At 39.1% G+C, this 127157-nt stretch overlaps 3 protein-coding genes across 3 annotated transcripts; all 3 read left to right on the top strand.

Moving 5' to 3' along the window:
- Positions 1-1327: 1327 nt before the first annotated feature.
- RAB21 (RAB21, member RAS oncogene family) lies at positions 1328-14242 on the top strand. The gene is made up of 7 exons (XM_033057607.2): positions 1328-1696; positions 8253-8312; positions 8492-8599; positions 10227-10290; positions 11028-11082; positions 11486-11574; positions 12427-14242. Exons 1-7 carry the CDS (start codon positions 1550-1552, stop codon positions 12564-12566), a joined length of 663 nt encoding a protein of 220 aa, XP_032913498.1. The 5' UTR covers positions 1328-1549; the 3' UTR covers positions 12567-14242.
- An 11417-nt stretch (positions 14243-25659) lies between these two features.
- Positions 25660-59335, top strand: TBC1D15 (TBC1 domain family member 15). Its single transcript, XM_033058134.2, has 17 exons — positions 25660-25751; positions 35172-35270; positions 35502-35576; positions 36296-36434; positions 38218-38428; positions 42176-42275; positions 43352-43549; positions 45019-45147; positions 46494-46597; positions 46877-46971; positions 48231-48347; positions 51138-51238; positions 51911-52010; positions 52314-52411; positions 56440-56556; positions 57220-57306; positions 57967-59335. Exons 1-17 carry the CDS (start codon positions 25728-25730, stop codon positions 58165-58167), a joined length of 1995 nt encoding a protein of 664 aa, XP_032914025.1. The 5' UTR covers positions 25660-25727; the 3' UTR covers positions 58168-59335.
- Positions 59336-69467: 10132 nt separating this feature from the next.
- TPH2 (tryptophan hydroxylase 2) lies at positions 69468-119580 on the top strand. The gene is made up of 11 exons (XM_033058636.1): positions 69468-69594; positions 72324-72476; positions 74713-74896; positions 75007-75107; positions 77886-77953; positions 83905-84101; positions 85701-85836; positions 90768-90894; positions 110837-110932; positions 118913-119046; positions 119138-119580. The coding sequence occupies exons 1-11, from the start codon at positions 69490-69492 to the stop codon at positions 119310-119312; spliced, it is 1476 nt and encodes a 491-aa protein (XP_032914527.1). The 5' UTR covers positions 69468-69489; the 3' UTR covers positions 119313-119580.
- The last annotated feature ends 7577 nt before the right edge of the window (positions 119581-127157 follow it).

Below are 127157 nucleotides of genomic sequence, written 5' to 3'. Positions count from 1 at the left end.
AATCAGATGTTTCAGTATTATGGATCATTTCTGTGCAAAGAAGAACTGAAAATACAAATCAGGCACATTCTTCAGTACAATCCTGTGTATTTATAAAGAATGCACATGGAACCTGTTTTTGTTGAAAAGCAGTAAAAAGCTGTAAGAACAGGAAGGTTTTCAAAGACAATCCTCCACACAGCCATGTGTCTCAGCAGATGTGTTTGCCAGCATTACCCAGGAAAGCCTCAACCTCCTGGGCCCTGCAGGTTGTGTTCATGAGCACTAATATCCATTGCCTCTGGCAATCCAAACTCCATTCTGCCTCCTTCTTCTATTCAGCCTGAAAGAATAACTAACAGGCCAGTTAGTTTTATTGCCTGTCTACAGAAAGCATGACTGACAGAAGCCAGCATCACTTTCCAGCACGACGGTATTTTTATAGCAACCTGCCGACAGCACTTACATGCTAATAAAACTAGAAATTTATTTAAAGAAAAGATATGCCTGAAGATTGTGTCTGCATTGATTTTTTTTCCCCTTGTCCCATTTCCTTTATTTACTAAGAAGGTTTACTTTACTTACCACTGGAGGAAATAAAAACAATCCATTCTGTATGTGAATGTAATGCTGTTCAGTGACAAGGCTTCTTACTTTGGGAAATCCCATCCTTGTTCTCCTGAATGCATTCTCCATTCTTTCCTCTTTTCTTTCTCATACAACAGAGCCTTAATACTATCTGTCAGATAAAAACGAAATTGCACTGCGAAGCCTTTTCATGGGCAGTGTTTTTCTTAGCACCAAAGGATCACCAGAGAGGCTGCGCTGCTGTCGTTTGATGGGTTTGTGAGGATTGCTTTTACTTAAGGAATGACACCCAGCTTTACAAGGCAGTTACCCAGTTCTTGTGTATGCAACTCTACTGGACCCCTGCAATCAAAGAGCTCGACTGGAGAACATGTTTCATGTGCCTTTCTCCTCACCTGCTCCCACATCCCTGTTTTAAAGTACTTCATTACGGACTTTTATTTTGCAAACATTTAGAGACTAGTGTAGCTTAGTTCACAGGAACGGAAATCATACAAAATCCGCGTCGGTGTTTATTAGGGGCTTTGGTTTCCCCGGGGAAACGCGGGGCAGGTGCGTGCGCTGCAGGAGGACACCTGAACCGGGATTTAGGGACAACCCTTCGGGACAGCAGGGCCCGCGCGGGATCCCCGGCCAGGCCCCGCCCCCTGCGCGCGCGCGCCCGCCCCAGGCCCCGCCCAGCAGCCGCGGTGGGCGGGGCCTCCCGCCGCTGCCGCGTCCCCCCCTCCCATTGGCGGCGGGGGCTGCGCGTGACCGGGCGGTGCGTGACGTAGGAGGAAGAAGCCGCCATTAGGGGCAGTGGGGCCGCGGCCGCGGGGCAGGGTCTGTTGCCGTGTCCCTCCCCAGCTTCTGCCTCCGCGGCCTCGCCGGTGCCTCCCATCCCCGCCAGCCCCGCTCCCCAGCGGGTCCCCGTCCCGGTGGGCGGCGGCGGCGCCGCGCTGCGGCCCGTTGATGTGAGGCGCGGCTCGGCGGCGGGGCGCGGATGGCGGCGGGGGCCGGCGCGGCGGCCGGGGGCCGCAGCTTCTCCTTCAAGGTGGTGCTGCTCGGGGAGGGCTGCGTGGGGAAAACCTCGCTGGTGCTGCGCTACTGCGAGAACAAGTTCAACGATAAGCACATCACCACCCTGCAGGTGCGGGCCGGGGCAGGGGGTGGTGGCGTGGGGGGCCCCGCTGTTCTCCCTCACCTTGCGCACCTCCTCGCTCTGCTGGCAGCGCCTGGTTTGCGGCTCATGGCACCCGGAGCTGCCGTCGCCGCTCGCTAATGGTGGCTGTCCCCTGCCGAGTTTGCTGGAAGCCAATTTTCTCGTTCTTTTCACGCCTCAGATCTACGCTTTCACTATATTTAGGCCTCGTTTCTGTTCTGCATACTAACTGCTCAGTGTTTTTTCCAGTTACGTGTATGAATGTCTTCATTTGAATCTTGGAAAGTATGATGCAAAAGTAATGTTGTTATTGTAATCATTGTTAGTGGACTGATGACTAAGTGTTTCATACGTGCTGCGTTTCTGTTAATCATAGTCTTCCTCGTGCTCTCAAATCCTACCACTAGGTACTATCTAAACGTTTCTGTTTAAGGAGAACAGCTTTCACAAAATGGTTTATAAGATTAAGGCTTATGATTTAATAACGGGAAAGATTCTTAAAGCTTATCTGCTTGTCACGACAGCTCCCTGAATTTTGGCTGCGTTCTCAGTAGTACTGTCTGCTGTTGTAAGGAACTACAGAGTGATGCTCTGCTAATGAAACGTGACAGGGTGCCTGCTTGAAAGCAGTGGGTTTTTTCATGGCCTGCTAGTTAGTGATGGATGGCATGTATGCCATGGTACAGAATAAACTGCTTGTACTGTACATGGTCTCGGAAAACATGTTTTGAAGTCTGTGTTGTGAGTGGTGTGTTAAGTCTTTCAGGATGTCAGCTCACATAGGTAGAAGTGTGGATTCAATCTATACCACTCTTAATTTTTTTTCTTTTAAATAGAGAAACAAACCCTGTCACTTGGTGGGCCAGTAGTGGGTTTTGAACTAATTCTGTGTTTCTTGAAGTAAAGAAGAAACAGTAGGTGATGTAAAGAAGAAAATAGTTTTAAGGTAGTTATGTGCTATTCCCATGCATTTAGGGAAAATTCTTGAATTGTGTATCTCAGAAGTAATTGATAGTGGAACTTTCACTTAAAACCAAAGCAGCAATGTAGATGCTCTAGAAGCAATACAGGGAATGTTTCATAAACAGATAACGTAAGTTCATTTTTGCTGTGAAGAGGTAAAAAATATGTTTTAGACTTTGTTATCCTGTATTCATACTTAGGATTTTGCGTTAATCTGTTGGTAGGTTTACTAGTCAGGGTATTCATCGGAAGCTCGTTGTAGCTGTCATGCCTCAGAGTTAATTGATACTTGGTATGCCACAGAAATGCCTGGTACCTTGTAGGTGTCAGAGGGGCAGCCGAAGTGTAGCATTGGGCAAGCAGTCAGTTAAAGTGCATCAAAATGATCACAAATAGCTGAATTATCTTATCCCGTGTTTTAAGAGTAGGTCTGAGTAGATTGTTATGCGATGAGGCTTCTTGGGGTTTTTTGTACTTTAAATCTGTAGTGGAAAACATAATATTATAAGCAAAAAGTGGGTTGGAATACAGACTTGGGTCACAAATATCATAAAACACACTTTTAAATTGCTCCAATGTGCTGATAGGAAAATGTCTGTAGATAGTGTGGCTCCAGAGTGTTTGGTTTTGTCTGGAGAGGGGCGTGTTGAGGAGTGGAAGCTCGTGCTCGAGGTTCCTACTGAGAGTTTGTTTCTCCACTGTAACCAGGTTGCCAGCTCTGTCTTTTAACTCACTGCATGTTGTTTATCAAGTTGTTTGCTTTTCTATTCTGAGCCTCTTTGGCCACATATGCATCTTACTGATTGTAAAATACAATGTCAATTGCTGTTGAGTCTTACTGTGCATCATGTGCACTTGTAAAGTGTTATCTTTATTATTATTTCCCTATATCTTACAGTTCTAGAAAAAATTGAACTCTTCCACTATTAAAAGATAATTTAAAAATAAGATGAAGGGAAACTAGGGTATCTGATTAAGCAATGAAGTAACATGTTTGCAAAGCATCCTTTGTTTTTTTTTAAGATAAAAGGCTTAATCTGATAAGGTTACTTTGTTTCATGGCAACAGTTCAGAGTATTGCACCAAATTCCTTTTGTTCCAATAAAGCCAAAATTAGATAAATACTTTGCTCCTGGTCCAGCAAAGTGACAATGATGAATCATATGAAAAGATCACTAGATATTGAGACAGGACACTCCATCCACAATATTCTCTAACTTAAGAAAGTATTGTGTAGTGCCTCATTCCAGTATGTTTGCAACAAAAAGGGTGGTGAGACTGTCGCCTTCTGGGAACTTCACCTAGTGATGTTGTTCTACTGTGAAGTCATTCTTTGCATACCCAGATAGGTGAGTTTGTTTGGTGCTAGTAACAGAAGAATTCGATTAAAAGGGAGCAGCTTCTCCTGCCTCCCCACTCCCCTTCTCTCAGTGCTAACTGGGGTGCACTGGAACCTCCTCTGGTTTAGGAGGCTGCTGGGATGTGTTGCTGTAGTTGTGTTAGTATCACGTCATGTACTTAAGATATTCTTGACCTGCATGTTGAAGTTAAGGTAGCTACTGATTCACAGAGGAAAGCATATAGTTAGAACATTGTGGAAAAACTGTGGAAAGGTAGGGGGTTTTGCACACAATTAATAAAATTAATAACCTGTTGGCAGACCTGGTGGGACAGTTAGAATTGGTTCCCAATGTTTGAAATATTGAAGTGCCCTCATATTGATACTTGATATAAATTTATATCTTATAATTATTGTGAACTGTGCTGGAATTACTCCAGTAATAAACCTACTGTCAAACTATTGGATTTTTAAATTGAGTAAATACTTTTTTATTATTTAATTACTCAGGATAAATACAACTTCTGAATACTGCTCTTGCAATTGTATGGAGTTTTGCTAAATGTTCAACCTGAGATTGCTGCTGATATGGTTGCAATTGTTGAGCTCCTGATTGCTTTGATGGACTTGGCATAACCTGGGAAAGATGCCTTGATTATCAAGATAGCTGGGGGTGAGTGGAAGACAACGTAAGGAAGCTCACTGCTATATGCAGTGTTTGTATGCCTGACTTGCTTCTGTTGAACATGAAGCACTCAAGGGCAGGTGCCACACACCTGCTTTTGTTCAGTGACTTTCAAGAGACTCTGTTCCAGCTGTGTCTTCTTGTGTTCCACTCAAGCCCCTTTATCAGCTCCTAGCATGGCCTGGTGGGCATACAAAACTTAACTCACAGAAGAAAGAATTTAAAGGAAGAATATATTTCCTACAGCCACATCAAAAGATTGGAATTTTAGCTCTTATAATTGCATTATTCTTCTCTAAGTGCCTAAGTATTCTTCAAACCAGTCATAAGACAGTGTCAAAATACGAAAAATAGAAGCTTCAAAGAGTTGCTTGAAATTACGTATCTTTGAATTAACCATGGCCCTGTGAGTTTTTGAAAGTCGAAGCAAACTGTTGTAGTAATTAAAATAATATGGAAAAGACCTACTGATTGTAAATGGAGTCACAACTCTGACTTGTAGTACTCAATACAGTAATTTTTAGAGACTTACAGATTAGAGAAAATGTTGAAGCTTTTTCTGTGTGTAATTTCCTAACGCCCTGTAGGTAGTCAAAGGCTTTGACTTTGAAACTTGACAAACTTTAAAGTCTTGGCAACTGACTTTTTCTCTAAACTGTCTCAAACAGAAGGTAAGATGCTTATGTGTTCGGTTTTCCCAAATTTTTAAAAACTGCATAGTCCTGCTGTTCCCTTGTTTTTCTCCCTCACTAACCTCAGAACAGTTGTGGAGGGGTATGTGTGTGTTGAAAGGTTAAAAAATTAGTTGATTTGTCTTTGGCATATTTGCCATTGTGGATGTAAAATATGCTTTGTTGATGGCAAATGCAGCAAACTTACCCATACTAATTCATGAGCAGAGCCTACTAACTGTATTCTTCAAGTACATGAGCAAAATAAAGAAGAATGAAGCATTAAATCTGTAGTATAGTATTGATGCTTTCCTCCAGCATGTTCAGAGCTTTTTGCTTGTTACTAACCATGACTGCTTCAAATACCAGGTTCCAATCTTGTTACTAGACAAACCTGCTTGTAATCTGGGTATTTGATAGAGGATACTGTCTCTCCTTTTTTGATTATGGGCCTGCGACTTTAGATAGACTAAAACTTCATCATTACAAATTCATCAAGTTTTAATGCAGAGAGCAAGTATGATAGCCCAGTGCTAAACACCCTTGCCACAGTTTTCTGTGATTATTTTGTGATGCTAAAAAGCCTTACTTGCATGTAGGAGTCTTTTAGTGCTGGAGTATATAAAAAATGGAGATCTATATCTCAGTGATAAAGGACACTATGCCTATCAAAAACTCTAGTACCTGAAGGACAGGTTATACTGAAGCAAAACTTACCTATGTAGATAAACCTACTTTAGTTTTTGTTCTGTCAGATAGGAGATACACTTGTGCTGTTAACTGGGTCATTGGCTAAGCTGCAGTGGTACAACTTTATGGATACTAAGTTCTCTGTGGTTTTTAATATAAATCCCCTTTGTGTGAAAGATTTTTCTGTTCAGAAATTGATTTTCAAACACTTGTGTGGAATTTGCATCAACTAAGCAAGTTTGGATTGTTGATGTTATGACAAAAGCAAACATTGCTCAGAAGAGCTTTTCCTTTGAGATTCATGGTAGAATATTGAGTACTATAGTACAGCAGATCAATAAAATATTGTCAAGTAATCTTGATTCATTGTACCTAACAATAGCTTCTCTCCCTGTGGCCCAAGTGTTGGTGAATTAAAAGTTCTGAAGTTGCCTCCAAACTTGTGGCTTTTAAACTGTGTAATACAACAAATGATGACTACTGATGAGTTAATCCTCAGGGACAGCTGTTTGAAACCATCAACTGCTTTCTCTAGAGTTTTTAATTAAAGAATTAAAAGTTTTCTGATGTTGAAGATTTACTATTCTGCTGTTAAGCTGTTGCAGGTTGGCTAGAGGGTCTAATCCATTTAACATGCTGTCTGGAAGTTTTTCCAGACTTTTGACACTGCAGTGAGTCCCCTCACTGTAGACTGAGGGGGTACTGTAGTGTTAATGCTTTAGTTATGTTGAACACAAGGGTTGTAGTGATTAGTTCTTTGCTATCTGCTCTTGGACAGTGTCTGTTTTTCTTTTGGTCTGCTATCTCTCTCTTCTTTTTATCAGACTTTGTGGAAAGTTTTGGGGAAGGTGCAACTTTAAAGATGAAAAGGTTTCATCTTGGGTCACTCAGATGCTAGAGAAGTAGTTGAAGAGCAGGAGCTGCTGTAGCAGCTGAATGTTGAAAGATTTTAACTGTAATACAGGCAGCATTCCAGAAAGGCACTTTCACAGCCGTTTAGGCTGGTGTACATTGAACTGTTGTGATCTTCTGTGTACATTCTGGTTCCTTGTGTAGTTAAGCAGCAAACTGGTTCAAGCAGCTTCTCTGGCCCATGACTCTTTCCACATGTGACTTGGTTCTGTGGCTGGTCAGTGCTTGTACAGAGCACTCTTCTTGAGCTGCTGCAACTCAGCCTAAAATAATCTGTGATGGATGCTTAATAAAATATCACAGAGTACTTGTTTGAACCGAAATGTAAACTGAGGTAAAACTGAAAGGAAAGCTGACTATAAGGCAGAAGACACAAATTAGCCCTTGGTAACTGAAATGTTTGATGTAACATTTTACTGCTGGTCTTTAGAATGGGGAGAGCAGTTCCTAATGCATCAACACCTTGAGACCCTGATCTGGTCCATTAAAATTGTATTAAATTCTATTCCCTTTTTAGCCATCAAATGACAGACTTAGTAACAGAGGTGGTGTCTGAAAATGTGAATCATGCAAGTTTGGAGGAAACCAGACCTACTCAAGTTACTAAAATTAGATTAACCTTGCAATGTGCTCTGATTCTGTAAAACATTTCCAGAAGTTAAAGTAGTGGAATTCTAAAGCAGCTTGTATGCTTATTCTGAGGCTTCTCAGCTTAAACAAACAAAAACACAGAACCAAAAAACAGATGAGGGTGAGTTGTGGGCTCAGTTCAGCAAAAAAAGGGAAAAGTTACCGACAAGAAAACTTGTGAAATACTAATGTTCCAAGATATTTAGTGATAAGTTAAAACAATTGTTTATGGTTGTAGTAACTTACTAATAGTGAACTACTTTGCCTGATTCCTGCAGATTAAAAATCCTGTTAGGCTGGTTCCTACCCAAACTTCACGTACTCTTGTGAAATACTTTTGAGTTCAGTTTAGACTTATCAGTGTTGTGAATTCAGAGTCTTTCCATATAACTCATCCTCCCCAAATCATTCAAAACAACAGCAAAAGGATGTAGTAAATGATTGTCTTAACCCAAATTTATTTGGACTAGACTGCTGGTAGACTGTAGTGAAATGACTAACTGGTGTAATATTGGCTTAACCTTCCTGCTTACAGAGTCTTTTGATCTGGAAGTTTGTGTTTCATTGGTTCTGATACTTCATTAATAAGTTAATTTGAAGTCAAATTGTATATCTGGTTTGTAAAATTTAACTACAATCTGTTTTGCTTTCCAGGCATCTTTTCTTACAAAGAAACTAAATATTGGTGGAAAAAGAGTAAATCTTGCAATATGGGTATGTTTACATTACTATTTTTTTCCTCCTTAGCTAATTAGAATGTTTTTCTGAAAAAAGTTACTTAGGCTTACCATATCTCAAGTGTTAGACACTTCTTAATAAAGTAAAATTTCCTAAGTATGTGAAGTATTGTTTACTTTGTCTTAAATGCTAACAAGTGTTTTTTTTTAATGCAGGATACAGCTGGTCAAGAAAGATTTCATGCATTGGGGCCTATCTACTACAGGGACTCTAATGGTGCGATTCTAGTATATGATATAACAGATGAAGACTCTTTTCAAAAGGTACTGGGCAGCTTTTACATCTAAACTGTAAACTGGTTGAAAGATAATCTGTGATGTGTGTAAACAAAAGTCTTCTGTTTTCAGCAATATGTATTATATTTTCAAGTGTAGATCATGTAATGAAACTATACAGTTTATTAGTATGCTTTTGAAGAACTGACTTCCCTGCTATAAGGTTATTCAAAGAACACCAGAGAATTAAATTGTTCAGTTTCTTAGAGCACAGTTCTGAAACGGCCAGAGTTGTGGGTTTGATCCTTGTACGACCATTCATTTAAGAATTGCACTTCGTGATCATTGTGGGTCCTTTCCAACTCGGAGTAATGTGATGTAGCTGTGCGAATCACCTGTGACAGGCTCTAAGCATAAACCTGGACTGTTGTCATGGTATGCTATACTGATCTTTACTGTATAAACCAAATTATGAAAAGATACTAGGTGACACGACCTTTTACAGATCTGAGAACTCTATAATTGCAATACCTGATAATGGAGACATTACCTTTTCTGATAAGTTATTTGTTCTTCAAATCCTCATCAAAATGTGAAACTTGATGGTTAGTTATTTTATAGCTGTATTAGTTGATTAGATTGATCAGGTGAGTTTTTTCTATGCTATATCAATCTATCCTTCCACTCTATAGGATGTTTCAGCTGAAAACTGGTGGCACACTTTTCTAAGCAAGTTTGTGTCTGATTAGCTTTTGGCAAAACCAGTTGGACTTCTGTGTAGAGAGAAGTAAGAAATTGTGGTTGTATGGGCAGGGTTTCGGTTAGCAGCGATAGAAATAGAGTAAGGATGCAGATCCACAACACCTTCATTAATTTAAATAGTCTGGTGTAGGGCAAGTAAAACTCTTGTGCTAGCAGCTAAATACTTGCTGTCACCTGCAGAATGGTGATGACTTGTGGATACTACTTCAATGTGTGCCTTTTCATGTTGAATCCTACTTGGTAAAACCCTGCGATACCAAAATGTTTAAACGTGCTGAAAAAAAAAGAGGGAAGGCTGATTTACAGAAGTGACTGCAGAAGTACTGCTGTATCATGTAGCCTAACTTATTTTTAGATTCTTCAAGTGATTGCCTCTCTTCACAATTATTCCCTTAAAATAGCAGTTCCTAAGTCAGTGCAGTGATCATACAACTTTCAAAGCATGACAACAGATTTGATAAGGTACCTTACTATCAGCTGAATTTACATGTTTGTCCCATCTGTTCTCTGGTGAAATAAACCTCTCATAATCTAACCTGAAAAACTCGGTACAGGTGCCTTTACCTTTAAAGTGCCATTTGTGTTCTGTCAGTAAGTTCCTGTTGATAAGATGCCATGTCTGACTTGAAGTAGTCCATGCAGTCAGCTTGCTATATGGAGTGCAGTGAGTTATATTTCTGGAGTAATTGAACCATTTTGTCTAAGTCATTTGCTCTTAATTTCACCTGTGAAATAAAATCTGCTGAAAAAGGGCTATGAGTAGCTATCTAAAGAATATTTTTCCATCTGTTACTCTGAACACTTTTGCTTTAAGTTTAGAGTAGATGGATAGTGAAGGAAATTGGATGGTTCCACATTGCCTAAGTTAATAGTATATCAGGTGAAAACAAACTCACCTCTGTTCTTTTTGCAGGTAAAAAACTGGGTTAAGGAATTAAGAAAAATGTTGGGAAATGAAATCTGTTTATGTATAGTAGGTAAGTATTTTTCAACATGACTGAATTGGAAACATCTGTTTTCATTAATAGCATCTTCCAAATGCTGCCTCAACAGCTTGTACATATGAAGGGGTAAAGCTTATGTTAGATATTTAAAATTAAACTGGAGGTAGATGTTTCAGTAGATCACATGGAGGAAAATAAGAGTTTGATGGAAAAAATTAGCTGTTTAATTGTACACTATCAGAAGTGCACAGTACAGACACCTGCAGACTGTAGTCTAACAGAAAAATGTCTATGTCCTCAAACTCCTGGCTTTTCTTGGTGGCATAGACTAGGTGCTTGTCTGTTTTGATAATTAAGTGCTTGCAGGTTGGAGTGAGTCTTGGATATTTCAGTGCAAATGGAATGCAACAGAAATTATCTAATTATTAAAACCATTTAATGAGGTTAGATATGTGGACATTCTACAAAAATTACATTACCTCTGCAGCACATAGAAGGTGCTAATAAATCACAAAGAAAAAGGCAAAATGCTGAATTGTATGGAGGCATTTAGCTGTCCTGATCTCTGTACAGATGTAGCACTTCATTGCCTGTAAATACTTGTGTGAAAGGAGATTCTTAAATCATGTTATCCTTGAGAGTGAGACCTGTCCGAGAGCCGGTCTTTACTGGGATGGCTTGAGAAAATGGAGTACTATGCTTACATGTCTGCTTTCTTTTTGGATAATTTTAGAGTACAAAGACTTAAAAGATTTACTTGTTTTCAACAGGTAACAAAATAGACTTGGAGAAAGAGAGACATGTGTCAGTGCAAGAAGCAGAAATGTAAGTCACACCTCTTACTAATAGAAACAGTCATTGCAGAATTATGCTGGAGTAATAAACTCGTGATGTTAACATAGCAGCCAGCTAGGCACTGCTGGCCCATGCCTGCCAGTTGTTGAGTGTTCTGTTAGTATCTAAATCACAGGGTGTCCTGGCTGAGAGTAGTTTGTGATTAAAATCAACATTTGCAGTTTAAAGCCATTTCAAGGCATGAAATTTTGTCTAGTGTTGGATCAGTCCTGGCAGTTTTAAACACAACTCCATTTTTTAAATTAAATAAGCGTGTGTGGATTAACTCAAGTTAGAATAAAACCTCTTGTGATCATGTTATTCCTTCATGTAAAGTGGCTTAGAAAGATTGAGTCCTTTACTACAGTGAGGCTCCATATCTGCATTTCTACAGGTATGCTGAATCTGTTGGAGCAAAACACTATCATACGTCAGCTAAACAGAACAAAGGAATTGAAGAACTATTTCTTGACCTTTGCAAAAGTAAGTATTATGTAGTTTGTTGGTAAGGAGCTCATTCATAAAGTGCTTCAGGTTTCAGAAATGCTTTTCAGGCCATATGGAAAAGTTTGTGTAAAGTACTACTTAGAACTGACTTCAGTCTGCTTCAAACCAGTTGTGTTCTGTAACAGCTCTGGAAGCTTTATGTATGGATGCTTATAATACTGCAAATTCATGCTGTACTCCAAAAATGTCTTGGTCATTTGTTGGAGTACTGACTGCTGTTCCACTTACCACACATAAGCAGTAACCCAAGTCATACTTCATGTTTCAAATCATAAACTCCAAGCTTTAATGATGCAAATTTTACACAAAAATCTTAACAAATGGTAAAGATCATGGTATGTGGGATTAAAATCTAGCACAAGCAAATCATCCTATTAGTTGTATTTCTGTGATAAAAGAATTTCAGGAAAAGGTCTCCTGCATTTCTGAAGAGGTAGTTGGTTGGGCTTTTTGGGGAGGGAGTTTTTGGGAGGGTGGAGTTTCTAGTTTGTTTGGTTGGGATTTTTTACCAGTGTTAATGATATGGGTAGGTAAATCTAGCTTTTGAAGTTGCTAACTCCAGGACACCTGAGAATCTCTATGTTGTCCTTTAGTTATCAGGAGCTGCTGTATGTTGGGTGCTTAAAATAAAGGATTTAATATGTTCTTGCAACTATGCCATGTGATACCTGAGTACTTTGTTCTCCATAACAAATAGGAGAACCACTCTTGCTGAACTTTTGCCTCTGTGCATATAGTTCAGATAGATTAAGATAGCAGAGTCTTAATGTAAAAATGTGGTGGAATTAATGCAGTGGAATGTCATTTAATACAATTCTTTCTTTGCAGGAATGATAGAAACTGCTCAAGTGGATGAAAGAGCAAGAGGCAATGGCTCCAGTCAGTCAGGAATAGCAAGGCGAGGTGTACAGATCATTGATGATGAGCCACAAGTACAGAGCAGTGGAGGGTGCTGTTCTTCTGGATAATTATAAAACTGTGCATCACTGCCCTCTCAATATGAAGACTGCCATATTCCAAGTCACACATTCTTTACCAATGGAGTAATAGAATTAACAGTATTTAAAAATAATCACATGTAACACTGCAGAGACCTTAAGTGCTAAACTAGTGGCGTCTGTGACCAGAGAATTGGCGTTTTCTACAGTGGTTAACAAAGCAATTACCAATGGCCTTTTTACATATTTTTCTTTAATGAGGAATAATATGCATGTAGAAAAGACCTACTTAAAGGCTTCATTTATATTCTTTTAAATCAGATCATTATTTAATAACTTATATACATTGTTGTTGGAATGGTATACGTTTTTGCAGCTCTTTGTATTTTGTGGTAGATGGAATTGTATCACTTCTAAAATGCAGATTGATTTTTTTTAAAATTAGCAGATATCTGAATTAATATTTTTGCAGGGCCTCCACAAGCCTATAACTCAACTACTTTGATATATTCTGTTCATCTGTATGCCAAGCTGATAAAATACATTGTAAATTACATATTAAATATTTTATCTGCTTTTACAGTTGCAGGTGCAGAAATATGTACATCAGTCTTGTCAGTGATTGTGAAGTGAATAAGTCAGTGACAGATGCAAGCTTTTCATGTGCACTGTTAAATTGCTCATTCTGTCCCCTACCTGGAAACAGCTTTGTTTTGGGTACATCCACAGCTACAGCAATTTTTTAATCCATTTCTGGCAAGCAGCAGTATTTAGAGCATCCCCTTACTGGAAGAGAATGCTTCTGTAAACTGCTGTTTAATGTTGAGGTGTTTGACTTGCAGCTACAAGTTGGTGCATGCACATACCTTGCCTCTGCAGTTACTTTGCCCTTTCAGAAGATCCCCAGAAAGTCAAAGCAACTTTAGCCTTCATCTGTCTGGTAGCCAGTAAACCAGATGCATGGGAAACTCTTTAGCTGCTTTAATACATTTGTTTCCAAAGACATCATTATAAACTATTCATGAGCATATTTATTTTCCCCTGCCGGGCTTGAGTGAGCAATTAATTGGCATTAACTAGAACTTCTAATTTGAAGTGATTAAATTGAAGATGTGAAACTTGCCAGATGTAGCTGTAACTTTGGCGATTCTAGGCAGAATTGAACTTATCCCAGCTTGCTCTTTTTCCTTTAAAATGTTTTGAAAAAGCCCATTTAAGTTTCAGGAGGAGGGTTTTCAGAAAAAATGTGTAAACTAACTATCACAAAAGAACACAAATGGTGGTAGCTGAAACTTCAAAATGTTTTGTGCTCTGACTTTTTTTACTTAAGTTGTCATGCTTGGAAAAAACAGTAAAGGTGATGTCTATGACAAAGTAGAATATCCTTGGCCTTCCTTTTTCTGAAAGGTAGATATAGTATTGCATATGAATGCACTGAATGGTGTGGGTATGTTCTGATACACAAAAAAAGTAGTTAGTCTGTGTAAGAAGTGTGCTGTCTTTAATCTGATTTTTATTTTCTTTGAAATAATAGATGGCTTTGATACAGACTGATCCTGGTGCATTTTCTCCTTTTTTGCCTTAACTTTGGTGTAGATACTTTTCCTTAGACTAGCGTTGCTGTGCTCTTCTGATGTGTTTGCATGCATGATGGAGAAAGGTGGTCTGTTCATGTCAGTGAAGATAAAGTTTCTTGACTGTGCAGAGCTTTGGTGTGAATCTAAAATCTGTGATTATATTTGTCAACATGTAGCAACACCATTAACTTTCACATATCTAACAACAGTGAGCTCTGACAAAGTTGAAAACCAGATTGGTTTAACACTGGTATCTGACAATCAGCCTTGTAAGTGATATAATACATGAAGATACAAAGAGTGAAATTGTCAAGTCTTGATGTCCAAGAATGGAATTGCCTCAGAATAGGAGTTTTGGGTTTTTTGATTCAAATTTAATTTTTCCATCTCTGCTAATAAAACCCTAAATAGCCCAACTTCAACTAGACTTAGTTGAAGCAGTGTGTAGAATGCATCTTTCTGCTTGCAGCTAAAGTGTTTTTAGTGTATTGTGTGGTAAGGGTGTCCCATGTGACTTCTGCCAATTACAAACCTAACAAAGGCATGTTGATACTAGCTCTTAAGTCTCTTACAGAATTAAAACTATTACTACTGAAAACTTAGGTGGGGATAAAAAAGTCTACAATTTGGTAATACTAAAATGCCTCTGGGTGCTATTAGTGTATTTTTTAAAAATAAATTGTCAAGTTACTTTTTCTTAGGCTACAACATAAATACTCACTGGAAACCTTCCTGTCTAAGCTGTGGTTTGGTTAACTTTATGAAATGTGAAACCTGTGTTTGCAAGGTATCATTATGTAACTGGACAAAAATATAGTTTTGAGAAGTCAGGGAAGCTGGTTGAAGACTAGACAGAGGTAAAAACATGAATCTTTTTAGACTGATTAACTTAAGACTTCAGCTACTCATTGTTAGCAGACAAAATACAGCAGTTCCAGGAAAGAGTATCTTTGTCAAAGATACTGAGAATATTCTTTGTGCTTGATGTACAGAAAAGCACAAATAACTTGGTTTTCTATATTTAAGCAGGATCTTATTCGAGTAACCTGGTGTTACTAGTATGTGGTTTGCTTTTCAAGGGTCTTCAATCTTGCATTTGATCTAGATTGCCTGGTTTCTATGTCTGAAGGAGAACTGTTTTCTTGTTGCTGACTTCTGTGGTTGTAAACAGTAAGCAATGTTTCATTCTTCTGAGAAGTGAAAGAGAACAAGGCTGTCTTTAGAAAGTACCTCTATTGTGGGGTAGATAACCAGATGCCCACTATAGCATGTGTAAATCAACATTGAGCACACTTCCTCAGGGTATTTCTTGACAGAGATTACTCACATACATACTAAAATAAAATGGTCTGACTTTGTACAATGCTGTTCTAAAACCACTTTTAAGTGCTTGCTCAGAGTCTTGATGCTGCTACTATGAATACATGAGCTACCTATGAAACTTTATAACTTGCTGAAATAAAAGCCAACAAGCCAAAGTCCAACTGCTTTAATGCAGCAGTATGTCTCTCTGCTAGGAGTTATTTATGGACACTGTATACTGTACTTAAACTTCAGAAGCTATAAAAGATAGGATAGACTGATTCAGGCAAGGACATGCAAATGCAGATGTGTAGTTTTTGGAGATGACTAGTTGCAAAGACTGGGAGAGATGGCTTTATCTGGTTAGCTATGGTCTTGCACATGATTCCAAAATGGGGGTATCAATGTCCACATGAACTGTATGGGATGGTCTCTTGAAACAGTCAAAGTAATTGAGTGTTTCCTTGATTATATTGCATGCTTTTCTTCAGTGTTCATACATTGTGGGCAGGTATCTTAGCATCCTTCCACATTGAATACTGCCTGCAGATCTTAAAGAACTTAGTAATTAAATTTCTACTTTAGTTTCCAAACCATATGAAAAAAACTTTGCAGAAACTTATGAAGTTGTGGGAAATGGTTAGATCTCAAATGGAGTTCTCCAAAAATGTTGGATGCTGTCAGAGAATCTCCATAAGCTGAAAGTAGTTAAGTGATATGAATAGTAGAGCATGGGAATAAGAGTTGGAGCCAACCACATTTTACTGCTTTTAGTGGAATGAAAAGGAGAAGTAGGAAAAAAAGCAATGTTGGAAAAACTGAGGGTGCTGGTGTTGGGCTGCTGAGTAAGGTGCTGAGTTAACCTTTGTGTTGCTAGAGAGCCTCAGCAATGGCAGTACCTTATTCTAATATCACTTCTTGGGTTGCTCTACTGTGAAATACTATTTTTGCTTCATTAAAGAGAAGTAACTTGGGGCAGGCTTTGAGGCACAAAAGTAACCTGCTTAAAACTTTTCATTAGGATGTAATAATTTATTAACTGTTTACATGTCATGGACTTTGTTAATCTTAGTCTGCATCAGGATATTTTCTTGAAGTCAGGAAGTATATCATGATATGAGGATAACTTTTACTACAGTTTTGTTAAGGAGTTGCAGATGATGACCAAGATCCTTAGCACTACTTGCTGTGCAAGTTCAACAAGGTCCCCAAACTAGCTCCCTAGCTCTTAACAGTGCTGGGCACTTGCTCCTGCTAATCTCTGGAAGATTCTGCTGAACACCAGGATTTTCCTTCTGTATAGGCTTGCCTGTATGTCTCAATAATGTAGCTGTTTAATAAATTTAGGGTTTTTCTCTCAACTCTTTGCTCCTGCAATTTTTGGAGCTGTCATTGGCCTCTGTATTGAGCAGAACGAGATACAGATGATTTTGAGAGTTGTGGAGACTATGGATTGTTTCTTGTCTTTAGATGACTTGAAAAGTGAGAGTCTGTGAAAAAGTCAACATTATGACAAAGTATTATTCTACCCAAGATAACAGAAAATAGTTTGGCTTGGAGGAATTTTTACTGTAATATGATTAAAATTATAAATTGCTCTACTTCTAAAATGAAAACTTATTTCAGGTTGATCTCTCTAGTCTTTAATTTTTTTTAAGACTTGGGTTTGCTTAACTTGCCAAAGCCTTAAATTGGTTGCTGTGTTATACAACCATAAACTAAACTTTGATTGTTGGGAGGAACAGCATACTTGTTCATCTTCCACTGGCTAGTTTAGATCTTAGATTGGGTTTATTCCAGACCAGGATCGAAAGATAGATTAAAATCAACTATTTTTTTTCAGGCTATTTCCACTGCTTTGTGCACTCCGGCAAGTAACATGGATGTGATGCAGCTGCAGGGTCACTATGAAAAGAGGGCTTCTCTTTCTTTTTCTGTTTCTTGGCTGTATTGATCGTTGTTGCTAAATTACTGCTACAGGAAACTGAGTGCTGTGCAAGAAAGGAAGTGCACGTTCTCTCCTTGCTTCTCTAGCTCTTCTAGACAGTGGTAGGCACTGTAGCAGTAATACCTAGTTCCTCTCAGTTTGATAACATTTTTTCCTCAAGAAGAGCTTTTCTTACATCTTGACAATTTTTTCTCAGTGTATCTAGTCTCACTGATCCCTTCAAGGGATTTTAATTCTTTATTATAGGTTACCCAAAAGAAAGTATGACAAAGAAGGATAATGAGTAGCAGTTTTACAGCAGTCTTCCTTAACAGTTGGTCATATCCCATCTCAAAAACAGTGAAGAGAGAATATTGAAAGTTTAATGGTGAGTCCTTGCTAGCTCTGCAGCTGACTCCTGATTCTTGGATATTGGAAGTGGCTTACAAGAAATCTCAGTTGAGAGAGTTTGAGAGAGTAAGGACCACTTCCTCATCAGATAAAAATAGTTTGGTATTCTGTGACCGATCCAAACTCATGTTTTTGAACAGTTGAAACTGTTAAATTGCACTGCCTTCTTCAAGTTAACTATCACTCCATTCTGAAAAGTCAACCAATTTGGCACTTGCAGTGGAAGAGAACAAGTAGTTTCTTTTTCAGAACAGAAAACTTAAAACTGCCTGATCAGACTTGTTTTAGTAAAAAGAGAGAAAGCATGTGATACCTAAATCTTTCAGTGCTATCAGTGCTATTTGATCATACAGGCATTATAATTGTCTTACTGGATTTTTCTTACCAGATGAGTTCATTAAGCTTATCAGTCTCATTCAAACAGAGAAAAAAAACATTAGAGCAAATACAATGCTGAAAAGGATGTAGCATTTTTAATGTCAGGTAACTTAACACTATCAAATAGTGTAGGAATATTCTATTTGGCATTTGTGGATAAAAGAAATTTTGTAAAAATATATTAAAAATATCTGGCAGAGGCTTAATGAATGTTAACTTTCCTAGTACATTTCTACAGCTCAAATACATCTTGATATATTTTATATACCGGTGCAATTGCAGGAAGATAGTCCAGTAATAAATTAATGCCAAATGATCAATCAACTATAAAGACAAGGGTTCTTTTGTCATGACTGCTGGTTTATCAATGCCTAATATTAAAAGTGAAAATGCAGGAAAGGATCAATAGGGGAAAAAAAGTGCACTGAAAATCAATACAAAAAGAAAACATTGTCACTTCTTATGTTCACAGAATATTACAGAATTTGGAACTTGATGACAGTCTATAATTAAGTGGCCCTGAAAATTACTGGAAATTGGGGGCAGTGACCAAGACCACAGTTTTTTTATGTTACACATATAATATTTCTGAACCCACCTGAGCATGATGTGCCAAAAGTTGGCTTTAAGATGTCAAACCAGGCTCACTGGTTACTGTAAATTATGCTAGCATATACTGCAGATACTGTAGTATGAGTATATCCCCAGTAAAATACAGCTTTGATCCTCAACACTGGTCTGTGCCGTCTTAGAACAGCGGAAGGAACAGTTGCTGTTGAACACATTCATATTTAGCAGTAACCTTAGGGATGTTGCCTATAATGCAGCAAAACAAAGTCAGCCTTGGCTCCATGTATAAGGCAGGAATTATCCACTAACTCTGTGTCTGTAACCTACTGCTGTCCTGTCTCCACCATGAGTGCTTGTTCATGCTTCCCTAGTGAAAACTGCTGCTCAGCTAATGCTGTGGATTTGAACAGGGTGGACGTTGTGAGTGAAAACTTAGCACTTTCACTTGCAGTTCTAAAAAGTCAGCAACTCCATTCTACTGTCTTCTTGTCAGAATTACTGAATGTGTCAGGTTGGAAGGGACCACAGTGGGTTATCTGGTCCAGTCTCACTGCTCAAGCAGGGTCATCCTAGAGCACATTACATGGAATTGTCCAGGCAGTTCTTTAATATATCCAGCAAGGGAGACTCCACAACCTCTCTTTAAAAACCTGTATTTTTTAGTTAGTGAGATTTTTGTTGTTGTTCAAGAAACTAAAATCCAGAGCTTTTTAGAGTAAGTGTAGTTCCTTCACAGATTTAGTCTTTCCAAAAAATGTTATCATTCCACTAAAGGGGCTATATTAAGTGGTGAAGGGCAAATGTACTACTTCTAGTTAACACTCTGCAATGGGAGTCCTAGGGTGAATATTTCCAATAGCAAATTGCAGCACAGTATCTGATACACCTCTGAAGCCCATCTACTTTCCCACTGTTTTGTGACATAGAGTAATTGCAGAACAATCTTCAACTGTAAACTGTGCCCGTCCAGTTGGATTGAGGAACCTGGATTGAGGCATAAAATCAATCCATTGCCTCCAAGGAATGCTTTCAGTATGTGAATACTGCAGTGCTCAGCACCATGTGCACCTTTTCTTTTTGAGAGACTTAGAGATTTCAGTCTGTATGGGAAATAGAGTGAGCTCTGAAGATTATTATGGTGGTAAATTAAGATCAAGAAGTAAACATTGCCCTTAGGCTAAAACACTTGTTGTGTTACTTTTCTGCTCTTTCCAGGAAATGCTGTTTGTTGCTGTTATGATGTAGAAGTGATAGGGTTACAACTCTTTGTCTTTCCTGCTGCACTTCTAGCTCTAGCAATACTGGTGTGCCAATTGGCAAACAACAGATCAGTTTCTGTTTAGTCATCACACTCGGATAGCTTCCAGCTACCCTCTGTGGAGGCTGATGCAATCATGAATTTCTCCTTGCATGACAAATGTAGAGCATTCATGTTAGTATCTGCTCTGCTTCTTTTGTATTTAAAAACCCCACCATTTTATGCCCCACCGAGAGAAAAAAGATACTATGAAGTGATGGTCAGGTGCAACCACCATAATGTTGTCTAATGTGACAACTCCTGTATGTTTTGAGTTGATTCGTATTCTGGAATTGTGTTGATACATAGATTAAAATCAAGTTCACAAACATCAACTCAGTGCTGTGCTGAAGGATATACAAAATGTCAGTGCAAATGCTTCAAGAAATCTCATCATCCAGCATGCATGCCTTCATCTCTTGTTACATCTCCACACCTTCACACTGTAAATGCAAACAAATGCTGCTGGGATATGGCATTTCCTTCCTTTTAATTTTGGTTTATGTATTCTTAGTTTATCCCCATTCTTGTCTAACCTTGTGGCAGAAGGCAGCTAAGCATGGAAGAGTGTTCTTATCTTCATGCTCTACTTGTGCAAATGAGGGATTTTTTAATGTTTTCTTTGAGAAACAGGTTAGGAAGGCTGTCATCATCTCTCAGTTTCTGCTTCGAGGTAGAAACCATTGGTAAGTAGAGAAGATCCTAACTGGTCCCAGAGGCAATGTTTTTACTAGCAAATAAATTAGGTCAGAGTGCATGAGGAGCTCTGGCCTTGAGAGCAGATGGCACAGTGCAGTTTTAATCCAGGTGCTTTAGTCTTCTTCTGCCCTTTAAATCACTTTTACATGCTGACTGCTTGCAGTGGCTGTACTGTTCCCAACCCTGTCTCTATGTGTTAGTCTGAGAAACCTTAAATAGTATGGTCCATAATTACATAAAAGAGCAAACTAATGATAAAATGCAAATGCTGACTGTACCAGGGACTTTCTTGGTTGACCTGTATGGATGCAGCCAGGGCCTGATCTCCCTCCTGCTCTCCTAATTGTGGAATAGGATGGAAGGACACTTCAAAAATCTTTTCCTCTTGCATGGGGAGAATAAGAGCATTTCACAGCTAAATCCTCAGATATTTCCTTTATTGTCTATAATACAATAAGTGCTGAGGACTGGTACCTCTTAAAATATGAGGAACTTGAAAAGCCTTGTCTGCAGTTATCTCCTGGGTGTCTTGTTGCACTTGGAGTCCAGGACAGCACCCCATTTACTATCTCATTGTGACAAACTGGAGTAGCCTAGGAAAATTGTGGGTTGCATCTGTCCATGCAAGGCTTGGAATACATCCATTTCCTATGAGGAGAAATAAAGATCAAAGAGAAAGATATTTTTGGCACTGTTTTTCTTTGTTCCTCAGCTGTGGGGTTGTTTGTACAAATTAAATCTGTGATGGAAGGACTTGACAGAATCTGCACTTGTCTTGTGTGGGCCAGGTTTTCATGTGGTTGAGCATGTGGGCAGCTGACACTTTTGAATACAGGAAAGTATCTTGGAACTCTTCTGAAATAGCTGTGTGAACAACAACAATAGCAGCTGCTGCAGCTTTTGGCACAGCAGTAATAGCTATGCTTGCAGCTGTGACAGCAACAGAAACCACGGGAAAGCCAGGAACACTCTGGCTTCACACTCGGTGCTGGCTGGTGTGCTGTGACTACTTTTTACAAGGCAGAAGATTCCTTATTAGAGCAGATGGTTAATTAAAATCCAACAAAGAGTAAGCCCCCAGGCTAAAGATACCCTTCTCCCTAGACTCCCATCTGTGTAGTGTGTGAAAGGTTGGACTTCAACATAGAGCTACAGACTGTCCCATTGTTTTCTTAAGGGGCTTATGGAGAAGGGAGAGGGACCTGCTAGTGCTGTCAGCTTATGGAACTTGCTGTAGTGTATCATTCAGGTTTGTAAAGCACAGTAATGTAATGCACCAAGAATAAAGGCTGGGAAGCAGCTTTGCACAAAAGTATCTTGAGTGTCAAAAACAGTGCACAACAAGTCAGTTATGAGCCAGAAAATAAAGCCATCCTGGGATCCATCAGGATGAGCACTGCCAGCAGGCTGAGGGGTGATGATACTTCCTCAGCCCTGATGACAGTCCTGGAATGCTAGGTCTAGTGCTGGATTCCCTGGTAAAAATGGAGACACTGACATCCTCGAGTGAGACCTGTGAAGGGCAATCAAAGGCAATTAGGAGACTGGACCATCTGTCATACAAAGAGATGCTGACAGATGTGAGACTGTCTCTAGAAGGCTCAGAGGATCTTTTCAATGTCTAAAAATAGATTATGAGAGGGAGTAAAGAAGGCAGAGCCAGTCTCTTTAGTGATATTCAATGAAAGAACATGACCAAATGGACCCAAACTGAAATACAAGAAATTCCATTTAAGCATAAGAAGCAGCTTTGGCATTCCAAAAGCAACCAGACACTGATGAAACAGTTTGACTGAGGAGGCTGTGGTGTGTATATTCTTGAAGATTCTCAAACTTTATAAAGCCCTGAGCAATCATTTGTGATCTGCTCTGGGCAGGAGAGTTGGATTAGATGATCTCTAAAGATTCCTGCCAACTTCAACCTTTCAGCAGTCCTTTAACGGCACAATCTGATAACAAAGAGTAATTTTGCTCCTCATCTCGAGTAACAATATACACATTGTTATGCAATGATAATTTGCTAAACAACAAGGGAGAAAGCCCAGAATGGTTGTCTAGAAGATTGGTAAGTAGCTAGAAGATGGTCGTATATATCTCATGGAGTACATTGGGCTGGGACTCGGAGTTCTCTGAAACATACTGGCCTTCTTGACACCAAGGTAAGTGGTGACTGGCACGTGAGAGCAGCACAAATGGGATTTACGTTTTAATTCTTTATTTAGTTGACAGCTCCATGAAGGTCATCTTGAGGAAAAAGCCTTTCACACAACTTGTGCACAGATTTTACACATAATAGGCAAAGTCTAGCACTGAGCTGACTTGATGGAAGCAGGACCTTTGGCAGCGAGTGAGAGTGGGTGGTAATTGTCCTCAAAATGAGTAACGGCATTTTATCTTGGGCCCTGTAGAAGGGTGAGAGTGGGTAGATGAAGGAGGAATTAGATGAGATGTTAAAATAATATGGGCTGGACAAATGACAAAAACATTCTGCAGAGGTCTGAACACATCAAAATGGTATCAGTCACTGTCAGCAAACAGAATGTTACAAGAAAAAATATTGAGCTGTGCGGATAGATGGGGAAAGCTATAATTTAGTGCTGTTGTACTAGAAAATGTCAGCAAGGGAATTGGGTAAAACATGAAAGTCAGAGTCCAGAGAGTTCTCTAAGACTAAGGCATCAACCAAGCTGTAGGCCCTGGAGACATATGGCGATTGATACTGAAGAGATGAGTGCCAAGATAATCTGGAGGAAAGTAAAAGCATTTTGTCTGTTAGCTGACTGCAATGATAAAAAGAGATTTTAATTTGGATCAGAATTAATGGCTGTAGTAGAAATATGGCAATGAGTCATGAGATAAATATGTATTTATTGACACAATTTCCTACAAAGAAACAGAGGCTTTGATTCAATGTGCTAATGATAAAGTCCAAGAGACAGGAGAACTAGAAATTGGCAATCATGCTAGTAAAGAGAGCAGACATCAAGGAGTCCATTGCAGATTGTGGCTTGGCTAACAAAGTGGAGATGTGAATCTCAATTTTGAGTTTCTCCTAGGAAAGAAACCTTGACAAAGCAGTTTCATTGAAGGGCCAGAATGAGGGGATGCAATGGAACTAATCAAAGGAAGTTCCCAGTGTTCATTGCAAATTTCAGGGAGGTTAGAGATGAAAAGGAAGTGCCGAGAAAACAGGATTACAGATGGGTGTGAAACTAATGTATGGTTATATTGCAAGGAGTAAGAAACAAAGGAAAAGGGTAGGAAAAGGAAAGGATGAACACATGGAAGACCAAATGAGATGAAACCTATATGGATGTGGAAGATGGTCAAAATACTTGCATCCCTCAAAGCAATTAATTTATGGTGATGCATTTTTAATGTGTAGCCTTCTCCCTTGTATCCACCATGACACGAAGCTGTGTTCTTATTAAATTTAAATAAAGAACCACCAAAGTTAAAGTGTCCATTTTTGCTACACTGATAGCTTTCCAGACCTAGATATTACTACATGAACTTGTGATCTGTGTTTTTATTTAATTTTCTCATCTTTATGCATGTTTATATACAGAAAGACACAACAGGATTTTCCCACTTTGAGGCAGACCAGCATTTGTCTTGAAAATTGCAAATCTGGTTTTCCATACAGTATGGTTATCCATACAGTATGGATATCAATCCAACTAAATGTGGTTTTAATTCAAAAAGTCAGAAGGGAATTATAATTTATGACACTTTATGACCGAAATAAAAACCCCCAACCAACCCATCCCAAAACCCAATAAATTACCTTTCCTCCTTCAGAGAAGCAAATCACTTCCCTGCAAGCATCTCATTCGTCTGTTTCAAATAAACAGTATTTGGAGATATACTGTTTGCTCAAAATATTTTATGGTATTGTTGGAATATAACCAATGTCTTAAAAATAATCTTTTTTATGCTTCAGACATTAGGTGAAAGCCATTTTTTAAAATGTAATACCCCACTCAATATACTTTTCCAGATAAAGAAGACCAATCAAAATCCATTTACTTTTGCTGAATTCTTACAGACTTTAGAAATCTGTACACATATGAAAGCTGAATATTTGCTAACATGGATAAGACTGTAATTAAGATTTACCTTTGTCCCTTGATGTGTCAAATGCATTAAGTGTTGAAAACTACCATCTTGAAAGTGGTGTGTTTTTCACTAACATTAAAGATCTGGTACATGAGAATTGGGGCAGTTTAGTAGTGCTGTGTTTACTGTGAGATCTTATAGCACCTTCCAGTATCTACAGGGGGTCTGCAAGATAGCTGGAGACTTTTCACAAGGGCATGGAATGATAAAAGAAGGGGACTGGCTTCAGACAGGCAAAGGATAGGTTTGGAACCTATGTTGGAGAGAAATTCTTTCCTGTGAGGGTGGTGAAGCACAGGGATGGCTTGCAAAGGTGAGTTCTGGATGTCCATCCCTGGCAGCGTTCAAGGCAGGTTGGCTTTTGAGCAATCTGGTCCAGTGGAAGGTGAGCCTGGCAGGGTGGTTGGATCTAGATCATCTTTAAGGCCTCTTCCAACCCAAATTATTCTATGACCGTACAAAGAAAATAATTCGAGAGAGTATAATGTGTGGTTTATATCAACTATACAGCATTGCTCAAACAGTAATTGCAATCTCGGGGAGCTCTGAAAAAGCAGTATCTCCTTTCCTCCTCGCCGCCGCGCTCGCACGCTGCCGTGGAGCGGTCACCACTGCTCCGGCCGCCGCGGGGCCCGCGGCTGGACACTCGCCAACCTCCCGGAGGGCTGCGTGCGTGCCAGGGCTTCTGCATGAGCGACGGCACCACGGCGGCCCCTCGAGCACAACACCAGGAGCAGCCGGGCTCCCGCTCCCCGTCCGGGGCGCGGCCCCTCAGTCCCGGCTCAGCCAGGCCCCGGCCCCTCCGCCCCGCGCAGCGCGCACGCGCGGCCCGCGGCTGTGACGCCATTGTTGTGGCGCGGCGGGGAAGCACGTGAGGAGTGCTACGTCACCATAAACACTCGTGGGCAAACATGGCGGCGCCGCCGAGCGGCAAGGTAACGGGGGCGGGCGGTGGCGGGGCCGGCCTCTCCTGTCTGTCTCCCGCGGGACGCGCCGTGTCCGCCGCTGGGTTGTCCCGGCTGGCGGGAGTCGCGGGGAGGAGGTGTCGGGCCGCTGAGCGGTCGGGCGGGTGCCTTTCCCCCCGCCGTGCGGGTGTCGCCTCTCCGGGCACGATCCGTCCCGACCTCGGGCGGGCCGGGCGCTGGCAGCGGCCGCAGTCCTTCTGCGCCGGAGGCGGTCGCGGCCGACGGGCGGGACTCGGGCCCTGCCCGCACCTGCCGCCCGGGCAGCGCCCCGCGCCGCCGCGGCAGCTCGGCTGCGGCCCCGGGCAGCAGGAGGCCGCTCTCCGCCGGGGGCGGGCAGCCCCGCGGCCGCGCTGGCTCTCAGCCTCTGGCGGAGCACCGCGGCTTGTCCCGTCTACGTGGCCGAGTGTCCCAGAGGTGCTCATGGACCGTAGTGGCCTGTCCCCCGGCCTGCGCGCTGGTAGTGTGCGGGGACCTGCCCCCGGCGCGGGTACAAAGCCTTGTCAGTCCTATAGTTTGGTAATTTAAAATTTTTTGTATGCCGCGGATTCTTGTCGAGCGTTCCGGAACGAAACATTATTGCTTGGCGGGGACTGAGCTCGCAGGAGGGGGAGGTACAGGCAACACCCACTGCTTCCCTCCTCCCCCGCCAGCTGATACGATTTGTGTCCGTATTGGTTTATTAAAGAAATCATTTTATTTCATGACTCTGTCTTCTGAAAGCGTTGCTTTGCAGTGTGATGTTTTCTGGCCCGTGGATCCTTTATATAGGATTTAAAATCTCAGTGTCATGTCCGTTTGTATGTAGTAGCCACGGTGAGTGTGTGATTGTCTCTGGTTTCACTTTTCCAGCATAGGGCAGAAGATGATTGTTTCAGCTCATGCTGTTCTCGGCGTAAGAGAACACACGTAATTGGCCACGTCTGCGCTTCTCCGATGGTGCCGAGGAGTGCACTTAGCTACAGCACGAAAATAACGTAGAGATCTTGCTTTGTACCACCTTACCATAACCGTTGGAGCAGGCAATTTGTGCAGTTCAGGTTTTTGCAATTTTATTTTTGTGTGCTTTACTGCTGTTAGGTGTGTGAACATAAAGAGAGACATACTGTCCTCCCAGCTAGGTACTCCCATATGTCCTCCCACAGCTGTTTCTGGCTATGCACATCAGTTTTTATGTATACAGAGAAGTTCCTCTTCTGGTTTTATCCATTTTAATATCAATCCAGAAGTTTATTGGATGAAGGGAAATACTTTCATTTTTAGATAAATATTTTAATAGTAAATAGTTTAATTTTTCAGGTTGTTTTTTGTTTTCCATGTAGGCTTTTATCAAGCGCTTCTTCAGGATGTTTCTCATGAAAGCAGTTGTAATATGATGATGTTAAAATGACTGTGGATTAGTTGTTAGTAAATTTGCTGTGTATTCATTGTTCCTTTCAAAGAAGCCTGTTTTCCTGAGATGAAATCTCTAAGATGTTGCAAAACCGTTTCGGTTGTGCCACATCCACAGTACCAATGCAACTTATTAATGCAGCTTCTAATGCAGTAACATGTCTCTTTTAATGCGGAGAAAAAATGACAGTTGTGTTTTGTCAAACTTCATGAAGCAGCTGGGCTGGTGTGACATTTCACTGCTCTCAGGAGCAGTTCCATCCTTCTCTGTATTTCCCCACCTGTGTGTTGCACTATTGCTTTCTTGGATACTGTACTCATTTGATCTGTCAGTGATTAGATCTAGCAAGCTGAAGCAATACATACTGTGCTTACTTTTGTCTGAGTTAGTTTGGGAGCACACTGGACCACAAATTATTCCTTTGGGTGACAGCAGGATTTTGGAAGGACTCACAAACTAATTAAATTTCACTTCAGGTGGAATAAATGCAGTGTAGGTTGGTACAGACCCAGCATTCTCACTTCAGGCCTTTTGCACTTCAGTGTCTTTACATGCTGTGGATGTCCTAAGTTAACTGCAGTGTTGTAATGAGGTGTTTCAGGTGGTAGCTTTCTGAAACAACAGTAGGCATTAGTTTATGGGGTGCTTTAGGCTCATGTGGCAGATCTTATCACATGAAAGTAATGTATTTTAATGTACGTGCTCTTTTCTGAAAAATATTGTACCAGGTGGTTCCCATGGAAAACGTGTGCAGTATATTAAGCAGCTGGAATAATCTACATTGTTTCAGCTTTCACAAAATCTTGTTTTAGCAAACCATGTAAGATTGTGGTTTCTATTACATTTTTACCCCATTTGGCTTTCTCTTCTCTGTTGCAGGTTTTTGGGAGTTTGGGGGGATTTTGTTGATTTGTTTTTGTTCTGTTGGTTTGTTTTTATTTTTAATTTTATTTCCCAAACATTTTAAATGTCAGTAGATTCAGAAACCAGCTATTTCATGTAGTCTCTGGTTTCTCCTCCATACATTAATAGCACATGAACTATAAATTTAGTTATCTCATGTACTACTTTACTTGGACTTTTGTCCTGTTATTTTTTTTTTCTTGCTGGAACCTCTCACAAGGTTCTTATCAGTGTTTTTTCCTCTATATGGATGGTTAACTCAGTTCAGGAAAAGTTAATGCAGTTGAATTCTGGAGTTGTGACTCATTCTTTATTAATGACCATCTGCCCTAGAACAGCGTGAGCTACAGTTTTTTGCCCTTTCTTAGAGCTGCCAGTTCTTTCTGGAAGTTACTTAGTAGTAAGGTCTTTTGTTTTCAGAGCTTTTGACTTTATGCTAACAGGTATATTTATATAATACACATATATTATACTTTAAGAAAACAGGTACATTTTCTCTCTTTTTGCTGCTTAACAAATGTCGGTTTGTTTACTGTATTCAGAGAACCTACAATGGATTCACCCTCATGATAGAAAACCATGTTAGAAAATGAGCTAAAGTTGTTTATAGGGAGAAGTACAAACTTCACTTTCAGCCTGTCAGTGTATAGGTGGTCATTGCAGCTGATCTAAACACAGTACTGATACTTTTTTAATGTTCTTGGAGTTCAGAGTATCTTCAGCACATGGGCTGATAGATCTTTCTCAAGTTACCAATTGGCACATGGGCTGTCACATAAGTTATTTTTCACTTGCTTGTGCTCTTGCTCTTGGAGTTAAAGTTTCAGGGTGTTAACTGGCCAAACATCTGAGCTGTATCTCTAAGCTCAGATGTCTGGCCAGTTGAGCAACTAGAAGTGTTCAAGGAGCACTGTAGCTATTACTAAATGGTAGTGGTGTTAGTGCTGTATTGTTTGGGAAGGGGATTTGTGTTGGCAGTGGATTTTTTTTTTTTTAAAGCTAGTAACCAGCCAAGAGATTTTAAATATAGTATGTTAAAATCAGCATTGCTTCCTTCAGGTAGTTTGTTGGCATGGATACAGTGAATTATTTTTGGTGTATATCTATACTATGGGATAGGCAGTGTCTTGCTCTACCTTCTACTGCTTGAACTTGAGTGCACAGAGGCTCCCATACTATGCATTTTGTTGTGCCATTCTATTGAGCATTTGATTTAAAATATTTTTTTATAACTTTTTCAGCCTGTTCTGTGGTAGCCCCAGATCTTAGCTCTCCTTTTATTTGTTGTCTATACTTCATTGTCTTAGGGTGCAATGTTGTCATCTCTCACTAGTTGGTAGCACAGGGTTGTAAATTGCTCTCAAATGGCAAACATTAAATCACAAGGCTTTGCTTGTATTCTGGCATATATTGTTGTTGGTGGTGTGGCATCCCACAGGCCTTCTGCTCATACATGTCTGGCAATAAAAATGCTGCAAACATTGCCTGTTTGCTGCTTATTGTAAGCAGTACAATAGAAGTATGGTGATATGTATTGTCCATGCTGTCTCCTTATGGTATTAAGAATGATGCAATTTATTTCTCAGAAAATGTTACTGGGGCAATGGTAGGACCTCAGAAACCTATTTTTTACTGGACACAGACTATAAATACTTGAAGAGTTTTCCAGAACCTTAACTAGCATATGCTGTGACATGTAAACTGAGCCTACATCCTGCTGCTTCTGTCTGTTTTTTTTTTATAGTAGGTGTGTAGATAGCTATTGCTTTGTGCAGCTTTCCTGAATTTTCTGCTGTGGTTCCCTGTTTTTGCAGACCCTCAGTCAGGCTACAAGGTGGAATAGCTGTTGTCTCTGTGTGATACAGTGCTTTCAAGGACTGATCAGAATGAATTGTGAATTTGCCTTTGACCTCTGTAGCACCCATGGAATAAGAGAAACAGGTCAAAGTGGCTCACTAGCATTTGGAAACTTGCATCAATTTTTAGTTTTTGGTGGGATTCTGAAACAGACAGGCAATGAGTCTAATTTTTATTCAATAGAACTGGACAAATAAATAATGCTGTGAATTGTGCTTGCAGGCTGTCAGCATGGACTTCCTGACAAGCAGGAAAGACTTTTGAGCTTAAGCCTCTTGGGTATATCTTATTTCAAACTTGAATCTTTAGGATTATTAAAAAGTAATACTTAGACAATGCAAACTTTTTTCCTACTGTCTCCATAATTTCTTAGAGAACAAAGATGCCAACTGAATGCTTGTAAGTTGCCTTAAAGTAAGGCTTATGATTTGAAGTAATTTAGGAACGTAAGGATACCACGGATGGATAAATCTGTTCTGCATAGAACTAGCTAGTAAAACGTCTGAAAATCTTTCATTAATTCCAGTGTACAGCCACAAGATAGAATTTAAATTTATTTGCAATCAAGTAATTTTTTAACATGTTCAGCTTCTGTCACATTACATCTTCATTTGCTTTGGTTGCGTTGGTGTGTGCTTTTGATAAACACTCTTCTTTTTTCATTTGTGTTTTGTTGTGGAACCAGCAGAGTCTGGCTTTCATGTAGGTAATAACAGCTAAATGTGTGAAATGTGCGTCTCTGTGGGCAATTAGTAGATGTTTGCAAACAGGTACAGAAGAGAACAGAACAATCGCTGTTTAAATCTGTAGTGAGGCCTGTCATTGCTGGACAGCTGTTTTGGCCTCGAGCATCTGAGCAACACAAACAGCTTTTCTTCCCTGAGATTCTGTTTCAGGGACCCGTGGGTAGACTGTGCAGAACACAGAGCTCTTATTAGCTGGATGGGTGGAAGGGCTGTAATAGTGGGGTGAGGGATACTAGGATTTTTGTGATTTTATTAAAATCCGAGGGACATGTCAACTTATCTAGTGACCTGTGGAGTGCACTTATTAACATTAACTTGTGTTTTTTTCATGATGAGCTTATTGATTTTGTGTAGATTTAGGGTAAGAGTGATGGCTCTAATCACATGAAAATGAAAGATTGAGCTTGGCTCTACCTACTTCTCACCTTTGTAAAGGAACCTATAATGAATATGTAAAATAATGCATAGTACAAGACCAAGGTGAGCTAGTAGTGTGTTTTCTTGTCTTGTAATACAAAAACCATAATCGACTAACTATACAGATGATATTCTTTAAAAGTCTTGAATTAATTCTTTCACACAGTGGGTAATGAGGCCTTCCTAGTTCACTAAAGGCTAAAGTTTATCAAGATTTGAAGGAGATTAGTAATTTGCCTATGCCAAGGGTGTTGACAGGTAATAGAGAAGCAGATTTGGGTTGGGTTTGGAGGGATTATGGTTTCTTCAACAGCTAATGGGGAGGCACCAGTCACATTATCTTGCTCTGCTTATATCTAGTTCCTTCTATACTGTGTCCATGTGTAGCAGGATCTCACTGCATGGGTGTTGCAGACTTTACACAAGTCCTTGGTGTTTTACTGAAGCTTCAGGCCATCCTCCAACATCTGCTACCTTTTTACATGTTCTGCAGTAACCTACTGCTTAGGCAAGAGACAGTATGTGATGCTATTACTTAGTTTTGAAATCTGTTTTCTTGGATGTGTAAGAGGTCCTAGTGTGCTGACTGTACAGGCATTTCCCTAAGTGCTAGGCTGCAGAGGCCACGTGGTGTGTGAGGTTGAGCTACTACAGTAATTTCACGACTACAAGGCATACCCTTTTGACTAAATTTTTGCCCCGAACCCGGAATTGCACCTTATAGTCCGGTGCGCCTTATATAATGGACAAAGTTGTGAAATTTGCCAAACCAGAAGTGTGAGCTGCGGGGGGGGGGGTGGTGCCATGGGAGCGCTGAGTCGCGAGGGGGGGGCGGGAGTGGGCGACCACGGTCGGCAGGAGCCACGCGGAGAGGGAGGGAGCTGCCACCGGCCCCGGCGCGGGCAGAATAAGAAGCCGGGCAGTGCCACTCTGGGGCCGGGGGGAATGAGAAACCAGGTGGTGCTGGCCCCGGCCTGGGTGCGGGGGAAACGAGAAGCTGGGTGGCCAGGGCGCGGGGTAAATGAGAGGTGTGAGCTGGCAATAGCCCCAAGCAGAGCCTGCTCGGCGCCGGCATTGGAGCAGCGGCGGTGTGGCCCGGGCTGCTGGGGGAAAGCGGCGGCTGCGGCACAGCCCCGGGGAAGTGGGGAGAAGCGGCGCGGCCGCCGCCGCAGAAAAGCGGCGAGAAGTGGCTGCGCCGCTGCCGGCCACAGGGAAATGGGGAGAAGCGGCGCGGCCGCCGTGGGAAGGCGGGGAGAAGCGCTGCTGCCACCGGCCGGGTGGAAGCCGGGACGCCGCACGGCCACGCAGTGGGAACCGTGAGCCATGCCAGCCGGCGCCGGGGGCGGATGGGAGTGCTGGGGCCCGCTGCACGGGGAGGGCGCCTGGGGCTGCATTTAAAGGCTACACCGATCTTTGAAAAATGTTTGCAAATTGAGCACCTGCCAGTAATTCGTTACTTTGTTGCGCACTGCGCGGCTCCTCGCTGCAAAAAAAAGTGCACCTTATAGTCTGGTGCACCTTATCTGATCTACTAAGTTGCGAAATTTGCTGACTCCCTGGGGGTGCGCCTTATAGTCCGGTGCGCCTTATGGTCATGAAATTACTGTAAGTGTGGTAGCAGTTGTCTACTGATGGATGGGATTTTATTCAAATCCAACTATTGATATACTGTCTCTCAATTTGATACTTTCCTTAGTATTAATTACTTATACATGTAATTTAACATTACTTTTCATCTTTTAATTGACTTTGAATAGCTTGCCAGTGTTGCAGTACTAGCAAACAAAAATCTGTAGCAAGCTATAAGGTACTGTTAGAGTACCCAATAGCATTTTTGAATTTTCAGCTTGCTAGAAACATTATGTGAAATATAGCCATCCAGTGTAGCTAATTTTCAGATGCTACCAGTATATAATTACATTTCCAAACTCAGTTTGTTCAAATGCATTTATGGATTTATCTTACGAAGTACTTCTGAATAGAGTGGCTCAATATTTTGAAGAATTCAAGATGGTAACTTCCAAAATGTTTTGCAGAGAGATTAACTGTGGAAAAACATCTAGGTATTCTTTTGTATGATCAATGTTATCTCTTTCTTCAAATTAGTTACAGTTCCAGTTAACAGTTGGAAAAAGTACATGAATGGATCATGCTTGTGACTGGAAAAGAAAAATCTCAGCAGCTTGGCCTTCTGGCCTTTCAAATTTGGGGAAGATTTTCTCCTAAATAACAGTATGAGGGCAGTAATTTGCTTTGTGACAAGTCCTCTGTTTTATAAACACCCTCTGAAGTTCTAAACATGTGCTATGGTTTTATCACCTGTTTTGGTGGAGCATGGCACAGGGAGCTCAGGCTGTTACAAGGAGCAGTGTAGGATTTTCGAGTTGCTTGACAACTGTGGCACTGGAAGCACATTTTCTCCTCATGGAAGGAAACATTTGTCCTGAGAGATTAATGAACAGAAAATAATAAAAACAGTAGATGGCATGTCTTCTAGCCTGAGGAGGTATACTTTATGATACTTCCTAACATTTTTGGCAGAAGTGCACTTCTAGCAGTATAATTCTGATACAAATAGATTTTTTTTTTTTTTCTGGAGCATTTGTCCCAGTGGTTGATAACTGGTTCATATTTCTGACTAGTTTTCTTGATAGATCAGGTCCAAATAGCTAAAAGGTAAAATTTAAATAAATTGTAAGGTTACCTTGTTGTTTGAGTTTGAGAAGACTGAATTTGAAAACAGGTAATTGGTAGAAATAGAGGGAGTATCTTTTTGGATAGAAAAGAGAAAAAATCTGTAATAGAGAATAGGAGAAAAGATTTCCAATATTTGAAAGGCAATGATGTTAATAATCCTTCAAGAGAGAGATATGCTAAGTGACCTTTAGAGATCTCTTCCAAGTGGTATTTCTGTTTAAATAGGATACTCCTGAAATTTCTTGCTTGTGTGAAAGGTAGAGAAATTCAAGTAAAACTAAAACAGAAAGGATGAGTTAAGTGAATTTTATTGCTCTTTTTAAGCCATGTTTTCTCATCTGGCTAGTTAAGCTTACACACCTAACCTTTTAATTTACTGGCCTGACTGGAGGTGTAATGATTTTAAAAAGCTGACAAATGAGAAAAATGGATCCTGATATTTTAGAATTAAAGAAGTGCAATATCTGTCTCTAATTAGTTAAAAATTTCTAGGCTTCACCTTTAAAAATATGTTTCTTAAGGCAGTGTTCACAGCTTGGTGTGAAAATGAAAATGGTTCTGAAACAATTACTGTTACTATTTGCTTTATTTAACTTCCACAAAACCTAAGGGACTTTCCACTTATAGAGCTGTGTAAAATAGGACCCATTTACAGTATTTATAGAGCTTTTAAGAGCATGTGTATGTAGCTTTGAAAAGTCTGCTAAATTTTGACAGCCAAGGGTTCTCTAATTTTCTTTTTTTTTTTTTCTTTAAGAGCATAATCAGGATACTGTGAGGAGTTTTGCAAATGCCTAAATGCAAAAGTTACGTGGGGTGCGTGTACTCCTACAAGCCTTTCTTATCCAACTGTTACATATTCTACGTTTCAGATGGAATCTTTGCGACTGGCCTGAATGTAGGATTAGGCATTTAATTTCAGGGTGTAGTCTTTTATTTCTCTGGAGTTTCTCTACTTACTATTTGGCCCATTTTTAATTTAAATTAATTTTATAATTTGAACATGCACGTGGCAGAAAGGTAGACTATATAAGAGCCTTTTAATGTTTTAAAAACTGTGTAGGACTTCCTCTGAACCTGTGCCTGCTGATTTAAAAAGAACTAGGTACTGAATGCATTTTCTTGTGCTGTTCTGACAAAGTAGTAGTATGTTGCTTAGAAAGTAAGTTTGACAAGTTCCATTTTTTATTGTTTCTTGATTTAGGGAAGTGAAAGACTCAAATCTTGGTTTCTTTGTAACAGAATCCCTAACAAGACAGAGGTGTTTATTTCAACTCCCGTGGGGGAGTCAAAATGATAATGAGTACCATAGGGGGATAAACAGTTTTAATTATTTTTGAAACCTTGGTTTTTAAAATTTCATTACTTATTTTGTTACAGGTTGTTTATGAGCAAGAAGGAGTTTTCATTCACTCCTCCTGTGGAAAAAATGATGACCAGGACAGCTTAATAGCAGGAATACTGCGTGTCATAGAAAAGGTATTTGCATAATACAGCTACAGAAATTTGTGTATTTGTTGGCAAAGCACATAACAAGTTTGGCAAATCTTAAATGCCTTTTTAAAGTGTAGGATTTTATAAATGAGCAAACATCATATTGTGTTTGACATTATTATCTATATCTAAGTTTTAACATAATTACACCACAAATATATATGACAATAGGTACTTTGCTATGTAGTGTTGAATTATTTGTGATTTTTATTGTAGGAAAATGAAGTGGTAGTAGACTGGAGACCACTGGATGAGACTTTGGATACTTCTAATATCCTCTGTGCTGGAAAGGTTTGTTTGTTAGTTATCACTGCTCTTCATTATGCTTCTCTGGAGATTGTATTTTATGTTAACTAATGCATAGGTGATCTCGTAACTATAAGCAAAACTTATTTATTATTGGTGTTGATAGCTATATAAGGGAATTTCAGCCCATTTCAGGTTGTTAGAATACATTTGTAGGTTGACTGTATTTAGTTTTTACTTGGTTCACAAATAAAATAGTAGGGGACTAACTATGAATAGTAAGGACCAAATGAGTAAATATATCACAGTCACCAGTTCCTCTGCATCTACTGTGTTGTAGTTTCGTGATTCACTCTTCATAGTTAGACACAAAAGTGAGAGATGCTGTTCTACTGCAAAACAAAAATAGAAGTCTGTGGGGGTTCCAAGATGCAGTGATATGTGGTATTTAAGCAGTATTAAGAGGATGTGACTAAATAAAAAAGATTCAAATTTTACACTTAAATGAATAGTTTGTTATGTTCATGGAGTCTGGAAGAGAGGCAAGGATATTTTAGGTTGTTGGAATTTACTAAGTAAAACCACACAGTCTTAGTCGTAAGTCCAAATTTCCTGTGTTGAACTGTATCACGTTTCTGAGGATTTCAGTAAGTTTTCTTTTAATCTACGAAGTAAAGGTGCTGATTCTTCATGTTGAATCTGAGAAACCTGGTCAGTTTTCACGCCTTGTGTTTCTTGATAGTTGCTTTTGTTGTTTTTCTCAGGATTCCAGTTCTGTTGTGGAATGGACTCAAACTCCAAAAGAGAAATGTTCCCGAGGAGCAGATCGTCCAAGTAGTTACGAAGCAGAATGGGACATGGTCACCACAGTCTCTTTTAAGAAGAAACCTCATTCAAATGGAGGTACTTAAAAAATGTGGAAAACTTTTTTTCTCTGTATGGTGTTTTGGTTTTCTTCTATGGTGGTAACTTGTAACTGAAGAATTGCCTTTTAGATACAGTAAAATGGAATTTATTAGGACTTGAAAGGCTGCAATTCATTTGTGGTAAGAGGTGAATCTGTGGGTGTGGAAAAAAATTCACAAGTGGTATAGCTGTCATCTGCCTCTATTTTTTTCTTTAAATTGGTAGGGAATTGTATTGAAAATGAGTATTAAATCTAACGTCTTGCTTCATCATTAGTTAGTAGTAGCAGTTTTATCTGCACTGGGCTTTAAAACAAATGGAATTCAAACTAGGTGTCATGTTAGAAATGAAAATGGAAAAAGAAATGGTTTACTATTCAAATGCCTTTCCATACTGCAGCAGCAGAGGGAGATGGAATGTACAGTTATGACATACATCAGTCTTTTATATGGTCTTTTTTACTTGGGCAAAATAATTCTGAAGTTACACCGTTTTTGTTATAGTGGCTCAGTAGAGATGTTGAAAAATGAGTTGTGGCAAAAAACGGTGGTTCTCAAGTGATCTTTTTCTCTATGATTCTCACATAGTGTCTTTTATTTAATAATACTTGTTTTCCATGTATTATTTCGCAGCTTGTAACTGGGGACTATTGTGCTTGTTTTACCGTCTTTATAATGATTTTAAGTGTCATTTCTGTCATGTATGTATACAGGGTTTGGATGTCAGATTATGAATGTTTTTGAGTAAAGCACAGTCCTTGGCTTTTACATATATATATACACACACACAGAGCATCTCTGTTGGGTGAATATGGTGTATCACATCACTAGTTTGTATTGAATTTTCATCTCCAGTCAGCAGAGCATGTCTTCATCCAAAGTGGGTATCACTGGTCACTACAGACTGGAATTACGCTTTTTGCCACTTCTTACTTATTTCCAATTGTTGTAATTTGATGGGAACAGGCCAGGGAAGGTGCCCCAAATTCTTTCTAGACCTGCTGGCAATTTTGTGTCCTCTCATAAAGTACACTTCAATCCCTTCTCCTTGAATATATAGTCTTGCACATCATGTATACAAGCTTGCAGACCTCAGGAGGAAGGAGTGAGGAGGAGATTTCCAATTCCTTTGCCTTTGCTTTGGTAGTAGCCTTACGCAACACATGGCTAATCACTGTGGGCAATATATAGGTTACAGGATTGTTGTGCATATCATGTTTAGTTTGAGTAAGTAGCACTACCTGGTGGAGGTGCAGACTGGATTTAGTTTGCTGCTGGACTTTGATCCAGCAGATATATGTTTAACTGCTAGTTCACTTCTGTTGTAGGATTACAGAGTATATTGAGTTGCAGGTGACCCACAGGGATCATCAAAGTCCAACTCTTGGCTCTGCACAGGACAACCCCAAGAATCACACCATGTACCTGAGAGTGTTGTCCAAATGCTTCTTGAACTTTTGTTAAGCTTAATGACCACTTCCCTGGGAGCCTGTTCCAGTGCTCAACCATCTTCTTGGTGAAAAACCTTTTCCTATAAACTGTAGATACAGTTTTAGGGAAGTAGCCTGATGGACTTGTTGATTGTTTTGCAAGTCTGTAGAAGACAATGATGTTCAAAGAAAAATACAGAAACAGCAGTTACAATGCACATTTCATTGTTAGAACTGATGCTGGTGGTTATGTTTTGAGGGTTTTTTTTAGGAAGAGTGACACATATAATGTATTTATAATTGCTTACACTGAAAGTAAAACTGAGATTGTGTGTTAATTTTGTTTTTAAGATGCTACAACTCATGCAAATGGAGAAAACGAGTGGTCATTCCTGTTCAGTTTGACAGATTTGAAATCAATCAAACAAAACAAAGAAGGCATGGGATGGTCTTATTTGGTGTTCTGTCTGAAGGATGATGTGAAGCTTCCAGCTCTTCACTTTCATCGTGGAGATAGCAAACCATTGATTAAATGTCTTGAAAAGCACGTTGCACTGAATGAGTAAGTATCAGACAACTCTTAGTTCTGTAAAATGCAGATTATTGGTTTACTTAAATCATGTCATGAATTTCAGATTAATACTTCCTGATTGTTATTCCCTTTCTTGTTTTATTAGTAGAAATAGTTTTCAAGGTGACTAAAACTGTGGTTTTACATATGTATTTGGAATGTAAGCTGAAGTTTAAAAATTGTTGGATTGATTTACGAAGTATTTTAGAACCTGAAGTGTTTCTAGCACTGAATGCCTCAGTTGCTCCCTCTAGTGGGTGCGGAAACTTCATATGAACATGTAGTGTGAAAGTTAAATTCTTCATGAGCTACTTCTATAAAATGGGATAATTCGGGTTACAATTTGAGATTGTGCAAAATATGCATGAGTATTTACATGAGTGTGCGAGGTAACTTATAGTACTGTCGACTAAATCAATTGGTATATAAATGTTTCCCCCCACAATTCTGTTTTGCTGTAATTTCTTGCCTGGTCAATGTTTCACTCTTGACATTTACTGCACTAATCAACTTTGAGTGTAAATATTGTTAAGACCCTATCATTCTGTTAAATACTTTGGGGTTGTTGTGTAGTTATATTGTGTTACCTCCAAGTTTTTTACTAGGATAAAGCTGTTTTGATAAGCATGGCATAAGTTCAGAATAAAATAAAATTTTCTGCTCTCACCATGTAGGCAGAAGTATAATTAAGAAGCCAACAGGTAAATAAGGTTAGATAGAATATGAAGAAATAAATGCAACGTGACTTGTATATCTGTAACAACTGTAATATCAGTGTAACATGTAATCTGTTTTCAAAAGTGTTTTACTATTGTCACGTGCAACATAATAGTCTGATGACAGATTTGAAGGTGGATAGTGAAACGACTGTGGGAATCTTTACAGAATGGAGGGCTCTTTTCACATTGGTAGATCACTGAGGTTAGAGGTACCTTCAACAAATAGGGAAGGCTAATGCTGAGTAATACTGAAGAAAATGTTGCTGGAGAGCGAGTCAGTAGGACACGAGTGGTGAATATTTATTGAACTGATTTGTGAAAAAGGCTTTGCCAGTTTCAAGACATGGTGTTAGGGTTTGTGATAGTCAGATGTTTTCAGCTGCTTGGTGAAGGCAGCAAGGTCAGTGTGTCCAGTTGGTAGAATGGTACTGGCTGTAGCATTGTATGTGAGCTTTGTAAGAGGAAAAGTCAGGAAGACCAAAGGAGAGGCTAGCAGGGGGACAAGATGAACTTCTAAATAGGAATATTCTCTGTACAACTGTAGATTAAAAAATCCTGAACGACAACTTCATCTTAAACCCTGAGGGTTTTTTCACTAGGTTCTCTTCTTTAAACATATTTTCATTTAGTTTTGTAATTTCCCAGCCTCTGCAAACAGAAGGATGTCCTGCCATCCTCCTCCCTCCCTCTCTTCCTCCCTTTCTCTGCAAGGAAGCTGTTCTTTTTTGAGCATACTGCTGTGTTAACTTATTTGTGGATACTTTCTGACTTGCTGCTGGTAGGCTGGGGCAGGTTTTGGGAGCAGCTGATGTGGCAAATATATGAAAAAGATTTGTGTTATACAGTGGGTCACAGAAGCTTTTTTATCAGATCTGTGTAATCTGTTGGCCTGTAGACTACAGCGACATATTTGAAATTTTCTAACTAATTTCTAGGATAAGACAGCAAAACTTGAAGTGATGTTCAAGCTTGCAGGATGTGCTTGGTATTCCCACCTTAAACAGTTGTAAGCATTAATGAATGCAAGGGCAGATACTTCAGGAACTTTAAAGCAAAAAGGAATGACAGCTGCAGAAATTCAATTTGGATGACCTTAAGCATTAACCTGAGCAGGAACTTACAGTTTTAGTTTTAGTTTTCTTATTCAGTTAAGGTCTCTTCTATCACCAAATTCTCTTCTGTTGTCTAGTCATGAATTATGACAGTTATTTTTTTCTAAGGATAGAGAAAAGAACAAATAGGCTATCCAAGTTATGGAAATGACAGAGTCAATGTGTATGTTTCTGTTGTTTCCTAATGGTTATTCATTTTTTACTACATAATGTATCTCAGCTCACAACCTCATTTAGGAAAAGATGTTTGCTCAGCTCTCTGGATACCACAAGCTAGTATTTGGCAGTGTAATTGCTTGTTATCCCAATTTGTATTTTATAAAACATGGGTTATTGACATTAAGGCAGAAAATTTAGCTTATCTATGTATTACCTTTATGTTCTAGGTATTTTCTTATGTTCCTATTACCTTGAAAGATTTTGTCCTTCTCTAACCATTCTTTATAAGATACCACGTCATTGCTGAAATCAGCATGAAGTAGCTAAACTCATACAAAATAGCTGTAATTTGTTGCCTTAAGGATTATGTGCCTTCTAGTTTGATTACACCAGAAAGTACCATGTGCACAGATGACACTTTATAAGTTGCAGGGCTATGAGGAAGTTTAAGAAAGTGTATAGCTCACGAATTTTTGAAAATTACCTAAGTAGGTGTTGATGCCTACCTGACTGTCCAGAAAGTGTGTGTAATTAAAAGGGAGATATGGTACAAAGTTTTAATTATTTTAGTTAAAGAAAACGTAATACATGACTCAGCTTTTGCCCCTGTGCTGCTCTTTAGAAAAAGCCAGTTGAGCTTCATTAACTGTTGCTGCCTCAGAACTATGACTGTGATGTCTGGCTGTCTCAAAAGAAAATCTCTTGTTGCATTTCATATCCGTCAATGTTTACAGTGTCCTGTCCTGTTGGAATGGGAAAGAGATAAGGCTTATTAAAGTTCTTATCTTTGACTTTAATAACATGGTAGATGATGCAGGTGCTAATAAAAAGAAAAGTAATTTTTCTTTTGAAGACTAGAAATAGCGGGTTTAAACTTTGTGACAGAGCAATATAGAGGTATTATATAAATGTAAGTCTGTGCAATGGATTAGGGTCAGATGGCAAAGTGCTTGGTCTTTCCTGCTTGGATACAAACTCTGAGGCTTGAATGTCAGCCCACTTTCTGAGCTGTTCTCTCTTCTGTCACCTACTGAGCAGTAAATTGGTGATTCAGTAGCTGCTTAAGGAAGTAATGGGGTGCCTGTGCTGAAGAAGGGGACAAAATGGGATGTTGCAGGGGGAGTAGGTGTGTGTCCAAAAGAAAAGATTAATTACTCGGAGCAGCATGGTTTCACTGCCTTTGTTGTCACTATTTTCATCTGCCTGTGGAACCCTGTTGAGTAGCAAACTCAACTGTATTGAGCAGGAGTGTACAAATAAAGTGAGTTAGGTCAAATAGGGTTTGTGTTCATTAAGCTATTGGAGTCTACACAGAAATAGATTTACAGGGCTGTACTGAGATGGTTCTATTTTACACTGAAAAGCAGTTTGTGTTCCTTAATGTAATGTTTTACAGGGTGCCATAATGTAAGATCTACTAATTGATAGAAAGAATTCCTTAACTGCATGGGTGGCATAGCTTCTTTTCACTTCCTCTATTATGTTAAGGGAATTTCAGCATATATTTTGTTGAGGTTGACCGTCTCACTACATTTTTTTTTGTCCATTGTCAAAAACTAGAAAACTGTACTTGAAGATAATTTTGTCACCTACATGTAAATGGAGTTATCTTCCAGAGTAATGATCTTGCGTCTATCTTTTTTTTTTGCACAAAGTCTGAAATGTGACTTCAAAAAAACTGTAAATGTTCTGAAAACTTTACAGAAAAAAACAGTTGCACCCAGACACCTTTTTAAACTTTATTGTAGATCTCCACATGATGAACGGGTTCTTCTTGTGAAGACTCAGAAGTCACTGTCTCAGTCTTTTGAAAATCTCTTTGATGAACCATCATATGGCTTATTGCAAGTATGTATTATCTTCAAATTTTTTATTCTGAAGACATGTATTTGAAAAATACATCCTGTCATGTCACAGGAATAGTTGCTGAGTAATGATTTAATGCCATTGTGGAAGTAATAATGCCATCTATGACATTGTTAATTATTGCCAGGAATAATGATACTGTAGAAGCATTGCCTGTATCCTAAACCAAATGCTTACTGTAGAAAATACACTTAATTGTAAGTTGTTTTCTATGATGTAATAACTTCTTAACTTTCCTGTGGTATTATTTCAAACCTATTCAAGTTCATGTTCTCTGTGATTCGTACATTTGGGTGCAGAAGATCTTAGGGGGGAAAAGAAAAATTTTAGGAGTTACCAAAACATACTAATTATAATTTTCTAAGTTTTACTTGACTAAGTATTCTTTTAATTGATATTTTCAGAGACTTTTGAAGGGATAACGGACATGCAACAGCTAAGAGGACAGTATTGGGCTGAAAATATGGGGTTTTTTAATATTACAACTGCTTATCCTTTGGTGGGGCTTACAGACTTGTGAAAATCAGCAGCAAAACTTGTGTGACTTAAATGAGGCCAGAGGGTAGACCCACTGATGTGTTTAATTAAAGGAAATCTTCAGGAATTAAAATGCATTAGTTTCTCAACTTAGTTGTCAAATCAAGATCTGTGTGAAATTCCTAGTAGAGTACCTGATGGTGCAGACTGTTTTCTCCCTGAAGGTAGGGAAACTGGGTATAAAGTATCTGTTTTATGCCTTGAATCACTGATAGCAAACAGTGCATCTGTACAATTCTATGCATAGGTCAGGCTTACTGAGAACACTGCTGTCCAGTCTTTCAAATCAATTAGCAGTTTTATCTTCGTACTTAAGATACACTTTTTAATCATGGGATGATTGTTCTGTATTACTACCAATACATGAAACTTAAATAATTTTGACATCTACAGTACTTTTCCTCATGCTTTACTTTGAGTACAGGAATTGCAGATATATATGTATGTATATATGTATGTATATAGCAAATATATTATAATCACAAATGTTTATGTTTTGCTTGTTTTCCATGTTATAACAGAAATTGAAGAAAGATCCATACACTGTAACAATGGGAAAATTTTCCAAAGTCACAAACTATATTGTTGGTAGTTTACGTTCAAGTGATACATCAAATCAGAGGCGACCACCATCAGAAATGGCAGACTTTCTCAATGATACCATTCCAGGGCTGAAGATAAATCAGCAGGAAGAACCAGGATTTGAAGTCATTACAAGAGTGAGTCTATAAATTCTTGATATGGATGTACTGATTGTTTTTATGCACTCCTTTGAAAGAATGGTAGGACTTGAAGCATGATGAGTTCTACTGTTTTTGCAATTGTGGTGTATTACAATTTACTCTCAAGATTTGAGATCATCATCAGCTGCTCTTGAATATGTCATTTTTATGCATGCAAATGTGAGTTTTCTTTGAAGGGAAGTTTGTAATTAATGAAATGGTGACTGTAGTTATGTTAGAGGCACTACCTTAAAAGGTGACTGATTTTATATTGTGTTTCCTCTGAGGTCAGTTAGAGCTGTGTTGAGTAAAATTGGAGAATGCAGGCTAATAACCAACTTTCTTGGCTAATCACTCCTAACATTTCAGTTTCTTTTAAGATTAAAACAAAATACATAATTGGATGATTAATGTCTAGGTTGTATAAATTACAGATTTATGTATGATTTGAACCAGAGCTAGAACGAACTTATAATTGGATCATGAATCAATGTGGACACCTGTTAGTCTTTTACAGATATGTGAGAAAGGTTTATTCCTAAGTGCTTACTATTTAAGCAGCTTACATATTTTTAAAACATTAAACTTTTTTGTATGGTGGATTTTTTTGAGTTCAAGCTAGTGTTAATATCTTCACAGTGGCTGCATGAACTACATAATTCTAAGAAGTTGCTGCCTAGCACTTAGTTAATTTATCAATGAAAAAATATATCAAAGAAAAAGTGTCACAAATGCTATATATGGAAAATAACTTTGATCTATATGTCTTAATCTGACAAATGCCTTGGACTTCTGCAGAGTTGAAACAAAAATTGATTTGGGAGTTGCTATTATAAAAATAATTTTAGAAAGTAAGAGTTTACTTTCTGCTGAATTCTCCTGTTCTTAGACATGCAATTTGGGGACTGAGAGACTAAGCACAAACTGAAATTTGATGTGTGTTATAAATTCTGAAAGTACATACATACTTGGGTTTTTTAAGAGACTGTGTACCAAAACTGATCTTTCCAGTCACATTGTGCAGTCTGTGTAGGATAACATCTCCAAACCCAAGCTGCCTTGTAAGATGCACTCATGTATCAGGAATGTGTTTTTGAAGTGAAGCTCCTGATTGTCCTTGTTTGCTGTGTTGCATTTGTTTATGGGAAACTAGCTCAGCGGTATTTGTGGAGTTAGAAGGTTATTTAAAACACATGTTAATCCTCCAAAATCTGAAATATGAACATGTATAACCAGGTCCTCAACACCAAGTGTCTTGCTCTAAAGATCTGCTTGTGCTGGCCCACACTACTTACTCATGTGGGTGCAACCTTAGATCCTTCGAGTTTCTAACTGAGGTATGTGCATGTGGAAGTGTAATTGCACTGAATATAAGAAGCTGGCAAACTTAGTATCATTCATGCAGTTGTTTGCAACTACTGAAGCACTTCATGAGGATTCATACAATGCTTTTGTGTGTGTTTCAGATTGACCTAGGGAAACAGCCTGAAGTTAGTAGAAGAGAGCCTGTGTCAGCTGAAGAATGGGCTAAGAATATGGACTCTGAAGGAAGAATTTTAGATGTTGACTACATAAAGCGATTGATATTCAAAGGGGTAACTAGATTTTCTAAATTCAGCAAGACCTATGGCTTGATTCTGGCTTTTATTTTCCTTCCTGAACTGTGGATGTGCTGCTTTCATTACACTTGTAATGTTTCATGCAGAACTTTGAGCATATCCCAGGCGGTCATTATTGAGAGACTTCATAAAGCATGGTTTCATGCCAATCAAATACCTCAGCAGTCTTGCAGCTATATAAAGTGCTCTACAAGGAGAGAGATCTTGTTGAGGCTGGCTAAAAGAAATGAGTTGGAAATACAGAAGCTTAAGTGATAAAACAACGGAAGTGGCTTTCAGGAAAAGACCAGTATTTCAGTGTTAGGATATTTGATTTATTCTTTTCTCTTACAGTGTTTTTTCTTATCCTTCTCCAGCAAAAGCTTCTGGTTCTGCCCAGCAGTTTGCTGGGATTTGACCCCCTCATCGGAGCAGTGCTAAAAACTTTTGCTGATATTTTTTCATTGAACTGAGGACTTTTGCAATATGAATGTGAATTTAGTCTCAGTGATAGAAATTTTGAAAACTCACTGTGTCCTGTAGCTTTTCTACCTAATGTTACTTCAGTAGTTCTATATTTTGGTGAGAATCCAGCTGCCTTAATGCATTCATTGTGTGCCTGCTGATGCATGTTTGCAAGCAGAAGTAGAGAATGATAACACTGTTCCGTAATATTTGCCTGCCTGATATGCCCAATTAAGGACCCTTCCACAATCATGAGTGTTACTATGAAACTTTTCTTCCTGTAGCCCACTTTCCTGTCATCTCTGCCCATTGCCAGGAGAGCGAGTGCTCTCTTTTATTTATAACTCGAGATCCCCAAAGTGGAATAGCAAAAATTCCTCATTCTTAAAACTGTACTGCAGGAATTGCAAGCTCTCGTGATGAGAGCGGGATATGATTCAGCTCCATACATTTTTGTCATCTAAACATGTTGAGCATTACTTGGAAAGATTTCTGACAAGCAGGCTTCTTGAGTGGACGCTAGGATTCTTTGAAGGTTGGCCATATCTTGTGAGATGAAAATATTTGTTAAAAGAACAAATCAATGGAAGAATAGTCCTCAGGGTCAGTTTATGGCAAGACCAGAAGTTTGGCAACTGTAACCAGAGGCGGCCTTATCTTTTTATATGTTTTGAAAGTATTTTTTTTTTGTTCTTAAAGTCTCTGATGCCTGTAAGTTTTTTATTTTTAAAAATGAAGCAAAAATATACAAACAAAATTATTTTCTGAGGTTTCTTTTTTTACCTAAGTGTGGATCCAGGGCTTCTACAGTTTTCTAGGAATGTTTCTTCACAGTATGGTAATACTTTTGTTGATTCTTCCTATCCATTTTTCCCTAGGGTCTGTGCCATACTTTAAGAAAAGAGGCATGGAAATTTCTTTTGGGATATTTTCCTTGGAATAGCACTAAAGAAGAGAGGGCAAATCTGCAAAGAAAGAAAACGTGAGTACAGTGACTTCTGTCTTGCAAAATAAATTTAAAAGCTGCCTATTTTTTTAAGACATAGTAGATGTAGATGTAGAAAGCCTTTTGAAAGACAACTGCTAAAATTGTTGACTGCAAGAACGTGTGGCATTTTCTTAAAAATTGTTATACTAAAAACATTGCATAAAACAGGATGTTGTAATTTCATTTATGTCAAAGAATAAATTGAATGAATGAGTGCTTGAATTAAAAAAGGGAAATTGAATGTTTGGTTTCAAAATTGTCTTTCTTCTTCAGAGATGAATATTTCAGGATGAAACTGCAGTGGAAATCTGTCAGTGAGGAACAGGAAAAGCGAAATTCAAGGTTAAGAGATTACCGGAGTCTTATAGGTAAATTCATGTTTAGAGACATACCTAACTACACGCACACTTCTAGAAGTTAATATGAAATTGAAAAAAGTTCCCTTTTGAAGAGCCTGCATGAAGAGGCATTAAAAACAAAGTGTTGCTCTTTATCTCTTCATTTTGTGTTATGTCATAATGTGTTTTTACTGGAAATACTGTTAAAATAATGATATACAGTAAGAATGTTAAAATGTGCTTGTTCAGATTTTATAATTTCATACAGGGATTTATGTATGTGCATTCTGACTTCTGGGGTTTTACAACTACTTCTAAAAATTTAATCAAATTATGCAGTTTGTATCCTCAATGCTCTTCTGTAGTGAGATTTGGGCACCAATGTTTAGGATTAGTCAATATTTTTTCTGTGAGAAAGACTAAACTTATTTCAGGCAGTTATTCGACAGGCAAGCTGAAAGGATCAAAGAAGTCTAGTTTTGGTAGATTAATAAACTACATATTTAGAGAATGATAACAGAAAAAAATTCTGAGTTAAAAAATGGCTAAGTGTTTGTTTCTGTTGAGACAATTTTATTTTTAAGCATTTGAAATGTATGTGGCAGTATTAGGGTTATGTAGTAAAATAGGTCAAAATCTGCAAAATCCTCCTTTTATCAAACTGCATTCAAAATTTTGCAAAATTTCAAAATATTTTGGTCTTGAATTTCATGTTATTAAAGAGTATGCTGTGTGCTTGGTACATTTCAGGCATTAAAACTGCCTGATGAAAGAGGCAGTTTAATCTGCTATGAGTTTCAGGAGTTTGTTATGTAGTATTTATAAAATTTGGAATATTTATAAAATGCTGTTATGAACTTTCACAGTGTCTTTGAGCTGATCATGTGGGAATTTTCCAACTATGGCTTATGCTGCATCACATTAGTATTCATAAATGGCATTGTAGAGTTAATGCGCATAAAATTGTGTTTAATCCTCTTAAATGTAAAACATTTTTGCTGAATTATAATCAGGATTTTTTCCATAAAATGTATTATCAAAGAAAAGGCAGAAAGCTATAAAACATGTTTGTAAGCAAATCCATTCATTGCAGATAGGAAGGATTTTCTTTATTTTAAAACATTCTTTATTTTGAAATGACATGCAGTTGTGCAGTTGTCTCAAACACTTCAAAGCTTTGCAGCAGTGTTTGAGGAAGAAACCATTGGCTTAGACATTCTGAATTAATTTGATTCTGGCTTTGTAGGGCTGGTTTTGAAAATGTTTTTAAATCTGGACTGTTTTCTTAGAAAAAGATGTTAACAGGACAGATCGAACAAATAAGTTCTATGAAGGCGAAGATAATCCAGGACTGATTTTACTTCACGATATTTTGATGACCTATTGCATGTATGACTTTGACTTAGGTAAGTCGTGTCCCTCTGAATGTAAAAGCCTTCTTGACTTCTGATTTGCAGCTTTGCTTATCCTAAGTCCTATTAATAGAATTGAACTTGTATTGATCACAATGCTTCTTGTAAATGTTTTAAAAAAAATTTACTAATTTGTAATATTTAATAATTGAGATAAATTGGTTCAGTTTTTCTTCCTCTCCAATTTGATGCCTGTCTTAGGCATCTGAACTCAGCAGTTGTGATGGGATTGGGAATTAAGTGGTAGTTTATCTTCACCACAGACCTGCTGTTGTGGGGTTCTTCTGTTTTGGAGGTTTTTATGTGGTTTTTGTTAAGTTTTTGTGGTTTAGGTTTTTCTTGTGTTAATTTTTTTTACAGAATTGAAGCAAGCTTGCTTTTCAAAAGACTTTTACATGGGTTTGGGTCTTTGGAGCTTGAGTGTTATATATGTTTTTAAGACTGATAATATCAATAAAAATGATAAGCCAGCTGCCACTGCTGTAATTAAAGCTCAGCGTGCTGAACCAGCTGTTTGTAAACATGGTGTTCTTGTGAGTGTTTTAAAAGCTGATTCTTGAGAAATTCACATAGCAATCTGTCAAAAATTACATTTTAGTGTATGCATCTGCTGCAGAGGGAATAGCATATAACATCTTGCTTTAATCACAGTGTTAATGTGATGGCTAAGTCTTGGCTTCTTGATAATTGTCTTGGGAGACAGGGAAAAGATACTTGTAGCTCGCTCTGCTTCCACCCTGCATGACATTTGCTGTTGTATACTTTAGCGGTTTTTTGGGTATTCTGTATCAGAAAAGTTTTGGGATTCTATAAGCCCACTTTGTGCCACATTTTGAAAACAAAAAGTAAGATTAAATCTTTAACCTCTAGTAAACTGCTGCAGAGCTGTAGTTCTTGTAAGCTTTCATTCTCTCTAAAAGAGAGTCTTGATCTTTGGCTTGAAAAAAGAGAACACTGAAACTGGTGGTTTAAACATGTAGCTCTGTTTCACCTCTTTCCACATTTCAGCATTCATTGTTGCAGTGACATTATAGGTGAAAGTAAAGCAGATTCACCACACCCACTGCATTAAAAACATTGTTGAGATGGCTTAAGTGTGCATACTGGATAAGTCTTTTGTTTTATAAATGAGGAGGAATAATGGAAATATAGTAAATTTGACATAGTAACTGTCCAAGGCTTCTACGCATTGTTGAGGTACTGCTCTTAATCTTTTGACAGCAGCTTTAGAGGGGTCTGAATAAAGCCACAAGCTGCTGGATAGTGGAGGGGATAGGACAGCTGTTAATAGAATATTTTTCTGAATTAATTCCTTAAGTCTGCATTAATGAAATTTGCTTTATTATTAAATAGACTTTCAAATTGTCTTGGACAGAATTTGAATTTTCTCTGCATTTATTTTTGTAGTATTAAATATGTGGGGGACAAAACTTTTTTCTTTTGACCTTTTAAGCATTTACCTGTTTGCTGTTACTTACTCTATTTTTCTTCTCACAGCTGCTCTGTATTTTCAGTTATTGACGCTAATCCTCTTTTCAATTGCACAGTCACAATTGCATCATTAAGAAATAAAGTCAGCCAACTGAGAAGTGTTAGGTTGAACCAATCACTGATGATAGATATACACATTTATTATGTTCCCTTATTTAGAGAGGTCAGGGCACTAGGTAAGCTGACACTAGCATCAGTGGTAATTAGAAGAGTTGGGAAGAAGAGGAAAAATTACCTGTAAAAATCATTGTGCTCTACTTAAATGGACTGTTAATTGAAAGCAAGGAGGCTGGAAGAAGCATTAAAAAACTATAAAAATTAGAAAATCTTTTTTTTCATACAACTGAAATTTTATAGCTGTTTGGAAAAGTGATATGCTTTAGTGGGTGTTTCCTTCTCCAGTTAAATGAAAGTTTTTCTTGAAAGCTTGTGACTACTTTTTAGGTGGTATGAACTTTATTCACCGGTTCTAAGCACAAAACCTAAAAGCATGTTCTTGAATCAGATCTAGATTTGTGTTGTTTTTGTGCTTCTTGCAAACAATATTTTAGTATTAATTCCCTTTCTCACTCTGATAGGTTGAATTCTTCATTGCTGTCTGCTTGGTTACACAGATGGTCTTAGGCTTGGGTGTGTTTAAAGAACTATCCAAGCAGAACAATCCCAACTTCCTTAAATAAAGGAATCTTTAAAAAAGCATGTTCAATAACAGAAAAAAAAAGAAGGGTAAAATGCAAAGTTTTCTTTGTAAGAACTGTTGCACTGTGTTTTTCTGGAATTGCAACTCAGTATCTCTTTAAATGAATTTGAGAAGAAAATCTTCATTTGGGGATGGGTGGGGGAGTGTGAAGATACTCAAAATTTTTAAACATCTAGAAGAAAGCAACTAAGTACAAATAGAAAGGAGACTATATGCAAGTTTGTGTTTGTAATGATGCAGGGTATAGACTTAATCTTAAAAATATCAATGTATGCTCCTGAGTTCTAAATAGCAACATTTTTACTAAAAATCTATTGTGTACAAACTCAATTTGTACATATTTTACCAGCTACTAGAACAATGTGTTTGCTTTATTTTCTCTTTTGATTGGCAGAAATGGCTGATAAATCTTATCAGGTCTGCTGGATGTTGTTAGTTATCAATACAAATATGTCTCTACTGATAGCTGAATTGGAGAATTATGGTATCTATATGTTTCACTAAGCTATTCTTCACACTTGGAAAATTACTGTTTAACTGCTGAGTTTAAATTCCTTTTTGCTTTTCCTCCCCTCTGTTTTTTCTCCATCAAGGTTATGTGCAGGGAATGAGCGACTTGCTGTCACCTGTCTTGTATGTTATGGAGAATGAAGTAGATGCCTTTTGGTGCTTTGTATCATACATGGATCAAATGGTAAAATGAGGCTTTTTTAGCCCACATAAACAAATAAGCTGCAGATAGTATTTGGGGTTAATTGTACTTTATGCATTTCACGGGGTGTTTTGAATGCTTTTAAAGCAGTCATTTTATGTTTGGAATCAATACGTATTTGTTGATTGAGGTTGTGGTGGATTTGCAATAGCATTGCTGTACAATACAGGCATATTTGGCTCCTTAAGAATTCCAAAGTAACCCTCACAGACAAATTTGTATTTATCAGGAGTCCTCACTCAGGATTTTGTTCAGGATAGTAGTTTCATTGTATACCTACCTTTTGGCTTTTGCTAAATGCAGTTTAAACTTCCCACAAACTGAAGCTTTTATGTCTTGTGCATGTGGCAAATAAGTGTGTGACTGATATGAAAGTAAAAGAAAATTTGGATTTTTTGTCTGAGTGCAATCATGCTGCTTTAGAAGTACAGAGCTTAGGCAGATTCAAACTGTAATTTATTGCATACGAAAATATTAGCAAAGAAATCAGTAAAAGGCAAATATTTCATTAGACAGAGGTACAGTCAAATATCTAAATGTTAAATACCGAAAGGGTAAGAACCCCTGTTGCAATAACAAACTTCTTTTGAAATAGCTGCAAATCTCAAAATTGAGTTAATAAAAATGCCAGTGCTAATGTTTTATTCCATACAGCATCAGAATTTCGAAGAACAGATGCAGGGAATGAAGACACAACTGATTCAGCTGAGTCATTTGCTTCGTTTACTAGACAGTGGATTTTGCAGTTATTTAGGTAGGTGTGTTATTCATGCACAGTAACTGAAACAGCTTCCTGCATCCTTTACCTGACCAGTCTAAATATAACTCTAGTATTATAAGAGTACAAAATATTTCTGTAATTGCTCCATGCTTATTGAAAAAACGGTCATCCTGTAACTAATTTTAAAATACTCTGGCAAATATCTTTTATTCTAAAAAGGGCCTGCGATCTTAAAAATTAGTTGTGTCAGCATGTACCAGTAAATTCTGGGTTTATTATTTTTTTATTGTCTGAACCAAATTTGATGCTTCTGAAATGTCTCGCTCTTATTCCTAGAATCTCAAGACTCAGGTTACCTTTATTTTTGCTTCCGGTGGCTTCTTATCAGATTTAAAAGGGAATTTAGTTTTCAAGATATTCTTCGACTCTGGGAGGTAAGGAAATATTTAATCACATAAACTCCAGCAGTTTTTGGATTTTGTAACAAAAAGCATGGATCATTTTGCAAAATGTTTAATACTCAGATAAATATAAAAAAAAAAGGATTTAGCCTAAAGAACAATTTGTAAAGTTAATGAAAAAATACTTACTAGAGCTGGTTTGGATAAATTGACATTTGCAAAAAGATTTGGACAGGAGCCTTCAACTGAGACTCTTAAGTGAAAATAGGAAGTGAAGAGTATCAGTTAACTGTTAATGGAAAACAACTTATGATAAGTTTGGTTAATTCCTTGGTATTGGTGATTCTTTATACATAAAGTTGAATGAAGCGCTGTCAGGGTAGTTTGAATTAGCCAAAACCATGAGGAGGATGATGTCAGAAGATTGTTAATCTAGATGACAAGGCCTTGTGATGCCAAATAACATTATGTAAGAAGTCAAAATGTTGAAGTTTTGATAATTCTGGGTTTAATGAGATATTTTTTTGATTTAGGTGATCTTGGGATCAGATGTAATGATTAATATTAACTAATATTTTTGTCTTTAATTTTTTGTTCCAAGAAATTGAGAAGTTTGTCAACAGTACAGGTTTATTGTCTAAGATGCATTTAACAGAGGCACAGCATTCACTGAGAACTCAGAAGAGGAGAATAAATGTTCAGATGAATGGAGGGAGTATTTTCTAGGACATAACAATATATGTGTTGGGGAACAGAAGGGTAATGAAAAGAACAGGGCTGGTATGCATAAAGTTTGTACTATAATGAAAAATAATGTTGTTTCTGGTGTGATGAAAAATAATGTTGATGCTTTTATTCACTTTTTCCGCTAATGAAAGAGGAGTCACATAAAGAGGAGGACCAGTATTTAAAACTGTCTAAAGTAAATATTTTTTAGCTTTTTTATCATCAGTTGGTGGAATTTACTATCATAGAGTATTGAGGTGGTATTTCAAGTAGAGGACAAAAAAAGTTTATGGATAACTTTCATAAATAAGAAAACCAATATGTACAAAACCAGGAAGAATTCTCTTATTCCAAGGTATAAATGATAGTGATTTGGGAGGGGAGAAGCACTCATCTCTTCCCCCCAGAATTATGTTGTCTTCTCAGTATTTTTTTAAAGAGTAATTTTTCTTTTTAAGTTGATGACAACAGTATTTTTGTTTATAGTCCTAGGCTAGCATGTTTTTATCACCTCTGCTTTAATGCATATATACAGAAAAGAAACATTATATTTCTCTCTCGGGTGTTTTTTTCCTCTTAGGAAGATGATGGAAACCTGTAGATATATGATAGTCTTGTAGGTTTCTTATGGCACATCATAATGTATGTTTACTACAAGTATTCAATTTCTTTGCTAGGAGATGTGGAATGGAAAAAGGAATATATTTTTTTTCTTTTTTAAAACAAAATAATTAAGGCATTAAGTTGATGCTTTTATGCAAAGACCAGTGTCACCTTGATCAGTCCAGCATACAGTGGGTTGTTTTTAATCCTGTACATAGCCATAAAACTCCACTGGTATCAGTGAAGTAAGTGGGATTTACAAAGGCAAGCTATAGATACAGGAGCCTTTTCCCTTTATAGAGAATTAACTAATTTTTTGGGTATTTGGCTGAGTAAACCTCATGTGCAGTTTTGTGCACATGAATTAAGGGAATCTGTTTGAAGGCAATATTATGCCATGACATATTCACTTGGGGAGAGTAGAATGGGATGAAGCAGAGATACCATCTGAGATTCCAATCCCAGGTTCCAGGATTTCTGGGGCTTTTTCTGTGTAATCTGTTAATTTCAGGGCTCTTGCAGATCTCTGTTTCTGTCCTCTGACTCATATGAATCACTAAGTTAGCATCAGACCTGTTCCCGCTGGCTTCATGACTTCCAGTGCTTTATCACAAAAAAGGAATGAGATTCTTTACTAGTCTGGTTTCTCCCATCTCCATTCATCTTGGAAATGGGAGATACCAGTTCTCATCATCTGAAGTAGAGGCTAATTCCCAGCCTTTGCACTTCCTGAGCAAATCAGGAGCCCTAGAGCCCTAATCAGATGGTAGGAGAAAATGCAAGTGGTTGTTTCATTGCTCTGTGACAGAGTTGCATGTGATAGAGAGGTGATATTCCACCTTGTGTGGATGAGTTGAGACACATTATGTATGTGCAGTTATTTGTGATGTATACATGCAATGCCTTTTGTTCATGGGTTAAATTGCTCTGGCTGTGGATGGCTTTGTATGTACTAAAATGTACTCATAGCACGTTTTAGCAGTGCCTCTCAAACACAGCCCAAATAGCCTACTGACCCACTTCTTAGCTGTCTCAAAATTGAGAATAGTTCAGTCCCTCCTTGACATTGGAGAGACAGGTAATATCACCTGGTAATTCTAGCCAGGTCTTAATCTTTTGTTTGCACTGCGAGTGGCTTAGAAGACACCCAGAAGAAAAATTCTGTAACAAAATTACAATTAACTCCCACTTGGCTCCAGTGTCATTCTAGTACCACTGGCTTAACATAAAGCCAGAATGACTTGGGAATACATACATTGGTTACAGTTTTCATGGCTGCTGAAGTAGTGCTAGAACAAACGAGTCCTTACTTGTTTGTATATCAGAAAGAAAAAAAGAGTTATTGCTCCTTATTTTTATATTTTTACTTTCATACTTATTATTTAAATGCTGCTTTTTCTTCTGTCCTTCCAACATGTTGTGATGCTGCTGTCATGCATTTACAATATGTAATCTTAAGTGCACATTCAGCTCCAGACTTTGAAAGGTTTATCAAAAATGGTAGCAAAATTTATGGATTTTTGCAGCATTTGATATTGAATCAAATCAATGCACAACTGTCAATATGTCCTTTTTATGAAGTAGAAGAACACAATAGTGCGTAGACAGACTGTGTTTGGTAGATTGTAGGAATTTTCATTCAATTGTTATTTTTTATCAGCCTACTTGCATTCCAGTCTTTTTCCTGGAGTGAGAGAATGCTTTAATAGAATATTGGTTATCTGAAAAAGATGCAAAATTTAATTTCTGAACTGGATCTTAATTGAAACATTCAAGATTAATTGCACCTTATTTTGGGTGAACTTTGTTTGGGTATCTTTGGGATTGGTGCAATTCTGTTCGCAGGTTACACGTACTAGTGATGAAAGTTTAAGTATAAGCTCTTGCTCAGCTATAAGGCTCTATTCCATCAATAATGATGAAAAAAGTTTTTTGCTATGAAGTAACAAATTATCAGCAGTCTGATTTCTTACCTGCCTTTTTTGAGAGTAAATCCATTGTCTTAAATCCCCTTATCTGTCAGGGCAATTTGTGCAAGCAGACTTCTGCTTCTTTCCAGTTTTATTGGCAAAATTCTTCTCCAGCTTTCTGCCTAGCACACATGTTCTTTTCAAATTTTTTTAAAGGTTTTTCTGAATGTACTAAAATAGGGTATTAGTGCTGAGGTTGCACTTTTCAATCCCAGTGAACTCAAGAGTGACTGTGTTCTCCATGGGACCAAAAGCCAATGTGTCTTCAGTCAGAAAGGAATACCCACCCACACCCAGTACCTGTGTGTATGTGTCTTTGGGTTCTCATGGTGGTGGGATTGGGAACAACTTTAGCCCCTTATTTATAAACATTAGAGCCTTTTAAACTATTGCTGGGCATGACACTCTTCTTCCAATTCACATTTAATGCAGATAATCTTAGCCACATGTATAATTTGTTATCTTCAGTTACTTCTGTTTCACATTAGTTGAGGCTGGGCCCACGTTCACAAGACCACAAGCTCAAGCAGTTTAGTAGCATTATAGTGGACAATAGCTTAAGAACCAGATTAGCATTTGGTGACTCAGACTTGCAGTTGTCTCTAAAGGGTCAAAAGTAAAATTCAAAAAAATTTTACAAATACTTAGTTGCTTTCAAAAGCAGCTTATTAGTTAAGTGATTTGGCTGGAGGATTTATTTTCTAAGTCTTTTCAGAGGAAAAGTATAAGCATTTCAAATATGGGGTTTTTATATTTTAACAGGTCATGTGGACGGAATTGCCTTGTCAGAACTTTCATCTTCTCCTTTGTTGTGCTATCCTAGAATCTGAAAAACAGCAAATAATGGACAAGCACTATGGCTTTAATGAAATACTAAAGGTATCAAATTCTTACGCATTATTGGGCTGGTTTTCGCTGCAGTAGAGTTGTCTTCCTAGTGGCTAGTACGGGGCTGTCTTTTGGGTATTAAATTAAAATGTTAGTTAATGTTTTGGAGTTAATGCAATATGATTGTGGTTTATGTTGGGGGAGGAAAAGGTGTTGAAGAAAGTGGTTTAACCCATCCTCTGAAGGGTTAAATGTCTATCCTGCAGGCTTTTAAAATGGTTTATTGCATGTCTGTGTTTAATGGTAAGATCATGAATAGATCCAAATCCATAGAACCAAAAATAGTTCTCCCCTCAGACGACTGCTTATTATATTTAATAATAACTTTCGCTTTATCTTCTGTGATCTAATTTATCATCTCTGAAAATGTGAGCTGCTGGGGGAAGTATGTAGGAGGGCCAGACAGTTGTCACCTTTAGAGGTGCTGTGGATTGCTCCTGCAAGCCTTGGATGCTGGTGAAAGGCAGCTGTTCCATACTGTATCTTTGAGTAGCCATTTCTCTTGTAGACTGTGTCTAGCATTTCATAGCTTAAGGGGCAGGCAGGCACCTAATAAGGTGATACTTATTAGCAGTGCAGTACAGTATTAGTGTATTTTGGTAAAACAAAGTTGTAATTTATCTCACTATGCCTTCCTTGTGAATCTATTTTTAGCATATCAATGAACTGTCTATGAAAATCGATGTGGAGTATATACTCTGCAAAGCAGAAGCAATTTCTATGCAGATGATGAATTGCAAGGTAAAGCTATCTACTGTGAATGTTTATAGACAGTAAAAGTATGTAGTTAGCTGTAAGTGTTCATGTATGACTGGTGAAATGTGCCTGGGTACAGTAAAGCATGCTGTGTAGCTATGCAGTGCCTATGTTTGAGAAGTCTATAAGCAAGATTGATTTTATAGAGTAATACTGTTCACTGGGGGAAAGCTGAATTTTGTTTTTTGGTTGTGCTTTCTCAACTCTCACTAGGTAGCATCACTCCAAGAAATGTGATGTTCAGTATGCTTGAGAAAAACTATTTGAAAGGTGCATTGCATTGAAAGCGTGCCAGACTTATTCGCAGAAAATAGTGGGTCACTCAATAAAACTAATTTTCAGTAACATGAAGTATAATTGTAATAGCTGATTAGACTTTTACTTTTGTAATGAAGATTGTGGTTTTAATGAGGAATTGATTCCTGAGTGTGTTCCCTTTGCTGTCTTTTTGAAAAGCAGCTACAGAAAATGGTAGCTGTAATGTAAGTATTACAGAGATAGATGCTTTCAGTACAACTAAATTCAGATGAATGATTGCTCAGATGAATGAGTACTGGGAATGCAGGATGGACAGAGGGGACTTTTGTTAACTTTTTCTTTTAGTTTCAGTGATTTTTAATATTTCCCCTGCCACCTCCTTTCTAGGAATTGCCTCAAACAGTCAGTGAGATCCTGGGGATAGAGAACAGTTCAGCAACACCGGATTCAGATACTGGAGAGGATGAAAGTGCAGCTGAGTTGAGTTGTCCGACGTCACTGTATCAGAGTGTCTCAACCCCGGTAATTGCTGCCAATGGGACAAGGGACGGCGCTCAACAGACGGCTGAGATGCAGAGCCTGGCGTAACTACACCTGGTCACGTTGCAGAAAGACTTTTACTGAGCACGTTTTGTTCAAGCACTTCAGAGATGGATATTTAAATTTGGTGTTGATTAAGCTTTAAGGGTGTAAAGAAAATCTGTACTGTAATGCTTTTGCATTAAAGCTTTACAACATGACTCAACTTAACTATTTTTGTAGTTTCTTCTACCAAAATAGCCTTTTGTTTTCAATAACATTCCTTAATATTTTTGTAGCCAAGTGCATTTTCTTTTTGCTGGTAAACTGGAAATGGATGGTGATTAAGAATGAAAGAAATTTCTGCATTTGCTGAGCTCACACATATTGATCTAAGACGGTGTGAGCTCTTTGATTTGAGCAGATTCGCAATATGCCAGCTGAAGCTGCTGTACAAAATGTTGAAGCTGACGTGATGCTGATGTGCTAAAGGAGGATTCTTTTGTAAATGGATTTTCCCTATCTCAAATGTTTACAAAAATACTTCTAAGTATTTGTTGCTGGTTGAATGTAGATTTGAAATGGACATTCATACTTGCAGAGTTTAATGTCCAAATACTGAATTTTGTGTAATTGGGAGTGGATGAACAGTATATTTTTACATTAACATATCTTCACTTTATATATACATATATATATTTACACACATACACACACTATAGACACAAATTTTTGTGAATACTAAAAAGGATAGTCATATTTTCAATATCTGAATAAACTTGGCTGTTCATTCATATGAATCAGTTTGACCAAATTAATGCACAGCTCCAACCTGAGCTCTTTTTCAAAACTTTTCTAACTAAAGGTATCTTTCATGATACCTTGTGAATACATGCAGTCCTACACTTGGTGTAATTTTGCAGTTGATATCTTGCAAACTTTACTAATGTTCATATTTGCTAATATAGTAACTGATCAATTAACTACTTACACTGTTTTTATGGCAACATTATCTGGAAAATTAATAAGCAAGTTATTAAAAAGCCAACCAACAAACCACACACCAAAATAGTAATCATAATTAATATTAATGCATTTTTTGTATCTGCAAAAGGCAGTGAGTTTATTCCATGCCATGCTGATGTCCTTTGACGTTATGTGAAATTTAACATAACTGATTAAGTGTATTCATTATTTGGTAACTATTGTACATATATAAAATAAAAGTCAAAGTTGATTTAGTGTTTTTAATTAAATCCTATTTAGAGAAAAAATCTAGTTGTCTGGTTGTTAATATAAGAACATAAGACAGAGGGGAGAGCTAGTTGTTAGTCCATGGATATGACATATTTTGTGGATCATGGAGGGCTGTGGGCATTTCTGTTTCTAACTACAGAGTGGCACATGCCTTTCCTCTAGGTAGTTGAAGTGTGGGATATGGCAGAGTTTTCTTGTGGAGCAGTTTACTTTTACAAATGTTATTTGTGCCATCTTAAACAATGCAAGTAATACAAAAGGCTTTAATAGCTAAATCAAGGTGTTACAATAATTTGGGTGTCGATTCAACTTCTCTCACCAGTTGTGAGCAAACACTGGACAGCTGAATCAGTTCAGATTTTGGTTTTAATATTGTTAATGTGCTATCTCTCATCAGTTAATAAGAACTTGAGTCCTATGCTGTGAAAGTCAAGGATTCACAGCTCAGCGTTATCTGTAGACTTTCATTTCCTGCCCAGGAAATTACTGTGAAGCATCATGCCTTTGTTCCCTGGTGAGCATTGTACTTCTTGGCAGTTAATTTAATGTGACATAGAATATGGAAAGGCATTAGAACTTAGATATTCAACACTTTGGTTCAAAGATATTAAGCAAGTTAGTTTCAGTATTTTTTGGAGCACCTAGTCACTTTGAAGTGTACTTGCAAAATGTTTTTCATCAAAAATGATGTTCAATCAAACTATGGAAGGAGGAGGGAAATGTTTACAACAGAAATGCAGTGGGCAAGCTATCAGTTGACTTTGCATGGTTCTTAGTTATTCAGGCTGTGCAGCCATGAAAAAACTTGAATTCAAGATATTAAGATCTCAAAGAACACCATAACTGACTGAACATGAATATGCAGATGTTTGGGAAAGGCATATTTAAGTGGAATTCTGTAATTTCTTAGCATTACAGCTATGGCTGCTAAAAGAGTCTACCAGCCCTTAAAGTTTGCCTTTCTTTTTTGGGTATAATAGTTCATCTTTTCCCTTTGTGTTTAGCGCTTGGATGTCAAGGATGAGAAGGTTGCTCGTGTGCTAACAGTGAGCAGCTGCTGTGGAGGGCTTGGGGTAGGTAGGCTTGCTCAGCTTCCCAACAGTAAGATGAAAGGCCCCTTGCAGTGTTCATTATCTGTAGTTTCCTTCCTGCTGACAGGCAGCCTTGCAAAGAGTTGCAGAAGGAACTTCATCCTCCACCAAACCATTCCTGATTGTTAGGGATGGGTTTATTCTCAGCAAAGACTACAAAAACACTGTAAGAAGCCTTAATCAGGATCACGGTGGTTAAAATGCCATGAAATGCTTTGGGTTTACAGTTCAAGATGTCTACATTTCTTTTGTGTTTGAATGACTTAGATTGCTTAGAATTAATAAATGTGAACAAAACTAGAACTAAAACAGTTTGGTCACAGTTGTCAGGCCATAAGAGAGCAATACTGGTTTAATTCCTGCAAAACTGTTTTGTTTTTTAATGCTTGATACTTGAAGATAATAATCTTCTGTGGATGAAGTTTAAAACTTATTTTTCAGTCATAGCAGTTTTCCAGTGTTATCTGTTCCAAGGTAAAAATTGCATTGATGTAGTTCTTTCAAAGACATTTTTTTTCTCATTTTTCTTGTTAGGACAATTTTACTTGTTTTGAAATTACTTTCTTGAAGTTATTTTCTTCTGTGTGTGGGCAAGCTGATAACTTACAAAACAGAGAAATGGAAATAGTTTACAAAATGGAAGTGGAAGTTTCTTGGAAATTTGGGCTACTGTGAATGTTTATGAAATGGTTTTGATACTGGAAAGTTAAAAGCTATAAAAAGATGGTCCTTTTAAAGTTACCCACAGTCATCACTTAAAGTTTCAGTTACATTGAGTAGTGCCTGTCCTGTTCAGCTACAGTGACTGTATCTGCAGCCTGTGCATGTTGTAGCCAGTGGCTTTCAAACCTGTGTTGGGTTTGGAGGTTTTGTTTTGGTTGTTGCAGTTAATGTTTGTAAGGGATTTAAGGCTATATATGTTACAACAGCTCCTGATTGCTTTGAGAATCAAATGTAGAAATAGTGTGATATTTGAATTACAGATCAAAACAAAAACATTGCTAGTACAAAACATTGTATTAGCAATGTTTTTGTTTTGATCTGTGGTTTAATTCAAATTTAGGTGTTAATGTTCAACAGAACCCAGTTTTGTTGCTAACGAGATTTTTCTTAAAACCTTAAAATTTTTCTAGTGGACAGTTTTAAAATGCTCTTCAGTTTTTTTCTTCCCACATTACTTTTACAAAATTCCTTGTCCCCAGTCAGCCAAACAGCGAGGCACTGTTATCCTCATTATTTTCAAATATATTCTTGAGCACCAAATTAAAGCTCCATTGATGAACCTTTTCAGAAACCTGCAAGAAGTGTTCTTCTAGCTTCAACTTTTTGAGATAGTATTTTAGTTCAAAATAGGAGGCATTTGTTCTTCACTTGTCCAAATCATTTTCTGTCACAAGACAGTTGTCTAACTTGAAAAAAAAAATTTAACTAATTTAGCATTCAGAATTTGGAATATGAACTAGTTTTGGTATCACTAGCCTTATTTCTGCATACTACTGTGATGCAAATGAAGCCTTACCAAGTATGGGGTTGAATTTCTGTGGATGGAAGCTATGTTTTCCTCAAACCACTCCCTGTTGGACAACAGAGGTGACAACACTGAAGAGGTTAGCGACATTTTAAAAGTGCATCTGTGAATTGATTCATGTTACAAATAGATTGGAAAAAAGCAATTAAGTGGGATGAGTACAGGTGGGAGTACAGGATTAATAATTTGCTCATGTGATAACTGGTCCTCAGACTCAATTTTAGTCATTGCATTGATGCAACTTAAAACTGAAGTTGGTCTGTGGACTGCAGAAGAGTGACTGGTACAAGTTTTACTTGTGGTTGGCTAAATATCTTAAAATATATATTTTCAAATCTGTTGTGTGAATTTTTCTGAGTATTTGGTGAGTGGCTGGTGCCATTTCTGAAAGAACTGTGGTGAGAGAAGTCAGTGCTTGTTCTTACAAGAAAAATTCCATGAGCTGCTCTGTGGTGGCTGAGTTTAAAACCAGAAATCCTAACCCTTGTCTGTGTCTGTGCAGTTATGTCTAGCTCGGTAGGTGGTATGACCATGAGCTTTGTATATGAGCATTGATAAGGTGATGAGACACAGATACATAACTGAGCACTTAACAGACAGATCTCATATATGTACGATACTATATTTGATATGAAGATGCTTTCAAATGTCTTTTGGGTTTTTTTAATGGTGTTAAAAGATAAGCTGTGTTTCATGTTTAGTGGGACTTCAAAATGTGCTATTCAATAAAGTGATGTCATTGCAGTGCAGGCATTGTATAAACTTGAATTTAATTTTTCATTCAAGCGAGGATTTTATTATTGAACATTTTTTAGAGAATGTGTGCTATTTTTACACTTTAAATCACAATATCTTTGGTACAAATTTAATTTTTCTGATGAATTGCAAACAGAAGATATATTGTAGAATGTCAATTTTTACCTCATCCGTAATGAATTTCACAGTTGAATCAAATATATATTTCAGACTCTCTATGTAATTCAAAGAGATTAATTGTATTCATTCCATTCTTCTATTCCATTGTTCTAGATGGGTTTTGTTTTGAAATAATTCAATTATAGTATATATTTTGATTATACAGGCTCATGCCTCATACCCTACCTTAACATTATCTCTTAGACTGTTTCTACAGATGTATCTTGTTATTAACCAATCACTGCAGAGCCCAGTGTGCAGAGCTGAAACTGCTGCCTGGGCCACAGCAGTTCAGCAAAAGGTGGTCACCTGTATCCTCTTGGAGGGTTATACTTGACCTAGGCCAGCAGCCACACACCCACCTAGCACCTTGCCCATTCCCCACCTGCATGGGATGGGGAGAAAATAGAAGGAAGGCAGGAAAGCTCATGGACTGAGGCAATGACAGTTTAACAGGAAAAGCAAATGCTGATCCCTCAAGGAAAGCACAAAGAGGATTTCATCCACTACTGCCCATCAGCAGGCAGGTGTCCATGCACCTTCTGGAAAGCAAGATCTCACCACAGGTTCCTCAGAAAGATAAAATGCCATGATCACAAAATGCCATGACCTGCTTCCTTCTTTCCCTGAGCTTTTGTTACAGAACACGATGGCATGTGATGTGGAATGCCTTCAGTGAGTTTGGGTCAGCTGTCCTGGCTGCAACTGCTCTCAGGCTCATGCTGACCCCTGGGAAGCAGCCAGAGAGCCTCAGTGCTGTGCAGTGTTCAGCAGCAGCTGAAACCCTGCTGTGTTACTGACACTGACCCAGGCACAAACCCAAACACATCACCATACAGGCTGCTACGAGGAAAGTGAACTCCGTCCCAGCCTGACTCCCTTGGTGGGATGATTCTTGATGATGAATGAGATCATGTTAGGAAAAAATCCTTGCTATATTGAAGAGGACAATTTTAAGCACACGTCTAGATCTGGTGGACAAAATACTTGCATTGGACACAACTGATGTGCAAATGCTCTGTTTTGCTTGCCAAAACTCAATGAGATGTAACACCAGAATATTTCCAAAGCAGTATTGGTGTATGAATTGGTCCAGATGTTCCATCAGTACATGCCACCTTTGGGCATTGGTCTTGCAGAGCTTCCACACACTCCTCTGGTTTTACTGCTCCAGTAAGTGATGCAGGAGAACAAGGGAGTCTTTAAAGTACAAACGTTTGAGTTCAGGGACTTGATAAATCCTCAGGCATCAAACAGTACAATTACTGAGACCAAAAGCGGCAATCCCAGTTCTTTGTACTCTGCTCTGGGCTGCTACATGTTTTATGCCATTATGATTAACTTGTGCAGCGTATGGTGAACAATGTAAAGGAGCTGATAAATTTCAGACCTAAATTGTCTTAGCCAGATCAGTCATACCACAAATATTTTCATCATGTGGTGAATACCTGTATATATGCATACAAGTTTGTTAAAAATCCAGATTTGCAATATTGGAAGGGACTTTTAAAAACTTGACAATAATGGATTAGCTACAGTATCTCTTGTTGGAAGGCATGTCTTGTGCTAGATGCTTGTCTAATCCATTTGCAGGATACTTTTGGCGATCCCACAAGCAAGCAAGCAAGTTTTAGGTGTTTGTGGATTTCCAGGGCAGGTGGAGTGATTGCATGCAGATGGAGATTTTCTGTGACTTCTGACCTCCCTCACATGAGGTCTGCCTTCCCTGGTGATTGAACAGCTGGTTATCTGTAAGTAGCCCTCTGGGCCCCAGCATATTTTTAAATTTTGTAGCAATTACAGAATTTCTGGAGTAGGTACAGTCTGGGAATTTACAGCTGGGCTCTAGGGGTTTGTGTAAGGCTTCTTAGTAGAGGTGTGAGGGTAGGTACTTGAGGCTCTCCGGTTCTCTGCACCCTTCCATTGACTTTGTATGATCTGTTAGTTTCATCTGTACCTGTTTTCCTTATCTCTCTTGTAAGAATGTTATGAGAGACTATGCCAAATGCTACACTACCATCAAGATGAATGACATGCATTGTTTTGCCTAGGTCCACAGGACTGTCATAAGAGGAAATGAAATTTGCTTGACTCAATTTGTTCTCAGCAAATCTGTCTTGACTGTTTAATCATCTATTATCTTCTGGATCTTTACAAATAATTTTGGTACTTCTGTTTTCTCAAACAAATGAAATTAGACTTGTCTGTAATTCTTCAGCCCTTCTTTGTCCCTGTTATCTTCTTGTAGATTGACATAATTTTGGCCATTTCCCAGTCTTTTGTCACTTGTCCTTCCCCATAGTTCTTGAAACAGTTATTGATGGCAGAGATTTAATGAGCCTCCTCTGTAAGTGGTTTCTGTGCTCTCATTTGCTATGATCAGACTCATCATGAGTATTCTCCAGCATTGCTTCATCTTGTGAAAAACAAAGAGCTTATCTCTCTACCGTTGCTATTAGTTGTGATAGACATCTGGTCACAGTTGATTCTTTAACAAAGACTGATGTTAAAAAAATGCATTAAATACCTGGCTAATTTTAAGGGTATTTTTGTTTTGTTTTGTCCTTTCCTTGTGTTCAGTGGTCTGACAGTTCATTTCTTCTAGCTGCTGCTGTAGTCATTTTCAAAAAGTTGCTTTTGATGTCCTGTATCAATGACTTTGAATTTTGTACCACAGCCTTAATCTGTGTGCTATTCTGCCTGTATTTGGTAGCTTGGTCCTAGTTTGCATCTCCTATAAGCTCCTCTTTCGAATTGAGGGTAATGATGAACTAATGACTTAGGCTACTCCTAGTAAAAGTGTGGTAGAAGACTGCACTTCCTGTCTAATGAAATAGTTTCCTGGTTAAACTGTGTTTTCTCTGGAGTGGGGAAAGACCTGTCTTCCTGCTTTAGGTTCCTTCTTATTGGCTCTTGTAATAACTGAATTTATTGCAATCCTTTTTTTCTTTTTTGTGAAATTGTCAGTTTCTGCTTTTTTCTCAGAACCTTTCTTTTGCTGAATATTGTGAATTCACTTTATGTTCATGATATCATCTGTGTTCCCAGCTCTTCCTACCCAGTCTATCTTTTCTTAGATGTCCTTGCCCAATGGTTGTTAGTTGGTTCAAATCCCCTTAATATTTCAAGAGCTTGGAATGTTTTGTTGGTTGCTCGAAAACCCATGCTTCCCATATCTTCATGACTTAATTTTTAAGTGTAAATTGTCATCATAGATTTTTCAGCAGACCTACATTGCTCAGAAAATTGGACTTAGGAGTTTGTGTGTATATCTATGGTAAACAGGAATAGATTGTTCATCTTTCTTTCCTTGTTGAAAAAACTCCTTTGGTTAGTCCACTTGCCAATTGTTTCACAAAGTCTTTGTTTTATCAACAAAATTGTGATTTGAAAAGGTATTGGGACTTCTGTTTTCTGCTTGTGACAACATCTCTTACATGAATAATTAGCACATCTGTTCTCTGCCCTGTGTTTTTGACCTGACATTGAATAATGGTGCTGTTTACATTTTAGATCCTTGTGGAGGCCATCTTTATGCTTTTCTGATACCTTTTCACACCTTTTCATAGCTTCATTTCTTTCTCTGTTCTGCCACTGCCACATGATGACTTGAGAGTTCTCCTTCCTGCTGTAGCATGCCTCAAGTTAAAGACTCGGCGATCTGGGAGAGCCAGGGGTAAATTCAGATAGTTTCTTGGTCAATACCAGCTGCTCTGCCCTGTGAATTTCATCCTCCAGTTAAATCAAACTACGGTAAATGTTACAAATGTTTTTAAGGAAAATATGCTGAAGCTGGCAGTTGATATCTCTAGTGGGGGTAAAATGACTCAAACATTGAAAACATCTCACAGATTTTCTTTAGATTTCAATTTTCACTTGGGACTTCTGCAGATTTTTAAGCTTAAAAAGTGCATAGCTGAGGATTTCAGGCAACAGTGACTCTGCTGTCTCATGAGAGAAAAAGAAGTGTGTGTAGAGAGGACCTTGCAGTTTCTGAATTCTGATTACAGGCAATGAAGTACGTTTTAGTAACTACAGAAAGCTTGCCCATTTCTTACTGTCAACATTAACTCTATTGCCCAAGATGAAATAGCATTGCTGAGTGACATCCTGACATGCTCTAGATCAGAAACTTTTGAATAGGTGCTTTGATGAACTTCGAAATTTTTGGTCTAAATATACAGCACTGTGAACAATAGAAAAGTAAGTTGAGCTCTCAACAAAATTTGTAGTTCAGCAATATTCCCAGAGCTATATACCAGCTCTGTTGTACAGCAGCTAGAACAAAGAAGAAATAAACATTTTCAGTGCATAAACATCTTTTGATCTGTTGCTGATATGGCAAAGCCCACCTACAAAATGCAAGTTGCAAAAGAACTTCCTTTCTAGGGAGAAGCAATCTCTCTGTGGGAACACATGGGCAGACAGCATGGTTAAACAGATGAAGAGCTTGAGTCCTCCTGCGTGCTATTAACACCTGCTGACCCAATGCACCTTTGGTTGTTTTGCATTCAGGAGTCAGGCAGAAGAGGTTAAGAGAGACAAAACCTTTGCTGCGCTCTGGTTACTGCACAGAGGTGCAACAATAACAGGGCTCCAGAGCAGCTGGGTCATCGATTTGTGTGATGTCCCAGCTGCAGAGCCAGGATCCAGCAGCAGATAAAATCATGCTCTGTCACGCCTGTAGGTGGAAGGCAGCTCAGTTGTGCTCGGTTTTGTCACTGGAGCATTCAGAAAGTGCTAAGCAACCTCACTCATAAATTGTTCAACTGCAGGGACCGTCTATGTATCTCATGCACAGCAGATAAGAATATCAAAGCCCAAAGATGGCAACTTTCTTTCCTATAATCAAAAGTAATGAGAAAACAGGACAGGGAACAGCTCTTGATGTTCTTAGGATATGAGACTAAGCTAATAATACATGTAGACATACTTTTCTCTGATTGGGAAAATGAAGCAAAACTTTGTGGGCTATCATAACAAAAATAATTGATTTGCATTAAAGGAGCAGGTAGAGTAACCAATTATTACAAACTTACTGCCAAAAAGAAGAAAGGATCTTTATTACGTGTTTCTCCTGGGAAACTGTGGACAAGTTAGTCTAAAAGGGTTTACTTCTAGCCTCTCATGAGTTCTGAGGCAGCTCTGAACCTGTCCTGGTCCTGAACATTGAACATGATCATCCATTTTAAGGAGGGGAGCATCTGACTGACCGCAGCCAGTTTAGACTGGAAGCTTTTGCTGGTTTTTCTTCAATGTGATAAAATATAATTCCATGATATTCTGTGTGTGAGAAAAACCCTCAAATCTTCTGTTGTGTTTCTGTGTTGTTCTCGTAGAACAGCAAGACGATTTCCCTGGTGCTGCTGACAGCTGTATGGCGTGGAGTCTCTCAGGGGTGAGGGCTTTGAGGCTGTGAAGGAAGGCAGTCTGCAGCTGGTACTGTCAGGGACACTTTTTGCTACTTGCCTTGTGCAACTCCCTGCTCAATGTCCCACCTTCAGTCGATCTGATTTCAGTATTTTTCCTCAACCTGTGTGATCTGTGTGTACACCAAGCTAAGGCCATGTGCAGCCAGCTGTTGCATTCAGCTAGTTTGCCCCTCTTTTGGGAGGCTCAGGACAAGTCACCGAGGCTGTTTTTCAAGGGGAAGAAGTTAAGTTTACCCTGCCTGGTGTGTTGGAACACAGAAAGCTGAGTATATGGCTGAAGGAAACTCACACAGTGCTCCCAGTTCAGATGTGCTGTTCACTGCTACGTGCTGTAAGGTAACCTACGTACTCAAAGGATGTCGTGGAGAAGTTTTGGAAGATGAAAGAAGTGAGAAGGAGGTGGGAGGGCAAGTGACGGTGGCAGGTCACGAAATAAATGTTATAATGAAAGAAAAGTTAGAAATCCTAAATTTTGCGAGTAAATTTGGGAGACGGAGTTCCTTTAACCCTGCAGCCAAGTTACTATTTCAGTAGTTGCCTCCTGCTCAGTGAAACGGAGAGATGAATTTCTCCAGCAGAGCATTTCTCGCTGTCTCTGCACTACTCCCCGGTAGAGCTGAAGCTCAGCTCCTGCAGCTCTCTGCCGGGCTGTCCCCACACTCTCGAGCCTGTGCTCCCGTGCCAAGAACCGTGCCGTGAACCGTGCCATGAACCGTGCCATGAACCGTGCCATGAACCGTGCCGTGAACCGTGCCATGAACCGTGCCATGAACCGTGCCGGGAACCGTGCCATGAACCGTGCCATGAACCGTGCCGTGAACCGTGCCATGAACCGTGCCGCGGCGGGGGCAGAGGCCGGACCGGCACCGGAGCGCAGGTGTGAGGGCAGGGCGAAGGAGCAGCCCCAGGGCGGTGGGCACGGCCGCCCGGCACCGGGACCTGCCGGGGCTGCTGCCGGCTGAGGCGGCGGGGCTGTGCCCGTGCTGCGCTGTCCCGCCCCGGCCGCTGAGGCGAGCGGGGACCGTGAGCGTCCGCCCGCCCGCCCGCCGGCGGCTCTCGTCACCCGCAGACGGTGTGCCCGTATCGCGCTGCCATCAGCCCGGCGGCGGCCTATAAAGGCGGCGGGCGCGGCCAGGCGGGCAGAGCGCGGCGCGGCCCCGCCGGCCCCATGCAGCCCGCCATGATGATGTTCTCCAGCAAGTACTGGGCCCGCCGGGGCTTCTCGCTGGACTCGGCCCTGCCGGAGGAGCGCCCCGCCGCCGGCAGCCTCACCGTAAGTGCCGGGGCAGGGCCGGGGGTCGGGTTCTGCCGGGGCCAGCCCGCCGTGCGTCCCCCCTTGCTCCGCGCCTCGCCGTCCCGTCTGCAGTTCCCAGCAGCTGCAGGGCCGGTGAAACTAACTTTGCCCGTTCGGAACGCTGCCTTGAAAGTGTCCTAAATTGCAGAAAAAGTTTCCTTAGGAATACACGCCTTAGTGCAGAAATGAACCGTGTTGCTACTGAGATACTAAAAAGCATCGGGTCCGGCTCAGATGGTTTTAAATGGTTGGACTTTGGAGGTCCTTGGTTAGTCCGGCGGGCTGTATACATCAGCAGAGACTGCCTTTTCAGGGCACTGTAAAGCTTGCAGCACGGTCTGTAAAGCACTTTTGGCAGGACACGAACGCCGTGCCCCCGCTCGGCGCTGGTGCCGGTGCGTTCGCTGCCTGTGCCCGGCTCCTGCCGCCGGGAGCGCAGGGCACGGCTGTGAAACACCGACACGGGATAGGAATGCTGCTCTGGGAGCTGGTACGGGTGCCACAGGTGCTTGGGTGGTTCCAAGCATGGGGTAAGCTTCTGTATGCTAACAGGTGAGTGTTTGTGTGACTAAATAAGGCAGCCTGCTCTGAATACATGGGATATTTAGGGTTATGAAGACTGGCTACTATGAAATTTTGTAACAGATGAAGATTTTTATCACGCGAGTAAAACCAGAATATATGGGCTTGTACCAGTTTTGAATTGGCCTGCTGTCTTTATAGTAAAATGTGGAATATTTCTGTTTCTACATGCTCAGCTTCTATTGAAAGCATTGAATTAAATGGAATAAATTTACTTTACTGTGTTTATATATGGGTTACTTTCCTTACTGAGCTCTGCTGTAAATGACTTCTTTTCCTGAGGACTTGCACTTGCTCCAGATAATTAATTTACATTAGAAAAGCTGGTCTGTTAGTTGTTTAATTATGAAGTGTACTAATGAATGCGGCTAATGATTACTTTGGGTAATGCTCTCTTCAGAGTGTTAGGGAACCTGTGACAGGCTTGGAAAGTGCCGAGTGCCCTTGTCTTCCAGAGGAGCTGACAGTATTGAGATTCTCAGATGCTCTGTTGACTCCATGATCGTGTGTACAAAGCTTCTATAAAGCAGCACATAGGAATTTTTACAGATGCTGTAAAAGCAGCATCTCTGTCACTTCATGTGGAGGTTATGTGCTTGATGCATGTGAAAAGGACTTCAAATTCCAGATATTACTGAAGTCAAAACAAAAGTGACCTTCCCCATGAACTATCCCAGGGCAAACCTCCTACCATATCAGATAGGGACAGAATCATATAAGCTCAGTTGCTAAAAAGTAAACATGTGTGAAACCATTCTCTGCAGAAAAATTTGTGTTCCAGATTGTTTCCTTGTATCCTAATAAATGATGAGAAAAGACCACAGAGACTTCTTAGCATGTCCTGTACCTAGTTTAAACGTGGCTGGTTCCACCTGAGTCGTTTAAAGAGTATTAGAAGATCTGTTTAAAAAGCTGCATTTTCAGGTTATTTTCTGTAAGCTGCTTTAGAAATTACTGAAGGACAATTTAATCTATTTGAAACATTGAAATAGTATATGTTTTTAATGTCTATCTTCATATTTTTATGGATTATAACAAAGTAGTTAGCATCTCACTGGAGACCTAATTTCTCCAGGAGGAACAGCCTAGGTATCAGAAAATGCAGGCTGCTTTTTGAAAATCGTGCTAAAAGTCAATGCTATAACACTTGTCTATAAAGGCTCTACTGTTGGCATCTCAACAAGATTTAAGCTGATAAAATGATGTTTTTTGGAAAATGCTGACTGAAATTTCATTTAAAGCAGTCTTGGATTCACAAATTGTGAGAAGAATGTAAGAGTGGCAAGTATGGTGTAATTTTCTGTATTTTTTGAGTTCCTCAGCTAACTCTTCTTCTGTGGGATGTGAAGTTTTTCACAATGAGATCAATCAGGCATTGGAATAATCTCCCAAGAGAAGCAGTGGATTCCCCAGCACTGGACAGTTTTAAGATTTGGCAGGACAGGGTGCTGGGTCATCTTGTCTAGACCATGCTTTTGCCAAAAAATGTTGGACCAGATGATCCTTGAGGTCCCTTCCACCTTGATGTTCTATGTTGCAGTCTAAGTACTTATGTTCTTTTTTGTATAATCAACAGCAGTTCTGTCTTCTCAGGAATTATTGCATTACATGATAACATTAATTGTACTGCAACAGAGAACGTAAAGTTTTGGCTTTAAATGTAATAATGGTTAATACAAAAATACAGACCAGAGCACATCTTTGTAAATTGACTGGTACAGGTTAGAATAGTATCCCTGTGATTTTGCAGCAGGATCCGGGTTACAATAACAGATCTGCAGGCTCTACCAGTAATTTAGACTATCTCCATTTGCTTCACATTTACTTCTAATGATACCATTGCCCAAATGATGCCATCGTATTTGTATTGCATTTATGCTTTTCCTTAGGCTTTTTTTTGGGTTTTAAATTTTTTTTTTTTTTTTTTTTTGGGTATGGACTGACCTCTTACACAATCATCTCTAGCAGCTGCCTTTAACTTGTGATTCTTTTTTCAAGTAAACACACAAGCTTGTCTTTCAAATTGAACCAGAGTGGGTTCTGTTCAGCTATTTTCAAACAAGAATTTCTCTTGTGGGAAATGCCTGTTTTCATCTGAGATGATCGTGTCTTTTATCTATTTGTAGCTAAACAGATCGAGTTCTGGGAAAAATGAGGAGAAGAAAGGGAATAAAGGAAATGGGAAAAGTGAATCTGCTTCTGAAGGTGGAAAGACAGCTGTGGTGTTTTCCTTGAAGAATGAAGTTGGTGGGTTGGTGAAAGCTCTCAGACTCTTCCAGGTAACGCTTACAAATCATTTATGCTGGCTGGACTGAGGGTGGCTACTGAGGTCAGGCTCTTTGTTGTATCAATCTAATGGACCGTGGCAGGAGGAATAGAGTGCAGCTACACTTGCTTTGCAGAACTGAATAAAAGTAACTTAAAATTTTATGGACCATTGAACAAAGCATTTTGGGCTTGTAAAGGGTTTTCTGGAATAAAGTTTGACAGTGGCACTGATGTTCACATGATTCACTTCAGGTTTCTGAACATTGTAAATTAGATTTGAAGTTGTCTGTACAGCCACAATGAAAGGAGGCACTTTCAGAGAGTAGCTAGAATCTAAGTTAGAAACAGTCAGGTGATGCTGGTGGCAGCCTTGCTTGGTCTTGAAATTAGAGCCACCTTTAAGTGTTTACAGGGTCACAGTTTTATGTGTCTAACTGGAATGTCAGTTGTGAGGTTTTGGTTCCTACACAGGTCCCCATGCAATCAGTGTTTGTCAGTCAGGTTCCTGGTCAGAATGGTTGGAGGTGTGTCTGACGACCATTAAAGCAGCATGATAAAAGTCTTAGGTTGTTCAGTCTGTGCACTGAAGAGAAAGTTAGGATGTGGCTTGGAGCCTGCCTGTCAGGCCAAACTTTTGGAGGGATGTAAGTGTGGGATCACTGGGCATTACCAGTCCTCACTCATTATAGCTGCCTCTAGGAGCAGATTCCTAAGGCTGGTGTAGATTAGACATGTAGATTCTTCAGCCAAGAGAAAGAGGTGAGTTAGACCCGCAGGAGTGAGTCTACCAGGAAGCAGGGTGTTTGACAAAAAGAGGGGAAACCTAAGTGAGTGAGCAGAAGTTGCAGTAGGAGCTGTGTTTTCAATGCAGCTGTTCTCTGAGGGTTAAATGTCTAACTGCAGCCCTGGCTGAAATGCTGGTATGGGTTCATACCTGAAATTCTGGATTTAAGCATCTGCTACCCCTTCTTGGGAAAAGGCATAGAACTCACTCTGGTCTCTTAAAATGTATCTGGAAGATGTGGCAGGGATATCCACCCCCATCCATGTAGTCACTTAATGATTTCAGTACTGCAGGAGGTAGTGCAGGGTTTTGTTTTCGACTTAACCCAGGGAAGACAAAACTGAATTTGCTGTATGATTGGGTTGCTACACTGTATACACAGTTATGGAGCATGCCAGTGAAAGAACTACGTCTGTATATGCAGAGATGTAAAAACAGACACTGCTGGTTGGCTCTACCAGAGGAAACCTCCACCTGAAATGGACGTTTATGTAAAATACAGTGGGCAAGTGGAAATACAGACACAAATTTCTTCCCATTTGGAAGTCAACAAATTTTTTATTGGCCTCACTGAGTAAGTGCAAGAATAGTCGTGAAAAGTAACAGGTAGTTTCTCTCTAGCAAGATAAAAGAAAAGTGGGAGTCCATAGGAGGTCAGTTATGTCCATAACAGTCATCTAATCCAACCTCCTGTCTTGGAGTAGGGCAGTGGCACTAGATCAGGTCAGCCATAGCACATCATAGTTATCTGTCTTTGTATGACACCCTTGGCAGACCAGTAGTTGTGGTGGGAGAGAGACCCCACAGGAAAAATTTCATGCTAGAAGTATTTACACTGTGATGTTTGTTGCATGATTTGTATTTGATGGGGACATTGCAATGGAGAATAAATTGAGTTGGATTTAAATTATATTGCTGTTAACACTTCATGTTATTGATAATTGCACAGTAGATAGTGAAGATTGATACATGTTTATTCTCATTAAAATATTTTTTTCTTCATGTAGTAAGGTATGTAAAGTAGTATGTTTACTAACATCTGTTTAAAGAAGTACACTCAATTATATTTAAATTAACATTATTATTATGCAAATTGCCAACTAAAATAGTATTAGAATTTAATATTTATTGCAAAGATAAATATAAAATTTCATTAAAGAAAAAAAAATTGTATTATACTATCCTCTGTAAGAGATTGTTTTGGTAGATAAAATGAAATCACTTGGCTTTCTTCATTAAAAATAATAATTTTATTTTTACTTTCCATGTAAGATTTTTTTTATCATCAGTATTTAGTATGTGTCACTAATTAATCTTGTAAATAGAAAAAGGGAGTATTTTCAATAAAAAGGCCTTTTAATAACTGGAAAAACTTTCCTGAGGAATGTGCCACCAATACTGCTCTTCTAGCATTTCTCTTCTAAGTATGTTTGTATTTCATCTGTTATTTCATCTTTCCACAGGAAAAACATGTGAGTATGGTTCATATTGAATCACGAAAATCAAAGAGGAGGAATTCAGAGGTGGAAATTTTTGTGGACTGTGACTGCAGTAAGAAAGAATTTAATGAACTAATCCAGTTGCTGAAGTTTCAAACTAATATAGTATCTCTGAATCCACCAGAAAACATCTGGACTGATGAAGAAGGCAAGGCTGTTTTTGTATCACTTGGTTTAGACACTGACAGATGTTTTGCACAGGTATCCCCATGATCTTACATCTACCAGTTCATTCAATTTGCATTTTGTCTCTGGCAGATCTCGATTGTGTCCCTTGGTTCCCCAGGAAGATCTCTGAGTTAGACAAATGCTCTCAGAGAGTTTTGATGTATGGATCTGAGCTGGATGCTGATCACCCTGTAAGTGTAACAAAATTGTCCTGTAGATGATTTGTTGGGTTATTTGCCGGTTAAATAAAAAGCCTGTTGACTGCTGATTGTTTTCAGAAGATGAGGAGTGGTTTCTCTTTGGTAGTTACAGTGCATTCATTGTCCTTTTCTGTAGAAAGATACACAAAATACAGGCCCTCCACAAAACTTATTCATTGTTTAGCAAGTATATCCCCTTTTGTACTGCTTGCATTTAAAAACAATTTAATTGGTTGATCGAAAGGTTTCAGACCTTAAAGTTTAGGTCAATACGACCTTCAGTTCTGCCAGAAGCAGCTCTTGGGTAAGAATTGCTATTGTCAATAGGTGTCAGGGAAGAAAGAATTATGAAGGAATTATTTGGCACTCAGGAGGTAATTACAAGATAAAGCAGAGAAACACGTTCCTGTGTTTGATGAATGCAGTAGAGAGGAAGGTGTCTCTCATTGTTTCCTGACTTTGGTGGCAGGAGACAAGCCTGCATGCACAAGCTGTATCTGTAGTAGGGTCAAATGCTCAATGCAAAAGACAAAAAAAGGGGGTTGTTATTGTTTTATTTCTTTTGGCTAATGGCTATAAATGCTTGACCTCTGAGTCTTTAGATGGCAAATAATTGCAAGCATTTGAGTTAAAATATTTTCCCTTTCCATAAATCCAAGTTTCTACCTCTGAATGACTTGAATGAAAGATACTGGTGGTAGATAGTTATATTAATTCCTAAAACAGGCTGGATTGAACTGGTATTGTCAGAAATTTCAAGCTGAAAGGAAGTAGGCAGTGAATTAAGATATCTGACCATAAGACTGTCTTGTAATAGAATCAGATTAAACTCTAGCTGCAGATGGTAGTTTCTTTTGTTTTTTGTTGCACACATTTTGTGCTGTGGTGGGAGTTCAGGCACAGATTCTCAGTCCTGTGCACAAAAGCCAAATGGACACCACCCCAAAGCTCCATGGCAGCCCTACTGTCTCCAGTGTCACCAGAGGTGCCACAATCATCATCATCACCTTGCTTTGTTCTCAGCCTCCTCTATCATGTGGGAGTCCTTCCCATACTGAGGGCCCATAGTCAGGGAGCATGTCCCTGAATCCTGGTTTCTGCCACATTCTTCTTGATGACAAACTAGGATTTAATTCATATTTTCTCCGAAAGGAAAAACCTGTTGATTATCTTCAACCATTAACCATAATTTGGTTCAAACAGAGGTTGTAGAGACAGCTCATTCCAGCTTTGAGTTTATGGCTGTGACAGGCCATTAGATGCTGTTTTATGTTCTGAATTGGTACCTTCATTAAATACTTGAGCGCTCTGCTGAAAATTTGCCTTCAGTTTCACAGAAAACAAAAAAAGACATTTGCATTATATGAATATATATTTTACACTTGGGAGGACTCTTACAAACACAATTTACACACCATTTGTTAGCCTATGCAGCATGCTAGATGTTAGAAATGGGATGAGAGCCCTTGGATCTGTGACTGGCCTTTGAAAGGCCACTCCAGGTGCCTGCCCTGTTCCTTAGCAGTGGCATGTATGTACCAGAGGACCAAAGAGAATTATCCTATTACAGAACCTGTAAGGATAGCACCACTTCAGCATCTTAGCCTTAACCCACTCCATAATGGCTAATGATTTCAGTCTCAGTTTCATTATACTTAACAGGCTTTTAAATCCCCTGTGCTCTCTTCCATAATTTTCCAGGTCTCTTGAATGGTCTTCAACTGAGTAAATCAACATTTACCTCAAAAGGTATTAAGGAGACAAGGAGGCTCCCCTAGCAACTTTTCGCCAGTCAAAGAAGCTTTTCTGTGTAGGAGTGGGGATTTTAAGGCTTTCTGTAGTCCTGTGAAATCCTCCCATACTCTTCCCCAGCAGCACAGCTTTGCTTATGGGGCAGTAAAATGTCTTCTGAGTTTTATGCAAACTCATACAAGAATTTAAAATCAAGCAATGCTGTCTTTTCATTTGTTTCAGTGTTTTGCATTTGTGAGCAGTAAGGAAAAGGGACATTTTAATTTTCAGCTTTGGGGGAAATTTGGCCTACTAACTAGGTAACTTAGATAATGCTTTACCCTTTTTTATCTTCAAGAGGTTGGCAGTTCTACTTTGTACTCTTCTTGTAGTCCAAACTTGAAGTGCCATTATATTTTATAGATATAGAAGAGATCTTGTTCTAATTTTAATTAGCTCAAAGAGCTGTAACTGAGCAGCATGTATGTGTTTTACAGCTCTTTTGCTCTTGGTATGGAAAAGGTAGCCCCTACTGTAGCCCATGAGGGAAAGCTCTTCCTTTGTAACTCAAACTGGTGCTGGAAGCTGATGATCAGTTCCTAATGTGTTGGTTAAGATGGCAACTGCTGAAATAAGAATCTTCAAAATGAGTTGCACATGATCTTTAGATGCTTGATTCTAGTGAAGAAGGACGTATTAAGAATAGGTAGATTATTGTGCTATATACCTGTGTGTAGATCTCAGTTCATTTCAAGGAAAACGTGAGGGAGATAAAATGACAGGGAAAAAGTTTCCCTTTTCAATATTTTGGATGAATGACTGTACCTATGTACAAAACTCTTTTGAAAAAACTCCCATGGAGCTCTGGTTAAGAAAAAAAGGAAAAAAATCCTTATTTTCTTTTGCAGTCCAGTAGACAGTGTTAATCAAAATACAATGCAACTAAGTACTAAATAAACACTTTAATGATTTATTTTATAATTCTTACAGATAATTTTATGTCCTTACTGTAAATTACTCTCTTCTTCCTTGCTTAAGGGATTTAAAGACAATGTCTATCGACAGAGAAGAAAGTACTTTGTGGATGTTGCCATGAGCTATAAATAGTAAGTACTGGCATAATTCTTCCCTGTGCTGCTGACTAGTTAGAATTCATGCTCTACTTAATTCTGTAGGATGAGTTTAACAGTAGACAAAGTCATCCTTTAAAATTTGACTAGTTTAGTGTAGGCTATAAATTACAAACCTGATGGTTGGAATCCTGTTACATTTTTGACATAGTTACAGGCAAGTAAAGTGTTTGAAAGGCAAGCACTCTGTATTTTAGCATTTTATTCGCAGCTGCTTAAACTTTGGGAAATATTTTACAGATATTTGCATGTCTTAATGACAAAATGATGCACTGCTGAATCACACATATCTACCATCCCTACGTAGTTAGAAGAGCTCACTAAACCCCAAAATCATTTTCTTTTGATGCATGTACTATAATGGGTTGAGGCCAATTGCATGAGGTTCAACAAATCAGGTGGTCCCGCATTTGGGTCTCAACAACGCCAGTGCTGCAGGCTGGGAGAAAATTAGCTGGAAAGCTGTTCAGTGGAAAAGGATCTGGAGATGCTGGTCAGCAGCATCTGACCATGAGCCAGCAGTGTACCCAGGTAGCCAAGAAGGCCAACAGCATCCTGGCCTTTGTCAGACATGGTGGGGCCAGCGGGAGCAGAGCAGTGATTCTCCCATGTACTCAGCACTGCTGAGATCACACCTTGAGTCCTGTGTCTAGTTTTGGGCCCCTCGCTGTAAAAAGGACATTGAGGTGCTGGAGTGTGTCCAGAGAAGGGCAGCAGAGATGTGAAGGGGCTGGAACTCAAGTCTGATGAGGGGTGGCTGAGGGAGCTGGGGTTGTTTATCCTGGAGAGGAGGCTCAGGGGAGACCTTATCACTCTACAGCTGCCTGCAAGGAGGCTGTGTGAGGTGGGGTTTGGTCTCTTCACCTGGATAACAAGTGACAGGATGAGAGGAAATGGCATCAAGCTGCACAAGGGTTTAGACTGGATATTAGGAAACTTTTTTTATTGAAAGGGTGGTCAGGCATTGGAGTAGGCTGCCCAGGAAAGTGGTGGGATCACCACCCCTGGAAGTGTTCAAAAGGTGTTTGTTTGTGGCACTTTGGGACAAGGTTTAGTGGTAAACATAGCACTGCTGGGTTAACTGTTGGACTTGGTAATCCTAGAGGTCTTCTCCAACCTTCATGATTGTATGATTCTATGATTCTACTGGATGCTGCAAAATGCCATTTATCGGTTTTGCCAATACAGCTCTAAATTTCTTAGAATTTAGCCAGTATATTTCTTTGTAGTTAGAGAAGCTGGTGGCTGTGCACAAGTACACTGAAAGTGTTTTCTCATTCTGATTTTTTTTCCCCATTTCAAATCACTATCTTCAATTTGCTACAGTTCCTGGAAGTTAGGAAACTTGCTGTTCTACCTACAAACACCTATTGTGTTGCAATTTTCTTGTCACAGAAGCACTCAACTAGTTCTAATCCTACTCTAGGTTTTATTTGCAACAGGTTTAAGCCCTCATTCTCAAGGGAAAGAACATATTAATTTCATGTTCTTTTCAATTTTCTTCTCTATACTTCTTCAGGTTTTCCATTTTTTCTCCTTTGCTATTCTACCTATGTGGTATAAGAACATGAAACGTGCAAACTCTTTTTCCACTCGTGGGAGGCACACCCTGTCAGGAATCAAATCAAAACTGAATTTTTGAAGGTTTTTCAGTATAAGGCTATTATACTGCAGAAAGCTGGGAAGACAGAAGGATTAACTCTGTTTTGCCCCCATATAATTCTGTATATCTTGTTTCTTTACTTTTGTCCCACGCCAGTCATTAAGCTGTTACCAGTCTTACACTGTGTAGGTGCTAGTGTTCTTTCCCCTTTCTTTCTACCCATAGTGGTATTTGTTTAGCTGACATCCATCCAGCACACTGAGCTGCTGCCTGCTGGGGCAGGTGTTTATTGGTAGAGAACCTCTCCTGGCTGCCCAGGTAAGCCCTGAGTTTAGCCAGCTTTCAAATGTAAATTGAGATAGCTTTTCTGTTAGAATGTTTTGTTTAAAGCTGATTGATTTCTTATCTTTCTTTTAGTCTAATACTTGCAGGGAAGTTAGTGCTTCTTGCCTAGCATTTACTGCAGTGTGAAATGTCAAGTGGATACCTGTGGATGAGGGCAGGCTGTGAGTGCTCTTAGGCTCTTTCAGTAAGTGGGATAGTTCTCCATTTATCCATGATGGTAGTAGTAGTGCCATTCATTTCACAGTTGCTAACTTGCTGGTAAGATCTTCCTTCTCCTTCTCAGCTGCCTAAGTGCTGGAAAGGTGATTAGCTGGCTTGCTAAGCAGTAGTTGGGTTTTTGCTTCAAAGTGTGGCTTTTTTCTCTGTCCTGAAACCAGAAGAGAAACACCTTTTTGCAAAATAACATAAAGTAATTCTGCATATTTCCACAAAATAAAATAAATAAAGGGAAGGAAAACCTTTTCCTTCTTTAGATTTTGAAGGCTTAAGGACTTTTTTTGAGGCACATTACCAAAGCTACACAATCCAAACCAGAAGTTATTTGAGGACCAGATCTTGTACTTCAGCAAAACTGCTCAGATGTACTCCTTCATTCCACCCGTCTTTTCAAACCTTTAAAAGGTTTCAAACCTGTCCTATTATTATAAGCAGAAAGAAAATTTAACTAGGAACCAGAAAATCTGGGAGACCCATGCTTAGGGCAGTTATCTAACATGTCAAAAATCTCATTCATACTTCAGGTCTCCTGCACTGGTTATCCTTATCCCCAGGGATGTGCTGTATCTATTGGTCTGTACAGTCAGTTTACCTCTGAGTATCCATGGAGAGACAGCCCAGGGAGACAGCCACAGCAGCCTGCTGCAGCACAGCCCAAGCCATGCTGAGGAAAGGAAAATCAGCTCAGGGAAGGCTGTGCTGCTACAGCTAGGCTGTTTCTGCTACCCACACTGTGGAGCTGAGAGTTACTATAGGTGTCTTGACACTACATAGTCTCATCACACTCTCTTCTGTTCTCTAATGACTATGTATTTTTTTCTACAAAAGGAACAGCTCTTTTTCAAGGGCCACTCTCCTTAGGGATAAACATCTCTCAGTGTCTTCCAGGCAAGTGACCTTCCTAATCACTTACCGAGGCTTGATGTGTTTCTGCTTTTCATTTTCCATTGTAAATAAACCAACAACCCACATTTTTTTTTCCTTAAAAAACCCCAGAGATTTGGCTGCAAGGAATTGGCTCCATAAAACGTTAAGTTGAAAATCCCAGATCAGCATTTCCTTTATGAATTGCCACTGTTCTATAGTGGTAGATGCTTTCTTTGCTTGAACATAAAGTGGTGTCTGTAATGAAGAGAGAGAGAGAAAAACATTACCAAGTGAACTTGGAGGAGCAGAAATTTGCTGGAGCTGGCTGGCTGAAAAGACATGTTAATAGAGCGCAGCAGTGAGGATCAGCTGTGTGAAATAAATGGACCAAAAAAGCCATAAAAAACCATATTCCTCCCTCCTTCACTTAGCTTCTATCCTAAAGATAGTGAAAATGCATTAATCTTGCTAATTAGTCCTTTGAGACTGATTAGGGTTTGGGAAAGTGTTGAGAAAATTAAATCTGTAGGAAACATATGATGTTTAAGAGGGAATTAATAACATCAGTTGATAGCTCATGACCATGGCAAAATGGAAAAACCCTATTTTAATAAGGAGAAATAAAAATTCAGATTAGGTTAGCTTGTAGAGTCATCTTAACCACAAGGAAACTGGCTATGCAGGTTGGCCATTTCCATGATTTATTGAAATGTTTGAGTGCAAGGTGGGTCTTGCATGTTGAAATAAGAAGGTAAGAAATAAAAAGTTTGCAGAGCTGAGGGAAAAAGGCATAGATCCTCCCACAAGTCTGGCTGCCTTGATTCTCTCTATAAAGAAAGCAGTATCATGATCAGCTGGAAATAAGATCAGCTCTCCTAGGCATAAAGCCTATTAAGGAATTAATGTTCAGTGAACCTTACTTCAGTACTAATGAATTAATTGAAACAATAACTAAGTTATAAACCTTTTAGTGAGCAGTGAACCAGCTTCAGATCCTTGATTGTGTTTATGGCTTTCTAGCAGCAGGCTAAATAGAAATATATCTTCCTCCTTGATGTGCCAGTGCTGATCCATACTGGTAGCATCCATGGCAGAGGTCAGGGCTGGGGAGAAGGGATGAGACTGGGTGTTCTGGCAAAATGCAAGGGCATGGAGTAGCAACTTGCTTGTATCTGTTGTGTATAGTGCAATTTAGAATAGCAACGCTGTGCTTTCGGTGAGCTGGCAGGCAGCTTAAGGCTGATGAAGTGTTGAGGGGGAAGACAGATACTAGACCTGAGGGACTGTCTCCCACTGCAGGATGGGTACAGACCCAGTGCAGCTTCTGCGGATGAGAAATACTTCACTAAATGTTGCAATTCTTGTCATGTCTGCAAAAGTGGCTGGCAGGGAACTGGTGCATGTATTGGATATGCAGCAGTCCCTATCAAGTACGAGCACCTCATACAAAGTTGCCTTTGACTGACAGATAACTGCCATGGATCAAAATCCTTTGATATCCTGAAAGGCAAGGGGATTAAATGGTAAGTTTTCAATAAAGATGAGGGGACGACCACAATGAATGTAGGGCAGATGATCCTCTCTTGCGCATGTAGGGACTGCATAGCAGCAATCAAATGTGACATGAGGGCTTATTCCTTGTTTCCTTGTACAGTGGAGACAGGATTATGAATTGAGCAACAGCCACCAGCAAAAGCCCAGCACTGCGGTTCTCCTGCTGCAGCGGAGTTGCCCGTGCCTGACATGCCTGTTCAGCTGTGTCTGTGGTACTGGGAAAGCTGCAGCACTGGGCTGGGAGTGGCCACACTGCCCATCCTGTGGCAGGAGAGGGAGAGATAAGGACTGATGGAGTGGAGGAGGATGCTGTGAATCCCTTTGACAATCTGTGTGTCGTATATCTGCCTGAGGAGAAGGCAGATTGTGGAGATTACATATTCTAGATTGTGAATATTAAATCCAGAGGAACATTATAAAATTTCTAGGGGGAATTAATGACATGAGATGATGGCCCATCACCATGCCATGAGAAACTCCTTACAGCTAAATATAAGGCAATGCAAGTTGGAGTGAGCTCTTTGCAATGTTCACGCTGTCAGTCAGTTTTGAATTAACTGTAACTACTCAAGGCAAATCTTGGACACCAGAAACAGATTTGCAGGTATTCTGGAAGGCTCCTGCTTTCCAATGTCTGTACGTCTGTGCAAGCAGGTGGGGGCAGAGGAACAGGGCAGAATCGAAACTAAAGGAGAGATGTATTTAAAGGCTTAGTTTCCTCTTGGCTGGGGCCTGGCTCTGAGATGAGCTTTCTCATAATGTATTCCTGCATGAATTCAGGCTTCCAAACATATCTGCACATGTAAGCAACTGTCTAAGCAATAAATACACATTTTAAAATTGGATTCATGCATTTCTAAGCATCTATGTAATTACCCAATGTCCACCCAGCATTTGATGCTGTGTGAATATTATGTATTTTAAAGAATAAATAGAGAATGCAGTCTGCTGAAGGTCTTACTCGATCTACATGTTAGACTGAATCAACCATCCACTTGCAAAGGTACCAGTGACAGTAAGTGGAGAAATATCAGTCTGGTATAGGAGCATGGTATATAAGAAATCCATCTTTCCACTATGATATGTGAAAAAATTAATAAGTAATGAGATTGCTTAGTAAGAAACACAGTTCTTAAGGAAATAATAACATATGTATATTAAAGTATGAAGAAATAATACTAAGGAAGAAGCATTAATCTGTCAATTAAAAAACAGTTCAAATAGTTTTAATAGTCTCGTTTGCCTTTATTTAAATACTACTTTTTGTGGAAATGTTGCTATCTACAATCTGTCCACAGTCAGGTTGTATTCAGTTGTATTTTGTATTTGTTTTTTCCAATAGTGGTCAACCCATTCCCAGAGTGGAGTACACAGCTGAAGAAGTTAAAACTTGGGGGGTGGTATTTAGGGAACTCAGTAAACTCTATCCCACTCATGCTTGTCGTGAATATTTAAAAAACTTCCCTCTGCTGAGCAAGTACTGTGGATACAGAGAAGATAATGTGCCTCAGTTGGAAGATGTTTCTGTTTTTCTTAAAGGTAAGATTCATGTTTCGTTTATCAATAGATATGGTTTCATGAAAATGCTCTTTCTGGTTAATATGGAGTACAAAGCACATTGAGTGAAAAGACTCACAGCATTGTCATTGGCCTTTGGTTTAGCCTGAAGTATTCTGGTTTTGGTGTTCTCTGTGGCAGAGAGTTTTTTGAGTCAAGACAGCTTTACATAGAGATTTGCAGGTATGAAATGGAGAGAAATGCATCAACTGGACATGTAAAGCACAATGTTATCTTGTACAGGGAGAAAATCCTTGAGAAAAGAGGAGACCAGGTTTGCCACCCTGTTGTGTAACCTGATGAATTGAGGTTTTCCTGAATGCTCAAGACCTCATGAAGCTGGTCCATATATTTGAATGTTGAAAAAGATGTGTTGGACACCATAGGTGATGTGGTGCTTCTCTTTAATTTTATTTTTAAAGGATCAGTGTATTACATATTTAAGTTTGAAAATAAATTCTTATTTTTCATTTGTAATGGAAATGTATCCCATATGGACAATGTGGCAGACATGGAGCTGTTGTTTTCAGCTCTAGAGGAAAAGCCACCAAAGAGTTAATTTAAGAGTTTAATTTCTCCCCAGAGGTCCCTTCAGATGTATATATATTTGTTTCCTCTTACTCAGGGACTAAAATATTATAAAAGTGGGTGTTTGAAAAAAACCCAACTTATGTGCCGGTAGAGAGTAATTAGCAAATATATATATGAACAAATTAAAGGAAATACATAATTTGTAGTGACAAGCTTACTTTCCTCAACCTGTGCTTCATCTATAATAATTGTTTGTGAAAACCTGCATTTCCTAATAGCTGACTCATCATTCTTTTAGTTTGATTGTGTCCTTCTGGGTCTCTCATGTACTGTGTTACAGTCTATAAGGAATGATACCAAACTGTACAGATTTTTTCTCCCTAGCTAGAAATTCAAAGTCTCACTCTTCTTTCAGAAATATGTTTTCAGAGTACATAGAGCAGGTAGTAATACCCGTTGCAGGAAAACTTTAAACATTGTCCTGTAAAAACTTTGCAAGAATAAAGAATTAATTTTTGAGAGAAACATACTTTTTGAAGTCACTGAGTCTGAAACTGTTTCACTGTGGGACTAATCTGAAAAAGGAACACTGTTAGATATTTCAATGAGGACCTCAATTATAAAAACCAGTATTTTATTGACACAAACAATATTTTATCTGTAAAAATAAGGACATATTTTTAAAATTCTATCCTGTTCTGTTAGTTTTTTAACATATTTTGCCTATTTTCTGATATGGAAACTTCTCTCCCATTGGATACCAGAAATAAGAATTTTATGAACATCACTTATGGTACCTTAGCAATTTCTTTCTAGACAAAGATATTCAGACCAACTTTGAAATACCTCAAGCTGCTTTCATTATACATTGCTAGCAATGCAAAATACTTCTTGAACATAATAATTGAAAATGATGTGTGGTGATCGTCAAGATTCTTTGTAGAATCTTGTTGTTAGTTATTCTGGTAGAATAATTAACAACAGATCTGTCATCAGAAAATGCTACAGTGGTCTGCAAAATGTGGTCTTTTATTATCTCTTTCACTTCAGAAAGGTCTGGCTTCACAGTGAGACCAGTGGCTGGATACCTGTCTCCCCGTGACTTTTTGGCTGGCTTAGCATACAGAGTCTTTCACTGCACTCAGTACATACGGCACGGCTCAGACCCCCTCTACACACCAGAACCGTGAGTTGCTGCCTTTGCTTTAGTACTGACAAAATATGCTCACCAGTTTCTTAAAAGAAACAATTGAATTTACCAAGATTGAAAAGAGGAACCTTCTTACAAAATGTGAAATTTTTCTTATGCTATTGATGACAAAATCTTTCACATTGGCAAGCCAGACTTTAATTCAAAGACTTTTTTGTTGACTTTTTAGAAGGGTCTTAAATAACTGATTTATTTATATAGTGGGTCAGAAATACTATTCCAATTATATTTCAGTGGAAAATGGAGTTTTCACTTAAAAATTTTGAAAAAGCATCTACAATTTTATTTTCTGCTGGACAACTAGAAAGAAGTTGTGGGAAAAATCCCCCTGAATATCTTGAAAAAACCCTGCTTCTAGAATATTAATTTGGTCTTCTGTGTTCCCATTTTTATTTTTTTGGATCAGGTTGCACAACTGAACTTCATTTTGCTCCTATAATACAACATAAGGAAGACATGGGGCACTATTCTGTTATCAATAGAGAACATTAGCCATGAAGCCTTTTACAGGGAAATTATGACAGAAATAATACACATTTTAATTATGGCTTTTATGGGGCAGCATTGCAGCTTTTCCAAAACAGAATATTGCGAGTTAGTATGAAACATTTTGGCATATGGTCTTTGATGAAAAGTGGGGGAAAAGAAGATCAAAGAGATTGTAGTTCTTGTGTTCTATATGTTGTATTCTGTGCAGTAATAGTACAGTAGATGCACAATAGAACAGTACATGCCATTTAGATAATATGGAGGTAGTTTTACCAAAGGTATCTGCTGATCTTGTAACCACAGAATGACATTTTTGCAGTGAATCAGTCATCAGGCAGTTAACATGAAATTGTAGCTGTTTAATCAGCTTGAACTACTTGAATGTTTGATTTTTCTTCCGCATTTGCACAAAGGATTCATACATATATATTCAGCTTCAGTCCTGTAAACATTTGGACTCATGCCTAAGTTTGATTTCATGAATTGACTGCCAAAACCGTGGAGTAGTATTTTTGAATATAAAAGGCTTAATGGCACGGCATACTAAGCTGTAGCTGAAAACGCGGTAGCTTTATTCTGGCAGGAGTCACCAGGTGGTGCTGTTAGACGCTCATCTACCTTTTTCCTCAGCATCTGAGCAGGGTGAAGCACTTGCTGAAATGCTCTGAGGCTAGCTTTGTGTGCGTGTTTCTTTTGGAAAGAAGGTGGTGATCCCTGAAGGAATTCAGTCACTTCTATAACCTCTGTAATTAGAACTTAAATCTCTTAAATTTGTAGGCAAATGGATAGAATGGAAAATCTTGAAAGAAGGGCTTGGATGGAAGGAAGGGCCTAACCTCTTTTGGCCTATTTAAAAATATCTGTAGATATTTCAAAAAAATAAATGATACAAGGGAAGTTCCAGGCTTTGCATCAATGATTTGCTCCCCTGTGGGAAGCCAGTATTTCAGGCAGCATGTACCAGTGTTCAGCAAAAGAATGATGACGTTCATTAACTTAGTACAAACTAAAAGAACATTTTCATCTACTGATAAGAGATTTAGATACATAACTCCAACAGGATAAAGGCAATAACATCTTCCAGGAAGCAATTAAGTGTGTCTGTGCTTTTCCTGATATTCTCTGGTTCATTGATTTGTGTATTTGAGAGCCCTGCAGTTTTCAGGATGCTGATTACATTCAGAGTTATGCAGTGGATCATAGATGATCCTTAGCGGGAATGGCAGCTGCTTTTTTGGTAACCTTTCTGGTCATGCTGTCTGGAAAGTTGCTGAGTAATAATAACAGTTTAGTTAGAATGAAGGTTTTTATTCCTTATTTGGGCTGAACTTAAAAATTAGACCAGGTTATGGTCTTAATACCTCTAAATATGACTAACATAGGATTTAAGCTGTCATTTTCTAACGATATTATACCTGCTTCTTGCAGACCTACTGGTTCACATTAGTTAAATGCTGACTTTCAGGAATTCCATAGGAAAATTTTGAAAATCCCTTTTAAAATGTGTTTAGGTTTTATTCCATAACATAGAAGACACAGTAAGTGCTACCAGAAGTGTAGAGTGAAAGGCTGGTGCTTTTTAAAATCAGTGGCAAAACTAAATTGACTTGAGTGGGGACAGCTCTTCATCTTCTGCAGTAGCTTCAATGTCCTGAGATCTCCTGGGGCCATAATGAGGTTTGCTGCAGGTCCCTGGCTGGTGAGTGTTTCATTTCAATGATATAAACCTGGTGAAAAGGCTCCCTTTGACTTCAGTGGGCTGTTCATTAGAGCACCCGGGCTACAGAGCTAGATACAAATTAAAGAGTTCATTTGGTTTGATCTGTATCACTACCATATGTATTTTAAAACATATTTCTTCCTGATTTTAATTACGTTTCTGCTACATTCACAGAGCTGTGTAGATTTCTTCTGCTTTAATAACTAATTTACTCCAAGAAAAACCTTTTGCTGTGAAAAGTGCATTACAAAAATCTTATTTTCTCTGAGTAATGTGTGTGAATAAATTAAAGGAACTTAATTATTTTCAGAATAAGACAAAACAAAAGAATCAAGCCTTGGTAGTTAAGCGAAGAATTATATTGTTTAGACTATCTATAAAGGGCCAGACTAGCAGGGAAGTCTAAAAGACTCCAATGACAATCCCAAATGCCAGTTCATGTTTCTGCCTGAAAGATTTTGTGGGTTTGGGGTTTTTTTATTCATATGCTTTTTGCTTTAAGCTCCCCTCTTTGTAACTGCACATTCAAAATACTACTTTGCATAGTTTTAATGGAAGAATCTACAAGCTAAAGGCATGAGAGAGCCTCCTCATTCTTTTTCCCTTGCCAAGAGAGACAAGTTAATGGGATTAGGCTATGTCCGTTCTCATTTTGTCTGCAAGACTTAACAAAGACCATGTGTCCTAGTGCAGAACTGGGAATAAATCATCTTTGCTTATTTGTTTCTGGAGCTTGTGGCTTCAGCACAGGGAAATAGAGATATAGGCACTCACTCAGGTGTCAGTAGTAGTGATGCTGCTGTAGAAGCCTGCCTGCAGATGAGTGCTTACCTGGAGCCAGGAACTTGGAGCCAGTTTCACTGTTGGCTTCTGCTTGAACTACTGATACAAAGCTAAATATATCTGGACTGATGGAGTGTAGAACACAGGCTCAGCATTTAGTCTTGATTTGCATGGTAGAGGTAAGAACTGGTGTGCTGGACTTCCAGAGAATGGGCTTTGTGGCCCATTTCTATGTTGGAAGTTGGTGGTTGGAGAAATCAGGTTCCTCCAGTGAATTGCTTGGTACTGGGAAATGGTGTGTCTGTCAGAGTGCAAACTACATTTCCCAGCTGTCTTTTGCATTGTTAGTGAGCTAAATCCTGCAGGATATGATAGAAGAAATTGCTGTGATTGGAACTGAACTAATTAAAGAAGGGCCTTTAGCTTTAATGATTATCCAGTCAAGTGATGCAGATCACCTCCTGAACAAAGAAATGGAGGCATGCTGAACTATCCAGTTTTTCCAGTCTGAGTTCCAGTGAGAAAGGGATTACCATCTAGACTGTGGTTCTCATTGAACGAATTGCTCACATATGAAATTGGCTCAAACTTGTTGCACACAACTTCAGAGTGGTGCTTGTTTCACCAAAAATTATAACATGAGCAAAAATTGCTCTTCATCTGTCAGTGAGACCATTTGGACTGAGAAGGAAGACATATATGTGTCCCTCTGGTACTGGAACTGTATGTGATACACTTTTGGTGAGGCAAACTAGGAATATCAAAAACTTTAATCTTCATTTGTATATTCAGAAACTTCTATTTGCTGCTATCTACCTACACATTATTGGTTCAGACTTCTTGGTAGGATACTGAGGAAGAAGACTTTAAATTATATAGAAGGTTGTTTTTCTGTTCATGATTTATCTGAAATGTCATGTTCTGTGACTTTTCAAACAAAAATAGTTTATAAAAGACAAATTGGATGATTTTGGGTAGAAGGCAGAAAACTTGATGTTTTCTCCCTGCCTTTAAAACATTTGTTTACCGCTTAGGATAAAAAAAAAAGAAAAAAAAAAGGAGAAATGTCTTTGAAGAGACAAAAGCAAAGGAAATGTCAGATTGGATTTTTAAAGTGAACTTTACTACCAAGTCCATTATTTCCTGCGAACAAATGCAGCAAAACTTCCAGAATTGTTTGAAAGCTTTTGTAGATGATGCATGTGCACTTCCGTTAGCAGTTTTTTGTACACTTATGTCTGCACTTTGTCATGACTAACAATGCACTTACAGATGTGAACAGCTGTTCCTTTTGAAATGATTTGGATTCTCTGCTTTTTCTGAAATCTGCTTGCTGAAAAGTAAACTGCATAACAGAAGTACCCAGTAATTGCAGTGGAATCTCATGACTAAATGAGAAACTAGGCACAAAGAAACCTCTGTAAATATTCCCCCATGTTTCTGGGGGCAAGTGGGAACATGTTTGATGTGGAGTGTTACCCAGGTACAGAAAGAGGAATGGACAAGAGGAAGAGGGAATGTGTTGGATTTTGATTTATGTGGAGAGAAAAGCTGAAAACTGTACTTGTGGGACATCTGGCTTTCCTCTGGGCAGCTCAGTCTTCATGTCTCCAAGTCAGGAAGATTGTAGTGGTCAGGCTCTTCCACTCAATCTGGAAATGATAAGCAGATCACAGAACAGCTGGGGTTGAATAATATATAACCTATTTAACAGAAGCAAATGTGTGTGTTTCTACCTGCACATAGAAACCATATACACAGGGAAGACACCTACTGCACTGTAAAAATCATGTTTCATTGTCAGACTTCTAAGATAGGGGTCAGACCAGTGTAAAATGGCTTATGTTAAATTGATTATGGAATTATTATGGTATTAATTTCTGTAATGACTCTCTTTTAATTTCCATTCCCCTAGGGATACATGCCATGAACTCTTGGGACATGTGCCTCTGCTTGCTGATCCCAAATTTGCACAGTTTTCACAAGAGATAGGACTTGCTTCACTGGGAGCATCTGATGAAGATGTTCAGAAATTAGCCACTGTGAGTCAAAATCTTTTTGTGGCATGCTCTCTCATCTCTCCTCCTTTTTAGCTGATTAACTGATGTGCATTGTCTTATAACAGCTGACTACATTTTCAGGTTCCAGGTGACTATGATGTGACAATCACAGAGTTTTAGGTGTTTTTCTATTGTTGTTAAGAAGACCAAAGCTGATCACACTAAATAATCAATTTCAATTTTCATTTTCCATAATCACCAATTTTCAGGGCTAGCTGAGATGAATTTTGTCTGCTTTAAGGTGCTGGAAACAAGTAAGAAAGGCAAACTTGGAAAAACAAACCAACATAAAACATTTTCATGTGTGCTCTGATCTCTAGACTGTTAGCTCCTCCACAGGTGGCCACTTTGTCTCTTAGCACTGATGTCTCTGTACTCGCTGTTCAGTTTTGCAGCTCTTAATTGTATTCCAGTGTGTGATGGATATTAAGATGACACTGCATCCTTGCCTGCTGCTCCCCATGGAGAATATGTAGTTACTAAGCCAAGGCTGTGGGGCTTTGATCTAGAGCTAGACCAAGTGCCTCAGCCAGCATCTGGGAGATGGATTCTATGTTGCTTCAAGTGAGTCACAAGTGTGAGCTGTCTGTGTGTTAAAGCTGTTAGATGCTGCTGAGACTGGAGCCTTCATGGCCTTTGTGTGAGGGATGATACCTGTCAAGGTATCATGACTCCACTCCTGACCACTTATCAGCCCTGCTCTATTGCCTCATTCCAGTAACTGGGATGCAACCCTTTGCACCATGACATAAATTAGTGACCACTGGCCTTTACCACTTGCTTTGTTCAGTTGTTCTAACTTACTGTATATCTCCTTTGGTGGATCCTACTGAAACTAATGTGACAAATAATTTAAAGAACTATATTGGATTTAAGAACTCCCTATTCATAAAGCTCCACATTTAAACACCTTATCCTCTGAAAAATTCTGTGAGATCAAGCAGGGGAATTGGTTAGTTTAAAACTTTTCAGCAGACTGCTGCTCTTCTACACAAGAAGTACAGTGGGATTTAAAGGCTTGGAAATAATTGTTGGATGTGGAGTCAAATTATGTTCAGTTAAACTGCAGAAGTTTTGATGCGCTGGCTTAGCAGAGGTTGAGAGTCCTATCTGCCAAAAATGGAGTTTGTACCCCTTTGTTTGATTTGAATCCTGTTGATTTGAATCTTCTGGCTCTTTCCAGACGAAGCCAATTAATTTAATCTTCACTCCTTAGTTAGACAGGCTCGATGTCTTGATCATGGCCAACTCCTCTTGCATGATTCCAGGTGTGTTCCTTGTTTGCTAATGGATGTGTCTGGAGAAGAAACTGTTGTTTGTATGGAGGAATCATGAAATTTGAGTGGGTATTTCCACATTTGCTTGAGAGGGACTTAGTAGAAAACAGACCTACCTTGCCATAACATGCAGTATCAGGAGAAACGACCTAACTGGCTGTCCCTGTAAGTACTCTGAGGAAAATGGCATGCCCAAATATTTCACCCCAAAATAACCTTGGATGACATGGGCCTGTTGCAGAGGACAAAGTTGGTACTGGGCTGTTTGGGTGGAGATATTGATATAAAGTGACCTCTGGATGTTATATAAATGCTTGTACTTACTTCTCCCCCTCACAGAAATTCCCAGTTATGACTGACTGTGTCATCTGAACAATGAGCTGCTCCTGAATCATAAAGCAAAAAATAGAAGAAGACAGCTGAATCACTTTTCCTTATCACACTGGGAGTCTGATATCTGAGTCAAAGTTGTTTTCACCTCCCATGCTGGAAATAGCTCTTTCAGGTGGAAGAGGCATTTAGAAAGAGTCTGGCAGCGTTATTTTTTTTTGGAGCACAATGAGGGGCTGTGCTCCCCTGGGGCAGATGTTTGACAAATACAGAGATGTTACTTGCCCTAAAATGTGCAGTGTAAACAGCCAGCTCGGGAGCAAGTAGAAAGAATACCTCTCAGTGGTCAGGGTGAGGAGGCCACGAAACTCATTCAGCTGGGCACCAAATGTCACCTGAGGTGCCATTGACTAACTTTTCCAGCATTCAATCCCATTTCCATACTAGATAAAAAACAGACACAGCAAGCTGAGAAATGCCAGCCAAGAGTCTTAACACAGAAAAGCGTTGCAGGTTCCAGCGAGGCAACTTCAAAGTAAATAGAGAAACGAATGGAGAGAGAGTATGCATATTAATGAGCTTGAATCAATATGCCCAAAGCAAGCTTGCCATTAGCCTGACCTGTTTCAAAAGATAGTGACATTAAGTGCTGAGCCATTACAGGGAGGACAATGGCATTAGGAAGAGAGGAAAACACCTCTTGGGAATTCAGACCAGAAAGAGAAGAATTATTGCAGGTGATTTCATAATCTTTTTCTCCATTCTGCTCTCAAAAAGACACTGTGTATCAGCTTTGATAGATCTGCTCTTTGTGCCCGGCCCTGAGCTGCAGAGGAAACGTGTGATGTGTTTGTCCCTGCAGGGCTGACACACTGGATGTAGAGCTAGCTGGAGCCTGGTGCCTGGGCAGACTAGAAGTGTTTTGTAAATTGCAATTAGTCATGTCTGTGCAACCCCATCGGGGCAGGAATTAAATGGGAGAGCATTGCAGGGGCTCTGGTGCTGGCCAGCTGGAGGGAGAAGAATGGCTGCAGGGGAAGAGAATTGAAAAGACAGTATGCAAGTTCCCTTCATCCTCTTGGGATCTTGTAGCCAGGTGGGGGAAAGAAGAAAGGAATTGCTTCTGCTTTGTCGTGAGAGTGGAATACTGAAAGAGCCAAAAGACTGTTTTTGTAGTGGTTTGCTGAGAGATTCCATTTTCATTTACAATCTTTTAGGAGAGTAAGAAAGAGGAAAGACACACACACAAAAAAAAAGGTGACAGAGATTATGTTACTGAAACACAGCAAAATATTTGCACTGTTCACTTATTTTTGTGGCGTGTGGTATAATGCTGGTTGAGGAAATACAATATTTGCCATGCATGTCTGGGTTGTAGTTATTATCATCACCATTACTCATGTCTTGTCCTGTTCTGATTGATTTTCTAAAACTGCTTTTGAGCTGATTTTTCAGCATGTCTGGTCTTTCTATTTTCACACAGTACAGAAATAAAAAAGGCTGTCTTTTCTGCTTACCTATCAAACCATAAACTGTAGAGAGGACTTGACATGAGGTGTTTCAACTAATTTATATAGTATATCATTTACAACGTTTAACAACACATAACGTAAGGTTTTGTCAGGAAAATTGTACCAAAAAATGCATCTTGATTTACATTTCAATGTTAACTTGTAATTCGTGGACTTGGGAGCTGTCTTTGTAAAGCTGCAAGTTGCTAAGCAGGAACCTGCCTATCTTGCTAATGGCAGAAATGACTCCTGGCTCCTGCTAAGTTGTTCCAGTGCAGCTCAGGTTGCCCCATCAAGATGCAGTATGTATAGGATGTGTTTGTGTAGGTGAAATTCCGTGGGTGGCAGTTCAGAAAAGAGTTAGCAGAGTGTCTTTTGTCATGCAGTTCATCACCAAATCTTTCTGCCCAAGAATTTGGTCATTAGGGCCTAATTAGTTGCACTAAGTTTTTTCCCAGTCATTTCTTGCTGGAAGTTATATTTTAAAATTCAGTTCTTTAGAGCTGTAAAACTTTCACCTTTTCATCTTTCTTGGTAATATTTGTTTTTATGTTTTAACAGCATGGGACAGTAGAAATAAAGAAATTTCTTTAGTTCTGGCTGGCCTTTACATGGGAAACCACAAAAATTGCTTCCAAATTTGAAGGAATTTTGTGTGATGCGATCTTATAAATGTATTTCAGACTTGTTACGAATCTAAAAGTTTTACCTTGTCTGGAGGATGACTGAGGCCAGCTGACTTTAATTCATCAGTGTATGTATCACAAACAAAATGTTTTAAAATTATATACAGGCTTAAAAACAACATTCAGAACCATCTCTCTGGGTTATGGTAGTTCTTGTGACTTTGCGTGCCTGTCTTCTCTCAGAATTTTCTGGTCTTGTTGGCATCATTCTAATCCTTTTCCCACACTGAAGATCTGTCACATAATTCAGAACAATTCTCCATTATGTTTGCTGAGGAGATAACCAGAATGGAAGAAACAGGAGCATTTCAGATAAAGACTGAGTGGCATTTGGTAATTTAGGGAAGACTCAGCATTCCTGGTCTCACTAGATAGAATAGCCTCTCATCTTCACATATAACAAATGAGATTTCCCATAGGGGCTATTTAGTACTGCTAGGCTGTAAGTACAGTTTGTGAATTGGCTTACTGTCCTCGTCCATGGATGAGCAAATAGAGCTGAGAAGAAAATTTGAGATTTTGAACGTTGCCACTGTACATCTAAAAAATCAAGACCTGTGTGTTTCTCATTTATAGTTGTGAGATGATTCATATGGAGCTAACCATCATTGTAAGTCTGTGACCAGTTCCCCAGCTGAAGCTATTCTGACACATAAAAATAATTATGTGTTGGCCAACTGAAACCTGGTATAATAGCCTAAGAGCTATGGCAGTCAGCATATTGAAATTTGACATTCAAATCTCTACTTAGTCTTTTTTTCTGTATCCCAGTTGCATGCCATGTATGACAGTATGTGTGACAGATGCCAAGAGTGAGCACCTTAAATCCAGTGATGACGTAATGGAGTTTCTTGCAAAAGTGTTACTTCCAGCTACACTGGTAGTGAATAAAGGAGCAGAAGCATGGCTGAGATTGAATATGGCTTAAAACTGCTTGAGTAAATTTTGATGTGCTTACAGGACACATATGAAATTACTCTGATTTGGGCTGTATGTTACTTAAGGGAGACAAATCAGGGTAAAATCAGGGAAAAGCTAGGACAATAAAGCTGAAATCAGGTATGATGGGTCACTATAGATAGACATTGTCCTGTTATACTATGACCTGTACTGTTCATCAGTAGATGGCCTGGGCAATGTTTCTGTTCCTGACTTTGACCAGGCAAAACCACCTGTATGAAGATATATTTGGAAATTGCCCAAGTATGAAACCTGAAACTTTAACAAGGAGTAGAAGCACATGAAATGTTGTGGCTTTCTTGACCATTACAAAGTCACACAGGTGTGTTTGAGTCAGGAGTAAAGGATAACTTACTAATGGATTACTTTGGTGAGGTGTTGCTGGCCTCACTGACCGCTACTCTAAAACCATTCTGTAATTTATGAACTTGCTTTGAAAAATGTTGTAAAGGAATTAATAAAAAGTAATGGTGTCCATTTTTAAGGGTTTGTTTCAGCAATAATTTTCAATAAAGTAGCTAAAGCACTGATGTGAAATCCTTCCTATGTTATGCATAGTAAAAAAGGTGGTCAGAAAAGATAGTACATATATCACAAAGCAGGACTAAGGGGGAAAAAAACAACTGTAAATTCCAGGGATCAATATTTAATATTTTAGAATACTGCAGTGGTCTCCTGAAGTGCATTTTTTACAGTCATTCTGTCAGACATTTGTGGCCCAAGAAGAAAAATATCAGCAGAGATACTTAACTAGCTTTAAACTAGCACTCCAGATTGAAGAGTTCCATTACTGGAATTGGGAGCTAATGTTCAATATTTTCTGCAGGATTTGTGGCAGTCTGCTAAGGCCTTTTTTCTGGGTATGGAGAGCCTGTTTCCAGGTTTGGATCTGTAAGAACTGCTGTGCTGGTCAGGGCCATGGCTGGTGAATTGTGCCCATCATAAATAGCTGCTTAGGGGAGCTTAGGGGAGATGAAAGAACAGGATGAACATAACTGATTATTTTCAAATGTTTTCCAAGCTTCTCACCAATCAGGAACTTGGGGAGCTCTTGTTCTCACAAATGTGGCTTCTGTGTATCTAATTATCTTGAAAGGATTTCTGTCCAGAGACAGCTGTTTGTGTTCAAAGACACATAAATTTTTAGTACCCGCAGTAACTTTGTCAGTGAGCTCTAGGCTCAACCATTTGCTGTCTGATGAACTCTGTCATTTTGTTGCTTTTAACTTGATTCCTACTAGTTTTTTCGTATATGAAGAGAGAATGATCAAATCATCCTTGGATGTTTTCTATATGCCACCATGACTACAGAACACATTCTCTTGCTTAGTTCTCTCTTTTCCTGGGTAGTTTGTTTAGTCACTCCTCATGCTATTGAGAGTGTTATTCCTCCCCTGAATCCTTTCTAGAACTGGAAAAAGAGAGAGGATATATCAGTAATGTATCAGTCACCAGGCTGTGGAACGCAGTAAATGAGCGGCTTGAATGCTAACCTGAGTTTTGATTAAGAGCAGCACTGTGGAGTCAAGTCAGTTTTGGATGTGCTTGCTATAGAAGTGGGGATCTTTTGTATGATAGAAAGACTGGACCTGGTGGTGTAGAGCTGACACAAGTTGTTGCTTAGGGATGGGAGAAATAGGCTGGATGCAGAAGGAGAGTAGGATTCACTGGATCCATTTTGCATTGCCATACAAGGATGTGAGTCCCTCTAGTTTGTGATCAGACAAGGGTAGGTCAATGTAGAGTGTGTTAATCTCAAAAAGAAACATCTTTTACTTTATACTGAGTCCCTCAAAGCTAAGAAGGAGAAAGAGGGCTCACCTGTTGCCACAAGGGTGCCCAGTTGGTGAAGTCAGTAACCTGCTTCTTGAAAGGATCCCATGCTGCCCTTTTAGACAAAATTTTGTGCTCACAAGTAACTAGAAGCAGTGTTGTTCTATAAAGTACTTCTAAATACGTATCCTTGGGCCCAGCCCTGTAATGAGGAAGCTAGATGCAAGAGAGAGCTAATTTGACTTAATTGGGAGCAGGGAAGAAATTAGAAACTTTTCTGTAGAAATAATACAGTTCGTTTTAGACAGGATGTGATTTATGAAGATCAAGCCCTAAGTAGTTAGAAACACTAAAGAAAAAGACTCTATTAAAATAACAAATTGCAGCCAGAGACTGGGTTTGCTTTTATTTCTTGTAGCATTTTGTTTCCAAAAGTGGTTAGATCATAATCTCTGAGGTTACTGAACTGCAAATGCAAATTTTCATGCACACAAGTAATACATTTTGACATAGAGGTTAACAAGAGAATGGTGCAAATTTCACACAGCACTGGCTTGCTAATTACGTTTGTTTATTTTCAGAAGCAACTTCATTTTCATTAAGAAATTGCAGATTCTGCAATAGTAATCTTTGCCAGTAGTTCAATAGCTCACACTCTGAACATTTGCTCTGTTACAGTAGTAATGAAAGTGAGACTGAAAAATAGCTTAGAAAAAAATTGTGGAATGTAGGAGTGCATGCAAGTGGCAATTGGAAGCATCTTCCAATTCAGTGTTGGATCCAGTTGACAAAGGTTGAGGAATGGGTGAAAGGAGTCTATGAATTTTGATAGGATTTTTTGCATATTTGTTTTCTCTTTTGACCTAGAGTTGATGATGTATTAACAAAAAGACATAAAGTGTCTTTTATAGAACATACATAACCAGGAAAAAAGAAAGTACCCAGCATAAGCTTCCACTGAGCAACAATAAGACAAACATTTTGGGTAACAGCTACTAATAAATCACTCATAAATTACAGGAATAAAGGTTTAAATACTGGGGGGAAGGAGCAATAAAGGAAAAGTTTGAAATACAGTGCTGCTGCTGTTCCTGATTACCCCTTAGCTTTCACCAGTATGTAGAGGAAAAGCAAGAATCCTGGGCTCTGTGTAGATACTGTTCACACTGTAACACATTGTTTAAGTACAGTAATTTCATGACAATAAGGCGCACCCTTTTGACTCAAATTTTCCTCCAAAGCCAGAAGTGCGCCTTATGTGATGTACAAAGTTGCGACATTCGCCACCCCGGAAGTGTGAGCCGTGAACCGTGGGGGAAGCCGGCAGTGCCACGGTAGCCGGGTGGAGGCGGGCCCGAGGGCCCGCGGCACCGCCCCTGCTGGGTCCAGGTGGGCCCAGGGGCCAATGGCTGCTGGGTTGAGGCAGGGCCTCGGCCAGCAACCGTGCGGGGGAAGCTGGGGGCGGAGCCTCACTGTAAAAAAAAAGTGTGCCCTGTGGTCCGGTACACCTTATATGATCTACAAAGTTGTGAATTTTGCCGACTCCCCGGGGTGCGCCTTATAGTCCGGTGCACCTTGTGGTCATGAAATTACTGTAATTTGTACAAGACCTGGACTTCCTCCAGCAGCAGCGCACAGGTAGTGGGGAAGTGAAGGAGTGTAGCCTGGGGCAGCTCATTTCAGTCATGTCTAGGTCTTGCTTAGGATTGAGGGAATGTCTGTGCTGTGGGTGCACAGGTGGAGGAGTTGGCTTTACCCATGCTTTCCATGGAGCCAGAGCAGCTGAGGAGTGCTGTGCAAAAATAGCTTTGGTGACTGCAGGGAGGGTTCTCTTTGGAGCAGCTCCCTGAATGCAGATGCCTGGTTACCTGGCTGAGACCACAGTGGTGTTGGAATGGGCCAGCTCCTGACTCCCTTTCCTCAGGGATCTATACACCCATGCTTGCTACCCTGCATACCCAATTCTCATTTCAGGGGTCAGTGACCCATCAGGAGAAGGAAGCTGGGAGATTCTGCACTCAGGCAGAAACCAAAACAGTTACGTGTAATAACAGAGTCAAAGTATCACAGAATGGGTAAGGGTGGGAGGGACCACAAGGGATCATCTGGTCCAACCTCCCTGCTCAAGAAGGGTCATCCTGGATCACATTGCACAGAATTGTGTTTCAGATAGTTTTTGAATGTCTCCAGTGATGGAGACTCCATGACCTCTCTGGGCAATGTGTTTCAGTTCATGGTTACTCCCAGTTCTTCCTCATGTTCAGGTGGAACTTGCTGTGGTTCAGTTTCTGCCCCTTGCTTCTTGTCCTATTGCTGGGCACTGCTGAGAAGAGCCTGGAAACCTCCTCTTGATACCCTGCCTTCAGATACTGATAGGTATTGATGAGGTTCCCTCTCAGCCATCTCCTTAAAATCTAAACAGGCCAGCTCCCTCAGTCTCTCCTCATAAGAGAGATGCTCTTGAGTCCCTGAGTCATCTTCATAGCCTTTTGCTGAACTTGCTTCAGGAACTCCATCTCTCTCTTACACTGAGGAGCCCAAAACTGAACGCAGCACTCCAGTTCGGCCTCACTGATGTCCTCAAATTCTTTACTATTCCTTTTATTGTCTGGGATAGTTCAGTAAATAATTTTGCTTCCAAAAGGGCATTCAGGTAGCTATTATGCATAACCCAAATAGCATGGTATGGAAAGAGTCTTAAAGTACATACCTGAACAGTAGTGAACAGATGCCAACTTAAAGTTCACAACCACAGGACTGGACATACCTCATGGGTTCAGTCTAATTATCTCACCCAGCATGTCTGAGTGCTTTCTTTGTATGCACAGTCTAAAGTATGGAAGTAAGACAAAATATTTCTGGCATTCATAACTATGCTGAGGGCTTAATTCCTTAGTGCTGCAACTCTGGAAGTGGTTCTTATCCCTGTCGTCACCTTTCTATCAAATGACATCAAAGTGCTGGATGAAATATGGTTCCATAAATTTTTAATTGAGATATTTTTGGTTGATCTACCATAATAATTTTGGAAGTATAGCTTAATTATATATTTATAAGTTCAATGCTGATGCTACAGAGGGCCAGGGGGCAGTTTGCCATTGCTTTCAATAAGCTAGGTCTGTGGGCTAAATACTGACCTCATTTCCATGTGTACCATCTCCTAAAAGATGTAGAGTTGTACACATGCAAATGAAAGCAGAATTTGTTACTATAAAATTAATTTTTGTCATTTACCTTCCAAAATATCTTATTTAGAAATAAGAGTTTCTGCAGGGATTGAATTGATTCTGAAGGACACATGATTTTGCAGTTGTGTCTCTTTTTTTGTCCAAACTTGTGTGGTACAGCATACAACAAATTCTGTTAACTACTTGTTAGAGCTAGCAGACCTCCTGAAGTTATTGCATAAAGATTTTTGTTTTATTTGTTGTTGATTTTGGAAAGGTAAAACAAGTACTCTAAACCTGAAGGCATTGTTGAAGCCAAAGACAAGGTTACAGACAAGGGCCTTGTGGCCATGTGGCTGTTAATTTTGGCTGCTTTGGTTTGAATCCAGCTGTGGCTGAAATAGTTGCAGTGCAAGGTCAACAGAACTTCAAATTGGTGGTGCCCTTTCAGGCACATTTTGAGCAATTCCTTCCCTCTCTTATTGTGTTAGTTTGCTTTTACATCAGACATAGCATTCATTTAGACTGAAGAGCCTTGTTTCAGTTGTCAGCTCTAAGTTTTATATATTCTGTACCTTATAGAGAACTTTCTATAGACCTTCATAAAGATGGTGTCTACTAATAGTGCTAGATAAAGCAGTTTGAGGTCAGAGCTTTTTCATGCTGGAAAGAGTGGGTACTCACCGATTATGACTTTTTTCCCCCTGTAAAGCATATTTCTCTCTTTTTCCCTACAGATTTTTGTTCCCAACCTTGAATCAGTGGGCTGTAATTGTAATAATTATATAGTTTGACTACATAAAAATAGCTAAAATTATAGTTTAACAAGACATTTTACATCTCTCAGATGTAAACACATTTATAGGATTATTTTTTCATCTTTGAATAAGCATAGTAGCTTATGAGATCTATACTATATATCTGCAATGAATTTAGGACCTATACAAGCACAGAATTCTTGCATATCCTGATCACTAGTGACAATTTTGGAGTGATCTTCACATTTGGTAAGTCGCTTCCTGACCACAGACACTGTAAATTTCTTTGACCTTGGTACAGTGAATAGCCATGATCTCTTTTCTCACAGGTATTTACTCAGTATATTTTTTCCACCTTGCTGAATACATGTTCATTTGATTTGCTTTGTGCTTACCCACTGCTGGCAAGTAAATCAGTGATGACTTAACTGACCACTCTGTGGTTATGATAGATTATTTTTAGATGCCCTTCCTGCTGAAAATTGGGGTGCTGCAAGAAAGTGCTCAACTATACTTGAAAAAGATTTTGTTTGGGGCTGTGAAAACATCTTCAATTTGGATATATTTTTAGTAGCAAAATTAATAGATATTTAAAATTCCCTGAGCTACTTTTCTTCTTTGATCTGTCTGTCAGCTTGACATGAATAGAACTTAAACTTTTGTGCTTATGCCTACTATCTTTTTTGCTTCTTTTTTGCAAAGCAGGTTGAGTTAATGCATTAAGAGTCACAAAAGCTTTTGGGAGTTCCTTGGCATTTATATGATTAAAAGAATATTGAGTTTAAATGCAGTGTTGCTGTTAGAAACTGTGATGTTTGAAAACAAGTCGTAGCTATTGAATCAGCTTTCAGTAAATAGATACAAGAACTTAATTTTCTTTTTAAAATGTTTTGAAAGTAAGTGTGGATGGTAATTTTGGAATGAAGTCCTAACTCTTTTTTGCTCTTCAGAAATAAATTTGAAATTAATATGACTGGGAAGAAATAGCGCATTTTTTCCTTGAAATTAGAATTTTAAAACTTCACTGGCCAATTGTCCCTGTCTCTTCTCTCAATGTGTGCCCCCACAGTTACAGAGCTTGAAAAAGCTCTGATATCCTTTCAGCCCCAGAAGGCTGCTCCCCTTTCTGAAGATGCAGCCTCCCCTCACTGGTAGATACGTTAGGAGTTTTGCAGCTGATCGTGTACGCCAGAAACTCATACCATCCTTGGCTGAAATGACATGGGAGGCTCAGAGGCTCTCCTGCACCTCTCCCTGCAGTACCACTGTCACAGGCAGTAATTGGCTGTTAGTGGGCACTGCCTGCTTTGGAGAATGGCACCATGAGAAGCACCACATCAGCCTGGTGCTCTCCCCATGGGGATGCCTATTCGGGAGGACACCGGGAATCTGTCCCTGGACTGGCCAGGGATAGTTTCTGAAAAGGCCTCACAGCTCACATAATTTATTCTGACAGTGTACTGGCACAGGGCAGTGGTTCAGTAAACTCCCTGCTTATAAAAGTGAGGGTTGCCTGTACTGTGATTAGTTGCTTCACCTTTGTGACTTGATAATCTGTGGATTTACTCAGTCAGTCTGTTGAAAGCTTCTCCCTGGATAAATGAAAGAGAATCCTGTGCCAGTTTTCCCCTTTTGTGGTTTCCTTGGAGCATTGCAGCATTTTCAAAAGGATGAATTCTGCCTCCCCAGCCTGAAGAGTATTTCATGGAGTGCTGTAAGTTTATGCTTTCTCTTCTGAGTTGCCTGCTTAGCATGCTTGCTGTGGAGTGGAAGATGGCCTTTTTAGAGAAGGACAAAAAACATTGGACTGGTGCTGAGGTCTACAGGCAACTGTGGTAAATGTGTCCTGAGGACTGAGCTAGGCTTCGTAGAGATTCTGGCTCTGGATGCTGGAGGAAAAAAGGGTCTGAGGTAGTTCTTGTCTATTCTCTGGATATTCTTCTAAGCAAGGCAGTTCTCAGTTTGGGGTAACAGTCCTGGGGTCAATGACCCATAAAATGAATGTACTGTCAGGCAAAGAACAGACAGATGATCTCTTTGTATGTGCATTTGTTTCAAATTTTCTCTCACTTGTGTGATGCCTCCTGTCATTGTTCAATCCCTGGCTCTTTGCTGGAGGAATCATACTCTCCAACTGTAGCATAAGCCACAAGGCTGAGGAGAACACTGTGGGGTGCTAGCCCTTGCCCCTGTAGCCTAGCAAATTAGCGCTGTTCTTGCTTTGATAGGTTGTGTTAATGCCAAGTCCTCATCTCTCAGAGTAGCAGGGCAAGGAGGTGTAAAATAGGAATGGAAAAGCTGTAAAGACTGTCCCTGCTTGCAGCCTGTGAATTTTGAAGGATCTTAATGAACCAGGTGTGTCTTATGAGGCAGCATAGACTGAAGAGTGTGGCTGGACAGCAGTGATATGTTTGCTCAACATTTTTATTTATTTATTTTTAATTTGACTTTCAGAGGATCCCATCCCTGTAGTCCCTGCTAACATGTCAAAAAACCTCTCTGTCCCTGCTATGTTACCTATGTGAAATCTCTGGATGACTGAAATTTGAACCAGCAGCTTGAAAAAGAAATGAGTGAATACTCACTTCAGCTAAAATAGGGAGCACTGAACATGAATTCGTGTTATATGTTGGAAAATAAAGTGGAAAATAAATGGCTAATTATTGCACATCACTTTTTCTTAATAACTCCACATGAAACTAATAAACCTTAAACCCCCAGGTTTCAAAAGTTGTTCTAGATAAGAGTAAAATGACAGGGAAGGGAAAATAGGAAGGGCAAAGCATTAGGGCTTCAATGACTTACGTTTAACAATTATCTAAGCAGCAGTTTCTAGTTTCAGTGATCTCATCTTCTTAGCTGCATATTAAGCTTCAGCACTGTTAGTTAATTATGTTGAAAAAGCTAGGAGTTCTTTTTCTGGCAGTGTTGAGCAAGTGTGCTTTTTGGGCATTGATTTTTTGCACCATCTCTGTGACCACTAGCTTTGACAGAAGGGAGTTGCTGCCTTGCCAGGAAACACCAGACTTTCTGCATAAGTGTTGGGGTTCCTGATTCTTCATCTCCAAAGCAGTCTAGGGTTTTTGACTGAGATAAAATGAGTGGGCTGGAACAGACATCATCTTTGCAAAGAGCAAACCTAAGTTCAGATTAGTTTGAAGTAATTCAAACATGGAGTGGGATATTATGTGAGTTTAGCTACGTGGGAACTAACTTCTTTTGCAACAGCTGAAAAATCCCAAAAGTGTTTCCTTCTCCTTTCTCTCTGCCTGTTCTCTGGGGTAGCAAGAGGGTCACCTTCATCTGAGAAGGAACAACAGAAATATTCTCCCAAGAGACACAAAATTATTAGTAGGAGTGTTCTCCAGGTCTTACTCTGGAAGTCATATTGCACCTGCAAGGTTGGCAACTGTCTTATCTTGGCTGGGCTCCCCAGTGTGCCTGAGATGCATTTTCTGTTCCCTACCAAATGCATGATGATAATTTTATTTTGGTTACCATGATGAGTTTTTCTGCAGAAATTCCTGAAAAAACAAGCATAATTTCAAAATATATACGAGAGGTTAAGCCACCCTGAACTCACTATAGGCCATGCTTTCTCTGAGTATGTCAAGCCTTGCATTAGAGGAATTTGCGTGGTACTGTGTGTTGTGCCTGTCAACAGAAATGTGAAGGCTGGTGTGTGTCTATCCTGGAGTGCTTTAATGAGCAGCATCACATCTACTTAAACTGTTGTTTATAAGGAGATTGTTCCAAGCATTCACCCTTAGTGAAAGCTCTGAATGCAAAGAAGTGAGATGAGGGGAAAAGGAGGCTATTGTTAAATATATTCGCTTTGAAATTCTTAAAGGAAAACTCATTTCACTGAGCCTAAATGCTTTTCAAAGTGGCAGGCTAAACAAAATTCTTCAAGAAGGTAAATCTGAAGAATTAAACTTTGTTTTTTCATTTAGAAATGCTGTTGGTTGTGAACAGGGTCACTGCCTTTGTTGGAGGTAGGTGAATCATCTGTAATGAGACTTGGTTATCGAATTGTATTCCTTCTCTGCTTTTGGTCTATTCACAAGCTCATCATGAGATTTATTCAGAAATCTCCCTGCATTTCTACTCAATAATGCTCCCGCATGAATAGCTGTCAAATAGCTGATATTGCTTGAGGTCTGGACTCCAACACTGGGCTGTATTGGCTAGTTGCCTGGGTTACCTTTGTTGCATCTATCTATTTCTTGTAGTAGAGCATTCCTGATACTACTCAACAGACTGTGAATTTTGAATAATTCAGTCAAATGTGAAAAGCCAACTGGGTTTTAGGGGGTTTTTTGTGGCTACTGATGTTTTTGAGATTGAAAAATAAGCAACTATTCAAAAATTTATTTGCACCAGCTCTGAATGAAGAAACCACAAATGAGTCATGTATATTTCTGAGTTGAGAGTTGCTTGCAATTTAAGCACCTGTTACAGGGTGAATGAAAACTCCTTTATTAATTCCTAGGATTAATTTCTAACAATGGGATTTAAAAAAGTCTTTCAGCGGTAAATGATTATTTATTTATGAGATAATTACAACTATATGAGAGATTTAATCTCTAGGTGGATATTTTTAGAGCTAAAGTACCAAAGAACTCCTAAAGAAAAAGGAATCAATTTTTGCATGTTGCGAACATATCACACGCATTTGAACTGAGTGTCCATTCAAATATCCTTTGAAATCTGAAATCCAGCAGAAACAAGGTATTTTCTTAAGGATATTTATTTGGCACTGGTCTTCCAAGTACTTTCATATATTAATAGTTCTATTGTCTTCATAGCAACTAATTTTCTATGCCTATAAAGTGATTGTTTGTGCTATTGCACATCAGCTTGGGGCTGCAGGCCCATGACATTGGCAGTGCATGTAGTGATGAGTCTTCTGCCCATGTACTAGTATTGCAATCATGCAATTACACAATCTCTCATTCTTCCCCCCTTGTGACAGGGAGTACAAGTGTCAGCTCTTGGCATACCTGGTGTTCTCAGGATTCATCCTGACAATGTTTTCATAAGGTACTTTCTGAGAATACATAGAATCTCATGCTATACCTCGTGCTGAAGATTGCCAAGTGAACACAAGTTTTGGTCTCTGTACCAATACACTCAAGCTATACCATAAGAAAATTAAGCAAAGTGGAATGGCTTGAAAGGCCTTTTTATGAACAAGTCAGATTTTGTACTACTGACTCAGTGGACTCAACACCATGCAGAAGCTCTTTGCACAGGCCCCAGGAGGGAGATTCTCAAATGCAAAGTGATATGGTGTGAGAAGGGATTTTCAAAGGCTTAGAAACCAGACAGGTGAGGAGAATTGAGCCTATCAGACCTTTCTTCCTGCCTTTGAAAATATCTAAGCAACCTCGAATAACAATTTTTTCTGTTAGCTGTCATAGCTGTCACTGCTTTTCTCTTTTTCTTATGGTAGTCCAGTTCATAATGCAGGGCAGTATCTGAATACAAAGAAGAGACACTGTATTTACCCTGGAGACCAGGTTTGGAGTTTGCCAGGGCTTGATGTTCTCTGTATCTTTCCCATCCATAGCAGGACAACTGATCTGACTCCTAAAATCACACAAACACTTGGCCAGACAAGCTATGCCAGTATCTTGTCTCTGACAGGCTATTGCAGACATCTGCAGGACAGTGTATGTCAAGAGCCACATGGCGGTATTTTCCTGATGTACTGCTTTACTTGCCAATGACTTTTGATTCAAGGGCTCTGAAGGAAGAAATCTGCTATATTAGTATTTTATAGCCCTTAATTGGATTTTCTTCCATGCATCTGTTGAATAATTTTTGAACACATTAGATGGTGTTTCATGAGCATGACTGTAAAGTATCTGTCATATATTTTTGAATAAATAAGAGAAATAGAATAAAATGGTACTGAAGACAGTCTTGTGCTTCTGGCACAGTCTTGATTGATGCCACTTGATATAAAAATTATTTCTAATTTCTCATTTGGCATTTTGATTCTTTATCTCATTTTGCTGTTTTGACTAACAGAGCAGCATTTTACTGTAAGGCTCTTTGAGAACTTCAGAATTTATACAACATGGAAAGCCACATTTCCTACTTCAAGAGCCTGTCTGTAGGTTGTAGCAAATACACACTTCACCCCAAAGATCTGGTGGAACTGAAAGTAAAGGCAGATAACCAGATAGTGCTGTAGTTTGTAGAGGAACCAAGTATCTGGGGCCACAGTCTAGGGAGTATGCTGGAGACCTGTCCAAGATTTCAAATCAGAGCAGGAGGGCCTGGATGCCCCTGTTTGTGCCTGCATTCACCAGCCTAAATGTAACAGCAGTGTAATAATCAACTTTGTCTTCAGATGAGACTTCAAAAAATGTATTTGTCTCAACAGCCACTGCTTTATTGGGCCATTCCCACTCCAGTGCACTCATCCCATGTGTAATATAGAGTATCTCAACTGTAGTTTACCATACAAAGGGAAGTATCTACTGGGGTATCTATGTGTGTGGTCTGTAAAAAGTGTCACTATATAGTTAATATTTAAACTCCTTATCAGTATGCCTCGATGTTTGTAGGCTTGAGAACACAATTTACCATAGCCTGCAAACTCTAGTGCACTGAGCCACCTTTGTGTGTCTGAGCAGACGGGTGGGGAGAATCGTGTATTGCTGACTAAGGATCTGAAGATGGCAGCATTGGGTGATCTTTGCACCTTCTTGGCTAAGCAGGGCTCTCTTAAATACAAAATTGTAGTTGTTGCATATGGCAAATTTATAAATCAGCTTTTAATTTGAAAGGCTTTTCTTAATACTGTAGTTTGATACCACAAGTTAGTAGTAGGCAGACATATTGCCATTTATGTGTTTTATTTTAGTTAGTTATACTGAGAGTACAAGTCTTATAAATACTAAAGATTGGCTTTCACCAGCAAGCATTAGCTCATAAATATGACTCCCTTTTATAATAGTAACAATTATAATAATTTTTGAACTGATGTAAAAGAAGCTCCCTCTTTATGTACTGTCTATCCATCAAGGAGGAAGTGGAATCAAGTCCTTCCTATCTCATGGACAGGATACTGTTCACCCTGGACAGCAGGGATTGCTCTCTCTGGTGTTAGTTCTCTTCCTTCTGCACTTTCCAGCTCCTGGAGTGCACATCCTCAGAGGAATGGAGAACCTTCCCTCCTCCTTCCCTCTGCTGGCCCTATAGATCGCTAAGTGGGTATTTGACTTTCTCCTGGGAGCAGTATGACATTGGTTTGGTCTTCTTCAGCCTGAGAAAGGTCAGCAGTAAAGGTACCCCACATATGGGGACAAAGTGCTGCTCTTACAGATCTAAAACATATGAACACCAGACTCCTTTTTACCTGTTGTTGGTTTTAAGAATGAAAATCAGCATGATGACTGTGTTTTATCAGGAGTCAAATCCTGCTGTACGTCTGTCAGAATGTTAATGTCCACAGAATAAGAGCTACTACCTGATAGATTCCTTTGAGGAACCTTGAGGAAGAGGGGGACAAATTCAAAGATTTAAGTATAAACCTGAGTAGCTTCTGACAGTGTCAGCATGTATACAACTGGGACTGTGGGCTACTGAGAGCTCTTCTGGCAAAATATTTAGGCAGTGAAGCAAAGTTTGTAGTCTTTGTGATAGGTCTCTCAACTTCACTCATTACTTCTGTGATACCTTTGTCATTTTGTTTACCTGGTTGTTTGTCCCTGAGACAACATTTTTGGAAACCAGTTATCTTGCCTGCCTCCGAAGTGGTGACATCAGCTCACTGGATGTACTGAAAAATTTTATGCCAGCTTGATTTACCTGAGTCAATAGCAAAGATATTTGGAAATTTGATTTTTTTTAGGGTTTGTTTCTTTGTTTTGTTTTGTTTGATGATGTTGTGCTTTCACCTCTCTTTAGCTGTGCATTTGACTACCGTGATGGAATCAGACTTGAGACATTTAAAGTCTCTGCCACTGTTCCTTCTCATCTGACTGAATGGGTTTGGATCAGACACAGGACTCACATTTTTATTATTTTTTTATTATACCCTTCTGCATAGTGCTATGCTATATGAATCACTAGCTCTACAGAAACTTTTATGAGACTAAGCAATTAATAATTTCTGAATTTCTGAAGATTTGTTGAACTTAAAAGAGCTGTTAATTTCTGGTCTTCTATATTTAATATGATACCCAGTCTGGAATAATTGGGAGATAAGGAGGAAGTGAATGGGAAAAAACCCCAATTATATTAGGATGTATTCTGAAGTTACTTTAAAAAATTAAAATTTAATACAAAATATTGGGTAATTTCTTATCCTTAACTCATATCTCCTGCAAAGACATGTAAATTTTCTAGGTTCAGGGGAGTTATGCCCCTTTCCACAAAACCTGGAATTGTCAGGTAATGTAATAGACACAAACATAGGGGTATGTGTATATATGTGTGCAATATTGTTGTATAACTCAGAATTCAACTTCCTAAAACCTTCATAGATAGAAATAATTACTATCTCAGCTGTTTGATCTAAAATCAAAAAGCATGTGGTGTGTCATAATAAAACCAAAGTAAAACTCAGTACCATAGGAGCAGAAGTAACTGGGTCTTTTGCATTTAGTGGACAGTGGGCTGTCAGTGCTTATGATCTTCCTAACAGGTAACTTTGTTAGGTGGGTACAGCAAAGTTAGATACAATATTGTCATGTTGATTCAAACACATCTCTTTTCACAGCTTGTCATCAGTTTTACAGGTCAGATATGTAACCTTATAGAATGTAGACCTAAAAAACAATTGTTATTGTTCAAGTAAATTAATTGGTCAAGTGAATTAATATAATTTTCTCTCTGTAATTTAAGAAGCCAAAGGCCATATTCGTTCTTTATTTTTGACAGAGTAAAATCTAGTGAAGACTAGGACCTCAGCTCAGGAAGGTTCTTAAGCACATACATATAAGTAAATTCATTGTAACTCAAGACAGCACTTAAGTATGCTGCAGTCTTTAAAGTGATATCAGCTTGAGCTTAATACTGAGTGCTCTGAACTGCATCTTAGAGATCTTCAGATGCTCCTAGACGATCAGACCAACTACCTTGCAGGATTTTATTTTAAGGCATCTCATTTATTTCCGAAGGTTTCAAAAATCTCTGTAGGTTACTATCAGCACCTTTGATATCTAAAAATGATCTTGCTTGTCTGTTCCTAACTGGCTATTCCTGTGAACTGCTTGGGTACTCAGACAAGGAACAAAGTCCCAAATTTTTGTGTAAAGCTTCCTTACTGCTGAACATGACATTTAAACTACTTAGCAGCAATAATATACTTTATCTGAGATTATATTCAAAGTAGGCAATTCTAAAGAAGTGAGACAGGCAAGTGAATATGGTACTGATTGTTATTGCTGAAGTGCCTGTTTGCAGCTATGCTATTTGTATCTGAATATCTGTGTATTTTTACAGTGTTATTTCTTTACAATCGAATTTGGCCTTTGCAAGCAAGAAGGACAGCTGCGTGCTTATGGGGCAGGACTTCTGTCTTCTATTGGAGAGCTAAAGGTATGTACCCTTAAAGCATAGTAAACTTTTAATCTTAACAAACTAATAGTTGGGTATAAATATATTGACTTTCAAATAACAGTTAAAATTCTCAAGATAAAAAGCTTGTATTTAAAATACAGTATTGACCTAAAAGCTTTGTGTGAAATATCAGCTGGCACTTGAAGCATGAAATGGACTTGTAAGGCCCAAAGTACCAAAGCAACTATAAACTAAAAAACTGATTTCTGTTTGAATTTTCAATTCCTGTCAAAGGAGGCTCAAGGGTTCTAACAGGTAAGAGTGCTTTGGGCTCTAAAAGCTTTGTTTGGATGAGGAGCATATATTTTTAATACACAAAAAAAATGTTAGAAATCAGACATGATTCTGCTCTAAGTAATCCAGGGTATGAAAAGAATAACATTTATTAAGGTCCTGATTCAATGGATTAATAATATTTAAAATTAAGACATACGTATAAACTCACATTGAAGTTGCATGTGTGCCGTACATAGAGCCCTATTCTTTTAAGGGTGAAAGTGTTTAGCCTTGCATGGTGGAGTAGTTGAAGTGGATAATTTATTGCCTCTTTTAATGGCTAGAAAACATGGGGAAACAGGCAAAAGGTATTTTGTCACAGCTGTAGTATTTTGGGACATAATACACCTCTCTGTTAGCAAGAGGGAAGGGAAGGGTAAAGAGAGAGAGGAGTACTATCTTCAGAGACCCAAATGAACTCTTGGTGTGTTTTGCTGGTAAACATTTGGGTTTAGAGAGCATATACAGAAGTGTATTTTGTTGTTTATTTGAGTTTAAACATCTTCCCACCCTCCTGGGCTGGCTTTCAGTGAGCTACCTGGCAGTTTAATAGAAGCATCTCAGTCCCTTTTTGCTGTTTGTTTTACCAGTAACTGAATATTTATGGTGAAGCTCATTAGTAAAACTGCTGTACTTCCAATAGTAAAAAAACATTGAAGAAAATTGCCTTCTCCAGTGTTTTTTCTTTGGTTGCATTAGAGTTGCTCTCAGTTCTGTGCATATTTCAGCCACAGAATCATTCTGTATCTATTTGGCAATATTTTATACTCACAGTGCAAAGATGGTTGAATGAATAGAGATGAAGATACCTCTTGTTTTCCTTTGGCCCAGCAACATTCAGTGCTAAGCCCCAAACTCTGCAGAATTCTATGAAGAATCAGGCCTTTTATTGAAACTAACAGTTAAGGTCATTAGGTGATGACCCTGAAAATACTTACCACATCATTTACAAAATCTAAGGGCATAAAAAAGAGGAAATGAATAGTCAAGAATGTAATAAATCTTCTACCATCAGTGGCATAAACAAATGCATTATTCTTGTCAAGTCTGCATATTTGATACCACACATTTGTGACCCCAGATCTGTGTTCTTTGCTCAGCAGTAAACTCAGAGTATAAATGCAAAGAATAATCCTTTTGAAAAGCAAACTAAAAGCTACAATAATCTGCACATTAATGGCTACATTGATCTGCTACAGTGTTATGGCCAGATATATATCATAATAATTTTGCCATAAGTCAATAGTATTATATATTTTTCTATTGCACTATGTGTATATTTTGTAAATATCATGCCAGAAGGGACTACTAGATCATCTGATTTGACCTCTTGTGCATCATAAGATACTAAATTTCACCAGATCTTGCATATACTGAACTTAAGTTAGAAATTCCAGTTACTGAGAAACTAAGCGCTTGTGTGCTGTGAGTACAGAACAGCACCATACCACAAGTAGACACAGTCTCCATGAAAGGACTGATAAGTGAAAAATATTCAGAAAGTCTTTGGAATTGTGTTCCAGTGTAGAAAAGAAGGTAAACGTTAAGGAAAAAAATGCAAAAAATGACCAAGTTTTCTAATAACATTACAATGGGAGAAGCCAATTCCAGACCACAATTCTGGCATGAATGTGCTTCTTGTCAGCAAGATATTATCAGGGAGGTGCATAAGAAGGAGGATGTCTGGGCACCCATGACTTTGGTGCACAGCCTTCCATCAAGCCATTGTCACTCTGTACTGCTTCTTGGGAAAGCTGTCTCCCTCCTGGCACCTACTGAGAGGGCAAATTTCTGCCTTGCCCTGAAGGAAGGTCATGCTAATAGACTGTTGTTGAGATCCTGATTGTAACTGAAATCCTTATTGATGGCAGCAAGTACTCTGAAAATGATGAAAACCATGCTGGCTATTTCAGTGGTGAGTGGGGATGAACAGGAGACTCAGATTGCATGGCCATGACATGTTACCCTCATATGTGCAACACTCATAGGTGTCAGAGTGAAGGCATCCTTTCAGAAATAACTTCTGCCATACTGTAGACAGGGGTGGCTGTGGCCTATAGAGGTTCAAATACTTATGTATCCCCAGGAAGACAGATCTTGAAATGTTAAGTTTGGCTACCTTCACTATAGTGTCATAGAATAGTTTAGGTTGGAAAAGTTCTCTAAGATGATCAAGTCCAATTGTTAGCTCAGCACTGCCAAATATGCCACTAGGTCATGTCCTCACGTGCCATATACACATATCATTTAAATAACTCCAGAGGTGGTAACTTAACCACTTTCCTGGGCAGCCTATTCCAATGTTTGGCAACCATTTCAGTGAAGAAATTTTTCCTAATATCCAATCTAAACCTCTCCTGGCACAACTTGAAGCCATTTCCACTTCTGTTGTCACTTGGGAGAAGAGACCAAGCCCCACCTGGCTGCAATCTCCTTGGAGGTAACTGTAGGGAGTGAAAAGGTGCTCGCTGACCTGAGTTTCCTTTTCTCCAGGCTGAACAAACCCAGTTCCCTCAGCTGCTCCTTATCACTGTGCGTGTGCATGTATGACCCTTTCCCAGCTCTACTGCCCTTCTCTGAACACCCTTCAGAATCTCAATATCTTTCTTTTAGTGAGAGGCCCAAAACTGCACAAGGACTTGAGTTATGGCCCCGCCAGTGCTGAGGGACAATCACTGTCCTGGTTCTGCTGGCCACGCTATTGCTGATACAGACCAGGATGCCATTGGGCTTCTTGGCCACTTGGGCTCATGGCCAGCTGCTCTTGACCAGCACCCTCAGGACCTTTTCTGATGTGCCATTTTCCCACTCTTCCCCCAGTCTGTAGCGCTGCTTGATGGTTCCCAAGTGTAGAACCTGGCACTTGGCTTTGTTGAACCTCAACAACTGGCCTCAGTCCATCAATCAATCCTGTCCAGATCCCTCTGCAGAGCCTTCCTGTTCTCCATCAGAACAATGCTCCTGCCCAAATTGGCATTCTCTGCAAATTTACTGAGGGTGCTCTTGAGACTGCACAGGCATTTTTATTAATATACTTTTGTGAGCAAGGAGAAAAGCCTTTCTCCAACTTTCTCCCTATCAGCTCTCTTTTCAATGTAGCGCTCTGCACAGGAAATAAAATGGTGGCAAATTTTATGTACAATTTGTGTAAATTTCTAGAAATGCATGAGTCTATTTGCAGGGTAGAAATGGTGAGCAGTATTTGGGCTGTTTGAAAGAATGAATGGCTTTTTCAGTCATCCCTGTTTCTGTATTACACTGCTCCACTTCACAAATCTGGTCAACAGCTCTAGTAACAAATAACTGTAAAAGCTAGAGAAATGTGTGCATGAACCTATCAATATAGGATTTCCTTGAAATCTTTTTCCTCACTCAGTATTTAGACCTAAAATTTCAGATAATGAAAAATGCATCTCCTTATGTGCATGCTATGAAAGCATCAAGTGAAAAAAAATTTAAAAGCACAACAAAATAAGGAGAAAGAGAAGATTACAAATGAAGCCTGGGGGGAATCAAATAATAGAGTAAGTAGTTATAAAATGTTCTGCCTAATATAGTCAGGTTAACTCTAGCTAACACTATTACACAGTACGTATTTGGGGCTTAGAGATAAGGCAGAAATAATGTACATTTCAATTATTAAAACTGTTTCTAAAAAGCAGTTTGAATGTCTTTGGAAACTTTAATCCATTTAATTTGTATGATGCTCTCTTGAACTCTTTCATTAAAGGAGTCTCCTATCAACTTCAGTTGGCTGCAGATCAAGTCATACTTCCCTGTTGTATGCTTCTTTATTGAACAGAGAGGTAGACTTAAAATCTCTCTCTATGAATTTTTAAAGTCAGATACAGTATCCAATTTTGTTTTAATGATGATTTAAGAAGTGCCAGCATTAGACTTTATAACCAAAAAGATTCAAATGAAAATTTTGGCTCTGTTTTCTGAAGAGAATGGAAAAAAAAAACAACTCCTGGACACCAGATGCTCAGTTTAAGTATCTTTAAATAGAGTGATTTTCCGTATTTTTGAACAAAACTTTCTGGTAATATCAGGAGTCTGTCAGATTCACAACTTATCTTGTAGATAAGCAGGAAAACATTTAAGAGCACGTTTTTCAAGATTCTGTGTACTCCCCCTGGGAAAACAAGGCAATAAAATCAGTACTGGCACACACACAACTTCTCACCTGTGTTCCTATTCTGCCCTCCTGTACTTCTCAGTGCAGTATTTATAACTCATCTCAAGTTTTCCACTTGCTAGCTGGAGATTTTACTTTTTGGGTTTCGTTTCACTTATTTTCTTTCTCAAAACTGAAAAGCTCTGACTTACATTATTGCAATCCATTTTTATACTCAAAGGAGGAATTACAAGACCAGGCTCTTTTTTCATGTGTCAGTGATAGTGGTCACTTAGGAAATGATTCACAGTTGTGCAGTGTAAATGCCTGGTGCCATCTGACATTCCCTAGTATTTCTGACCAGCTACCACTGCAGAAATGTGTAAAAGTCTTCCTTAGATCCTGGGCTATATCTTCCATTCTCTGTACAGTGCATCAGACAGCCTAGGCCTTAAAGACCTGTGGTTAGGTACCTCAATCACTCTTTTAACCTTTCATCTGGCAGGAAGTGGAGGCATTTCTTTATTGTTATGCTTATTTTCAGTACAAATGATTGTCTAATTCTCAAGCTGTCTGATACTGCTGCATTTTCTGAGAATCAGTGATGATTCATATTGAAGTTTCACTCCAAATTCTTATTTCTTGAACTCAAGAAGACTCACCAATAGTTTGATTAGCTACCAGTAGAGTCTGTATGAATGGGCCATTAGAGACAGTTATCACAGATCCACAAGATGGTGAGATGCCCTGTTTTAGCAAAAGATATTTTCCGTAGGAGTGTTAGCCCTAATATCCCATTGAAGGTGAATAAAATAGAGGTTTCTCATGGAGAAATACGTATTGGGTACTGACTCGTTTGAGTTCACTGAAGAACTGAATGTCCAACAAAACTGTAAGTGAATAATATATATTTTAAAAATAAAGGCCTGAAGCTGAAAGCTTTTGGACTCACCAGACAATTTTTTTTTTGGGTTGAGATTATGTATTTCATAATGTTGAGAGTGCCAAGGGACCAGCATTTTACAGTACTGTAAAGTTTCTGATAAATGCTCTGGTCAGCTTTGAGGCAGTGTCTTGACCATTCTAGTTCACACTAGATAGTTTATAGTCTCTCTGAAGGTTTGTCTGCAGGCTCAGTTTGGTTGCTGAACTCTGGTATTGCTGGTGGCAGCATATCAACTTATTAGCAGATGTTACAGATGCCAGGCTGTGGAATTTGAAAACACCATCCATACTTGCGATGATGAAAACATTGCTTTGGTAGCTATGACAATTCCTACTTGATCTAAGAGCCAGAAGAATTTATACTGGAGGGGAGGCAGGTGTCTCAGGCAGGAATTCACTAGAATTTACACCTTTTATTTCCAAATTGCAATCCTAAGAAAAACTGTTGTCACCTAATTTTGAAGGCATGTCTGAATACTTAACCCTTGGTTTGTAGGGTGCATGTGTGCTGCTGTCTTTGTGTTCCACTCTCTGCAGAATTGCTTTGTGAAGCTCCAGCTCTGTTCATGTGTAACCAAACTGGGATCCAGAAAGAACGAGTTATTTCATATGGATAATCTGAGGAGAATAACTAGAAAGGCTTTCTCAGAGGACATCCCCTGTGATACAGTTAGCCTTTCCTTCTCTTTAAACTCTCTCCTTTTATAAAACTAGGGCTCAGTGAATAGAGCAGTTGTTCGTGATTTAGGAGCCACAGGCTGGATCCCTTCTTGACATGATAACTTCTGTCCAAAGCATCAGGCCTGGCTCATCAGAGGCCATTAGTAAGTAGAGAAGATAACAGCATCTGCCTTTCTGTTGAACCTTTTACAGTACAGGAAAGAATCCATGAGCCAGAAGTTGCCGGTTCCTACAAAATCATGCCTGTATCATAATCTTGATTCCCTGCAAGAAATCAACCTCACTCAGTACACTCAGAGTTTTGAAACTTTGTGCTTTAGACATTTGAGGCATCAAGTCTCACCTGGAAGTACAAAGGCATCTGAAGATCTAATTTTTATCTATAGTTACCTTCCCAGGGAATCTATTGTAATTCCAAGTGAAAAAAAGCGGTAAACACCCTAATTTATAAGCATTCAAACACACCATGGTTCTGCAAAGAGAAAGTGGATATAGGGATATAGGCAGGGGGCTAAAAGGTGAGCCTGTTCCTGCAGTCCATTTAGAAGAGGTTGAGAGACCATTTTTTATATTTGTTTTCAAACCTGTTTAACTGATGGCTGGCTAGAAACAGCAAATCTTGTGAGAAGGAAAAGATACATGTACTAAAGAAAGTTAATTCTCTGACATTTTAAGATTCCATGCATTAATTTTTCATGTATTTATTTTGGGAGAGAGAGGAGGTGGGAGGAAGAGGCTCTTGTTCCAGTTTTCTGTCCTGCTATTTGGAGACTTCAGGTTGAGAGCTAGTATGATATTTTCAGAGCCTTTCACAGGGATTTAGGGATGAGCATAAGCAAGAGCAAGGATAAAAGTTGTGGTGAATACCTTAAGGTTAATACTTCACTATGAAGAATGTCCATGCATATGGAAAGTAAAGAAATCAGAGGCACCTTCGGACCTCAGGGATCTGCTTCCTCCTGGTCATTTCTTTATGCTTTTCATTTACATCTTCACTCTATATACGTATCAGGGGACTAAAGAGGGTTGAAATGTGACCTAAATATGCTCTGTTTCCTTACCTTATACTTCTATAACAGAGCACTGAGAATGAAAATATGTGTGCTCTAGAAGATAAAGTAGATCCAAAAACCAACACAAGTATTCAAGTTGAGAGAGGAGCTAGAAAACATTGTGCCGGAGAATGTCTCAGTACCTGATTTCCAGTTCTGAACCTCTCTTTTCTGGTGATTTGTGCAAGTAACATAAAGAGAAAGGCTAATCAGAAATCTCTGCTCTGCATAGCAGCATTTGCTTTGCCTGCCTAATATCTCTTCTGTACTTATATCTGTTTAGTTATTTTTTCTTTGCAGTACTATGTGAAGTATTATTGCTCAGGGTGTGTGGCAGAAGAGTAATGCATTTCATTGTCTTGCAATACATTGCCATTATTTAATGGGTTTTCAGATATGTAGTTTCACTTTTACTGTCAGGAAAATAGTGTATGATTTTGACCTGAAAATGTAAAGTACAGATTACATGAATGGTTTAGTCAGACCCAATTTGCTCACCAAGACAAAGATGAATTCTGCTAACTAAATGAGATTTTGGGGACACACTTATTTGTAATTGTATAGATAATTTTTCAGGAATCATTATTTGATTATTTTCCTTTTTTCCATCTGAACCTTTACATCTGTAGGTGTCCATGGCAGGTGTATTTCTAATATCCTCTTATTATTATTTTTTTATTATGGGGAAAAAACGTCTCCCAAAGTAAGAGCTTTTTAAATAACAAATTCTATTCACTGTTCAAACTGAAAAAACACTGTAGGTGAAAACAAGATGGGCTACCAATTAGTGGGAAACATACAGGACAGCAATATAAAAGAAGTATATATGATGTAGATACACAGCAATATCAGAATCCAGTTTAACAGATCCTGTGGTGTATTTTGCAGCATGCTCTCTCTGACAAGGCCAATGTGAAAACATTTGATCCAAAGACAACCTGTTTGCAAGAATGCCTTATCACTACGTTCCAGGAAGTTTACTTTGTTTCAGAAAGTTTTGAAGAGGCCAAAGAGAAGATGAGGTAAATTATTTTCCCTGACTCAAAAATCTAATTTTCTCTTCTTTAGTGGCTGGAAAAAAAAGAGAAGTTAATTTTCTTTTTTTCCTTTCAGAGACTTTGCCAAATCAATCAATCGTCCGTTCTCTGTGTATTTCAATCCATACACACAAAGCATTGAGATTCTGAAGGATACCAGGAGTATAGAAAATGTTGTCCAGGACCTCCGCAGCGATCTAAACACTGTATGTGATGCTTTAAGTAAAATGAACAGATATTTAGGGATTTGATATGTTTGGCACTGTGATTTTCTGTCAGTTGCTCTTTCTGTAGCCAGTTACATCACATGAGATGGCTAATTTATCAGAGCCATCAGTTTCCCCTTTACAGCTTGGCCTGTGGCTTGCATCATTGTGTAGCTCTGTCTAACTGTAATGTGCAGACAAACCAAGGCAATGCTAATTTGTAAATGAAACATGGAATGTAGCAGAATATAATCATCAATTCTTCAGCACAATGTCATGTACAAGTATAACATTAAAAACTTTCCTGGCAACAGTTTGGTTTCCATAAAATGATTCACTTTAATGTTTAAGAAATGGTGTTGCTGATTTCATTAGGTCTGAGTTTATTTCTCCATTCATCCCTTCCCTTCCGTAAGAATACAGAAAAAAATTGTTTGCAACACTTTAATTTTGTTTGTAAGAAAACATTTCTTTCTCTAGTGGTAAAGACAGTTTTGTCCATTTATCTGTTACAGAACTTAATGTCTCTTGTGACTGAACAATACAATGTATATACCAGTAGGTATCTGAGGTCAGGAAGGATATGTATTGGAACTAAAAGGTTTGAGAAGATTATACATTATGAGAACCCACCACTTACAAATGTCTAGTGTGTGAGCAATTGCAACACAGTAAAAAAAAGAAACCTCTGACAGTTCATGTAGAACGGTATGTAGAAACTGTCACACGTTACCTGCGACAGTCCTGAGAGTGCTTCCTCTGAGAATGCTATCCAGAAATAAGAGAGGAAGCACTTGTTTTCATTTCATTGTTACATGACAATCCAAAGTCTTTCTACATCTTTGTACGTCTTCTGCATTCTCTTGTGTCTTGAACCTACTCCTCTTGCGTTTCAGGCATAGTTTGCCTTTCCTCATTATTCCACATTCAACCTTGACTTGGCCATGCTTGACTGGGTCTACATTGTGCCAGTATCAGAACGTATAAATGCATGAATATGGAAACTGTTACTTAATTATAGCTGAGATGATTTTCAGTTACTAGAATATTTGTGGAGTGATTAAATCGTAGAAACACCCAAGCTGCCTTGCTTGTATCAGATGGAGGCAGGTAATGCCTGACTTAAACTCTAAGCTGGCAAGCTCTGACAGAAGTACAAGCCTGTCTGGGGAGCACAGTGCAGAAATATTTGAGCTGGCTCTTATCTGGAAGTAATAATTATGCATGTCTTTCCTTTATCTAGGTTATTCTATTCTCCTATTAGCCAAGATAATGGAGAGTTGACTATATTGTGCAGACCCTTCTTAATGGAAACCACATGGCTTATGCAGATCATGTCAATAAGGGTGAAAGTGTCACAGCTTGTCTACATATATGGAAAATAGGTATCTATTGAAGCTGCTCTCCCAGCTGAAAGAGTCGTGCAGAGACTCTTAAATATTGCTAGCAATTTCAGCATAAAAAAAGCACCACTTGATAGTACCAGCGTATTCTTAAATAAGAGGCAATCTATAAGGATAATTTTCACAGGGATATCTGCCACCTCCTCAGAGATAACTGTGAGATAACAGAAAAGGCTTTTTTTTCCATGGATAGTCCCTGCTGCATTCTAATGCCACTGTTAATAGGGTGTGCAAAAATCTAGTTTTAGATTCAACTGTGGCTGCCATTGGTACAAATGAAGAGCTGTTGAGTTATCCCATGGGGATCAGCATGCCGGAGGAGTTTTTAACCTCCCAACATTAATGCTGACTGTTAGCTTGCACTTACCACAGAGGAATCGCTTAGCAGGAAAGTTTCTCCCTCTTTCTTTCCATGGAATCTGATGAACCCCTTGTTACCCTTTCTGGAGAAAATGGACTGTACTGAGATTTGCTTTAACCAGTCTGAAAAAATACTGTGCAAGGAATAGTAGTTCCTACTTGATTCAAGAACTGGCAAGGTATTGTTGCTTGCTTAATAAAGCCACAATAAGCAACAAAGATTCAAAGCTCACAAAGTTAACAAGGCTTTCCCTTGAATCAGAATTATGCAGGAAAACTTTAAATACTTCTAATATCTGGATTTATACTCAACTTTTCTGAATAACTTAAAATAAGAATTCCATAGCAGTAAAACAATAGAAGCATATCTTTGTTTTGTTTTGTGCTGTTCGCAAGTAAATCTCATTATGGATTAGGGAGAAACCCTTGAAATCCAATAGTCATTCTAGGACTAATGATGGCAAGGAAACTGTCTACAGTGGAGATATAATGTCAATGACACAGAACATTGTCAAAGGATAATGGGCTCCCGCTGCTAGATATATGCTTAATCCAATGATTTGATTTCTATTATACAACATGATTAAAAATAAATTAACTATAATGGGCTAAGGAATAATAGTGATTTAGAGAGACAATCACTCAATGTTCTTACATAGCAAAGCTGCCATCTTACAGGCTGCATAGCAAACTGGCTTTGGGCTTCAGCCAGTCAGGAGCCAAGCCTGGGAAGGAATGCTTTAAAAAGTGCACTGTTGCACTTTTATGAATCACATAGTTTCAGCTTAGCTGAAATTCTTCTCTGTGGTTTTTATTAGCAAATTAAGATCAGCCATGCAGCAATCTCCTTGGATGACAAGCTCATTTAGGCATAATGAGGGAATTATTGACAGTTATCAAATTAAACTAACGTTTTATTTGGAATAGGCCATATTTATATATGGTACTTGTTTAGCTTTGGTGAGCTGGACTCTGAAAATTGGACTTCTGGCCTAGTCTCATTTATTTCCTGTGTAATTCTGAACTGATGCTTTATGGGTCTGTGATATATGCACTTGCTTTGCTTGCACAGAGTAAATGGGCACAAGCTTAATGAATGTAAAGCATTGCGGTGTTTACTACCATGCAAAGCCTAAAATGAAAAACAACACTCTGAGACATGGCAGCAAATACAAATACCAAGTTTCATTTGCAAACCAAGATATGGTTCATGCATTTCATTTAATTTGCTCCGTAGAGGGGGTGGAATGAGAAAGGTGTTAACATAATATATTTCATTTTCCCTCTCCACTCTTCAAGACCTCTTGGGAATCCTGTTTTAAGTGTGGCCTTAAAATGCACTTTTGTGAATTAAGGTGTCTTTTCCTTTCCTCTTGTGAGGATATCCTAATGTGATGGAGAAAATTCCAGAAACTTACTGTATTGTAATATGTATTTACTGATGTGCTGTAATGGATCATGGAAAAAAGTTTCCTGTCTTTGAAAGGACAGCCTGGCTCAGAGAGCTGAAGGCTTTCACCTACAGGCTGCTGGTACAAATCCAGTCCAGTCAGCAGTTACTGAAAGCTATCACCAGCCAGCAGCAGCTTGGCTTCTGTGTGATGAACTGGGAGGCTGTGATTGCATGGTTTGGAGTAGAGGAGACTGAGGGGAGACGTGATAACCTTTTTCAAACACACAGAAATAGCTGCAAAATGGAAGGGACAAGCTGTTCTCCAGCTTCAAGAACTAATGGACTTAAATTGCAGGAAAGGAGCATTAAGTTATGTAACAGTGAAACGTGGGGGACAGGTTGCCTGGGGAGACTGCAGAGCCTCCATAATTTTTCAAGAGAGTAGTTTAGGCTGCTGTCTCTCAGGAGAGAGACTGGCACAGTCAGCCCCATCTTGAGACCAGAGGAGAGGCCGTACAACATCTTGAAGTCCCAGCCTGGAAATGCCTTCAGACAGCTCATAAGAGCAGTGATGGTCAACAGCCACCATTGTGGAGCATTTATATGTCACCCACACTTGTGCCTCCTCCTTCAGTCTTTGACCAATCCTAAAGGTTTGTTCTTCATCTCTCTGTCCCTCATTAGGGAATGAATGGGATCCATGGTCAGTGTAGCCCTATGTGCTGACTGTGATGCTCTATTTCAAGTTCATCAGCTATTTGGGAGAGCTCTGTGTGTGACCTGCTAGTTACAGCTGCCCAGAGGCAGAAGACCAAGAGTGAGCAACCAGCACATGTAGTTTTTAAAAACAAGGTTTAAAGCTGCTCAACTTCATAAGCAAAATAGAAATTTGTATTTCATTCTATCTGTGCCTGCATTTTAGTTGTCAGGAAGACTGTGCTCACCTGAACTCTCTAGAGAACTTGGAGATCTTCCAAGCTACTGAATTTGAGTGCTCCAGCCAGACATCAGCTTTGTGTCTTGGTGAAGTCTGAGTGTAGAGAAACCTGTTCTCCCTTACTCCCCTGATTTCCACGGAAAAGAAACCCATTGGTGTAGTCCAGAAGGGAACTTAGGTTTAGGCCCCTGCTGTAGCTTCCCAGGGAACTTGGGGACTGCACTTGCTGTCCAGCCTAGTGTCACGTTTAGAGTTAGGTAAGGATCAGTGCAATGCCCTTCTGTTCAGGAAATCTGCTTTCCCAACCTGAAAGCTTTTCTTCTTGTTTTGTTAGAACAGTCTATGCATTTTTGGAAATACAACAGTTTCCCTTTTCAGTGGGACCAATGATCATATTAACAAATAATTTGTGAAGGGAATAATTCTGCTACATTTATGTAAGGGCATTGATCTGTGTTATCAGTCACTATAGCTCTGGAGATGTTTCATGGACAAATTCTTGCCTTCTCAGTGAAGAGTTGGACAACAGTGACAGATTTCTCTTATGAGCTCCAAAGTGTATTTGAGACATGACTCTAAGAGAAAAGTTCTGGTTATACTAGAAATTATTTGCTATAAAAAATATATGTCTCAGGAAATAAGTTATTAGTACAGTAATTTCACCATTATAAGCCGCACCATTTTGACTAAAACTTTGATCCAAACCCAAAGTGCGGCTTATAATCAGGTGCGGCTTATATACAGACAAAGAACGAAAAGTTGCTGTTTTAGTTTGGAGGACAGGTGTCTGCTGAGAAAGGCAGGAACTTCTCTTTGAAATGGAGAATGTAAACCCCCTCCCTCCAAATTGTTACAATTTTGAAATCAAGGGTCTTTCAGGCAAAAATATGGGAATTAGGAATAACAGCTCTTTTCTAGGGAAATCAAAATAGAAAGAAACAACTCCAAACCCTGACAAAGTCAGAGTACAACCTGACACCCTGTCAGGCAGGGTGTTGGTAGCAGTCCCATTAAATGGTGGCTGCATCCTCCTGCAGTGACAGATGTGATTCAGTTGGAGCAGTGCTCCTGTACAAGGTGCAGTTTCCCTCCAGAGGTCCAGTGGTGATGTGGAGAAATCCGGTTTTCCTCTGGAGTCCAGTGGAGAAAGGGGCTCCCTTAGTGTCCCAAAACCTCTGTTTTTATTTTGGTAAGAAATGTTGGGCTCTTCCCCCTGACTGGAGCAACTTCCAATGGGATGCAGTAATTTTATCAGTCCTACAGTGGGACTCAGTGGGCCATTAGCAGACAATGACTCGCTGGAGGAAGGATGGGTTGTGAAAAGATAAAGAACAATGCCCCACCTGGTTTCAATGGATGGGCCATTAGCAGAATATCTGCCGTTGAGATAAGGATCACTGCTCCCACCCTCAACAGGTGGTGATAGAATAGATACCTTTTCTCACACTCTGTATTGTAATGTGCGGCTTATACTCAGGTGCGACTTATATATGGACAAAGAATGAAAAGCTGCTGACACCCAGCAGTGCGGCTTATACTCAATGCGGCTTATAATCATGAAATTACTGTAATTAGTACCTCCACTTGCCATACCAAAGGCTATAGAGATGTCCTTGGCATTCTTACTGTTAATTTCCTGTAATTTAAATGATCTTGAAGCCAAACAATGTTCTCCTCAACTGAAATGCTCTATGAAACCTTTGGTGTTATATTTTGTATGTGGTCCTTGACAAAAGGTAAGTAAACATAAAATAATCAGAATTTAGTAATATCTATCCAAAACAACTATATTTAGTTTAAAAATGCCCTCCAACACCTTAGAATAAGAATTCATATTTCTTTGCCAACAGCTGAGATATTAAGGTAAGACTGAAAATAAGTGTTGGCATCTACTTGGAATTTGGCCCAGAGGGGACTATTCAGGTGAAGTGTGTGAAATGGGTCACACAGTCCCATACTTTAACATGCAAGTGGGTGTTGGATATTCCGGTGAACATTTTTTTTAATGTAGTCAGAAATATCAAATGTCCAGAACAAATAATGGAGAAGAAGCAGCCATTGCCATACTCCATCTTTGGAGGTAAAGAGTTGTGTTTGTGAAGCAGCAGGAGGTAAATTTCAGTCCATGTTAAACTGGCACAAGACCTGGAACACAACCCAAATATGCCTACATCACTGGCTTCTGTGTGGGCTGCTGCGTGAATTCAATCCTGATAACAGAGCAGCAATAAAGCACTCTAGAGCCAAACAGCCCTGTTTTCCCACAGGAGAAAATGTGGGTGATTTCAGACCAGCATGACACAAATAAAGCCACTTTTATTTCCTATAAAACCTAAGAATATGGCAATATTTTATTTTTTTAAGAATTATAAAGAAATATGTTAATTATGGGATGGTTGATGCTTAGTATTTTCTGTCTTGAGCTTTTCTAGTTGTCACCAAACTCCCTACCAGTCTTGCTACTTTACGTGAAAATAGAGTAATGCTGAAGATGCGATGCTGCCATTTCCCAGGGCTTTACAATTGATGGATTCACCTAGTGCTGCCCTCCCTCACCACCCCCTTTGCAGTGAATTGCAAACCACAGAGATGTGAATAAGGTCACTTAATGGTAAATGAGTTTAAGGTTATGTTATACACACAGTGGATTTGCCACTCTAGCAGAATTTCTCAGGAGGATCTGTTTGGTTGAGTTCCCTTTTAATGATTATCCCTGCTAGATCACTTGAAGGTGGAGTTAAGAAAAAGCAAGTGTCTCTCATCAGATGGGAACCAGGGTGTCAAAATCTCAACTGCTGCAAAGCCAGCGCATGTTCCAAGAGACATTTTAGTGCCAGCGCCAGTCAGTTCAATTGGAATTAGCTCAAAATAGATTTTGTAGTTGCTGGACTGAAGGGCTCCACTTTAGCTGCAGGTCTCAATCCAGCCACTATTTTCTGAGACAGATCCATGTCTGCTGGAGCAGGAGCTAGAGTTGTAAGTCAAGCATGCAAAGCCTGTTCCTTACTTCATTTGCAGACATTTTAAAAAAGAACGTGTTATCTCCAGAATAAAAATGCAGTGTGCAGAAGGTGGAGAAGCAGCATGATCTGCTGTTTTCTGGGATCTCACTCACTGCTCCTCTGCAGTGCTGGCCAGCACAGTTCATGCATCCAGAGGAAGACTTGACCTGTGATAACTGACAGGGAGAAGTTACGAAGCTGTCTGAATCACAGAGAGGAGTTCCTGCTCTGAGCTGCTCCTGAGGCCTCAGAAGGCCACTGTTTGTCTCCAGTGACTTCTCTGCACAGAGTAACTCCTCAGGCTTTGTCTGTGGGTGTCTCTGTAGCAGAATCACTTAACACATGCTGTCATATTTACAGGCAAGGTAGTAGAGAGAGGTTGGGAAGTTCCAGTAATTTTATTCTGTAACTCTCCTTTTCCAATCACCTCATACCTGTCTGGTGCCTTAGGAAAAAAATTAAAAAAGCAAAATAGAGGCCCACCAGCACCATCCATCCATCCATCCATCCATCCATCCATCCATCCATCCATCCATCCATCCATCTATCCGTCCATCCATCCGTCCCTCCCACTGCAGTCCTCAGGCAGGTGTTATGTAGGGCATCATTCTTGTCTGTCCTTTCTCTTCTCTGTGTCAGTAGTAGCACGCAGTGGATCTGTCCCTGCTGTGCCACCTGGGTGTTTTCCTGGTGGCACGTGGCTGTGTGGAGGTGGGCAGCCTCGTGCAGCTCCCGGGGGAGTGCAGTGAGTGCAGTGTGGTAGTGCACAGCTCTGAGATGGTAACCCAGCCCCAC

Source organism: Catharus ustulatus, chromosome 4 (genome assembly GCF_009819885.2).
Source record: "Catharus ustulatus isolate bCatUst1 chromosome 4, bCatUst1.pri.v2, whole genome shotgun sequence".
Classification (NCBI taxonomy): domain Eukaryota; kingdom Metazoa; phylum Chordata; class Aves; order Passeriformes; family Turdidae; genus Catharus; species Catharus ustulatus.
Note: the sequence above shows the minus strand (reverse complement) of the source record. Positions and strands in the feature narration are given on the sequence as shown.

Excerpts from the sequence above, each read along its gene's own strand:
- RAB21 (XM_033057607.2), top strand. The coding sequence starts at position 1,550 with ATGGCGGCGGGGGCCGGCGCGGCGGCCGGGGGCCGCAGCTTCTCCTTC. Across the intron at positions 8,313-8,491 it reads GAGTAAATCTTGCAATATGG|GATACAGCTGGTCAAGAAAG; the intron begins GTATGTTTACAT and ends TTTTTAATGCAG. Across the intron at positions 10,291-11,027 it reads AATCTGTTTATGTATAGTAG|GTAACAAAATAGACTTGGAG; the intron begins GTAAGTATTTTT and ends TGTTTTCAACAG.
- TBC1D15 (XM_033058134.2), top strand. The coding sequence starts at position 25,728 with ATGGCGGCGCCGCCGAGCGGCAAG. Across the intron at positions 46,598-46,876 it reads AATCTGCAAAGAAAGAAAAC|AGATGAATATTTCAGGATGA; the intron begins GTGAGTACAGTG and ends TTTCTTCTTCAG. Across the intron at positions 46,972-48,230 it reads AGATTACCGGAGTCTTATAG|AAAAAGATGTTAACAGGACA; the intron begins GTAAATTCATGT and ends CTGTTTTCTTAG.
- TPH2 (XM_033058636.1), top strand. The coding sequence starts at position 69,490 with ATGCAGCCCGCCATGATGATGTTCTCCAGCAAGTACTGGGCCCGCCGG. Across the intron at positions 74,897-75,006 it reads CATCTGGACTGATGAAGAAG|ATCTCGATTGTGTCCCTTGG; the intron begins GCAAGGCTGTTT and ends TGTCTCTGGCAG. Across the intron at positions 110,933-118,912 it reads CTTCTATTGGAGAGCTAAAG|CATGCTCTCTCTGACAAGGC; the intron begins GTATGTACCCTT and ends TGTATTTTGCAG.